We start from the raw sequence: 140,745 nt of genomic DNA, 5'->3' as shown, positions 1-140,745 counted from the left end.
ATTTATGAACAGCTGGAGTTCATCCTTCAGTGCCAGTCCTCTTGATCTCAGACCTTCTGGACCAAACTCTATTCTTATTAATAGTTTATAACTGATACATAAATGTTAGGAAGTTATCGATTAACCGTCTATAAGCCATTAGTTACAGTTTAAATGTATTTAGCTGTGCATTCAATCACGTGGATACAAAAACCGCAAGAATCATCAAGTACTTCATCAAATACGCCGAACCGCTTCAAGCGCTGCATTTAGACAGAATGAGAAAGCGTTTTGTTTTTATTTACATTCATGAAGGGGTGCCTTACTAGACCCTGTTCACCTACAACACACGACCAGGCCCAGCATCATGTATGCGACGGCGCATGCGCCACCCGAGGAAGAGGACAAGGGCAGACGGCCTGTTCAGCGTCCCACTGCTGCACTACTTCCAGTATGGTGCTGACATCATTCTCTGTACTTCTATATCACCTGTGTTTTCGCTCAGTCTCACCTTTTGCTCACCGCACACACACACACACACACACACAGATCTGTGTCGGGGTGTGTGTGTGTGTGTGTGTGTGAGTGACAACAAGGCGACTCCACTTAAGATGAAGATACTGAAACACAAAGCATGACAAGCTTTTCATATTCAACTTGTAAGACGAGTGATTCTAGTGGGCTCGTACTGAGGACCTTAGTGTCCCAGAGAGAGAATGGCCGCAATGAAAATAACAATAACAATAATAATAATAATAATAATAGTATTACAGCGTTTTAGAAGAAGCACAAGGGAGATGTTCTAATATAGTCTAGCATTAATATTATCCAGAGGGAAATAACAGTCAGGTGGATGATCTGTGTTCTGATGATGATGATGATAAGTTATATGATGATATGATGACTGTGCATTGTTAAAGAGCCTTTTTTTTTTTTTTTTTTCTCTTTTTGGGGTTGTGAATAATTAAACAGAAGTTGATCTAAATGGAAACACTCTTGAGTCTTCACTTCCAAACAAAGTGCTGTTCCTTTCGTAGCATAATAGGAAATGCACCCTAGATTCTTTTAATATATGACTTGAATGAATGGGAAAAATGTCACTTTTATTGTTATGCAGACGCTAATGTGTTTGTTTAATGTTTATTTAACGTTGAGAGGACGCTCGCGCTGCAGCAGAGTTCAGATTCTCGCAGGTCAGATCGGATTTAATCGGTCAAACCCCTGTGACGTCCAAACCCTTCACCGCCCAGCACTCCAGAGCACAGGACGTAACAAAAAGATGCACATAAACAATAAACCACACATCTTCTCTATATTCCAGCGTGCAGCATGTGGACACGGTCGACGTAGCAAGGACGCCATAGATGAAGAAAATAAAAAATAGATAAGAATTTAAAAGAATTTAGAAATAAAAACAAACCTTTTTGTGTGTCTGGTTAAAATGTGAGCGTGGCCCTCGTCGCTGTCACGTGACTCTTGAGTGCCTCGGAGGAAGGAAGCTGCCAAATGTATTTTAAAATATAACCGGCGAGTGTGTATGTCATTTGTCAGTGCTGGGTGGAGGCAGAAATCTCAGGGACAGTGAAAGTGAAACCCGAACTATGACGCCTGCATGGGCCCTAGAGGGGACTGTAAGCAGCGGCTCAGTGCTGCTGCAGAGGAGGACAGGAGCTGCAGTGACACACACACATACACACACATCCTCACGTTCGCCTCCCGCCGACGTTCTTCGCCGCGCCTCCGCTCCGTTCACACCACCCTCGCTGCCTCTCGTTTCCTCCCCTCCCCTCGCCCTTCAGTCAAACCTCAGCACGCCCGCAGGCCAACTGTTCTTCTTCTTCTTCTTCTGCTGTTTGTGTTTGGTCCCCTTCAGGTTCCACCGGCCAGGGCGTGGGTTCTGACGGAGCAAAAGAAAGTTCTGCACAATTGAAATCATTGAAACCAGGAACCGCAAGTCGCATCGGTCACCGCTTTAACTTTGTTGGCCTGCTCCTCACGTTCATCACTTTCTTCGTTCCGACACACATTTGAACACAAGTCAAAATGCTCCCTGGTTACAGAAGTTTTCAGGGATGACATGATTAGACGTCCTTTCATAAATCATTATGTTTCACATCAGAATCAGAATCAGAATCAGAAACTGTTTATTGCCAAGTAACATACATTACAAGGAGTTTGCCGTGGTCTGAAGGTGCTATTGTTTTGACAACAAATATGTAGAATATAAAAGGTAGAATAAGAATGAAAATAAAAATAAGAATAAGATAAATGCGTGGCACAGTGTGTGAACAGGCCAGTATCTATCTATCTTTACTTCTAAACGTTCAAAAAAGAAAGATCTATCAAATTCTTATTCAAAAAAGAGCGACCCTGCCTCTTCACAGTATAAAGCCCTCGCCTGCCGGGAGGTGAACATAAAGGGGAGTCGCCCCCTCAGCCAGCTGAGTCACCTTCACAGCTACGCTCTCTAACACAGTGTACACAAATACAAAAATCATCAGGGAGGCATTCTTTCCAAAGTCTGAGCAAAAAATGCCCCCGAATTCTGGAGTCCGGGCTAAATGTGTCACTTCCTGTCACAACAAGAGAGACAAGCAGTGGGAAATAAACATTCATAAATCAACCTGAACTCACCGTATTCTACTTTCCGCCGCCATCTCCTTTTTTATTTTATTTTATTTTTATTCTATTTTTGTTTGATGTATGTAATTATGTGTGCATGATGTAGTTGTAATTACATATATATATATATATATATATATATATATATATATATATATAAATGTGTATACACAAAATAATAAAAAATCTATATATATTTAATTGAATTTATTTTTGTACACTAATGGCTGTCTTGTAATGTCCCTACTATTAACATCTCTTTATTGTATTTCTATTGTACTAATATATATATATCATTTTATGCTAATTATATATATATCATTTCATTTTATTACATTTGTTTATTTCATTATCTATTTTATTGTATTTGTAATATTGTTATCCACATTATTTTTGTTAATTCAATTCCCAACTAATGATTATGTATTTTTTTTATTGTCACTATTTATTTTCAGTTAACCTGCCGAGTTTTATATTATATTTTCTTTATCGATCGGTTGGTCGTTCAGTCCACAAAATGTCAGGGAAAAAAAGTCAAAAATGTCCGTCGAGAATTCCTCCAACACCAACGGTGACGTCTTCAAATGTCCAACAGTCCAAAAGAGATTCAGTTTTATTACCACAGAAGAGAGAGTCAGCATTTAGACTCAGGAACCAGTCTTAAAATGACAATGGAAAGTGTTTAAACTCTCTGCATATCCTCTTTATTATTAATGCTATTTTGTTGTTATAATGAGCACCAAGTGCTGAATGTAAATCATTTAAGAACGCTGCATAAAAATGTCAAATTGTAACCAAACCAGGGCGAGACGAGTCACCACTGGCAGTGTGAAAGAAGACGGCCGACTCACGGTGACGTGAGAGGAGCTTCGCTGGTGAGATTACAAACATTAAAAGAAGAGTTCAAAGAATCAAAGAATCTTCTCAGACTGTTTAGACCAGTGGAACTATAAAGTATTGCACAGGACAGAACTAGAAATGACTAACCCTTTCTTACAACCTTTTCGGGGCCCAGACCCTCAGTTCGAGAAGCATGAAAACATTTGCCTGTTGCAAATGCGCCCCTGTCCTCCATAACGGGCTGCTAGCTGCGTTCGTTTATCGTTGGTGTTATCAGATGTTGTGCTGTTAGACATTGCGTGTGAGACCCAGCAACCAGGGGACATTCATGACATGCGAGCTGCTTGTTGCCGTCCAACACAATTGGCTCCCGCGTTCAAGTCGAGTCAAATGCTTTGGGCTCCAGAGAAGAGGGCTTTGAACGGCGGCATCTTCCTCTTTGTGAGAAGCAAAGAGGAGGAGGAGGAGGAGGAGGTGAAAGTCTATGGGGCTTTTGTCGCCTCTACGGCTCCGTAAAACCAGAGGCGGAGGATGAGAGAAAAACGAGAGTTGAGGGATGGAGGTGACGGTGGTGAAGTCAAGACCTGATGATGATGAGTCAGGAGGAGAAGGCGCTTTCGCTCGTCACCTCGTTCACTCGCTCCCACACAAACAAGGCAAGGCGCTACACACTGAGAGCAGAGCCTTCTGGGGACGTACAGTGCAGCGCTGACAGAAGAAGGGCTGAGTGAGTGAGTGAATGAATGAATGAAGGCGGCGCGCAGCAACGAGCGGCCATGTTGGAGGCAGCACGTGTTAGCAGACGCCGTTAAACCCTGTCTCGCTGATTCAGCGTTCATGTCAGAGGAGACACAATTCTGCTGGTCTCCCCTTTGCTCCGATGTTAGTGTGTTTCTTTCATTTTAATTTCTATATTTCTATTTTTCTTTTTGCACCAGAGCTCGCTCGCAGCGCCTGTGGACCCGCGATACCGCCAACATACCCACCATCACATACACGTGCTGCATATGAATAAACAAACCAAAAAATTGTATTATTAATACATTTACCAGTAAGCGCAAAAAACAACAAATGCACAATATATATACAGTGTGTTATATACAAAACATGACATAAGTACGTTTGAGAAAGACAGCCGAATGAACAATAACAATGTCACACTTCATTAAATGTATTGTAAAAGAGGGGAAGGGATCCATCTCTGCCTCCACCTCCACCTTTACACCCAGACCACTGGACGGACTAGAAACTAGAACATGCGTGCATGTAGGCGTTCATTCTGTTTAGCAGCAGTAGTAGTAGTAGTAGTAGCTGTAGGTGGGACCTTTTGAACCCTTAGGCTTTCCACGGCACCCTTCACCATATAGTTCACATTAAGTTGGGCATACAGAGCCAAACCACAATCCAGTTATTACGAGTGAAAAATATCATATTTGGGACTTTATACTGAAAAATATGTCGATGGACAAAGTTAGGACCTGGAACACGTGTCTTAACATGGAAACACCACCTTAACCACAACAGTGCAATACATACATATATATATATATATATATATATATACATTGTATATATTTTTTACTTTTATTTTTCACTTAGATATTGTAAATGTGTATATTTCTTCTTATTTTTATATTTGTACATACTTTTAGTTAATTTATGCTGCTTTCTATTCTTGAATGGGAGCACCGGTACTGTACAACCCCCCCCCCCCCTCCCGGGGGATCAATAAAGTAAATCTGATCCTGATTCTGATTCTGACATGCAGTGAGCGCAAAGAACATTTATTTATTTGGTCAGGAGTTGGGTAGAATTTGCGGTATTACATTTGTTATTCAGTTTGATTGACTTCCTGTCCAGTTGTTGAGTTGAGTTCATCACGCACGCTGCGTTTTGGGGCCCCCCCGGCCCTTGATGCGCCCATCTAGTGGCTTGGCGGAGGCCCGTGAATCACAAACGTGTTGAAGCAAGTGGATTTAGTCTCGAGTCACGTAACTCTTCCCCCTCACCTCTTCCTCCTACCTCTTCCTCCTTCCTCCCTTCTTATCGTCGTTTCTTATTTTCCCCACCCCTCCTCTCTGCCTCTCTTCACCCAGCTCGCTTTGAAGGGAGGAAATCTGCACTTTTGCAGCAGCAGCAGCAGCAGTGGCGGCGGCGGCAGCAGCAGCAGCAGGATGAAGTGATTCACTGTATGGAGAGAGAGAGAGAGAGAGAGAGAGAGAGAGAGACACCTCTGCACCGTTTCCTTTCTCATCAGTTTTTCTGTTGTTGGCGTCTTGATCTGATTTGTGTCTGTCTGTCACTTGTTGCTCGCTGTTTTCTGTGATGGATCTCAGGACTGTTGTGACCGTCTCGGCTCTTTTGCTCGTGACCGCTGGTAAGTCCACATTCTCTTTTTGGGACGTAAAGAATACTGAACAATCAGAAGAACCAGGCCTTTAGACTTTGCTTTGGTGTGATGTCGGCTTTAAACCCACGAGACACTGTGGAAAACCGAGGAACTTTCCATTTTGGACTAAGATCTTTGCCAGATAGTCAAAAGCCCAGCTTTGATGTGTGTCGCCTGGTCGCCATTTTGTGCCAAATCCCTGATGAGCGTCCAGCTCTGGGTGCCGACACTAGCCTGAAGCTAGCCTGAGGGGCTGCTAGCCGGAGCTGGCCTTCATGCTGACGTGGTAAAAAAGTCCTGTTTGGTTGTCCAAAATGTAGCGCTGACAAACCATCACCTCCCGTCCTTCCTCCATCATTTCAAACTCCGCATCATGCAAACGGTAGGTAGGTAGGGCGTGTATTATTGTACATGTAGAACACGTATGTATGATGAGGGGGACACCTTGAATTAGTTTTCACCTTCGGCCCGTCAGAGGCCTCCCAGCAATAGACTTGGCGCATTCTCCACTCCTGGACCTGTCAATCACCAGGCGGAACTGCTAACGGGAATCAATGGCGGCCTTCCATCGAGGCTGTTCTGTTATTGTGTACGGTGGCTCACAAGCACTTGGCGACAGCAGAAAAATGCTAAATGTTTGGATTTTTTGGGGGGGCATTTTAGTCTTTGTTGGATAGGCGGAATGGAGCCCGGGTCCCACTGCGGTACGGGTACTGGATCAGAGGGTCACTGAAGGCAGCGCTGACTCACTATGAGAGCATTATGATGTAACAAACAAAACAACAAAGATGGTTCAATACTTGGGAGGATCGTCTCATAAAAGAACACAGGCTAGTATTAAATGAAAAGTAAGTTAATCTGCTCACCCTAACGCACCAGAGTTGACTTCCTGTGAAACATTGAGCAAACATACGAGATGCATTTTGTTGATTCGTCCTCATTGTCAGTTCCAAATCCATCGAGACACAAGCCTGCTGGGAAGACATGATGGAATACTAGGAAAATCAGGCAAAGCACAATAACCACTGAGATCCTGTAATATTCACGACAAGACAGACCCACACACTTATGTAACCAACTCTGTAAATAAGGAACGATTTTATATTTCAATTGAATTTTATTGATACTCTCTATAATGTTATTACAGAGACCCAGAGAACAGTTCCCACCGCGAGCGAGCGCTATGGCGACAGCAGCGGGGAGAAACTCCCTCTGAATATTTGGATTTGAAACTTTAGTTTTAAGTATAAAAAGAAGATATGCTGAATACGGGGGTTCGTGTCTGCGTTGAAATCCACCTCAAGGCTGTTCACGGGGTTAAGGTGGCTTGATCGTGCAGCCACGGTAACAGAGTCTCCGGCCTCCTGCTACAGTCGCGCACTCCAAAACAACAACAACAAACAATGCGTTCACGGGTGGGAAGCTGGTGAGGGATCACGTCATTGTCCCTTCACAGCAACTCCTCTTCTTTGAATTAACATATTATTGATATGACATTTTAGTAAAAATAAATAAATAAATAAGAGAAGGAAAAAAAATATATATATATATATGATAATGAAAACACACACACACACACACACACACACAATATAAAACTAAAACAAAACCCAAAACAGTTACAAACCAAAAGAATGATGCTGATAATTATACCACAATGTCAGCGTAAGTAACAGTAAGATCGTTCCTTTATTTTCACTGACTGACCCTGTCGGCGTCCACACACACATACGTATGCACATTATACAGACCTGAGATCAGCCTTTCAACAGCAACGAGGACACCTGTCTCAGCAGATGTCGGAGGAATCCCTACAAGAGAAGCAGTTAATATTCAGTGTCGAATAAACCGTCCCAAGGGTCACTCTCGGGGGGCGGGGGGTGTAAGTACTGTACTTGTTTTTGTTGTATACGTACGTACTTTAGACCTCTACTCCACCAATATCACGCATATAATATTACGATATAATATGAAGTGCGTAGATACCTTGGTGTAAACGGTAAACAAAATCTTTGACACGTTTGCATTGTTTCATATATAATATATTGTTATATTGCCCAACCAACGGCCTCAGCGATAATACTCCAGTAACGTAATACACGGCAGCCTGAGGGGTCATTCTGCTGAAGAATGAGTACTTTTACTGCTGATGATACTATTTATGTACTTTAGCACTTTTCAATTTCAAGTGGAGATTTTGACATTGTTGAATTGATACTTGTGCTGAAGTATCTCAGTGCTTCTGCCACGCTGGTTACACCCTTCCTTCCCCCTGTTTCTTTCAAGGTTTTACATTCAATTCTTTGTTCAGCTGTGTTCTAATATTTGAACAGTGACTACACTGGACTGTATTTAAAAAAAAAAGCACTTTAATCGAGCTAAGCAGGTCTTTTGTCATAGTTTATTAAAACGGTAATTTTTGCTCAGCACAATGACACCTGCAAAGCTCATTGGATTACAGACCGCATTTCTGCTTTGTAGAGCTTTTCATATCTTGTGTACATATCTAAAGTTCTCAGAATGTCACTGTTTGTTTTTTTTTACCAAAAACAAGATTGCAGATAAAGTACAAAGTGAGTACAGTAATGTAATTTATGGGCTGAACGCGTCAGACCAAGCGTGCGCTCCCGTTTTCCTTTAAGAGTCAATGAGAGAGGTCAGAGTGTATATGAGGTGTTTAATAAGAGCTGGAACAGAAGACAGAGAAACAGCTGGGATGACTCCAGCTCTCAAACCAAACAAAAAAACACTAACCCTCGCTTTCTTTAACGTCCAATAGAACTTTTAAAACTTTGGTCCATCCAAACAGAAAAAAACCCCCAAAAAACGAGCACATTTTCACGTTTCCCCGTGGTGGTATCTAGCTGTGCAGATAGTTTCAGTTCTGTTTGCAGAGGCTTTGAAATCCATGCCCGCTGAAACTTGTGCCGCCCCCCCCCCCAAAAAAACGCAGCGGAGCTGAATATAAACATGGTTTTGAGGTGTTCAGATCACCAAAAAGTGACATTTGAGAACACAGACAGAGACTGCGTTGAGAACCGGTGCAGGTAGAAAATAGTTCCCAGTGAAAACGAAGTATCTGCTCGCGGCTACGTACCACGATGGGTCGACGAGATGGCCACCCGCCTAGAGTCTGGTCCTGTTCGAGGTTCCTGCTTGTTAAAAGGATGTTTTCCCTTGCTGCTGTGGCAGAGTGCTTGCATGAAAACTGGAAACTGCTGGGTCTCTGTAATAATATTGTAAAGAGTAAAGTCTAGACCTGCTCTATATCTTAAGTTCTCTGAGATAACTTCTGTTGTGATTTGGCACTACGTCAATAACCTTGAATTAAATCGAATTCAATCAACAAAAAGAAAAAAAATAATATATATATATATATATATATACACAATTTGTTTTTGGAGGGGGTGGTGAACTGGCTCTAAGAAAATGTTACATACTGTGTTTTATTTGTGTATATATAATAGCCTCTTTGCATTGTCTGCTGGTCTCTGTTAGAGTCCATTTTAAAATCTCACCGATCACACGCCACACGCCACACGGCTTTTGACTCCTCGCTGTCCCGGAAGGCCCGTGACATCTGCTAGTTCAGGTCTAAGCCGGGTTCAAATCAAGATTTCGCTGTATTGGCATCTCGGCTTTGGAACAGCATTCTTATTCATTCAGATAGTTACCGTATCGTTCCAACCAATAGCTGTTTTGTTGCTTGCATAATACACCATTTCTTATGCACAAGAACATCCTATTGGATATAAGCTGTTTTGTGTGTCTTATTTGTTTGAAAGATGCCTCCTCGTGGTGTGCAGAGCAGTGTGAGAGGCAGCTGTGGTCCAGCTTTAAACCAAAATCCATTTAAATTAACCAGACAGATTGTGAGACTCCAGGCACAGAGTATTCGGAGAATGTTATGGGCTTTCCCCTCACCTTTGGTGCGTGACCGTCATACCTCACATCGTGAAATACACACGTCAGGCAAGCGGCGCCTTGAGTCAAACAATAAATCAGCAGCCAATCGGAAAGCAAGAGCCTTATAGCCCGGTCACCTGCTGGGTATCCAAAAGTGAAGAGGACATGTAATGGAGTGTATGTAGGTTCATTGCTTGTAAGTGAGAACGTAATAGTAACAACGATGCACAATGTTTAAAGCAAACTGGGCAAATGAAGAGGCTGACACAGCTCTGTCATGTCACCACCAGACTTCATGTTACTCTTCATTCTCTTTTATCGCTTTGTTCTTTATCTGATGACTTTGTATGATTATTGGAACATATTTTTAGTGTTTAGTGCATGAATAATTGTTGTTTTGTTTTGTTTTTTAACTCTTTTTGTCCTTCTTTGCTATTGTTCTTATATACTGTAAATAACAAAGAGTGCTACACATAAGGCCATCGATTTCTTAAAGGTCCCATATTGTAGAAAGTGAGACCTCCATGTCTTGTTTGGTTATAAAGCAGGTCTGGGTGCTGTATAAATACTGGGAAAGGATCAAGACGCTCAGTCCACGTATTCAGACTGTGACTTTAACGAGCCATCAGGACTTCCGTAAGGTTGTGATGTCACAACTATATCAATCACTGCCCTCAGCCACGCCCCCCCCCCCCCCCCCCCCCCCTTAGCAGGTCATCTGCTCCAGGCACAGCACCACCCACCAAGTACAGGGACGCTCATCCACCTGCTCAGTCTGTCTGAGTTATTGGAGCGCTCTGCTCAGGACTACTCTTCAGGTTTTTGGAGGTTGTTCAGTTTGTCTCAAACGGCTTGTTTCAGACAGAGAAACTCTAGAGGAGTCCCAGAATAAAGATGCAGAGCTGAAATGACCTTGATATGGGACCTTTAAAATATATATATATATATACCCGTAAACTCAATAAATGTTTTATTTCCATCTTACAGTCCAGTGTAGTCCTCTAACTGATGTCCAGCTCCCAGAATCAGCAACAAACGGCACAGAGGCTTCCTTCCCCGCAGAGGCCAACAGGACCACCAGTGACTGTTACTGTCCCAGTGCTTCTACGGCAGTCTCTGCCCCCACCTCCAGCCCCAGCAGCCCTGCACCCGCCGTGGGCCTCCTCACGATCAGATGGACGGGCACATGTGACGGAGACGTCAACCTGGTCCTCCACAACTCCTCCTCACCGGTCTGTCACGGCAGCGAGGCAAGCGTCCGGAGTCTTTTGGGAAATGTGTGCGAGACCAAGAAAGGTTGCAAAGACACACCGCGCTGGGACAGGGGCAGACCCACGGTTAACAACGGGTATTACATCGCGGAGGGTAGAGCAAAGGAGGGGTCCGGCTGTGAAAGACTGAGGGTCAAATGCACAGGTGGGTCTGCTGTCTGTGAGCTGGTGTTTGTCTGTGGATGTGTGTGCACGTGAGCTCATTTCATGTCCTACTTCAGAGGCTAACATGATGTAATGTGTAACCACTGTACATCCGCCTTTAACCTTTAACACTTCAGGTCTTTATTGCCTTTGTTTTCTAGTATTGTTTGGACATTTAAATACTGGTGCCAGTTTGGTTTTTGACACCAAAAAAATACTTTTTTTTTAAACATCTGAACTCAAGGAAGGAGGCGTTTTTCTATAAAACTAAATTTTCATCGACTGAAACCAAACTTCTCAAACATGTCTGTGTTTAATAGTGACTTAAAGGTCCCATATAGTAAAAAAGTGAGACGTCCATGTCTTGTTTGGTTATAAAGCAGGTCTGGGTGCTGTATAAATACTGTGAAAGGATCAAAACGCTCAGTCCACGGAGAAACGCACACAGCCCTGTATTCAGACACTGCACCTTTGAACGAGCCGCTGGGACTTCCGTAAGGTTGTGATGTCACAACTATACAGCCACGCCCCCAGCAGGCACAGCACCACCCACCAAGTAACCGGGACGCTCATCCACCTGTAATCATGAGATAAGAGATGACTGAGAACGATCACTCGCAGTAAAGCTGATGTGGCATCTGATTTTGTAAGATCACCCTGATCACCCTGTGTGCCCCCTCCTAACTAACTTATTACAGCGACGTTATTGTGTGTGTGTGTGTGTGTGTGTCTCCAGGTGAGGGCCTCGCCGATGTAAAGGGGCAGCTGCATGCCTACAAAGTGGTGACAGCTTTGCTCTGCTGTGTGTTGCTGGTCCTGTTGCTGATCCGCTTCACCAGACCCACCGTCAAAGCCCTGCAGAAGAGACGTGAGTACACACACACACACACACACACGAACAAATCTTATTTTAAAAAATATATATCGTGTGTATCGGGCTGGTGGCTCCGTGAATGATCCCTGCAGCATGTTGTGTTTGGTTGCTGTGTTGCTGGTTTTCAGTATCCGACAGGAGGCAGAATCGCTGGGTCGGACCTACGCAGAGTCACAGTGGTGAGTCTCACACACACACACACACACACACACACACACACACACACACAGAGTGTATTAAAGGATGTGTGGTGATTCTGATACATCGTCTTCCTCGGTGCCATAGAGCTCCAGTGTTGCCCAAACGCTATTATGCACACTGTTGCGCTGGGTGACACGCACCTTCACGACACACTCGCGCTGCAGCTGAATTTGGACTCGATCCCACATCCACCATCCCGCTGCCCCAAATACTCACTAGAGCACCAAATGTGGATTAATCTGCCGCCTCCACTTTAGGAAATTACTGAGCCTTTTTAAAATATATATATGTTTGTGATATAGTTTCAAGATTGACGTCGTCAGTAGGAACCAGTGGGAAGTCAGGAAGTGGTCTGCACGCGAGATCTGTTGAGTTTTCCTTTTAGCGTTTGTCTCTCATCCCTTTATGTCTCCGTCTCAGTGTCGTATCATCGAGGGAAAACGGCGGTTCGGAACAACGACGGAGAGAAGAGACTGTCCTACCCTGGTAACACACAGACACGCACGTTTATAATGTCAAACATGATAATGTAATGCCCCCCCCCCCCCCCCCCCCCCCCGCCCCTAGCAGTCACTCTGTTGGTTTAAATCCGGCTGCTCTTCCTGTGTGTTGTCGAAACCAGCTCTGGAGCGACTGACGGTCAGCGACAGCAGAGAGCCGTCATCCAACAGGAACAGTGACTACAACTTCTGACACGCCTCTGCTTCCCCCGCCACCACCACCACCACCATCATCATCATCATCATCATCATACGTGGGCTGAACATGTGTTTTGCATACGTGACTCTCACCCCTGTTTGTCGAGGAATCACCTACCGAGACGCTATTCAAGATCACGTATCATCTCTTCATGCGGCTCCGTCACGTACCGCAAATTCTGTTATGGCCAACAGCCAGTGTTTACAACCATCAGGGTGTAGTAGTTCAGCAGCCCCTTTGTGAGGGGGGTGGGGGGGGCTGTCTCCAAAACGTTGGAATTTTCCTTTAATCAGAAAACAGCATTCATAAGAAACCTTTCTGAGAATATTGATCCAATAACATCTCATTCACCGGCATTGTAACATAATGGAGTTTCTTCTGTTGAGGATTTTTTTTGTTGTTATTATTATTATTATTATTATTATTATTAATATTAATATTGTGAACTTGTTGTTTTCAGTAAAATGATCCGAGTTTGTGTTTGGCCTGATTTGCTTGTCTTTGAAGTAGGCAAATGGAAAATGTTGTAGATTGCCGAGAAGGGAGGAGGAGGAGGAGAGAGTAAGAGACGAAGGTGGTTACTAAGTGCAGAGATGTGGTTTCCTCTGCCGTTGACACCAATTTCCTGTTTGTGTTATTTCTGTCCTAACCTGTATATCGCCCCCCCCCCCTCCCTCTGGTCTCCTTCTCTACCTCTTCATGTTGTCTTCTCATGTGTTCCTTCCAGTCCCTCCTCATTCCTTTCATGTCGTCTCTGGTCTTCTCTTTTCGTCTGCTCCTGCTCTCTTCTTCCTCCCACTGTCTCTTTTCGTCTCGATCATTCTTCAATAGCAGGAAATGAGACACACTTTTGCGGGGCTGTTGTTTCTTCTGTCTTCCTGTAGTCTGAGCCCAGCTGGAGCCTTCGCGCCCCTACGGTGACAGGAAAAAAAACGCTTTACAACAGCGCCAAACTTACTCAGATAGTGGACACGTTCATTCATTTCTTTTTAACCGCAGCTAAATCCCATTGATTTCAATGGAGAGTTGCACCAGAGCCACCATCACAGCGTGTGCTAATGCTATCTGTCTGTCTGTCTGTCTGTCTGTCTTGTTGAACTGTGTTTCACGGTGTTGGTTTAAGCCTCTCCCAAAAACAGGCCATATCTATTGTAAACACACACACACACACACACACACACACACACACACACACACATACAGGGAATGTATTTCATCCTGTTGCTTTCAGTACACAGTCACGTTTCCATGTGTGAATGTGTGAATGTGTGTGTGTGTGTGTGCGTGTGTGTGTGTGTGTGTCCATCTGTGTGTGTGAGTGGGTGTATTGTGCCTCATCCTCCCCTGGTCAGGTCACGGTATGAGATGATAATCTGGCCTCATTGCAAATGTCCCATCCCGAGAAACAATGACAGATGACTGCAGATTACAGCTGCAGATTATCCAGCAGGGGATTGACGCGGCGGACAGAGATGAAGGGGGAGGAGGAGGAGGAGGAGGAGGAGGAGAGAAATATGGAGGAATTTGTGCCATATGCAGATGAAGACATGGCGAAAAGGGACAGGTTCATGAGGAGAGAGGAAGGAGCAGTATGGGCGGGATACAGGATTCAATGCTGCCAGTGCCGAATAGTTTCACATCCTTCACAAAAAGGTGTTCGCTACAGGACAGGTGATCTCCAGGCAGCACCGTACAAAGACACCGCAGCAACACCAGAGACAGCAACCAAAAACATGGCCCAGTGAAAGCAAACACAAAGAAGTTCGACACCAGGATCCCCACATGACAGTCCTCCGAGGGGGTGTGCCGCGCCGCCTCTGCTGCTTTGGCTGCAGATAAGGATAAAAAGGGAGGTTCTTGGGGATTACCGGTTTAACAGTCAGTGTTTTATGCAGCGGAAGGTCACGGAGCAAATGAAATGGGGCCTGCGCGAAAGTTGGGCCCAAAACTATCTGTTTTTATCGGGGGGGGGGGGGTCAAACAAGTTGACTACACAGATTCTACACTGATGAGGGAAGGCGCTTCCAAATCTGCATTTAAATAATAAAGCAGCTTTCTCACAGCAAACGACAAAGTAGAAATATTAGTTTGGATGTGAAGTGAACTGCTTAGCAACTGTAAAAAAAAAAAAAAAAAAAAACACAAACAAACCAAAGCACCTGACGCACACCTCAGGATCAACTCGTGACAACATGTGTCTGCCAACAGTAACTGCTGCTGCGCTGACTGTGTGGAAAGTTTTTGAAAAAGTGAACTCCTACAGAGAAATTACAAAATGGCCTGGAGAGTCTCTGTGTGGATACTGTAGTCCTACTTCAGCACTGGAGCTGTAATGGCACCCAGGAGTTCCGCTAAACACCTGAACAATGACCTGTAAATGATGTGTAAAAAGGACTAAAGACGCTCCTACCTCAGAGTGCTACTCTTACATGCCTATCAAAAGGTCCCTGGACCCCTGACCACTGATCAGCCAAATATTAGTATTTATTTCATTTTAGTTTTTTTTTTGTCAAAACGATCTTTCAATGGGCTCCTCTCGCCAGAATCACTCTGCCCGATCGCCACCTCCTGGAGACTGCAGACGGGGCAGGACTCCTCTGCGGCTCCAACAAACATCAACAGAGGCGAGAGTCATTCCCTACATTACAACGTTGATCAAAGGCCTTTACCTCTAGTTCCAAAAGCAGGACCAGAAGAATTTGTGGCCGTTTGTCCTCCACTTGATAAACACATGGTCTGAACCCACACTAATACGTCAGAGTAGCAAACCCTGGTCGGAGCTGCAGCCATGGAGGTCCCCACTCAAGGCCTGCCTGGGCCCAATCATTAGCCCACATAGTGCACCTGGACACAAGATGGTGGTGCAGCTCGGTCGCCATCGGTGTGTGAATGTGTCCTTGTTCGTGGCCCTCATTGGTGATCCACACGTGTAGCTGCACAAGGGGGGGCCCACATGGAGTTAATGAAACCAAAGCCTGTTATTGTAAACATCAAACGAGTTTCTGGTCAGGAGTGGGTGGTCCTGAGATGCCAGAAATCACCAATGAACCCGGATAATGGGCCCAACTGAAACCTCCAATGCTAACATACCTACACGGACACTGTCATCTCTGTATCAGGGGTAGTACCGTAGATTTCACCAGTCTGGAGTTCTCTAGACAGTATTTGTGGATCAGTGGGTTTGACATCAGAATTCATTCATTAGTCTGCGTGAACGTTCGCCTTGGACTATGCCATCATGCTAGTTTGAGTGGTAAAAAGAGAAATGGTGAAAAATGTAAGGAGGAAAAGACGAGAGCGTACAAACAATGAAAAAACAAGATGTTTTTTTCTGCTTTTGTTTTCTTGATATGACAAGGGAGAGAGAGAGAGAGGGAATGAATTCATTAAAATATCACAGACAAACTGACACACCTGGACCTGGACCCCACCTTTGGGGCCCCTGGGGGATCCAGGGCAGTTTTGCTTTGCGTTGTGTTTTCGTTCACCCTCAGTCTGGAGCTGTGTGCACGTCCACGGAGGATCTGCTGCTTCCTGCCTGACAGGAAGTTGGTGATCCACTGACAGGTGGGGACTTTAAGGGTGGAGGATTTGGAGTACGTCATTTTACGTCAAGACAAAAATGAAGGTATTCACCAATATTGTCGGCTTTGAGATGTTTCACCAATAACCTCTCAAGGAAAGTCAGTGAGTCCATTACAACTTAAGACTTACAACAGGTAAGGCGGGACCGACCATCGGGAGTACTGCAACTTTGACCCACTGTGCTTAATGCAGTTGCGTGCATACAGCGTTCCTGTACAAAGAGGCATTACTATCAACGTTTCAGGGGCGCTAACTTTCAGTTTGAGCTCAAAATGAATAAACCCGGATTAACTGTTTCTGGCTTCTTTACACGTCTGATCGCCTGACTGCTCAGTCCAGGATCCCAAGGAATTGCATCCACATTGGACAGTTCTGCACCTCGCAATTTACGTCCAGTGCCCGACGTTCACCGACCAAAGCAGGAAGCAGTGTGCTACATACAGTACGTAAGGGTAGAGCACTGAGACTGGAGTCATGGTTTATTTACCGTAACCATGACCTTTCCCTAAGGTCATGAGGCTTTGGGGTTTTGCAGAACTGTCCACCATCAGTGTTCATAGTCACAGGTTTGAACCGCCCGTGCTTCTTGCCCTGCTGGACCAATATTTAGTGGGGGTTTTTTTGCCACTTTCCCAGATCTCAGCTGTAACATTGGTGAGTACAACGTTGTCAGAACTGATCCAACCAATGGCCAGGACTACAATGATTAAACCCAAGTTTTAATGAATCAGTTTTCCCTTAAATACCTTGGACATAATCCATTTTGTCTTTGACGCTGAGGTGAGGTCCACGGACATGGGTCCTCCACGAGTCCCAGAGCAAATGGTGTGGTTGGACGATCAAAGGACTTGATGAGCTCCAACCAGGCCTGCACGCACCTGCTCAAGCTCCTGCAAGGAGGCCTCGTTCCTACTTTATCAGTTTGTCTGCAGCACGGCAGTGACGGTCAAAAAAACGTACAGTCTAACTTCCCCATTAGGAGACCCCCACAGTCTACATTCATCATACAAACACGGAGAATTCGTGCAACGTCTCGCAACGAAACGCGTGATGTAAAGTAATCAGTTATCGCAACACCCTCACATCCCCACAGCACTCATTACTGTTAATGTGATCTAATGTCATGCAAATACAGACCGCTGCCGGATGAATGAGGGTTGTATTGAGAGCTGTGGAGTGAATTTTTTTGATGCTGTTTGTCATTTTTTCCCTCTCTCTCTCTCTCTCCTCTGTTAAGCTCCTCTCTCAGTGTCGGATCCATTGTCCTTTAAGCCCCTTCTGCTGCTCTATTACCACTCTCACCACACACACACACACACACACAGCTGTCACACAGATATATATATATATATATATATATATATATATATGTGTGTGTATGTACGGACAGAGACAGTGAGATGGGTTGGAGTGAGGATAGGATAGAAATTAAAGGATAATACCAATTACATGTGACATCTCCCACACTCAAATATACAGCTCTGAGCCTCTTTTTTTGGGTTATTATCCTCCATGTCCTCAGTAAAGACAGAGGTGCACTTTAATTATAAATCATTTACCTTTTTTTTTTTTTGGAGTGGGTATAAAGACAAGCAGAGGACCAGTGTGTGGGCTGGAGCAGCATCTGACCACGAAGCGACCGGCCAGATGCCCCGTCGGAGTGGTCCGGATCGGTCACAGGTCCACGGTCCGGTCCTCCCTCTTGAAGATCCCACACCTATCTCTCTTCTACAAAGGTCTCTGCGCACCTGAATGTGTGACAGGTGTTCGGCCTTCATTGGGCATCTCCAGTCACAATCACAGGCTTTATCAACCCCAGCCTCTCCCTCACGACGCCTTTGGTCCCTTTGTCATCCCTTCAGGGACCCATTATCTCTCCATCGACAAACAGTGTTTAATTTCACTGTTTGTCACGCATCACGTGGCATGTATACGATGACCATATTTTCACTAACGCTCGTCCGAGCCTGGCTGACGGTACATCGTACGTGGGATTTGCAGTTTAGAGCGTTGACCGCTCCGACAAGCACTTAAAGCTTAAAGGGACACGTTACGGCCACTATACAACGTCTGAGGGCTTAGAGAGACACTGTGTTTCTAATTTCAGCACGCACTTCATACAACTTGTGTGTATGCATGATTATAGTTGGTGTGTGATGGAAAAACCATCCAGGCACACACACACACACACACACACACACACACACACGCACACACAGAAGCGTTTGGGAGAGCATGTCATTGCAAAAGAGTGACCTTTTCTTTGGTAAAATAGTTTGAAGAAGTGGGGGTGGGGGGGAGTAATCAGAGGGTGGGGCGAGGAGAGAGTAAAGAAGCAAAACCTCTAAGGAAAAAAATGAGATTGTGAGGAAGGGGAGGGAGGAGGGACATAACAGACAGAGCGAGAGAGAGGATTATTTACCGTTTTAAAGGAATAAATCTGTATTGTGTGAATCTGGCACAGAGAGGGAGGGAAGAGAGAGGCAGAGAGAGAGAGGGAGAGAGAGAGAGAGGGGAGCTTTAAAGCAGCAGCAGACCAGCAAAGAAGAGCGAGAGAGACGAAAAAAAACACCATCTAACTGTTTGTTTTTATTTGCTTTTTTTTTTTTTTTTCTTCCCTTTAATAGTTTTTGTTGTGACGTATTCTTTTAAACCCACCTACAAAATGCCCCGAGAAAAACCCGGAGTGATCTGGAGCTGAAATGGACAGATTCAGGTGGGTAAAAGTGTGCGTGCATTTCTGACTTGAGGCTACATTGCAGACTAAAGACCAGTTTATTGGGGACAGCTTGTCCAGCTTGTTTAGGGAAAGGTCGGTTTTTGGGTCAGAGTTTGAGGGTTAGGGGTAAGACTGTGGGTTAGGGTTTAGGGTAAGTCTCCAGGAAATGAATGGCGGTCTATGTCCCGCGACAGTACGTGCGCGCACGTGTGACTCTTGACCCCGGCCGGCTTCAGCAGCCAGAAGCGAGGGAACTCTGCTATCACAGAGGCTGCAGAAACCAGCTGTTTATCTATTAACTCCAAGTCATAATGCAGCTGTATGATCTCTCCATTCAATGCTTCTACGACATTCTGAACGACGGGCTTGATGCCCCCCCCCCCGCCCCCCCAAAAGCGTGTGCTGTGCAGAACGTCACGATGTCATCTGACCTGTTCACAGTGACTGTTGTCATATGGGAACATGTACGTAACACAACGCATTTGATGTATTTAGCTTTGATCTTGTGCAGAACATACAGCGTCTGAATTTCATTTTTCACGTGGTTTGGCCCACATGTCAGGCCCCTGCATGCAACCATGACCGTAAACTCATCTCGAGCAGGCTAGCATGACTAATTGGAAGCTACATTTGAACATGAACGCAGCCTGTTCTGCAGTTGGCTGGTGAAGAAGGGCCGGGGCGATGTGGCTGAAAATCTTATCATAGTACCATCATAGTATGATCCAAAACCCATCCCGATTCATGTTAAATCATTGCTTCCTTCAAGTTTAAAGGTGGCGCTCATTTCTAGGGCTGACCCCAATGCTTCATAAAGCTTCTACCGTTGCCGTGGTAAACTGCGTCCAAATCAGTATTAGAATGCGGCTGTTTTTTTTCTTTGTAATGATATATGCATTACCCCCCAAAAAATCCCAAACAGCCCATGGAATAAGGTGCAGAGGCTTGAACCAATGTGAGCAAGAAAAAGTATAAATAATATGCACTTTCTGGGGGGTTTGTGTAAAATGCCATACTACCGTTATTAAATAATAATAATAATAATAATCAAAATGTCCCGCACAGGTGCAGAGCGTTGTTACTGTGTGAGAACATCGAATGCAGGGTAGTTTCACACACCGACTGGTTGTCACATGATACTGTGTTGCATCAGGTCTGCAGGGATGGCCCACGTCAGCTGGGCCGGTGTGCGGTGGGGCAGAAGAGGAGTTAGCACGCTGCTGCTCGTATGGATTTTCATAGCAGGTGAGTCTTTGCTAATTCGATTTTTCTTTGCCTGTGGCACACGAGGGAGTCACAGTAGGGTGGACATTTGCAGCGGTCAGCGTCTCGTGTATCTGTTGTTCAACCATTGGACGCAAGATGTCTCCTGCTTCAGTCCGTTCTCAGTGTGCGAGCTGCATCCTGGACCAGCTGTGATGTCACAAATCCTCCTGTTGTGGAAGTGAGAAACTCTTCTCCTTCAGCAGACGAACACGATGAGTGGAGGGGGACTCTTCGGGTAGCTCTTTGTGGTTCTTGACTTTCTAACATGCCTCGATCTCTAACGCTTTGCTTCACACCCTTTTTTTTTTTTTTTCTTTATTCCCTCAGTCCCTCCATCCCTCCTGCAGCCTCCTCTCCCGCTGTCCCTGCCGGTCCACATGTCAGTCGCCTCTCCTCCCTGGCAGTTCCTCCCTCTGTCCCAAGCGGAGCTGGGCCCTCTTTTCTCCAACTCCAGCCCCTTTTCCTTCTCCCAGAGCCTATTCATGGTGTCCCCACCTGGCCGGGCCCCCGGGCCGGTCCTCCAGGCTTCATTTGGCCCTTACTCTGTTACACAGGTAAGAGGACAGATGAGATGTGTGGGTGAGTTGACTGATGATGGTAGTGTATGCTCATTGTATATGAACTGCTCAAGCTAACTGGCGTCATACCTTTCTTTCTCCTCCCACAGCGCATATCGGAGCCCGTCCTCCCTCTCTCTCCCCTCGTGTCCGCCACCCTCCTCTCACGGCATGTGGAGAGAGAGCGGGATGAGGGAGGGCAAGAGAGGTTCAGGGTGAGGACGCTGTTCCACAAGCGGGGCGATCCCAGCACCCGAGGGACCTGCGTCACCCTGCATGCCTTCAAAGAGACAGAGGAGCGCAAGGTCTCATGTGTCACACAGGTGAGGGCCAGATTCTCCCTGAACCCAGCGTTTTCCTCTCCAGTGTCTTTCTCACTCATTTGCTTTTCCATTTCCCCCTCCTTCCTTTTACCTGTCCGTCCACCTGCTCCCCAGCCTCCTCTGGGGCTGTGCTTGGTGACTCTGACGCTTCCCAGGGAGTGGTTCAGGGGTCGACACAGCAACCAATCACATCAGGATGCGGACAAGTGGCACGGTAACATCCACCCTCGCCACCGGGTGCAGAAGCGGGAGCGGCAGCGGGGCGGGCGTCATCGCGGCAACTCTGCCAGTCGCCAGCGCGCAGCTTCTCCTTCACTGGGGTGAGGTGTACTTCTTTCATTAGTTCACTTCATTCATTTCAGACAGCCAACTCACTTGGAATGGATTATTATATGAAAGAATGAATGTACAGCATAGTCTGGAGTTTCCATTGATCCTTGATTTCCTCAGCGAGTCGTAGGCGATGGTGATGGTTTCATCGGTTGCCTGAGTGAAAGATTAATTGCGCGTTCATTCAGATACCATCCAGGTGTTGATGGGGACGCCCAGGGGAATGTTCCACGATCCCTCAGGTACCAACGGGGCCCCACGAGAAACCAAATACAGCTTTACTACTCCTCCTTCGACCCAGCGGACCACCTAGAGCTGACACCGCCGGGGTACGTTACAAGAGAATGTGAGAACATGTGCAGGGACTCTTTGAGTTTTTAGTACTTTCTTCGTTGCTCAGTTCATGTCTGTGTGTCATTCTACCACATCTGTCGATCTCCTTGTTCCGCCCAGATGTGTGGAGGACAGAGCGGCTCAGGCCCGGAGGCAGCTCTTCCATATCAAAGCGGTGACACTGAAGGAGGAGGAGGAGGAAGAGGAGGAGGAGAAAGAGCAGAGCAGGACCAAAGAAGAAGAAACCTGTTTGAATGGGCAGGAAGAGGAGGAGCTTAGCTTGGACTCCCACGTCGTGATTCGCTATCACAGGGGCCCCGTCCTGATAGGACAGCCGATCAGGGTGTCCGTGAATCTGAGAGCCAACTTCAGTGCTGAGTTTGTTGTCTTAAGGTATCGCATCAGCACGACACGCTGTCTTGTGTCACACTCTGTATCACTAACTGCCAACAAACTCTTGAAGTTTTACACACCGAAAATCTGTGCGTCTTCAGGCTGAAGGTGAAGAAGGGCTTGGTGTCGATGGTGGCCCAGAAAACTCTGACCTCTGACCTGTGGACGGTGACCCTGGAGAGAAGCCAAGGCTCCAAACACGACGTGGTATCCATCGTCTGCCACAAACACAGCACGTTCAAGCACGCAAACAAGTGGGTCAAGAGTTTGATTTCCTCTCAGTTCACTGATAGACGGAAAATACAGCAGTCAAAAGTGTTTTCACCACATTTTACCATTCAGACAACCAGAGGTGTACGTTTAAACAAAGACCAGTTGTTACACACACACACACACACACACAAAGAACTTGTTGGCTCAGGCAGGCACGCAGGTAGTTTTGGGCCGATTCACCCCTCCCGACAATCGGAGGAGACATCTGGTCTTGGACCTTGGTCGGATACCGAGGTTTACAAATCCAGTCTTAAACCGCGCCGATAATTTCAAACATGTTTGACATTTACGAGTTAAAATCTGGATCATTACTTACTTAGTTTCGGAGCGGGGCCACAAGAGCCAATGAGAAAGACAAGTCCGGCAAAGTCCCGGAGCAGCTGGTGGTGTCGCCAAGCAGCGGGAAACATTCCTGCCCTTGAGGCTAACGTTAGCGAGCTTAGCGAGCATACTGGTGTTGACAGATATTAAAACTGATATCTCACGTCAGAACTTTCAAAACATTTTTAGCGGTGCCTTCATCTATGTGCAATCACATTAGCTTTGAACATACTTAATCACTATGTAACCAAGGTGACAGTGGGAGATCACATGTTCCCTCTGCAGCAGCTCTCACTGTGGTGACTGGCAGCCCAGTGTCTTATCTCTGTCGCCCTGCAGTCCCACTCTCCTCCAGCAGGTGGTGTGTCTGTCAGTCGACGGCCTGAGGCAGAGCTTCGGTATTGCCATGACGGTGTCTGCTAACTGGTGGGTGGAGTACTCTGGGCGTAGCAACCCCTTATCGCCACACGGGGCAGCGGCGAGCACCTTCTCATTCGCTGATCGACACATCTTTGGAATCGCTCCCATCACAGAGGTACTTCATTCATTCATTCATTCATTCAATCCCTACGGTGGCCGACAAGGGCAAACACGCCGCAGCTTCAGAAACGATGCAAATTCAAAAACACATAGGAAACACAACGGAAGTGCTCGGGCCTCCAGAACACCTTTATTCTCAGCCTGAGACAGAGAGAGAGACCAGACGACAGCACGCTAACGCTAGCTACATCAATCTGTTGCTCTTTAAAAACAGTGTAAAAGACTAAGGCCAAATGTAAAAAAAAGAATACGTGCCTTTTATATGTCGCCCCTTAGCTTAGCTCTTAGCTGTGAATGTATTTGTTTTGGCTTTCTGCCGCACCTTTTTTTCATTTGCAGCATTTTGGGGGTTTCATATGTGTTTTTGAATTTGCATCCGTTTTTCACCACGTTTCTCCCAATGCAAATGTTTTGTTGTCGGCTACCGTAAAATCCCGACCCAGAGGTATAACCTTTCAGATCGTTCAAGGTCCGTCTAATCTCATTTTAATTGTGTGTTTTCTGGTCCTCTCTCATCAGAGTAACACGATCATCAACACAGCCATACTGACCAGCCGGCCCGTCTCACTTCCTGTCATTGTGCTGGCCGTAAGTCGGGATGGGAAGGTGTTGGACGTCACCTCTGCAGTCACGTGTCACTCCACCAATGAGAACACCGTCAAGGTGCGACGCAGTCTGACACAAAAAAGAAAAATCTCTGTCCACCATGTTCATCGTAAAACGAAAAACAATGAGCTGAAAGACACTTAGCTGAAACAAAACTGATTGATTGCCGCAGCTTTAAAGTGACATTGTTATATTCAAACATTCAATAAGAACAAAACCCAATGAAACCCATCTTGTCTGGCCTGTCTCCGTCCTCGCCACAGGTGTCCAGTGATTGCTCCACCCTCTTTGTGGACGGCAGCGAATCAGGGTTGGGCAACACCTGTGCAAGGGTGGAGTTTCTACTGGGCACGCTCAGTGGCTCTGTGTGTCTGGAGGTGTGGGCGCCCTCAGTGCCCCTGCGAGTGACCTTGGCGGACCCCGTTCTCAATGCCATCGATGGCTGGAACCACTTCACGGAGAAAGGGTAGGAGACAGCCACAGTGGGCCTGAAAGTCCTCTTTAGCACCAGTGTGTGAAGGGACAACCACAACCATGAGCCTTAGACCACATTGTTAGCAAAAACTGGAACAGTGTGAGGAACGCTTGATGTCTTATCAAAATCTCTTTGTGATGAGCCTTCTGAATTAATCCTCTTATCATCACAGTTGTGATTTTTCATTTCTTAGAGCCCAAAGACTCCAAATATAGTTAGGTGGCTATGAGGTCTGTAAATAGACTAGATAATCCACGAGTAGTCTGCATGCAGTAATGTGCGGACGTGCTCGTATTTGACCGAGATTAAACCGTTTTAGTGCCATCATCAGTCGGAATGTGGAGTTTTCAGAGCTTCGTGTGCACCCGTGTATCATCTCAGGCCTTCAGTTCTTCATTTGCGTCCTGTCTCTTCAGGTGTGTGCCGGTGTATCAGCGTTCCTCAGTCCAGGTTCTGACTCAGTTCACGGCTCAGGACTCCCACAGTAGAGCCACGCACCTGCTGGGCTCATCCGATTGGTTTGTGGACGTCACAGAGCTGGTCCGCGACTGGCTGAGGGTCGATGACGCTCGAGTGGCCTCCCTTGACGCTCAGACCAACCTGATCGGTTTACAACCAGGGAAGACATCACTCCATGTAAGGCGAGAGGTGTGCATGGATCCAGGTGGACATCTTCACTTACTGAGCATCATCATCATCATCTCTCTCTCTCTCTCTCTCAGGTCGTCTCCGAGCAGTGGGACGGCGTGCTGGGCAGATGTGACATCACGGTGACCTCCGATCCCGTTACCCCCGGGGACCTGTCCGTGCAGGTGGTCAGCGGCCTCGGCATGTCGGTCATGACCAGCCCGGCCCACCTTTCCATCGTCACAGCGACCGTGACAGCCTACAACATCCTGTACAACCATCACCAGGTGAGTGGGACGTCGATGAGGTCCATTTCTGACGCGAGAGGACGATTTCTCACGTGGTGCAAAGATAGTATCAATGTGAAAAAGTTAAGAGGACAATGTCTTGCGAATTGTCCTTCCATCTATATCCTGTCGTGTCTCTCTCAGGAGGCGTCCATCAGTGTCTGGCTCCAGTTCAGCGACGACACTGCCTCCCTCCTCTCCTCCTTCAGCGACCTGCCCTTTTTCCTGCGTCTCTCCTCATTGGCCGAGACTGTGGTCGTGGTGGCGCCCGGCCCCAGCCAGCGCATCTTCGCCCAGGGCGACGGAGGTGGGCCTCTACTGCGCGCGGAGCTGCTGGTTTCAACCTGCGCTGACCAGCCAATCACTTCCAACTCCATCAGCGAAGGTGAAAGGGATTGGAAAGACGCCGAAGGGGGAGGAGGAGGCGGGACCAGGAGGCTGGCGAGAGGATCTGGTTGGATAAGGGTCAACCTAGACCTGGGCTTCCTGCAGCCTGTAGGGGACAAGGATGAGGAGGGCGGGGAGTTTGAGTTTGACATTTCAGACACGCTGGTGGAGTCAGACAGTGACATATATTCATCAAACTTTGACGAGAACGAAAGCGGGAATCTAAGCAGTGACTACTATGACAAAATCAGTGGGAGGATGACTAATAGGAACTGGAACGAGGTGGGGAACAGAGGGATGGTCAGCCGCAACAATCTGGAAAGAGCCGTGCTGATGCCGAGCCAGGAGGAGGGCGCTGTGTACTTCGCCCCCAGCCAGGAGAAAGGCGAGAGGACGGAGGAGGACGAGGAGGAAGGGCGGGGAGCTCGAGAGCTGGAGGTCGGCGTGGGCGCCGTCCTCTCGCTGCTTGGCCTCTCCGCCGTCCTCTTCCTGGCGAACTGTCTGCCCTGCGCCCTACGAGACAGGAGGAGGACAGCGGCAGGGGAGGAGGGGGAAGGAGAACTGGAGGGAGGCGCACAGGAAGACGAGGAGACGAAGAGGAGAGGCGGCGACGAGGAGATGAAGCAGCAGCAGGAGCACAATAAAGAGGATGTTAAAGAAGTAGAGATCATTTGCTGATATATGTGCAGGCCGAGGTTTGTACAGTAATACGCTACCAAACAGTTTGGGATCGCCCTGCTCGCCCACAGTGGAACCATGACATCACTTTTTACTGGGTGATGGGTCATTTTGCTGTCCATCCAGTCTTTATTCAGTCCATCTGGTCTTTCGTCAGTCCATCCAGTCTTTATTCAGTCCACCCGGTCTTTATTCAGTCCGCCCGGTCTTTATTCAGTCCGCCTGGTCTTTATTCAGTCCACCTGGTCTTTATTCATTCCGCCTGGTCTTTCTTCATTCCACCCGGTCTTTATTCAGTCCACCCGGTCTGTATTCATTCCGCCTGGTCTTTCTTCATTCCACCCGGTCTTTATTCAGTCCACCCGGTCTGTATTCAGTCCACCTGGTCTTTCTTCAGTCCACCCTGTCTTTATTTAGTCCATCCAGTCTTTATTCAGTCCATCAAGTCTTTCTTCAGTCCACCCGGTCTTTATTCAGTCCACCCGGTCTTTATTCAGTCCATCAAGTCTTTCTTCAGTCCACCTGGTCTTTCTTCATTCAGTCCATGTCCTATCAGTGGCTACACACATCAGTGGGCCTGAAAACAAACTGATTGATGTGTAATTGCTTAACTTATTTAGCCTCACTGACGTGAGAGTTGTGAGAGCCAGTGTACCATACAATGTAAATATGTTGAATACTTACTTTGTATTTAGAAATGGTATGTTTAACTCTAATCCTGACTGTTTTCTTTTCAGAATATGTTATTTGTCATTTTGTCAATTGTCTATTTCTGGTTTCATATCAGTGTGTTTAAAATAAAATGTGCTGTATGAAGCTTTCTGCTTTTTACACGACAGCTGGTCCTGATGAAGTGGAGCTGTTTACCTCCAAAACTGAGAGAATGATATGAGTATAAATATTGTGTGTGTGTGTGTGTGTGTGTATTTCTCAAGATTTACCATAAAGATTCATGAAAAATACACAATCCATCTAACATTTGGGAAATTAAGAAATGAACAATTTCTTAATAATAAACACTTAAGAATAAACAAACACACATAATTCAAAAAGCTGAATTCTAAGCGGACATGCTACATGTGTGCTTTCTACCTGTACCAATGAAAAAAATGAACTCGCCATGCCCTCTAGTGGCGGAAAGGTGAAACAACATTTTTGTAGTCAAACTCTGGAGTTCCACCTTAAATTGTCACGTGATACCATACGGTAGTCCAAAGCAGAGTGGCGCAGCGGAAGCGTGCTGGGCCCATAACCCAGAGGTCGATGGATCGAAACCATCCTCTGCTATCCTTTTCATCATCGTCAGTCCAAATGACGCTCGTGAAACGTAAATTCACTCAAAATACTTTATGACGCGCTTTTGACTGCCAGAGACGTCAAAGCAGCTCCACAAATATAAAACACGACCAAACTACAGAACACTACTGAATGATATTTAGCTAAAACAAGTTTTAACGTGGTCAACTCTCATTGTAGTGTTTCAACCGCGTTTCAGAGGCGAAAAAAAATATTCCAGAGGATATCTCTAAAATGAGCAGAATGATAGAGGTAGTAGTCCATCCTGATAGATATTTCCTTCCTGATATAATGTGCTACCCTATTTTCAGACTCTGGAGTTCCACCTTAAATTGTCACGTGATATGAAATGTCAGTCCAAAGCAGAGTGGCGCAGCGGAAGCGTGCTGGGCCCATAACCCAGAGGTCGATGGATCGAAACCATCCTCTGCTAGGTCGTGTATTCTTTTCCTCACCTTCAGCCATATTACATTTGCAATGTTAAGAAACTGTAATTCGTGAAACATAAATTCACTGCAAACACTTCTACGCTACAATGTGACGCGCATTTTGTTTAAGTTATGGCTGTTACCATTAATGATAGAATACCACCTCAACACTGCAAGCTCGTAGTACTCAACTAACAGGGAGCACCATTGAAATCACTGTCTCTCTTAAAATGTTTATTGTGCATATTAAGAAAAGATACTTGATGTGATTAAAGTACAAAAGTAGCAGCACCCTGAAGACATCACTGTCACTCATTGGGACCATTTAGCATGACTACTGTTAGCAACAGTTTAATAGCTTTCATGTCTGTGGAATCATTAGCGCTGGTATTTCTCAAAAGTAAGACCACATTTCCCATAATCCCTAAAGGCTGGCATCTTTTGTTTTGAATTGGAAGGGCGTGAACGAGTTGCACTGAAACTGTATCAAGTAGATTGGTCTCATTTGTTTACAGAAATGATGCCAAAGTCTCACAAATGCAATGGAAACACATTACAATGAAATCTCGTTGTTTTCAGTGTCACTTTAATATTCACAATGGCGAGATTTTGGCTTGGCCGGGCACCATTAAAGCTTTTCATCCTCACAGTAACATGTGAGTGGCTGCTTGGCGTAGTCAGGAGCACCTGTGGGCCCCAGTGTTCCCAGGTTACTAAAGAGACATTCAGGTATGTTAAGTTTGTTTCTTGTGCCTTAGGTAGCAGTGGGCACATGGTGTTGATTGCACTGATAAGCGGATTTGGTCCAGCTGAGTGCTGGCTTTGACTCTCCTGCAGTGGGTTTTTGGGGAGACACACTGCAGAGGGTGAGTGTTGCTGTTTTGATGCTCAATTTACAGAGATTTCTCTGGTAGGCTGTAGGGCACACCCCCTTTGGGTTGTGTCGTCTTTTTGTTTTACTAGTGCTGCGGGGAGCGGTTAGCGTTAGTTGTCTTCGGACAGCTATCTTGGGGGCACTCCGTGTGGTCTGGTGGGGTTTCCTGCTGCAGGTGGCTTCACAGACCCGCTGGTTTGGTGCTTAATACACCCACCGCAGAACCTAGGGGTGAGTTTCTAGTAAGTTTTGGTCAGGCAGTTTGGGGGAAATTTTCTGTAAAGTGCTGTCATGTGTATCAGTTAATGCTTGACTATCTGTGACGGTAAATAAAAAAATAAAAAAATGGCTTCATTGTCTGGGTTTTTTGATGCGCCTACGGCGGCGTTTGTTTATGGCTGCAAGAAAGATCAGTTATTTCAAATAGCTGATCATTATGGTATTGTTGTGTCTGAGAAAAAAACGTTAAGATGACGTTCGGGATGTATTATTGTCGTCTTTGTTTGAGCAAGGCGTGTTAGAGGAGAGTGAGCCTCACCGGGCCTTGTCAGAGCCGGTACCTGTACCAGGGGGGGGTGCAGGCTGCGGGGCTGACTTTTGAGCAGCAGAAAGAGTTGTTAGCAATGCAGTTTGAGCAGGAGAAATTACGTTTAAAGGTAGACACTGAAAAGCAGCTTGAGTTGGAGAGTATTCGTCTGGAAAGAGTAAGGCTAGAAGTGGCGCAGACTAAATTGCAGTTGGTTCGTGAGGTGCCGAAATTTAATGAGCGTGACCCGGATGCTTTCTTCACCCTCTTTGAACGTTTGTGGCTGAGTCAAAGAAGTGGCCAGATGCTGACAGAGTACTGATGCTTCAGTGTGTTCAGTGTGTTCTTACTGGGAGAGCACAGGAGGCCCACAGGCGCTCCTGATTACACTAAGTAGCCACTCGCATAACCAATAGAAATAGACTACTAGAGCCGCCTTCAAGGTGACCTCTGGCTGTTGTACAGGAGTCGTAACATGGCTGGCTCTGATCGGGCTGTTTTGGGTCATAAGAAAAGCAGAGTGTTTGGCTTTAATTTGATTTAAGTTAGTAAAAATAAGCTTTAATCTTCATACTTTGTGTGTCTCTCCTTTTGCTGTGGCCAGGTCATAACACTACTTTGGCAAATGATCAGTAGTAGCATGGAGTACACATGGTTTGTAGCTAATGAGCTAAAGCGTAAAAAAAACACGTGTTTGGTCCTTTCACTGAGAGCTAATGGTTGTTCAGTGTTTCATCATATATCAAAGAGTAAGACACCATAAGTAAATATGGGAAGCGTTCCACACTTTGTATTGCTGCCATACTACTGTTTAAGAATGAAGAAATGTGCCTGTGTGTGTGAATAAAATACTACTAGCATCAACAGTCCTGTCCGCCGCAGTCTGCCCTGTGTGGTCAGCCCAGTCCCAACCCTCCCCTGGCCTGTGGTCCGCAGCCTGTGGCAGACTGCTGGTGTGTCCTCAGGTTGCAGATCCAAGCGAACCTCTTCCCACACTGGTCACAGCGGAAGGGTTTCTCCCCGGTGTGAACCCTCTGGTGCTTCTTCAGGTTCCCGGCCTCTGAGAAGCGTTTCCCGCAGGTGTCGCAGCGGAATGGTTTCTCCCCCGTGTGGACTCTCTCGTGGGCCTCCAGATTGGACAGGCCGGAGAAAGCCTTGCCGCAGGCCCGGCAGACGTAGCTCTTCTTGCGGCGCTCACTGGGCGCAAAGCCGGCCGCCTGGCTTTTACTGTGGCGAGCCAGGAGGCTGGCTCGATGCTGCGCGGCGATGGCCACCTCGATGCTGGCCAACGCCGCTGTGGACCCCCTGACAGGTAAAGCTGACGGCGCGGCCACAGTGAAGCTCATGGTCCTGCCGGTTGAGCTGATACTTGTTTTACCGGCGCAGTGAGCGTCACCGGCTGTGGTGGAGGACAGTGTGGTCTCTGCAGAGGGAACGCTGTGCTGCTGCTGCTGTTGTTGTTGCGGAGAGACCCCGTTGCTGTTACGAGGCTGCTGCTGCAGCAGCTGAGCCTGTGCACTTCTTATCATGGCTGGCGTTGTGCTCCATGGAGGCTGGGAAGATGGAGCCTGCATCCTCATGGACAGAGAAGTCCCCGCTGACAGGCCTGGGAGCAGAAAACACAAGAAGAAACATGACGCTGGGCTTTTCTGTCCACGTTCCACAATAAATCAGCATCTGCTACTACATACTAAACATGACATGACTGTTATTTTGTTAGCCCTCAACAGACACAGTTCCCATGATGCTTTCACTCGTACTGTACACAGTCCACTTCATCAAATGTATGCAGTCCACAAAGACTTCAAGAGGCGCATGCATGCACATCAAAACATTCATGAAGCATAGGAGGTTTGGTTTACGTCTCATTCTTCATGAAAATGATTTTGTCCCCTGAACAAATCAGTGGCTTCGATGGCATTTTCTGAGACATTAGTGCGCCTGGTGAAGACCCACATTAGCTGTGCTGCTGACGGACAGCGACCTCTGAGGCTGACTGGACCCTTCAAAACACTGCTGATGTCTTGCGTCCAATGAACTAAATCCATAAAAAGACGCAGAGGCGGACAGACACTGGACAAAGCAATACAGGGTGAAGCAGATCCTGGCTCAGCTGGAGTCGCAGAGCAGTCCTGTCCAGTCTGTCAACACACTCGAACACATGACAAGTGTACACACCAGGTAGAGCACGGTGCAGCATTGTGTTAAATCTACAGATCACTTAGCTAAAAGTCCAGCTGGAGGAGCAAATCACTGCTGACCTAACTGTATAACTAATGGTATGTCATAGGGCTTCAAACTGAACTTCCTGGTTTGTGCTTTATCTTCTCACTGCTGCCAACTCCAGCGCACCCACAGTTTCCTGGACTAGTTTCCGTCTCTATTAAAAATGTCTAGGTCTACTTTGAAATGTGCAGGACGGGCGGCTAAATCTCCCGTCGGTTGGCAAACAACTGAATTGTATTCAGTTCACTTCAGTTTTTATTTATATAGCGCCAAATCACAACAAAGGTTATCTCATGACACTTTACATATACAGCAGGTATAGAACGTACTCTTTATAATACTATTTACAGAGACCCAACAGTTCCCACCATGAGCAAGCACTCTCAGACTTGTGTTGCAGCAGTTATCGCTGTCTGACGGGGCAGTTTCAACACAAGAGCAGCGTCACACGACGCCTCTAGAAAGGAAAGGAGACGGCCTCTTACCTTGAGACGCAGATGGCTGGGTGTGAACCCCTCCCCCGCCACTCCTCCTCGCTGCTGAGGAAACGGAGCCTTGCGGTGGCTGGAGCGCGAGTTGCGGCTGTGGTTCGCTCTCTACAATAATAACTCCATCCTGGTCACACTCTGCTGAGTCATCAGCGGTGAAAGAACACGAAGGGCCACCGGGGGCCGATACAGACTCATTATCGGGGGCCCAGCGGGTGAAGAACGTCTCCAGTTCGAACAGAGAGTATTCGGAGCTCAGGGGGTTGCTGTTACTGGGTCTCTGCTGTTGCTGGGCGTTGGGGTTGGCTGGTGTGTTGGTGTCTGGTACCCTCAGCTGGACTGCCACCACACTGCTGGGGTCTTGTGATGTCACAGGGGTCGACTGAGGTGCTGCAGACTGGGGAGGGGGAGGGGGCGGGGAACGTGAGCAGAAGAGAGGTGCATTTAGACCAGGTGTTAATGAGTTAAATCGCATCAGGGTGAGGACTGGATGGACATCTAAACAAATAGTTGGACATTTTGGGAAATATGCTTCTTCGCTTTCTTGCAGGGAGTTAGACGAGAAAACAGAAACCAGAAACCAGCCTCACGTCTGCGTGTTCCGTACGGAGCTGAAGTTAGTAGAGTTACACTACTCCATGCATCCATACAAAATCAACAGAAAGACGCAGAGGTGAAAAGACGCATCCACACCAGACATGATGAGATGTAGTCCAGGCAGAAGGCTGATCAGCACAGTCCATGATCTGTCAGGGCACTCGAATATGCGCACATGCAAATGCCATGTTGCCTTAATGTAGCGTTATTGTTGTTGTAATGTTTTTGCTGTGTTAATGTTGCATTAAAGTAGCGTTAATGTCGCGTAAATGTTGCATTAAAGTAGCGTTAATGTTGCGTAAATGTTGTATTAATGTACCATGAATGGTGCATTAATGTAGCATAAATGTTTGCATTAATGTAGCATTAATGTGGCATTAATATCGCATCAATGTTGCATTAATATTGCATTAATGTAGCATTAATGATGCGCTGATGCTGCGTTAATGTAGCATTAATGTAGCGTTAATGTAGCATTAATGTAGCGTTAATGTCGTGTTAATGCTGCATTGATGTCGCGTTAATATAGCATTTGTGTTGCATTAAAGTAGTGTTAATGTTGTGTTCATGGTGTTGTAGCACTTTTGTTGTATTTTTGTTGTTAGTGTCATGTTAATGTTGCGTTGATGTCGCGTTAATGTAGCATTAATGCGACACCTTGTGTTGATGTCGCGTTAATGTAGCATTAAAGTAGCGTTGATGTTGTTGTAATGCGTTAATGTACCATTTATGTCGCGTTAATGTAGCATTAAAGTAGCGTTGATGTTGTTGTAATGCGTTAATGTACCATTTATGTCGCATTCATGTCGCGTTAATGTAGCATTAAAGTAGCGTTAATGGCGCATTGATGTAGCATTAATCTAATGTAGTGTCTTTTAGCACAACCAAAACGCCTCTATCCTGATTGACAGGTAGCTGTGGTAGCAACCTGTCAATCATAAGGTAGCCCCGCCCTAAAGCATAGCCTGTTGTATTGTCTATCTTACTCTAAATGGGACCATCATTTACAAAATGAACATCATGCTGTATCGAAGAAGACTTGACACTAGCGATTGAGACCATGAACTCATCAAGAATAAATCACCTGTGGAACCAGGTCCCAGTTTGGGTCCGGGAGGCAGACACACCCTCTACTTTTAAGGGGTGGCTTAAAACTCAGGCTCAGGTCCTGCCTGGACCAGCCCCCTAGTTATGCTGCTATAGGCCTAGACTGCTGGGGGACTTCCCATGATGCACTGAGCATTCCTCCTCTCCTTCTTCATCTTTGCACATTCATCACAGTCCAACGCATGTTACTAACTTTATTTCTTCCCCGGAGTTTCTTAGTGCTTTGTCGTCTTGCAGGTTCCTGTGGATCGTGGTCCTGGTACGCCTGGCTGCTGCTGCCATGGGCCTGCCTGACTCTCATCACTACAGTTATTATGTTTAGTCGTAGTTCTGTTACTATTAAAGCTGTTATTGCTATTATTAATCTCAGCTATTATTACAGCTGTAACTACTATTATCAGTCATATTTCCATTATTATTTTAATTATAGCTGCTATTGCTACTGCTAGTGCTGCCATACATCCCTGCCTGTCTGTGTCTCTACGTCTATCTCTCTCTCTGTCTCTTTCTGTCTATCTGTCTCTCCCCCTCCCTCTCTATGTCTCTCTCTCTCTCTAACCCAGCCGGTCAAAGCAGATGACCCCCCCACCTAGAGTCTGGTTCTGCTCATGGTGGGAACTGTTGGGTCTCTGTAATAACATTATAAAGAGTCGGTCTAGACCTGCTCTATGTGTAAAGTGTCACGAGATGACTTCTGTTGTGATTTGGCGCTATATAAATAAAATTGAATTGAATTGAGAATTAGGGTCATTTTCTCATAGACTTCTACACAATCGGACCACTGGAGTCGCCCCCCCCACCCCCCCCTGCTGGCCATTAGACAGGTACTTCTGCGTTGGCTTCACTTTTCAGACCCGGAGGTTGGCGCTTGGTCCAAAATGGAAAGGGGTCATTCTGTGAAAAGTATGCGCTTCGGAAATTTGGTGAAGTCTAGTTCTACATTTGGTCAATACAAATTAGAACAGCTATAAACTATAGGCCCAGACTGCCGGGGGACTTCCCATGATGCACTGAGCTCCTCTCTCCTTCTGTTGCTTTCTGCAGGTATTTCTGCCTCCGGAGCTGTGGAGTCTGGATCTACGATTGCACCTACTGGCCCCCATGTTCCTGCTGATCATCCGCTGCTACAACTATTATTATTAGTCCTGTTATCATTATTGTTACTAATATTATTGCTATCGCTATCGTGCATTGTGCTACTGTATGTCCTTCCCCAACCCCCACCACCTGTTAAAGGGAGTTTTTCCTTGACACTGTACGGTCTAGACCTGCTCTACGTGAAAAGCGCCCTGAGATAAACCTCTGTTATGATTTGGCGCAACATAAATAAAACTGAACTGAACAATGTACTGTGTGAGTTACAGATTTGATGATAGTATTGTGTCACAATTTCGTAATGTATCATTTATAATGAAAACACAAATTCACATGTTGAGTTTTTATAAAGTTTTAATGATTTACAATGGCAACCTCTGGACATAGAGCAGGATTTACAAAATTGTGACACAATAGAAAAGGCTGGCGTTACATTTGTCACGTCCGTTACATACGTTTGTGCTACGGCGGCTTGTGTTTTACACAGTAGTCACACTTTAAAATGACACATTCCTCAAGGTGAGAATTACTCTAGTAGATGAAACAAAGGCAAACTATGTAATGAGGATCCTCTATTAAGAGCAAACTGAATGCATTTTCACGGGAAGAACATGATTAAAAAATGTCTCGTTATTTATTGTTTGGCTTGTTTTCTATTCTCAAACAGGAACCCCATTCTTGGTTCTCCTTTGCCGTTCTTTTGTACAGTGTTAAGCTACTGTCAATTAAACAACACATAACACACTTCCTGCTTTTAATTTGAAATGTGCGCAGGAAGTGTTGAGTTCCACTGACAGTAGCTTAACTGCGCTCAGAGAGATGGTGTAAGAAAGTTAAATAGAGAGAGTGGTGCGTACCATGTGACTGTTTGAAATGGACATTATACTGGATTTCACCATGTGAGCCACCATAGTGCAGGTAACTCCACCCCTCAATGTTTATTAGGGACCTACCTCCATTTGTTCACGCTGGCTATTATTTGATACTCCAACACTATTTAATTACAGTTTTTCCTCTGAGAATTATAATGGAGAAATATAGAGGTTGTCCTATAAACTTCTGCAGAGTTTTGACTCAATTCCCTGTAGCATGTTTTGGCTCCAGGACAGTGAGCCAGATGTGGTCATTATCTTGCTGATTTGTCGGTTTGATTTTGTAATATATACGGCTCTTTAGGGGTTTTTGAGACATTATAACACAGTGTGTCCCTGACCGCGTGCCTATGCCTGCGGGTGGTGTCTCTTTTGGTGTTTTTTCAGGTTGCTGGGGTCAGAGAACCTCTCAGGGCAGAGCGAGCACTGGTACGGCCTCTCCCCGGTGTGGATGTTCCTGTGGATCTTCAGGTTCCAGAACTGAGAGAACTTTTTGCCACAGATGCTGCAGCCGTACGGCCTCTCCCCCGTGTGAGTCCTCAGGTGAGACTCTAAATTTGCCGGGGAGCTGAACCCTTTGCCGCAGAACCTACAGATGCAAACCCTCTTCCTGGGGATTTTCTGCTGCATATCGGCGCCGCTATAACTGGCCTGACCCTGACTTTGACCTGCTTCCAGGAACTGTTGGGGCTCCTGTATCTGACCTCCAACCTGAATGGGGCTGGGCTCCTCTGACAGATCGATAACAGGAGGCTGCTGCTGAAAGGACACAGAGGTGTGGAAGCCTCCAGAGCTTTCAACAGCCAGTCCCCTCCCAGAGCTGCCAGGCTCTGCTCCAATGAGTGTGGTGGGCAGGTATGAGAGGGGGGCGCAGTGTGAGGACGGCCCCGGGAGGCTGTCGTCGTGACAATAACTACCCTCCCCATTAGTCCACAGTGACGAACGGCCATAGCTGACCTCTGAGAAGCCCCGCCCAGACTCCTGCAGGTCAGACAGCTGATTGGCGGACGTTTGCGTGGTTTCATCAAATGGCAGAACTGCTCGGTAGTCATCGGTGCTGGACTCCACCAACCCTGGATACAAAGAGACAGATACTGAGCGTCGAGACTCTCTGTCTCTGCCGGACAGGATAAACTGTAGCGGGCCTTTCCAGTGTACAGGAAGTGGGCATTTTATTTTGAAATTGATCAGTTCCGAGTGGCGCATGCTGGGTTGAGATACTATACAGAGACGTTCAAAAGAAAGGCGGACGTGTCCACTCACCCTCCTGTATGCTGAGGCCCGTCTGGCTCTGGGTCCCCGTCACCGGCTCCACCTCCTCCACCTTCACCAGCACCACATCTGGCTCCTCTTCCTTCTGCACACACACACACAATGAAGAGAGGAAATGTCTGACGTTACTGCCGATTCTGATGGGTTTAAAGAAACACAAACAAGCTTAGAGCCCCCCCCCCCCAACCCTACCCCTATCTCAGAATGACAAGGACTTGAGCCCGACCTTTCTCCGAAGTGTGGAGATAGGCCTGGCTGGAGAGACCCCGGAAAATTGCATGACTTTGGCTTGAGTGGAGATCATCCAAAGTCGAGCTGACGTCCCAGACGCCACAAGAAACCGCAGAAGAGAAATCCCAAAGACGCGATTGAGGTCATTTACAAACTGCTCAGTAAATAACTTGGGCTGCATTATTTTCATGTGTTGCCCATCCAGCGGACGCCGAGCAACTTCAGCATTCACTTGTGTTGAACGAATATTCTCTCTCTGTAGTGTGCGGTCTTCTGGTAGAGCACTCTCTCGCTCTGGTGGATGGGAGACCACGAGACTCCACCAAAAACAATGGGGCTGAGGGTGGCTGCAGAGTTTGGCGACACTTCTCTGTGGGCTCACGGCTGCCAAATGGATCAGTGGAAATGTTCAATCACTGATCTGAGCCCGCCTCGGATTGAGAGCACCGGCGCCGATACCCACTTGTCACTTGATTTCTCTTCTTGTGCTGTCGCATGCAGAGTGGAGCACCGAGAGCGAGAACAAAGTGGCGACCATCGCCAAGTTCAAGCTGCAAATGAGGCCTGCTTGAAATACATTTGGGACATAATGAGGATCGCGTCGGACGGTGACGGCTTGGCTTCATACATACACACTTCATGGCGGCATAAAAGAAGACTTTTCAGCGGGTTTAAGAAGCACATGTTTTATTCCATAAAAAGAAACGTTGCATACAAAATGTGAAATATTTCAACTATAAAACACAAGAAATGTGTGACATTTTAAAATGACACTCCCCTCCTCGACAATGCTGTCAAACACTTAACTAGGAGTACATGGATACCATTTTCAGACCCAGTGAGTTAGTGAGTGAAGACTGGCTGAAGACTTCTATTCCAGCCTTATAACCCATGAAAACAGCACACGGATCACTGGACAAAGCACATTTTAAAACAGAACAGTCAGTCTGAGTGACGCGTCTTTAAATTTTGCGCTGGCTCATCTGTACGTGCCTTCATCTCCGCGCAGCAGCTTTACTCGAGGAATGTGCTAAAAGCTACACAGCGCCGCCTCAGCCCGTGTGTTTGAAGACGTGGCTGAGGGACAGGGACCTGTCTCCCAGAACCACCTGAGCGGGATCTTAGTCCGACCTGCGAGTCTGTGAGCTAAGATCATGTTAGCACAAGTCCGCCGGTGTTCTCTATTCATCTCGCGGCCATCACATCTCACGATCAGACTCAAAGCAAAACAGTGAACGTGTCTGCTAACAAGTACTGTGTGTACCGCCGCTGAAACAGCGAATGCACTACTTCCTCCGGTTTGCTTGGTAAAAACTACAGCGATCAGCTGTTTGAGGAAATGGCCGAGCCTTTTTGGACACGAAACTATGTATTTGTGAGGTGTTTTTTTTTTTTTTTTTTTAAGATTTATGTCTTCAGTAGGAACCAATGGGCTTTGAGCTCAGCGCCAGGAAGTCAGACAGTATTGAAAGACGGACTAACATGTTGGTTTGAGTCTCAACATGAGATTTGTTACAATAATAATAATAACCTTACATACAGCACTTTTCAAAACAAAGTTACAAAGTGCTTTACATGGTTGGAACAGGATTAAAACATTTCAGGAGGCAATGAGGGGGAAAACAATTAAAATAATGCAAAAATAAAATGGAATAAAAACACCCAACAATAATATATAAATAATAATGTAGAATAACAAACAATAATAATAAAGACATGTTGGAAATAAAACGGTGTGCTAGCATTAATAACACGCTTTTTTTTGTTTGTTTTTTTGTTAAAGAGACGTTTGGAGAAGTGATTTAAAAGATGTCACTGATCCTGCAGCCTCGGGGGGGGGGGGGGCATCCTCCACCTGACCAGAACACCACGTGGAGAGACATTTTAAAAGTCATGACTAAAGTTCAAATTGTCCATCCAAAAGCTGCTTCTCCACTTATTCTTACTTCTCTCTTTGAAAGCCACATTTAAAACATGTTTCCTGTTAACTGCTGTGTGAGACATTTAGACATCTGTTCTTAACAGGCTCCTGTGCACAAACGATTTTCCCTCCATCATTAAGTCTTTGCTGGATTTTTACACCCTACAGCAGACTTCAGGTCTCCTCTTCAGTATAAACTTCAGGGTGGCTCTTTTGCTGGTGTGTTTTCAGGTTCCTTATCCAGGCGAATCCCCTGCCACACATCCCACAGCTGTATGGTTTCTCTCCGGTGTGAACCCTCTGGTGTTTCCTCAGGTTCCCAGCCTCGGAGAACGTCTTCCCACATGTGGAGCAGCTGAAAGGCTTCTCCCCCGTGTGGACGCGCTGGTGGATCTCCACCTTCTTGGGCCGGTTAAAGGCCTTGCCGCAGTAGCTGCAGACAAACAGTCTTTCCTTGGTGCCGGTTCGACGGCGCACTTTGCTGCTGTCACTCAAGGGCTGGGTTGGGGGGACCCCGGGGCCGTAACGGGTCCAGCCGTTAATACTGGAGGAGGTTGATGGAAAATCAGCCGCTGCCATCGAGTATGAACAAGACGGCCCCCTTCCCTCCACTTCAACCCCCGACTGCTCGCCAAAAAACTCCTCAACAAACGAGTTAGCGCTTTTATTGTTGTCACTCAACGCGTCAAACTGCGAGTCACTGCTGCCGTCATCGATATACTGGTGTGGGTTTAGCGTTTCCTGCGGAGAGTCTCTGCCCTCCACAGGGGCACTGAGTTCACACTTAAGGAGAGGAGAGGAGTCACTGACCTCCACTCCTCTGCTGTTGCTGCCGCCGCCGCCGCCACCGCCGCTGTGCCTCATCCTGCTGCTCTGGATCTGGGACTGTGAGCGGGTGTCTTGCTGTTCGAGGCTGAGTCTCGGCCCTGCAGCTCCACAGGGGACACACTCCACCACTCCTTAACAGAGACAAGGTGGGACAAAGAATGGAGAAAGAAAACTCAGAAAATAATACTTCAGCCTCTTGATACAGACTACGTTTCCTACGTACAAAATATTCATGCCTCATATGGTGCTAAATCTGCTTAGACAGATCAGTCTATCAATGACTTCATTAATCAAAGAGCCATCGTTGTTATTAGTAATCCCCATTAATGGCTCACATGGTTAATTCATCATAATGTACATTTCTAAAGCACCAATTCAGCAGTTCACTCCGCTGATCTCACACTTATCGTCCATGAAACGCACTTCACTTAAAAGCCTACGGGGGGGGGGTGAGTCCTTAGCGCAGCATGTCACCACCCCACCCCTCAGCTTTTTTTTTTTTTAAGCCTAACAGGAATAAGTGAGGGATTATGAACTTTTAACTGTTGGTAGGCTTTTAATGTGCAACGCCTGCAGGAAGTGTTGAGTTTCTTGGACAGTGAATGAACAATTGAGCGGTTGGAGAAATGGCTAAATAGAAGTGACTGACAACAATTAGTCAATGAAAACAGTATTATATCCATTACGTTGGGGCCTAGGAATGGTCCACATCGAATCCTGACTTTTAGTCCCAAGTAAAGCTTCAAAACCACTGGGACCTACATTTCCCATGATGCCTGGTAAACACCAATGTCTTTCAAATTCAACGCCCGCGACTTGTAACAAAGTCTTTCTGATATGCATTTGTAGTCTCCCAGCCCAACCTGAGATGACCCTGATGACATCACTATGACATCAACATCAGCAGACTTGATAAATCTCCTCCACTATTCAACTGTTTACGCAGCCAGTATTAGTAAAGTGAGCGTGTGCAAAAGGAGTGCTGAAGAAGAAAACAGGAACCAGTACTCAACTGGTTCCTGTTTTAATACTCAGCCTTACACACACACGTGTGCATCAGAAGTTTGTCCTTACTCACCATCATCTCCTATAAGCGGCACGTCTTCCTCCGTTTCTTCAACTCGTGACATGTTTGCCTCCACCATCTCCTCCTTCACCAGCACTGCCTCCGGCTCCACCAGCTGCACATCCGGAGACTGCACAACAAGGCAGGTTTGTCACTTCAGGGGTCAGCAAAGACCAGCTTCATATTCCTGCAGCTACAGTACATGCAGTCACTCACAACAGCTGCCCAGTGTGCAAACACACAGCCTTCTGTGTTTACACACAAGTTCAGGGTTAACCTGTCCCATCCCCATATCCCCGTCCATTCGTTTCTATGTCTCCAGTGCTCCCTTGTGGTGGGCTCACCTTATTCTGGATGCTGTCAGAGTGGAGCGGCTCGCTGGCTGCGTTCGCTGCAGCAGCTCTGCCAGACCACAGAGCCACATCCATCTGTTGCGCAAACACACCATCTAGAAACAAGAAATTCAATTTTTAAAAAAAAAAAGTCTGTTTAGAAACACCGACAGTGTCACTACAGTGGAAGCAGAGAATGTGTCATGACCACCATAAAACAGCTGAACATAAACCCAAGCATATTGTATCTAAGGAATATTAATCAGTATTACTGTGTAGTGGACACAAACACACCATTCCAAATACATGCTCATGTTGCTCTGAGTCAGTTGGATGCGTAAATAGGAAAGTGTTGACAGAAGAATAAGGAGCCGCTGATACTTGTCCTGGGCCTCTTCGGTGCTCTCTACAGGTCGCAGCATAATGTGTAATTGAAAACCAGCCCCTCTCTCTCTTTTTTTAATAATACACCAGCTGTTCCATCAAAGCCAAGTGCTGAACACTGACTGGTCCTGCTGTCGTCCATCACTCATCCATCGCAATTACCCACGTTATGGTGCGACAGCGCCGCTTCATCGTTTACTTTACACCCCTATAACATAATTGCAACAATACACCTGTTAACAGTCTGCATTTTCAAACCAAGTGTGACATTTGTCTGTACGTGAACCGGGGGAAGCACTGATCCCTGAACCCTTCCGTGTGCGCGCGTTCAGGCCACACATAACGCAACGTACAGTCACTGGTCAGACTCACTAAACCCACAGCTGCACACGGGCTACCTCTACAGCCAACATTGCAGCCGATGCACCGGATAGCTAACGTCTGGGGGTTGATTCAGAATCTGATTCAGAATCAGAGTGAGTACACAACCTGTTGATACTATGAGACAGAGGCGTGGTCTGGGTTTCACCCATCAAACAACGCCGTTTACTACTTTCCTGCATTGAGGACAGGGAGGTCAGGGAGGGGTGACAATACTGTGATTGCAATTTGAATTGACTGGACATACCAGGATGGATATTGTGGAATGCAGTTCAAGTGTGTACAAAGAAACTGGCTGATCTGATACTGCATTTACTACCTTTGTAGATCATGTCAGCCGTCTAATGTGTGCTGGCCTGTCCAGCTCTAGCACACGCAGACTTGAGCCGTGTTCTAATGTCATTGTGAAGGCGTATGGTCTTCAGCGGTTTGTGACACGTTAGCACGATGCAATGTCCTTAGAAAGGCCACTGTTGATCCTAACAGCAACAAACCACTGGAGCTGAGTGGGCTTAAAACGCTTAAGTTATAAATCACAAAATAGGAATTAAGGCTATTAGTAAACTTGGTGACAGACTGCTAACCAGTGAAAGGAGCTTTGTTGAGTCTCCCTCATGTGAATGCTGACCTCAGCCCTCAGTAAACAGTGTGTTGGCTTGTTCAACTTGGTAGAATGGACGTTTACACCCTTACACACACACACACACACACACACACACAAACACACACGTAAGAGTTTGAACATGAAGAGACTGGCGGGGTTTTAGTCTGAAGTGGACCACTCTTATTGCCATCTTACCGCCGGAAGGCGAGGAATCTCGGAGCCTATCGCTGGTGTTTATCTGCACCCTCGGTCGGCTGCTGTTCATGGCGCTCTCCCGGAGCCTCCTCTCGGCGTTTCCCCGGGCCATCTTCAGCTCCAGCAGATGCAGCTTCCTCTTCAGGGCTTTGTTCTCTCTCTGGCACTGGGACATCTGTAGACTCACCACCGCATAGTCGTCGTCCACCAGCTTACAGATCTCCGCCACCGCAGCATTAGCCAGGACCTCCATGATGGAGGCCAGCTGGGTCTGGAAGGCCAAGCGGCTGGACATTGTTCCTACGGTCGGTGGCTCGCGTCGAAAATACCGTTGACCTCCTTCCAGCAGGGTTGGGGTGTGCTGGAGGTTTTGCTCAAACCATTACTGCGTCAGGAAGATGTCCGCGTTTAAATGTTGAGCAGGTAAAAGACGGCTAAGCTAACGTAGCTTCTCCTCGGTCTGTCCACACAAGCTACCGCCGCAAACATGTGGCGTCATTTCCGGTCCTACAAACATTACCCTAAGTCCTGGAGTATTTCTTCCGATAAATTTAGTTACGAATTCATAACAATTCACCCTTTACATGCGACCTGTTTGTTGTATTTAACAACCAGTCTTTCTATGTGACATGTTAAGGTGGTGTATTTCAGAGTGCTTTTATCGCGTCTCTTCTGTCAGGTGGCGCGTTGACGGTTGCACTTATCAATTATTTTACATTAACAATGTAAAAAGATGTCGCTCGTTGTGACGAACCCACAGAGAACCGTCACCAAACTCTGCAGCCACCCTCAACTCGACGAGGAATATTAGCATCTTTCAACGCATTGTTTTGGTTGAGTCTCGTGGCTCTCACTTCCTGCTCAGCAGAGACAGCAGACGGTGAACATGGTGTTAGCATTTAGCAGCTAAAGAGACACACATTTTTCCTCAGGAGTCGGTGGAGACCCAAAACAGAGCTAACAGAGAGAGAGCATACTGGACATACATTCATCAGGCGATGCCACAGACTGTATATTAAAGACAGACAACATGACAGCGCCCCCAAAAGTGAAGCCAATACATCTCGATCGGCCCCTGGTGGCTGGCTGCAGTTTGGGTCATAAGCCCCGCCCACCCCCCTGTTAGCGGATGGGACATGGGCCAAACATAAAAATCAAAGTACACTTCAAATAAATAACATAAAAATAATAAAACGTCAGTCATAACAACTTTATAAGGCGATAATATGTCAATATTGTGTTCTGCTCCCATATGACCAAGAAATGCAGCTTTAAAACAAAGTGTCAGTCTCTTGACATGTTCCAAAGAAGACAGTGTGCCACATTATTCACTTATATCAGTATATCAGCTTATATCAGTGCTCTGTATTATGAAATAATAAAATGTACTCAGCTAATCAACAATATCCATATCTAATGTTGAGGTTTGCACGAGTGAGGAAAGCCGTGTTTGTTGAAACATGTAACCTGACAGTTATTAAATTCTTAAGATAAATATGGCCTGGAAAGACGGTTAACATGAGGCTGCAAACGGAGAGAAGTAACGAGGTCGTAAAGTAGAGAGAGGAGATGAGGATGTCGGCTGTGGGTTTTAATTCCAAAACAATTAGGCCACCGATACTCGGATCAGCAATGTCTCTGCCAAGTGGGAAAACACCCAAAAAAAAATCCTGGACATGCCTGGGCAGGGGGCTGGACCATCCCAAATTTGGGAGAAATTACACCAATATTTACCCGGCAACGATGAATTATTTTTAGAAAAAAGGGTGGAGAAAAACCACCAGAAGGCAGGGCATGTTGGACTATATAAGAACTTTGTGCAAAACACCTTTCCCCAGTCAGATTCCGGGACTGGCTCGGGTTTTTATCTCTGTTAAAGAATAAAACTCTATTGCATCGAACTCTGATCGTCTCCGGTGAATTCTTTGAACCTGTTTGAGACTCCAAGAGCTACTCAATCCTACAGAAGACGAAGCGTTGGTGACGAGGTCCAGAGTCTAAAACTCTGGCCCAGACCTGGACTTCTGACCTTCAACAACATCTCATCTTATAGACGTCTCAGCTGTTTAGAAAATGTCTTCTTGGAGCAGTGACCACCATGCAGTGTTTTCGGATGATATTAATCAAAATGATATCTTCAATGCTAAAATATAATTATTGTTGTTATCCATGAATTCTCAAATTTACTGTTTTACAAAAAAGCAGAAATTATTTTTTGATTGAGATGCCAGATTACAGTTATTTACTTGCATTCTTGAACAGAAACATTTGTTTTGTGGTTGCGAGAATGCAAGCTGTTATCAGGGCCAAAGGAGGTCATACAGAATATTAAGATTTGTGGTTAATATATGTGAATAAGGACTATTTAGTTGTTCCAGTTTGTTATTTGCCTAATAAATAACATACATAAAAAATTTTTTATTTTGAAACAAGTTTTTGACAGATTTCTAAAATATTTGTGTTTTCTCATTTTTATGACAGGTGGTCTAATAAATGTGTTAAGCACTGTATATGTGCGATTACACCACAGAAATGATGCCCACAGCGCGGCCAAGTTCATTGCAAACCTTTTACATGTTTAATGACACCCATACATTTTGAAACACTGGAACATGTCATGAAAGAATACTAAAAGGCAAAATATTTGTTTTAGCTGTGCCACCTACAGCTAGTGCCAATTACATCCAAACACCTACACATACAAACACGACTCTCTTGATATATATGTTTTTACTTTACATCTTTTTACAGTCCTTTGTTCTTTGATATTAACTTGAGAGCAAAGAATCATTGACACTGAAAGGACGCGTCAGGTTTCAACCTGTGACAAGTTGAGGGGGGGGGTTAAAACATTGCAGGCCTGCGTCAATTGAGCTTTGTACCTAAAAAAATAAAATATTCTGATTTCACTGCCCAATTCCGGAAACAAACCTGGTCAACCTTCTGGACAACAGCACATAACATCTCCCCCTCTGTTCTGAGAAAAACGAGGAGTAAATAAATACACCGACAATCAGTGTGACAGACATAATCATGAACGTGGTCATAGACGAGGAGGCTGCAGGCCTGCACTACAAGATTTGCTATTAAAACACTGGGCTGCCTCGAAGGCCACTCATTAATGATGCTGGAGCAACACAAGCAACAGGAGCGGACGTGTGATCATGAAAAAACACTCACCGTGTACCAGCACTGCCTCCGCATTTCGCCCCTGGCTTTAACAAACAGTGCACAGTGATTTAAAGGAAGAGTCTGACAGTTTTTTTTGCAGAATATACTTAAGGAGATGGATTTTATATCATTTCTGAGCCTGCAGTACAGGGCTGGGTCCGGGAGAATGATTAGCTCAGATTAGCACACTAACGCTAGAGGCAGGCGGAAATAGTTAGCTTGTTAGCTAGCGCCGTCATAACTACCAACAACTCCAAAGCTGTCTTAATTTCATTTTGTATCTTGGCTAGCAAGCTAGTCACCAATACATGTCAAGGTCGGGTCCACTGACAGTAAAGACAGCCCTCAAGAATCAACCATTCACACACACCGATGGCGACCGGCGTCTCGCTCAAGGACACGTCGATACGACGTGACGCTAACCGCTGTGCCGCCATGCCGCTACATGAAACATGTCAGTAAGGCAGCTTTGGAGTTGTTGGAGCTAGGCTAACTGGGCTAGCAGGTCCCCCCCGCCTCCAGTCAAGAATTGCCAATACTTTGTTCAGGACTCCACGAGGACGCCTCGGCACCCTTTCATATCGTCCCGTATCGCATCGCATTGTGAGAAACGAAATCTTGTAGTGCCAGCAGTCCTAAAACAAACAGCAAAAACCAGGAGTGTCTGGAAATGTGAATCTGCTTTTAGAAGTCCCAGTAGGACAAGGCAAGAATTGATTTTTGCCAACAGGTGCTTAACATCTTTTTCTCAAAGTCAATTTAATTAGTCAACTCATTCACTAAATACTATAGAGCTGTGGGGTGCTCGAAATATGGTTCGGTTCATCCTGTTTCACCAAGTGGATCAGTGGAGCAGTGGATCAGCCCACGTGTTGGCTATAGAAACCAGAGAGTCTGCCAGAAAACAGCACCATTTGATGACAAATGGATGGATTAAATGTTATCAACACTGGCTCAGGCACTCTTTTACAGTCCACCCTGTGATCCTCAAACACGGAGTAAGAAATGGTTGAGTGGGCTTTAGGGGAAATCCACCTAAAAACAGAATTCACATATCACTGCTATGATCTAGGACAAATATCAACTCTACGTGCCATGATATCACAGGATGCAGTCTTGCTTCTCATTGGTTCGTGCTTACAGAAGATGCTAGAATTCCCATACGAAGGGATTTCAATCATTCACCCTTCAGGGTCCAAACTGTGCGGGGGATCATTTCACCCCGCGGTCAGCCTACAGGCCGCACTGGGACTGCTGCCGATGTCTGCGAACACTACACATTTGGCTGAAGGACTGTCCGCAGCGCGAGCAGCTGTAGGGCTTCTCCTGCGTGTGGACCGTGCGGTGCCTCTTCAGGTGGCTGGACGAGATGAAACTCTTACCGCACAGTGTACATCGATAGCGCCTCTCCCCAGTGTGAATGAGGAGGTGGACCCGCAGGTTGTTGGGCTGGGCGAAGCCCTTTCCACAGTGGGGGCAGGTGTAGGGTCTCTCCCCGGTGTGCACCCGTTGGTGCAGCTCCAGGGCGGCCGCACTGGGGAAGACGCGCCCGCACACAGCGCACACCACAGGTTCTTTAGCGGCAGCAGCACCACTCCTGTAAGGCCGCCTCGGGCTGGTGGTGGTGGCCGAAGGAACGGCAGGGGGAGGGGGTGGGGGAGGGGGTGGAGGTGGTGCGGCTACAACAGCGGCGGCGGCCATGTCGAAGGAGGCAGCGAAAGCAGCCATTTCATGAGCGCCACCTGTGAAGAGCATGGTTGGAGGGCCGTCTAGACTGTCCCCTCCTCCCTGCGAGGGGAAGGAGGCAGAGGGGTGGCCAGTTTCTGAGTTCCCCAAACCCAGCTGTGCTACTGCATAAGCTGCACCAAGATGGCTGACCCTCTCCTGCATCCAGGCCAGGTCCAGGCCCAGGCTGTTGAGGCGGTCGGGGCTGGGCTCATCTGAGGCTACAGGGGCTGACAGCTGAGAGGGGTGAAGTTCATCTTCTGTAGTATCATCTGTCTGGATCTCTGGTTTCAGAGCAATGTCTGTGAGGCTCCCTCCAAGGTCCCTGCGAGCAGCCTCGGGGGCTGGGACCCCCCCACCACTGACTGTCAAGCCGTTGCCCAGAGGCTTGGCGGCTTTACGCTTCCCTCGAGGCCTGCAGGTCAGGTCCATTGTGGCGTCAGTGGGGGAGGAGGATGGCTGGGTGGCGGAGGAGGTGTTGTTGGTGCTACTGGTGTCAAGACCAATATCACTGGAGGGGGGTTCCTCGCCGGGCTCCAGGGCTGACAGGCACACAAAGACGGGAGAGAGTGGAGTTAAAGAAAAAGCAGGAAATTCAAATTCAGAAAACATTATTGCTGTCCTGTTCTACTCTCAACTCTCGGGGGGGGGCAGCGTCTCCTAATGACTTTCATCCGATTTTCAAGCTTTTCGGTTGTTACGCGTGCCAGACATGCGTTGAAGATACAGGATACTTGGTTAAGTCAACACGTGGTTAGCGTTGTGAAGCGGTTGCAGTTGGGTTAGGTTTAGGCGCCAAAACTACTTAGGTCAGGTTTGGGACTTTTGGTTTCACACGGGGCACGAACAGCAGTCTCCCGAGTGAAAGTCCTGTCTTTCTGTCAGAAAGGCCCTGCAGGAACACTCCTCCCACAGATCACTGGTAGGACAGGCTGATATGCAACCTCCCAATTACAGCCAAGGGACATTATTGAAACATTCACTAATTGGGATAAACAAGGTGAAACAGAACATGGATCGGTTTTATCTTCCTATTCTGCTTTGTTTGCATTAAAACCAGAGTAAAGCTTGACACCAATGAAACTCTGATTTGAATCACACAGAGCCACACTCACCTGTAGACAGACCACACTCTGCCCTGATGTTGACCTCCACCTTGAGGTCCAGGTTGCAGTCGTCTCGCTCCTGCTTCACCAGTGGCAACGCGCTGGTTTCCTCCTGCCATGACACGGTGAAAAAGCCATCAGTTTTCATTTGTCACACAGCTCAGGATGAACCTAGAACTCAGACCGGTTGGGTACATACGCTCATACACGTGGGCTACCTGAAACGCATGATGACACGGGAGATATGACTGCCGAGCTAGAAACCCTCCACTACGCATTGTGCAGCGCAAGATAGAGAGGGAAGCAGCGGGAAGCAATGCAAAAACCTCTCAACCTCTCAAGTTAGAAAAACCACCCATCAGCCGCCTGCAGCTGAAGTCCTGCTGGGAAAGTCAGCGTTTAGTTCAGTTCACGTCTGACTTGATGTTCATCACATGATTTTACTTTTGCAGGCCCTGTGTGTTCAGTGCATTGATGTGGTTTAAGTGGTTCGGTCTACTTGAGTGCACACAACACCGCAGAGGTTAAAGTTTCCCGCTCACCCGTGAGGGCAGACGGGATCGCCTTTACAAAAACAGTTGGACCCTGAAATAATAAATATTTAGAGGCATTCTGCTGATGATTAACGTTTACCTTGGAAATGCGATGGAAGGGTTTGTCTTCAGTGGCAGCGGGAGGAGGCGACACCAGAGGCTGATGGTCGTCAGGCCCTGAAAAAAAAAAAAAGCACTGAGCAAGTCTTGTCCACAGGTTTTCCCGCCTTTTCAACTTTTGAACCGCATCATTACTTAGCATATACAACCTATCTCTATACAACCGAGCTCCCACAGCTTCAGATTTTTTAACCCCCCCCCCCACTTGCAATGTTACAACCAAAACAGGCCCCGTCTTAAAAGAGTGTCACCTTGTCGACATACAGCCGCGTTCATTATTTCAGTCTTGTGCTGAACATATTCCTGAATTAATGGGTGTGTGATGTGCCACAAGGCCAACTGAGGCCAGGTAAAAAAAAAAATAGAGTGGAAGGGGCATAAGGGTCAACAGGGGGCCAAACCTATCTGCAAGGCTAGGTAACACCGGAGGGAGGTTAGAACACAGCACGTCAGTAACTGACCTGAGCTGACACCAATCCGGTGCATTCCACGCCTTCCTCCAGTGTGACTGTCACTAAGGCCAGCCTGCTTTATGGTGCATTACCGTGTGACTGAGTGTGTGTGTGTGTGATGCCCAGCAGAGCGTGTGCTCGGTCATGACAGCAAGGCTGAAGAAGTTGGTAGACCGCTTCAGGCTGCTGTAAGGGCTCACATCGACCGCAGACTGAACGCATCGACAAGCCGACTGCCGGATGTATGAGGACACGTCTGTGTCCATGACTCCCCCTCAGACGTCACGTCTCCCGCCTCCTGCCATCTCCCTCTATTTACCTTCGGGTGGCCTAAAATGAACGGCGTGCATTTCCTCCCGCTGACTCCGTCTCCTCATCTTCCTCTCGTAGCTCCGCATCTTCACGTCCATTTCTCGCACTTTCTGCCGCAGGGCATCGTTCTCCTTCTCGCTCTTCTCCCGCTCCTGCTCCATCTGGGAGCGCAGCGCCGCGTAGCCATCGTCCACCAGCTTGCAGATCTCCGCCACCGCCGAATTGGCCAGTATCTCTATGATCGAGGCGATTTGCGCCTGAAAGCCAACACAGTCCGCCATCATCGCCAGGTCTGCCCGTCTGCTCCCGCACGGACAGATGCGCGCGGCGGCGGCGGCGGCGGCGGGCGGCTGCTGCTGCTGCTGCGGTGCACGCGCGCGAACAGATCCACACACCGACGCGTGACTGGTGACATGCAAACAGCTCAGCGGGTCCAAATCGCGCCGTCTGCCTCCTCCTGATGCGCTCGGCGGTGTTGTGTGTCTGCGAGGTGCGAGAGTCGCCTCGTGATGACGTCAGTTTGTTGTTCAAGCATCACTTCACAGGCGGCTGGGTCTGTCTCAGCGGCCATGGACAGGACAGAAGGCAGTGACTGACAGATGTGTTTACGCTCTATAAAGAACAACTTTTCATTGAGTTACTCTCACAAATAGATACTAATACGACATATAAGACTCATACTGTTCAGCTGTTTAAGTAAGAAGGTCCCGTGTTTGCTTTAAACAACAGAATATAACATTTGACACCAGGAGTTATCCATCAGCCTACACAAGAGTTGTGTTCAGATCCAAAAACTAGCAATTCATGTATAAGGGACAAAAACAAAACAAAATATGCCCTTTTCATTTTTAACTTTTTTTTATTTATTCTATGTCTACATGTCCACACTGTTGTTGGAAGGAGAACCCTGGTTGTGACTAGTGAACGCACAAATTAGTTAAGAGGAATAATGTCAGATTGCAAACACACAAAGCTGTTACAGCTGCAGAAATACCACTCCAAGTATCAAGAGTTGCAGATATTAAAGGGGACCTATTGTGCTCATTTCCAGCTCTATATTTTCATTCTGTGATTCCACTGGAGTAGCTTTGCATGAGTCCCAGTTCAAAAAAAGTCCTTATTTATCTGTTACCGGCCGTTCATGCAGCACCCTCTGTCTAAAACAAGCTGTTTGAGCACCTGTTTCTTTAAGGCCCGCCTCCCTAAAAGCCCACTTTCTTCTGATTGGCCAGCCAAGTTCCGGAAGTCTTTGGAAGAATTTCCAAAGGCAAACTGTAAACCTAACGTTACTACGCAACGTTGACACAAACATAAACATCTGGCCTGTGCCTGGAGCAGAGATACCATATAAGGACATCCGTGCCTGTCTGACATCAGAGAGACACGGCGGTTGAAAAAACTGAAACGGAGCAAGACAGAAAGTAAGGAAAAGCATAATAGGTCCTCTTTAAAAGCAGTTAATGTACCAACAGATATACAAGGAACCAGTTCTACAGCAAAAATGAAACCCTCTCTTTGACAAGGTCTATTCACTCCTTAATAATTAGAAATCCTGATTCATTCACCAGGTTCAGGTTTTTCTTTCAAAATGACCAAACGTCATCTGGAGGCAGGTGTGTTTCTGCTTTATTGTAAACATGACAACATTCATACGTTCTGACAGACATTGCGGCCAGCCCTTCGGACTTCATATGCCCACTTTCCGTCCCTCCTGGCTTGGTGTGTGCTCACTTGCCCATGTGGACGCTCTGGTGGCGGACCAGGTTTCCCAGCACAGAGAAGCGCTTGCCACACTTGGTGCAGCTGTAGGGTCTCTCACCTGTGTGGACGGCCTGGTGCACCTTGAGGCTGCAGGCCTGCGAGAAGCGCTTCCCACACAGGCTGCAGCTGTAGCGCTTCTCCCCCGTGTGGACGCTCATGTGTCTCTTGATGTGGCTGGACTGGGAGAAGCGCTTGCCGCACTGAGCGCAGCTGAACGGTTTCTCCCCGGTGTGCACCCGCTGGTGGGTTTTCAGCTGGTGCGGGTGGACGAAGGGCTTCTTACAGAGGTGGCAGTGGTAGATCCTCTCCCCGGCGTGGGAGCGCTGGTGCACCACCAGGTCTCTGGAGGCGGAGAAGAGGCGGCCGCACCGCTGGCAGCTGTATGCTCGCTCTGTGCTCCTGGAGTCAGAGACGGCTAGAGAGTCTGACATGGAAGAGTTCCCAAAGCTGCTCAGGAAAGGAAAAGATGAGGATGACAGTGCCTCCTCCATGCCCGAGGCTCCGTCTGTGAAGGGTTTGTGAGGAGCCGTCAGAGACCTGGCCACCTCCGGAGAGGAGAACAGGTCGTCGAAGGAGGAGGAGTCCAAGCTGCTGGTGTTCAGCTCTGCTGGTTCACCCTCTGTGTGACACTCATTTCTAATGACAGAAACTAAAGGACTGTGTGTCCCAAAGGCTTCTGACCAGGAAGGTTCAGCCTCCAGTTTGACTGCTGCCAACGCCGTCTCTCCCCTGCAGTCTGCAGCAGCACCACACAAACCCTCCACTCCAGTGTTTGACAGCGACAGCTCTGACTCCAGAGTCTCTGCATCAGGACCTTTACTACTGCTGGACTTGGCAGACAGAGAGTCACTGGGATTTGCAACAAGTTCATCTTCTCTTTTGGTCAAGTCTGTCATTTCCCCGGCTCTGTTCGGACCGGAACCTCTTGGTGCGGCTCTGTGGCTCTGGTCTGCCGCATGAGAGTAGCGACCCAGAGCGCCGGCCTCCACCACTCGCTCTTCCTCTTCCTGCTGCGGAGCTTCGGGTCTGGCAAAGTCCTGTTTTTCGTACCGACCTAAGACACCGACTCTGTCGCTCGCAGCAGCAACTAGAGAATGAAAAGGGGGGAAACAAGACAGAGACTTGATCAATCTTCCATTCTTACTCTCACGTAGCTCATCACTCACGCTGCACTACATTACTCCACAACCTGTGTTTATGAATGGGAGTTTACATTCGGCAAACACACGCCGAGTCGATTATTACATAACCTGTTGTATAATATATTGATATTGACTAAATATATTGATATTCCTGACAGTGAGGAGAGGGCGCTGAATCAGCCTTTAGACCACCATCACTGAGGGAGATCAAAACATAATATAAATCATTTGAAGAACAATATAAGATCAAGGGGTTCATTTCATAACATGTACGTCTTTGACTGTCAAATAGTTTTTGATATAGTGCAGAGATTTTCTCTCCCTGCACATGACGATGTTTAAGAATGTGCCTCTATTGTGCATTGTGATTTTTGCTCCGTGCAAACGGAAAGGAATCCTCACGCCCTGCCTCATACCAGTAGTCAGCAGTGTTTCTCACCCCTCCACGACAGGTAATATCTAGAGGAATAATATTAACAGGGAACGCCCTGCAAACATTTTCAATATGACTGTTAATAACAGGTGCATACCGGGTGGCAGTATCATTTCCCCACACTCCATTTTGCCTATGAACGTAACTAATAGGTTTCTAGATAATGTGTAACACTTTTCAGACGTTTCATCCATCTGTTAAAGTAACAAATGTTAGGCATTCAAATGCAGGTTTCTGTTACGTTTAAAGACGCACATTTCTGCTGCAGAGTGCATGTTAAGAGAGAGGCCTGTCGGTTGGTGAGCTGGATCTCCTCCCTTTCCCGGTCAAACACACGTCTTATATATACATACTGCTGCTGCTGGGATCTGTCTGATGGTCTCGCAGCACACTGCAGCCTGTCAGCTCCTCCTCCAGCCTTTCCTTCTTTATCACAACCACCTCGGGCTCCACCGGCTGCTCCGTCGCGACCACCGGCTGACACACAGGAAACGTTTTGTTTTTTGTTTTTCATTCATCAAAATACAAAAATTACAAGCATACTTTTTTCAATGCCCCTTGCAACGCAATCTTTACTTCACCTCTACTGTGTGGGGACATTGATGTCCTTTTCCCTTTTGAGGCCAGACATTTTCACGACCTGATAAGGAGGGAGATGGACTGAAAAAGAGATAATGCAAGACAAGCTGACCTTTGCACAGACAGCGGCACTGACCTGTGAGCACAGAGTGTCGGTATTCTCCAGCGTGGTGGACTTGGCTTTTCTTTTGGTACTGGCAGGCCCGACTTCTCCCAAGTGATGAGCTGTGTGTCGTGTGATAGCGATTAAAATCTTTAATTAAAAGCTTTATTGATTCAGTGCGCCATTTTCATCCAGGGATATTAAACTGACTGGGGGGGCTTGAGGCCGTAGCCAGAGGGGTGGTGGTGGTGGTTTGGGTTTTCGGGTGGGGGGGGGGGGCCCAATGTTCAGAAACGGCCCTGAGAACAGGTGTAACTATTGATATTGACATTCGTATGGAGAGCCAATAGGATCCCACTTCGTCTCAGTTTCCCCGGCATTAGAAGTGATGTGAGCGTTGTTCTGATCGCCATCAGGCATTTAATGAGTGCATGACGACGTTTATAATACTTCTAATGCAGGGGGAAATAGAGATGAATTGGGGTACTTTTGGCTTTCTATACTTTCGAACTCAGTACCACGGAGGATATGTTTGGTCATAATTCAAATTAAAAGTCCAAATAGAAAATGAAAAGAGATAAAAAAATTTTAAATGTTATTCTTTTCCTACACTACTAGGAATAACCAGGCCATAATTAAAGTAAAAAAATACAATTGAAAAAGCTCATATGAAAATGTAAACGCTTAAATGGAAATGCTCCAAGTGGGTTACGTTAAATGTGAAACGGAAATAGTAACATTCAAAGCTTAAATAGAAAAAGCTTTGCTCTTTACCATTTGGCTTTTCAGGCTTTATGTAAATGAGGGGGCGTGGCCGAAAGGCAGGAGGGAGGGGGGCGCGGAGGCACCTTATGGACAGCAGGGGGGGGGCACAAACAAGGAATTGGAGTTTACCTAAGATGCCTTCGCTTACTTTACTTCCCGTCCCTTCCGTTCCAAACAATCCCCTCCAGTATTCGGGCCACGCCCCCTCATTTACATACAGCTTGAAAAGCCAAACGCCAAATGGAAAAGATGAAATCTAAAATGTCTAATGGTAAATTCCAAATGGCATGTCTCTGTAGTGCCATACACTTAGTATAAGTTACGTATACACGATAAAGACCAGTACTAATTAAAACTACTGTGCTCCGTACTACCATAAACAACCCTGTCCTCCATGTCCATAGCTACAGTGTTTTAAATGGGCCGTCTCCGCGATATAACAACATAACTCTCTAACATGAAATACTCTTCAAATGTCAAATTTTTGAGTGGAGTCTGGTGCATAATGTTCTCCATGCAGGACACAAAGCTGGGTTAGTTTCGGACGGAACAGCTAACCTTTCCCGGTACAGGACACCACCGGGGTGGGTGTGGACTCTCTGTGGGGCTGCTCTCCTGAACGGACCTCCATCAGCCGCAGTCTGCTTTTCAGGGCCAGGTTCTCCCTCTGGCTCCGGGATATTTCCAGCCTCAGGGAGGCAAACCCGTCGTCCACGAGCTGACAGATCTCAGCCACCGCCGCGTTAGCCAACACCTCCATGATGGACGCCAGCTGAGCGTGGAAATCCACACAACTCGCCATCCTGACCCCTAACGGCACGGCACCGCTTCTCCCGACAAAACTCCTCTTAAATTGTTCGTTCGACGTGAAGCCAGCCTCGTATGGTCACAGCGGAGACACTTGAGAGGAGACAGTGACAGTGACTCTCCATGATGAATGAAGAAAAACGCTCTGTTTACTTCCGGGTGTGCAGCGCGCTTGTTCCTTCGCGTACCGTAATTACCCGAGTAAACACGAATATTAAAACGCTGCAAAGAAATTGGTAAACATTTGTCATACTAAAAGCATGGGGGGGGGGGTCGGGGGGGTCGGTATGGGGACTGCAACCAGGGCCAGGATCTTAGAAGTACTGGTCAGGTCATGAGTCCTGTAATGTAGACATAATGTGCACACCAAAAAGAAAGTTTTCACATTCTATTTAGTCAGTTACGGTTCTTTCCAAAAACGTATTTTATTTTAATTTTCTAAAACCCTCTCCACACTGCCAGGAGAAAGGGAGAACCTGAACCATTTATTTATGAATAATATTTTACATACTGATCTTTTGACTTTTTACTGATTTTGCCAGTTGTGCACTGTGTACAGTGGGGAAGGGGGTGGGTTTAATTTGATTTCTGGGTGAAATGATCCTCCTCATACTTAAGCACTGCGACGAATTCACTGGGCGTCAGCATCACCTCATTCATTCAGCTGCTTGTGCTAACAGTAAGTCTTTGTTTTGCCTGGAAGCAACTAGATGAGCACATGCGAGTTCAAGTTCACATGACCTCAAAGTAAAGAGGGCTGTTAAACATGACCTGCCTGGTGAGGACAGGGGAGACCTACACGCCACAATCCCAGTAGGAACCATCAAGCACATCACTCATGTTCCATCAAAACTAAACCTGATTCAGTCACCACAGGAAGACTGATGTAAACTGTCAGAGATGCTTTTTAATGAGCGGGAACGCTGTTGCTGTCTGCTATCTAAGACTTAACCAAACATTAGAAAAACAGTAACATGGCACAGTAACCAGTGACGACACACATGAAATGGCACTGAATGTCAGATGTTTAAGTTTAATGTCCCAGCCTTGGATGGCTGTGGTGTTGTCCTTATTGCAGCTGTGTAACTTGCTCTACTTGGTGGTGTGCAGAGCCTGGTGCCTGATGAGGTTGCTGAGGAAGGAGAAATTCTTGCCACACTTGGAGCAGTGGAACCTCTTCTCCCCAGTATGGACACTCTGGTGGACCTTCAGGTTGTTGGAGGTGGAGAACTGTTTCCCGCAGTGGGGGCAGGGGAAAGGCCTCTCCCCCGTGTGGACCATCTGGTGGCGCTTGAGGCTGCAGACCTGACCAAAGCGCTTCCCGCACTGGACGCACTGGTAGGGCTTCTCCCCCGTGTGGGCGCGCTCGTGGATGCGCAGCTGGCACTGGTGGGCGTAGCGGCGTGAACAGAAGGTGCAGGCGTAGGGGAGGCAGGCCGTCTGCTGCTGCGGGGACTGGTTCTGACTGCTGGATGCTTGATAAAGGTGGTTTTGACTGGAGAAGTGGGCGTTGTCCACCTGCTGGACTCCAGACCAAGAATGCTGGGAGTCCACTGTCCCCATGGCAACAGGGGGGTTGTTAAAGGTAGAGATGTGGTTACTGTAGGCTGCATTACCTTCAAACATCACCTCACTGGGCGGCTCATTGATCGGAATACACAGCAGCGGCTGATACTGTGACCTCACACTGGCGTTGCCCTGACCTGTGAGAGGCGTCCCGTCCTCAGCTTCAGACGCCCCGCCGCCGCCGTCCTCCGCTGCATGGGGAAGTGAGTTGACGACAATGACGTCAAGCTTGGACGCAGGGCTCGCCTGGTCCATGTCGCACTGAGGCCTTCTAGAAACAGTGGGGAAGCCAGGGGCAGCGTTTGTCTTTATTTTGCTAAATGATGAGTTTCCTGCTACAGTTTCTGGTGTGTATGTAGAACAAGATGGCAGCTTCATGTCTTTGGTCTCGCTGCTCTCCTGCCGTTCCAGCAGCGTTTGGGAGGGACAGTGTTTCTCTGGGGTGCCACCTGACGAGCCCACAGCAAGGAAAACAGCGTTAGAAAAATAAGTTGCTGTATTATTTTCACGTGCAGTGCACTACATAAGGTTTACGTCTCGTCTCACCAGCTTCAAAGAGCACACAAGCTGCATGTTTCCACTTAATAACTACGACTCTGTATTCTTGACATCCCTCACGTAATTATCACATTCATAAGAAATAATGTCATAAAATCAAACCACAAAATTCTAAACAGCATGGACATTTTGAATAGATTATATGAATTTGGTAATTTCCTGCATTGTTGTTTGGCAGATAGGTCAAAAACCTTGGAAGTTTTCAGAACAGTTCTTGCTTGCAACCACATTACCACATAACAATAATGACATTTTGAAAATGTTTATGGAGATGATGACCAACAGTGCAAACAGTTCCAGTCTTTGATTGATTTTCATCTGAACTAAAGAGTAACTGATGGCTGAAGGTACAGTCGGAAATCTGAAAACTACTTGTGTTTGTAAAGGACTGAGAAAAAAGTTGTTTTAATAACAGACAACCCCTATTTTCTTTAAGTATTACCATTAAGAATTACTCTAACAAAGTCGATCCGGACGCTACACTGCTGAGAGAGTGCGTGGTTATTGTGACAACGAGATTCTGGGCTTAAAGCTTAAGGGGAGGCGGCTGTGTTGTCCGTCATCCTGAGAGCAGCGGCAACAGGTGTTTATGTCATGATGGCTGCTGTAACTCCACCGCGAATGCTGATCTTCAAGATCCAAAAACGACTTTCGGATTTGAGTGCCAGCCAGCTGCAGGCTGTTGCGAGTTCGATTGAGGAAGGCCGACAGACTCAGAATGTTGAAGACCTAAGTGAACCAGAACTCTAGGACCTGATTGTTGATTATGTCAGAAGTTGGAAGTAAGAGTGAGAGCAATGGAAGATGAAGGCATGACTCCTCCTCCTTGATGATCTGCTCAGTGATCGGCCAGCCCCTTGAATCCCTTCTTGCCCATCAACCTCTTGAAATAACTAGCTAATGGTACTGAGGTTCCTTTTGAGGGATGGGCTGAAGTAGACTTTCAAATTGATAGTGTGAGTCATGGACAAGTGACTATCAAAGTACCAGTCCTCATCAGTCAAAGTTGTACCTGTTCTCTACTAGGTAGTGATGTCATTGCAGGGATTATCAGAGAAAATGAGGAACAGAGCGATGAGGTTGGTGTCACTGCAATCTAGTGGAAGCCCTCGAAATAATGGTGTCTGATGAGACACCCCCCCAGTGTAATGTAAGAGTTGGTAAGAAAGGCATAACTATTCCGGCAGGACAAATCTGGGAAGTTAGGTGCAGGGTTAGGGGGTGGCCAGGGGGCGGTACGTTGTTGTTTCAGCCCAGTCCAGAGAAGAACTGCCCAGAGGATTTAGAGCTCTTTCCAGCCCTGGTAGATGTTCCTAGTCAAAATGTACTCAAATTCCCATTAACGCTACTAAACATGATATCTATCGAGCACAGCGAACAGTCCTCGGAACTCTGGAAGACGTCATTGAGGTGAAACCAGTCAAGCGTCCCTCTTGGAAACCTGAGTCTACGCCGAAGCCTCTTTATAGAGAGGTAAAGGAATATGTGCAAAAGCTGCTTGACCATGGGTGGGCCGTACTGCTCCGGAGTATGGTGTTAAGTTGCGTCCAAAAGAAATGAGCTTTTCAAGCGTGACCAGAAACACAGAGACTGATACATGAGTGGAACTGAGGGAATTGTGTACAGGCAGGTGACCAACATCCCAGAGAAGGCACCAATGGGCTCAGTTACAACCAGTGCAACCTTTGGGCTCATCTCTGTCGACTACCTGCACCTCAAACCAAGTAAAGGAGGCTACTGACACGTCCTGGTAGATCACTTTACTCGCTTTGCACAAGCCTATCCAACTAAGAACAAGTTGAGCAAAACTGCAGCATCCTCTCAGATTTTATTCCACGCTTCGGGTACCCGCAAAACAGAACAGCCTATTTCAATGACTCCAACAGTTGGCTGGAATTACACATTCTTGAACTACTACCTATCATCCGCAGGGGGACCCCATCAAGCGTCTGAATAGGACACGTCTTCAGATGCTCCGAAGAAAGCAGAGTGGAAAGACCACCTTCCACATATAGTCCACGCTTACAATTGCGCCAAACATGAAGCGACAGCCCATTGATTTGCCGCTTGACCTCGAACCTGAGCAGCAGTCGCAGACCAGACAGGAATACACCAACAAACGGGCTGCTCGCATGCAGGAGGTATACAGGATCGCCTCAGACAACAGCAAAAAGTGCTCAGGGTGGTTTCAAAGGAGTCGTGCTGCAACCAGGAGGTCATGTCCTTGTCAGAAACTTGTCCAAGAGAGGCGGTCTGGGCAAACTTCGTGCTTAATGGGAGAACAAGATTCACTGAGTCTGAGACTGGGAGATGGGCCTGTGTACAGAGTTCAAGCACATACAGGGGACCAAATCCTCCATGTACTGCACCATAATCTCCTTGTACTCGTGAACAAACTACCATTGGAACATGATGAAAAGGACTGTCATGAAACCACAAAGACTGAGGAACCACCATATACGCAGAGAGGTACCCGAGCAGGATTCCAATGATTCTGCCGAAGAGGAGGAGGAGGAATATTCACACAGCCTTCACCACTTACCTGTGCATGAAAGGAGAACAGTCAGACCTCAACCACCTCAACCTGAGCCACACAGTAAGCTTCGAACTGTGGCAGAATATCAGCCCATGAGTCATGACACCACCCAGCAACAAAATGAATCTGTGGTCACATGCACCAACAGTGGCTAATGTGCCTTCATTGGTTGAACATCAGGCACCACTTCAGGAAGATGATACTGGGGCCGGTAGGAGTACAGAAGAGTTCAGGGTTGATGTTGAACCGGTCACAGAGTCGGCAGGTGAAGGGGAGCTGCCCATAAGACGATCTGATCGAGCGGTCGGCATTTGTACTTAATGTGCTCCAACATGCCAAAACATTATCCTGCTGTGCTCTTTTAGAGCACGTATGGGACCTCAACAGAGGCATGGCCTTAACGTTGGTATGGCCATTGCTTGGAAACCTTCTGGTGATGTTCTATATTTGTCTCACAGTCAACAAATCTCATGTTCAGACTCAAAGCAACAGTGAAGTACTGTGTGTATCACAGCCTGATATATCTTCTCCCTCTGTGCCATAGAGCTGCATCACCATGAACACACACACACACATACACACACACTGGAGATTATTAGCGCCGTCCTGCTGCCCCAAATATTCTCTAGAGAACCAAATGTGAATTCATCCGCCGCTGAAAATAGTCCCCAACAATGCAATTTCCTCCTGTTTGTTTGATAAGAACTACAGCGAGCAGCTGTTCGAGGAAATGATGGAGCCTTTTTCAACATGAAACCATATATTTGTGAGGTGTTTTTAAAGATTCACGCCTTCAGTAGGAACCAATGGGCTTTGAGCTCAGAGCCACAGACAGGAAGTCAGACAGTACTGAGAGACAGACTTGCGTGTTGTTGGTTTGAGTCTTTTTCTGGGATTTATTGACAAGAAGTAAATTCTTTGAGAAGTGAAATCTATTGTTTAATCACCAGCGTTATGGTTTGCCTCCTTTCTGTCTTTTGATATGGAGCATCACAGAACACGCTCCGTTCCATTTGGTGACAATTAAACTTCAAAACAAAACAAAGAACCATCAACATTTGAGTGCATGAAGTTGCTCGGCGCAGGTTGAAATGATTGAATGGGATTTCCACCACAGGAAAACGATGTGACAGGAAAAACAAGACTGATACCTTGCACTTCATCCGTCTTTTCCTCCTCGCTCTGAGGGCTGCTCATGTTTGTCAGACATCCGTGGCCCTGGAAAGAGGAGGGAGGCGTTTAGCTGACAAAAAAGAACCCACAAGACTCTGACACAGTAATAGTTCTTAGTTCAAATAGGAGCCACGGGGTTGGTGTGTTTGATATGATCAAATCATTTCCCGGGGATCAGTTATTCACTTTGTGTAAATCTTCTTTCAATTGCAGCGTTAATCCCACGACTGCTTCCACTACAACAGCAAATGACACCATACAATGAAACCCTTTGAAAATATGATTTATTGGCATATTTGTACTACATCATATGTACACGAGTGCGAATGGCCCTCTCGTCTTTGGTGAGCTCATAGTTCGGATTAAAAGGATACATTAAAATGGATAAACATGCATGTCACACGCTGACAATGATGTGAGGAGTTGTTAAACCAGTTTGCAGTAAGAGCGCGCTACAGCTGCTCACATGCAGTATGTAGGTCTCATTAAAATATCTATTTATTAGATGGGAAATAGAAATCTATGAAAAAAGAAGCTTAACGCCTGGTTCCATTATTCTTAGTGCACTCATGAAAATACACAACAAAGATTAAACTGTTGACTGTTCTCAGTCCTCTGACATTCATGATCAGAAGGTCATTCATGTCATTCATTAAGGCTGCACGCATCACAATTTGCTTCCATCTCGTTTCTCAGAAAAAAAAGAGAGTTCTGTGAAAAGTGAATCAGTTAGTACTGTGTAAAAAAAAAGCCTGGTTCTCAAACCCAGCTGTAAAACTTTGGTCTGGTCTTGGTGTTCAGTGCTGCATCTTCTGGTGCCTCTTGAGGTTGCTGGGGTGGGAGAAGCGCCGGTTGCAGACGGAGCAGCTGAAGGGCCTCTCTCCGGTGTGCACGTTGCGGTGGATGTCCAGCTGGCTCTGGTACACGAAGCTCTTGCCGCACAGCGGGCAGGTGTAGGGCTTCTCCTGGTTGTGCCTGGCCATGTGCTTCTGCAGGTCCTTCTTCAGGAAGAAGCGCTTGGTGCAGCTGGTGCAGCTGTACGGGCGCTCCATGGTGGCAGCGTGGTAGAAGCCCAGGCGGAAGCTGCTGGAGAGGGGTTTGTGGTGGCTCGCAGGGCGGTGCAGAGCCACGCTGGGCGCGTCACATGAGGAGTTGATCCTGGAGCTAGTTCCACCACTGGAGGGTCCTGGAGTGTCCTCGCGAGGGAGAGCCAACTTCGCCTGCACTGACTCCTGCCCAGCACGCCGAAGCATGGGTGAGGTAGTTTTCTCATGTCTGCCTCTTCTTCTGCCTGCCTTTCTCTTCGTCTGGTCTACACCTGACCTCTCACACTCCTCCCCGTCCTTGTCTGACACCCCCCCTCCATCAATGACTATCACCTCTGACAGGAAGGACTTGGATGTGTCTAACGCAGCCTCATTATCTTTCCTGCAGTCCGCTACGGCGCCACAGGAAGCTGGCACGCCGTCCCTGCGTGCCGCCACTTCCGCGCCTGAATTCGGCGGCTCACTGTCCCCTGCTCTGACATCACTTCCTGTTAGCTCCGGCTGGGAACTGTGGGTAGTGTCACCGCCGCTGCTGTCAGTTTCGGCTGTCCTGCCGACAACAAAGGTGTCTATGTCAGATCCACTGACCTCCTTTTCGCTGCGGCGTCCGGCCGGCCAGCCGGTGGCTAGCGACATGGGGTTGTCTGCGTCTCCTGGCACCTCGTGGTCGGTGGTTCCCGTCTCCATCGCTCCCTCCACCTTAACTATGAGCAGCTCCCCCTCCTCCTCAGGCTCTGCTGACTGAGAGGACAAACTGATTAAAAATAAAGCTCCTTCCTGTCGTTCTGTACTAAATGATAAATCGAATTCAGAAGCCGGAGGGGTTCCTCAACCTCCATTTCCTGTATTTAAAACGTTCATATCAGTTACAGCTGCAGCGATTACTTGATTATTCGATCGAGGTGTTTTCATCGGTCCAGATCACTGGGCAGCTAACTAACGCTAATAACTAACACTGACCTGAAATCTGGCTGCACTGATGCAAAACAGATGTTTTCAAGGTGCGAAACTGGTGAGGATTTCACTTGCTTTCCATCAGTGCTGACACACTCTGCGGGCCAGATTTACTCAAAGCTTGTGTATCTTATTTCTCCTTTATGAGTGCATGTTTGACTAATGTCAAGTTTCTGTGGTTCTCCGTCACCTGTCCACTCGTGCTACAAAGCTGGAGTGCAGTGTAGCATCCAAACTGCATGAGAGGACTTCACTCATCATTTAAGTTCCCATGAATCTGCTAGCAGAGTGCTATTCGATTCTGCATATTTACCTGTTCCCTGTAAAAACCCTAAGCTAGGGAGGCCGCCCCCCTCCCAAAAAGCCCAGCATGCTCTGATTGGTCAGCTCCCACGGGCCTAAGCAGGCACCGCTCACCATGTTTTTGTAAGCAGGTGAGCTAGCTACTCGTCAAAGTCAGACATTTTGGAATCCTGCACATTGGTTGGGGCCTGTATGAAGATGGTCTGCTGGTGCGCTGTGGAATAGCTACCTCAGTTTTGGTGGTGGTGACGACCTCCTGATCGGGATCCTGGGCCAGGTTGATAGGCTGGGTCTTCGGCGCGGACAGCTGAGCCCTCGGACCTCGGTTCAGAAACCTGGTCCTGCCCTGCAGAGAGGGGCCTGGTGGAACATTGGAAGGAGGATAATTAGCCACGAATTACCGCAACTGAACTCAACATTACGTCCTCCGCAAAAAGAGTGTCACCTAACTCTGGTGTTACGGTAGGTTAATAGGGCCTTACAATACTCTTACATGGCGATATAAAGACACAGTCACATTCTCCCTGTGTGACTAACAGGTGGAACTGCTCTGATGTTTGAGATACTTCAGAGTTGATAGAAACTTCCATCATTTCTTGGCATGTTGCTGTTGTTAAACAGGCAGACCTGGTGCTGAGAGAGCCACAGAGTTGCTGCACTGTTTAAAGAGGTGTTCGAGGCCGACGATTCCAGAGCTTTGAAAAGAGATTGCAGGAAGACATACACATGCACAGAGAAAACCAAACCGGAACCAGAACGGATCCCTGTGGTATTATACATGTGATCTCGGTATTTGGTCAAGTGAAATCAACAGAAACGAAGAACTTCCTGTTGGCCAATTAGGAGGAAAGGTCATTAATCCATTGCCAATATTGAGTTGGCAGCCAAATGAGCCGTCATATCTCTCTAATTTCAGCAGCGGATCTGCCAAAGCAAATAACGTACGGCACAAAAAGTCTGCTCATCTTTGCTGGTTAAGAAAAGATTGCACTTTATTGACCCTCTTAGGGAAATCCAGGCTCCACATCAGCAATTACAGAGAGTACAGAATTGTACAGTAGGGAATAGCAAGATACAACAAGCAAAATACAATAAGCAAAATAAAACAAGGTAATTATAGATCATATAAATACATAAAAAACTGTACAAGATGAAATACAAGACTGTCAATGTGTCCGAGTGAGAGAAACTGTCCTGAGTCTAGAGGTGTCCGATGATCCAGTGGTTACAGAATCAGCCGTGCATCATGTAACATCCAGCTTGTGCTGTGACCCAGCGGGCACATCTGGAAACACTGCAGCAGGCCGCTGATCCAAAGCTGTGACACCAAGTGGTCTTTCACTGTGATGTTCAGGTGAAACATCTCTGTCTGCCGGAAGGAGGACAAGTCAGTGCAACAGGAAAAACAAAACAAAAAACAGTGGCCTATTACATTTTGAGACTTCTACAGTCCTCTACAGATACACTTGTGTACATGCTTGTGTATGCGGTGGAGTGACCAATAAACGTGGTTTGGCTTGATTTGATACATGACCATGTTTCCCTGTTGCTGTGTATTCGTGTCTAATTCAATACTTGGTCATGATTGATGCTCAGGTGACAAAGAAAACGTGCAAGCTTTTCTAACTCAGGAGGAGGCTTGTATGTACTGAGATACAGAAATATGGCATAGTGTGGCTCCTCCCTCCTGCTTGACACCAGGTGGGTAGCAAGACAACACTGAACTACAGTGTTAGCTGTGGTTGTTTCCTCATTCCACAGAGGACAGATCGTGTTAAATTAGTGCAGACCGCACAGTGACTAGCAGAAGATCAGCTGACAGCAGCCAAGTCACCAGGGCAGGTGACGCTAGCATCAAACATAAACATATTAATGGTGGAGTTCTATGAAGTAGACAACTCCTTCCGACATTAGGGACAACTACACAAATAGTCTGGCTAAAGAATAAGTAGCTGTGGTATGAACATAACCTTTGCAGCAAATAGCAGCTAATATAAGTTAGCTAGTCGCTACCATAAGTTAGCTAGTTGCTAATGTTAGCCTCTTACCTGCTGCACTGTCCGCCGCTTTCTCGCCATCAGACCGATAGAGAACTGCGGTGGACTTGTTAACGCTCCTTTCACGGGTGACTTTGAGTGCGAGGCCTCGTGGACAGAAACGTTAGAACGCTTTCATCAAGTTGAAGCCATCGCCTCATGAAAAATTGGCCCTCCCTCTGACCCCCGCTCACTGTGTTCGCTCCGTTCTCTTCATTGCAGTGTGCTCTTTGGCAGACAGCTCCCCCTGCTGCCCATAAGGTGCCTCTGCGCCCCCAGCCATTTCAAACCCTCCCCTCCAGCCTTCGGGCCACGCCCCCTCATTTACATACAGCTTGAAAAGCCAAACGCCAAATGGAAAAGATGAAATTAAAAATGTCTAATGGTGAATTCCAAATGGCAAATCTCTATAGTGCCATACACTTAGTGTAAGTTACGTATACATGATTAAGACTAGTACTAACTAAAACTACTGTGCTCCGTACTACCATAAACAACCCTGTCCGCCATGTCCATAGCTACAGTGTTTTTGATGCTAGCTTCGAATGCATGGTCTCCGCGTCATAACATAACATTACCTTACCTTACCTAGCCTGGCTGTAACAACGCTTTCTTCTTTTAAGATAAATATGTCATTCGAACAACAACAACACCTTTTCTTAACATCAAATTATCTGCTGCTAGTGGTGTGCAATACTGCAAGATTTGGTATCGATCCGATACCAAGTAAATACAGGGCCATAATCGCCGATACCGATACCTTTTAATAATTAAGGTTGATACATCATCAAATTGCTAAATCTGAATGAATTTTCATGACCATTTAAGTGTTTGTGATTTTTCCTTTGGATTTTTAATTAGTAAAAACCCAGGACAGAATTTGGGCAAAGTTTATAGGTAAATAGAAAATACTTCATAATAAAAGTTTTTGTTCAGAAATAATAGAACAGTAACAAAACATTTTTTCCCCATACATTGTCATGTCTGGATTTTTTTCTTAAATAAACAAAGTGCACAAAAGTATCACTCGAGAACAAATTAAAACAAATTATTTTTTTGAGGTATAGTGTTCAGAAACTACAATACAAAAATTTAATAAAATTTCTCCCTTCATTGCACTTCTTTTCTGGATTTCTGGACTCTGTGCTGCTTGTGTGTGTGTGTGCTGCTGGCCGGGCCTGGCGGCTGAGCCTGCTCGCTTGTTTGCCTGGCGCCGCTGAGTCACGTGATGGTACAACATCAAAACACAAGAGGGGGGAGGAGGAGCAAAGTGTCCCGACTCCGCGCTGTGGCAGCAGCGGCACTTGAAATCAGCGGCACTTACACAGACAGCCAGGTCGCCTCTTTGACGAAACCGCAGCAGTGCACACAGGAGAGAAACTGAAACTAAAGTATCGATCTCATTACACTGGTATCGATCAATATCAATACCAACGTTGGTATCGATATTATCGATATTTGGATCGATCCGCCCAACACTATCTGCTGCACTTCATCATTTCGAGGCAGCAGTAAGAACCTATCGTGTTACACTGTTAAAATGTCAAATTTTTGAGTGGAGTCTGGTGTCTAATGTTCTCCATGCAGGACACAAAGCTGGGTTAGTTTCGGGCGGAACAGCTAACCTTTCCCGGTACAGGACACCACCGGGGTGGGTGTGGACTCTCTGTGGGACTGCTCTCCTGAACGGACCTCCATCAGCCGCAGTCTGCTTTTCAGGGCCAGGTTCTCCCTCTGGCTCCGGGATATTTCCAGCCTCAGGGAGGCAAACCCGTCGTCCACGAGCTGACAGATCTCAGCCACCGCCGCGTTAGCCAACACCTCCATGATGGACGCCAGCTGAGCGTGGAAATCGACACAACTCGCCATCCTGACCCCTAACGGCACGGCACCGCTTCTCCAGACAAAAACTCCTCTTAAATTGCTCGTTCGAAATGAAGCCAGCCTCGTTTGATCACACCACGAAACGCTGTCTGTTTACTTCCGGGTGTGCAGCGAGCTTGTTCCTTCGCGTACCGTAATTACCCGAGTAAACACGAATATTAAAACGCTTCAAAGACATTGGTAAACATTTGTCACACTAAAAGCATCGGCGGGGGGGGGGGGGGGGGGGGGCAAGCCAGAATCTTAGTAATACTGGCCACACTGCCAGGATTAAGGGAAAACCTGAACCATTTATTTATGAATATATTTTGCATACTGCTGAAACACAACCTCTGTGTTCTCAATGGTAGCTAAAGATTCCTTTATTGTTTTAATCAGATTGTATTTCATCATGTGTTCTGGGTTTGTTAATAGCAGATGATGGGTGCTGAATGGACGCATGAAATGATCATGTCTTATTTGGGTGTCTTGACTTCAAACCGTCAGATTGTTTCTGCAATCAGTCTTTAAAGGGCAAGTCCAGTTGCGAGTCTGACTGGCGTCCCAAGTCTGGATCCTACAGCTCTGAATCCTGGCCCCTTTAACAATCAAGTAGTTTTTTTTGTTGATTGCGAACGCGTTGAGTGGAGTCATTTTATAGTGTCAGTTGCCGACACGGTTAGCGACTAGCTGGTGAACATAGTGTTAGCATTTAGCAGCTAAAGAGACACATATTCAGTCACCACAGGAAGACTGATGTAAACTGCCAGAGATCCTTTTTAATGAGCGGGAACGCTGTTGCTGTCTGCTATCTGAGACTTTCCAAACATTAGACAAACTAACATGGCACAGTAACCAGTGACGACACACATGAAATGGCACTGAATGTCAGATGTTTACGTTTAATGTCCCAGCCTTGGAAGACCGTGGTGTTGTCCTTATTGCAGCAGTCCGACTTGCTCTACTTGGTGGTGTGCAGAGCCTGGTGCCTGATGAGGTTGCTGAGGAAGGAGAAGTTCTTGCCACACTTGGAGCAGTGGAACCTCTTCTCCCCAGTGTGGACGCTCTGGTGGACCTTCAGGTTGCTGGAATTGGAGAACTGCTTCCCGCAGTGGGGGCAGGGGAACGGCCTCTCCCCCGTGTGGACCATCTGGTGGCGCTTGAGGCTGGAGACCTGAACAAAGCTCTTCCCGCACTGGACGCACTGGTAGGGCTTCTCCCCCGTGTGGGCACGCTCGTGGAGGCGCAGCTTGCATGGGTGGGCGTAGTGGCGTGAACACAAGGTGCAGGCGTAGCGGCGGTGGGGTGTCTGCTGCTGCGGGGACTGGTTCTGATAAAGGTGGTTTTGACTGGAGAAGTGGGCGTTGTCCATCTGCTGGACTCCAGACCAAGAATGCTGGGAGTCCACTGTCCCCATGGCAACAGGGGGGTTGTTAAAGGTAGAGATGTGGTTACTGTAGGCTGCATTACCTTCAAACATCACCTCACTGGGCGGCTCATTGATCGGAATACACAGCAGCGGCTGATACTGTGACCTCACACTGGCGTTGCCCTGACCTGTGAGAGGTGTCCCGTCCTCAGCTTCAGACGCCCCGCCGCTGCCACCGCCGTCCTCCGCTGCACGGGGAAGTGAGTTGATGACGATGACGTTAAGCTTGGACGCAGGGCTTCTAGAAACAGTGGGGAAGCCAGGGGCAGCGTTTGTCTTTATTTTGCTAAATGATGCTACAGTTTCTGGTGTGTATGTGGAACAAGATGGCCGCATCATGTCTTCGGTCTCGCTGCTCTCCTGCCGTTCCAGCAGCGTTTGGGAGGGACAGTGTTTCTCTTGGGTGCCACCTGACGAGCCCACACCAAAGAAAACAGCGTTAGAAAAATAAGTCGCTGTTTTCTTTTCACGTGCAGTGCACTACATAAGGTTTATGTCTCGTCTCACCAGCTTCAAAGAGCACACAAGCTGCATGTTTCCACTTAATAACTACAACTCTGTATTCTTGACATTCCTGAACAGCTGTGAGCAGTTACTGTAATAAAATCAAACTACAAAATTTGAAAACAACATGGACATTTTTTAATAGAATGTCAATTTGGTAATTTCCTGCATTGTTTGGCAGATGAGTTGCTTGCAGTCAGTCAGAAATCAATCTGAAAACTGCCTGTATGTAAGTCATATGTCACGTGCACTTAATGTGCTCCAACATGCAAAACATCATCCTGCTGTGCTCTTCTATCTTCTCCCTCTGTGCCATAGAGCTGCATCACCATGAACACACGCACTGGAGTTTATAAACGCCGTCCTGCTTGCCCAAATATTCTCTAGAGCACCAAATGTGGATTCATCCGCTGCTAAAAATAGTCCCCAACAAATGCACAATTTCCTCCCACAGCTGTTTGAGGAAATGACGGAGCCTTTTTCAACATGAAACCATATATCTGTGAGGTGTTTTTAAAGATTCACGCCTTCAGTAGGAACCAATGGGCTTTGAGCTCAGAGCCACAGACAGGAAATCAGACAGTACTGAGAGACAGACTTGCGTGTTGTTGGTTTGAGTCTTTTTCTGGGATTTATTGACAAGAAGTAAATTCTTTGAAAAGTGAAATCTATTGTTTAATCACCAGCGTTATGGTTTGCCTCCTTTCTGTCTTTTGATATGGAGCATCACAGAACACGCTCCGTTCCATTTGGTGACAATTAAACTTCAAAACAAAACAAAGAACCATCAACATTTGAGTGCATGAAGTTGCTCGGCGCAGGTTGAAATGATTGAATGGGATTTCCACCACAGGAAAACGATGTGACAGGAAAAACAAGACTGATACCTTGCACTTCATCCGTCTTTTCCTCCTCGCTCTGAGGGCTGCTCATGTTTGTCAGACATCCGTGGCCCTGGAAAGAGGAGGGAGGCGTTTAGCTGACAAAAAAGAACCCACAAGACTCTGACACAGTAATAGTTCTTAGTTCAAATAGGAGCCACTGGGTTGGTGTGTTTGATATGATCAAATCATTTCCTGGGGATCAGTTATTCACTTTGTGTAAATCTTCTTTCAATTGCAGCGTTAATCCCACGACTGCTTCCACTACAACAGCAAATGACACCATACAATGAAACCCTTTGAAAATATGATTTATTGGCATATTTGTACTACATCATATGTACACATGAGTGCGAATGGCCCTCTCGTCTTTGGTGAGCTCATAGTTCGGATTAAAAGGATACATTAAAATGGATAAACATGCATGTTACATGCTGACAATGATGTGAGGAGTCCTAAGAGGGTAACTCATGAACACTTCACCTAGTATATACATACACACACACACATATATATATATATATATATATATATATATATATATATACACACACACACATATATATATATGTGTGTGTATATACATACGTATATAGATATCTATATATATAGATATCTATCTATATATAGATATATATGCAGGATTTGATCTGGGACTACTGGTGATGATGTTCAGTTGATACTGATGTTCTTTTATTGCCACCATGGGGGGAGATGAAATCTAAGGAAACGTGTCTACAGCCTAGAGCTGCAACGACCACTTGATTAATCGATTGTTTGAATCGAAAGAAAATGAGTTGCTGACTACTCTGATAATCGATAAATCGTTTCAGTTATTTTTCAAGCAAAAATGTCAAACGTTTGCTGGTTTCAGCTTCTTTTTTCTGCTTTTTTGCTGCTTTTCTTTGTCGTGTATGACAGTAAATGAAGAGTCTTTGGGGTTTTGGACTGTTGGTTGAACAAAGGAAGCAATTTGAAGGTGTCACTTTGGGGCCCTGGGAAAATGCGATGAGCATTTTATAGCCAAAGCGATTCATCGAGACAATAATCGGCAGATTAACCGATAATGAAAATAATGGTTAGTTGCAGCCCTACTACGGCCCCTTTCAGACTGCTGACTTCATGCTGCCTCTTGTCACTCAGACATGCAGCAGGTGTCTGTTACGTGAACGTTCCTCGCGGTTTCATTTGTACATGACGGGATGTTACAAAAAGAGTCAAAATGCTGGGTGACATTTGTGCAGCTTGCGCGGTGTCGCAGTAATATGAAGGAAGAGGAGTGTTCTCAGTCCTCTGACAGTCTCTCACGCTCACTATGTGTCATTCATTAAGGCTGCACGCATCACATTTTGCTTCCATCTCGTTTCTCTGAAAAAAAAGAGAGTTCTGTGAAAAGTCTTAAAAAATACACCTCAGGATTAAAAAGTGAATCAGTTAGTACTGTTTAAAAAAAAAAAAAAAAAAAAAAGCCTAGTCCTCAAACCCAGCTGTAAAACTTTGGTCTGGTCTTGGTGTTCAGTGCTGGATCTTCTGGTGCCTCTTGAGGTTGCTGGGGTGGGAGAAGCGCCGGTTGCAGACGGAGCAGCTGAAGGGCCTCTCTCCGGTGTGCACGTTGTGGTGGATGTCCAGCTGGCTCTGGCACACGAAGCTCTTGCCGCACAGCGGGCAGGTGTAGGGCTTCTCCTGGTTGTGCCTGGCCATGTGCTTCTGCAGGTCCTTCTGCAGGAAGAAGCGCTTGGTGCAGCTGGTGCAGCTGTACGGGCGCTCCATGGTGGCGGCGTGGTAGAAGCCCAGGCGGAAGCTGCTGGAGAGGGGTTTGTGGTGGCTCGCAGGGCGGTGCAGAGCCACGCTGGGCGCATCACATGAGGAGTTGATCCTGGAGCTAGTTCCACCACTGGAGGGTCCTGGAGTGTCCTCGCAAGGGAGAGCCAACTTCGCCTGAACTAACTCCGGCCCAGCACGCCGAAGCATGGGTGAGGTAGTTTTCTCATGTCTGCCTCTTCTTCTGCCTGCCTTTCTCTTCGTCTGGTCTACACCTGACCTCTCACACTCCTCCCCATCCTTGTCTGACGCCCCCCCTCCATCAATGACTATCACCTCTGACAGGGAGGACTTGGATGTGTCTAGCGCAGTCTCATTATCTTTCCTGCAGTCGGCTACGGCGTCACAGGAAGCTGGCACGCCGTCTCTGTGTGTCGTCACGTTGGCGCCCGATTTCGGCAGCTCACTGTCCCCTGCTCTGACATCACTTCCTGTTAGCTCCGGCTGGGAACTGTGGGTAGTGTCACCGCCGCTGCTGTCAGTTCCGGCTGTCCTGCCGACAACAAGGGGGTCTATGTTAGATCCACTGACCTCCGTTTCGCTGCAGCGTCGGGCCGGCCAGCCGGTGGCTAGCGACATGGGGTTGTCTGCGTCTCCTGGCACCTCGTGGTCGGTGGTTCCCGTCTCCATCGCTCCCTCCACCTTAACTATGAGCAGCTCCCCCTCCTCCTCAGGCTCTGCTGACTGAGAGGACAAACTGATTAAAAATAAAGCTCCTGCCTGTCGTTGTGTACTAAAGGATCATTTAATTCAGTTGTGTTGGTGACAAGGAGAAGACTGCTGAGGTCTTCACCCTCCACTATCTCTACCAGCATCAGAAACAGTTCTCGCAGTGTAGCTACGGAGCCAGTGCACATCGTCATGGCAACCCCTTAAAACAAGAACTATGTCATGGCTCATAGCCCTGCGACATTTTTAAAAACTAAAGCCAGGTCTCTCTATCTGTCGTCAGACATTTTGGAATCCTGCACATTGGCTGGGGCCTGTATGAAGATGGTCTGCTGGTGCTGGTGCGCTGTGGAATAGCTACCTCAGTTTTGGTGGTGGTGACGACCTCCTGATCGGGATCCTGGGCCAGGTTGATAGGCTGGGCCTTCGGCGCGGACAGCTGAGCCCCCGGACCTCGGTTCAGAAACCTGGTCCTGCCCTGCAGAGAGGGGCCTGGTGGAACATTGGAAGGAGGATAATTAGCCACCAATTACCACAACTGAACTCAACATAACGTCCTCCGCAAAAAGGAACCGCTATTAAAGTGTCATCTAGCCCGTGAACACGTACCACTGGCACAGCTTATTAGTGAGACACAGTTTAACGCTACTCAATCCTACAGAAGACTAACTCTGGCCCAGACCTGGACTTCTGACCTTCAACGTAACTCTGGTGTTACGGCCCTAAAGGTTAACGTTAGTCCAGGTGAGAGACTTCAAGTGTCATGTTGAACACATAATATATATATATATACACATATATACATATGTGTGTGTGTGTGTGTGTGTGTGTGTCGAGCCAACATACCCGCCTGCGAGCCCCTGTTCTGCCGGTTGAGGATACGGACCCCGGGGAAGCGGCTGGAGCCCTCCGCTCCCTTCACCCTCTCCGCTCGGTACCTGGCGACCTGTAGCTCCAGCAGCTTGACTTTCCTCCGCAGGAACTCGTTCTCCTTCTGGCCCCGGGACATTTCCAGATGAACCACCGCGTACCCGTCGTCCACAACTTTGCAAATTTCCGCCACGGCCGCGTTAGCTAGCACCTCCATGATGGAGGCAATCTGACAATGGAAGTCCATGGCGGCCGACATCGTCACGGGGGCTTTAAACACGCTTCGTGTCCCGAACCGACGCTGTAGTGCTACATGAAGTGCATACTTGCGTGCTTCAACCTTTTCGAAATAACGGAGAAAACGCGGAGCCCCCGGTTGTGGGTCTTTGTCGATATAACGGCTGCACGGAAGCTCCAACTTCTGAGTATTTTTCCAGTACCGCCGACAAGTACAGGGGAACCGCGCGTGTTGTCAGGAGCGGAGCTGCCGTTGGCTAGCAGCGAGCGACTCCTCTTCGAGTTTTAAGGGCGGTGGGCAAACCAGCTTCAAGGAGCATTACCGCCATCTACTGGACTGTGTGGAGTGTGTGAGCGGTAATGATATCTGTCGTAGCTGATTCCCCAGTGTAATATTGTGTTTTCCATCATTTATTAGTGATATTTATATATTTATATATTACCATTGCTCCTAATCAAATACAGGTGTACAAATCAATATCCCCCAAACACACACACACACACACACACACACACACACACACACACACTTACTTACATTTTCTGCTTCTATATTGATATTACTATTGTCATTACTGTTTGTCAGTTTGTGTGGGGTTTTGATTTTTTTAAAAACTAAACTAAATAAACTGAAATAATATTAATCCCTTCTTTCTTCATCATGTCTATGGCCATCTATCAGTGCATGTTTGACAGTTTCCGGGTTTATTACAGTGAGTAGTCCAGTAGGGTGCTTGCCTATTCTATGGACTGTTTGATTTAAACCTGTATGTCCTATTTTCAGAATCTCAAAATGGCAATAGTACAATGTGAAAATACCCCATTACCTGTGAAAGTACTTCATTCAAAACCCTACTTAAGTAAATTATGCAGAATACAATGTTAATACAGTGATATATTACAGTATTATAGCCAGGGGTGGGCGACATGAGGATTCATACCATGCCACGATAAGATTAATGAAGATATTTTGCTTCATACTGAGGTATCTTTCCCTTCACTGTTTCTGGTTGTATACATGAGGGCACATCAGTAAGAAGAGCTGCTTCATGGCCATTTTGGATTTATGAGAGTGTTGCATCAATGTGATGAAATATCTTCATTTGTCACACATCAAATTCACTGGATTTGTAATTAGTAAAAAGCTGTCATAAATATCGTTTTATGGAGTAGTGAAGTGGCATAAAATGGAAATGCTCAAGTACCTCAAAACTGTTCCTAAGTGCAGTACTGGTAAAATAAGATAAAATAATCCTTTATCAATCCCTCAGTGGCGAAATTTGCATTGTTATAGCAGCATACAGGATAGTACAATAGCAAGAGACATAAAAAAAAAAATCAAGATATAATATATAAAAACACCACCTAAAATTTACAAATTTAGAAGTTTACAGAACGGGTAAAGGAATTTTACTTTATTGCACAAGATTTAAATGTATTTAGTTACTTTCTATTCATTGTATATTTTTACAGTAGAAAGTGGCTAGAATATATGTATGCGTCCTCGGTTTGCTTAAATAACACTTAAGGCGGGTGGTGGGAGCATGAAAACGTCCCTGTCCCAGGGAAAAGGTGTGGGACCACGATGCGCCTGCCCTCCAATCCAGCAGGTGGCGGTGTGCCCACAGGTGCGACGCTCAGCCCACAGCGGGAGCAAACGTCGGGAATTTTGAGGGGCAGCGCGTTAAGTCTCGCGACATTTGTGTTACGTGTAGCTCGCCGGCAAGTCGCGCAAGGTCAGTGGCACGTGCACGAGCTCCCTGCCGTCAGCCCGGCGGTGACCCGAGCAGAGCAGTCAGAGAGAAGCAGCGACAGCCTCCCGTTCTTCGGTCCGGTTCGTCAAGAGGTCCAAGAAGAGATGGCCCGAGGAAGCCGCAGCCGCACCTCAGCTCCGGCCAGGTACACACGGTGACTTCCACAACCGGCTCAGTCTGGTGCTGGTTTATCCCGACGGTCCCGTTTAAAGCGCGGCCCGTATTGAGACTAACAACAGACGTGACATATTAAGAGATAGGTGGTCTGTAGTGAGGCTGAAACTGCCGGCGAACACCTGACCTGGCGTGCGTGGCTTATTGTTGTCGCGTCGGGGGTCGCCGGGACCAGGTCAAGTCTCCGGTGAAGTCTTGGCAAGGTCACTAACGTTACGTAAAGGGGTCAGGTTTCTGTGAGGCAGACTGGTGACAGCGAAGAGACGGAGCTGTGGAGGCTTCTTCAGTTGCCACAGAGCTCCCACGTGTTACACGTTACAGTCATGTTTTGGTTATGACAGTTCCATCCTTTATGGTCGTCTAGAGCTCACAACAGTGTTGTTGGTGTGGACTGAGTGCCTGCACTGACTCTATAAATTGAACAAAAGAAACGTATATAAAAGGCATCTAAATGATTTGAAAACCCAGAACTGGACTTTTGAAGCCGTGTGAAGGTCAGGTGTGCTACAGTTAGGTGACACTGTCTGGAGAGCTGATCCTGGGAGGACAATTAATCATTGGCCCTGTTCAGACCTGGTATTAACGCGCGTCCTGGGCTCTATACACAAACACATACATCATTTCCATTTGCAAAGACCAAGTATGTTGATGAAAGGCTGATGAAAGATAAATAGTATTGTTTCAGTGCATTGTATGAAGGTGTAATTCAGGAGAGGTGCTGGGCCTTTCAAAGTGTATTTTGTCTTGTTGTGTTTCGTAGCCCAGCTCCATCCCATGCTCCCGCCCCAGCTCATCCACCTCCTGCCGCCCTGGCCCAGGCTCCGGCTCCGTCCCAGGGGCCAGGCCTCATGGCCCAGATGGCCAGCACGGCCGCCGGGGTGGCAGTGGGCTCGGCCGTGGGCCACGTCGTCGGCAGCGCCCTCACAGGAGCTTTCAGCGGGGGCAGCAGCAGCAGTTCGGAGCCAGCCAAGCCTACATACCAGGTAAGGTGGAGTGTAATCTGGCAGAGGATTAGGATGGCTGGATAACTGGACCTAGCTGGATTTAACATGCCAAATAGGTCACCACTTTTTAAAAAATATTTTTGGAAGTCTTGCACTTGTGTCTGGGTGTGTTTTGGGTCTGACTTGTCTTGGTGCCCCCCCATCTGGAAATGCTCAAAGGCCTGGCCCAAGGATTTGAAGTATAGAGCCCCTGCAGATCAGTTCACTAAAAGCATTATTATTATTATTAGAAAATCGAGATCATGTGTTGCCTGCTTTGATCTTGTCTTTAGGACTGGATTAGTCTGTAAAGACACTTGTGCCCATTTCTAATTTTCAAGCAGCTTTGCTCTTGTGAAATGTGAGATTTTAACTCAAATGTGTGATGTGAGGCGGGTTTTTTTTTTTTCTCCCCTTGCTTGAATCCTTCCAGGAGCCCCCCCGGCCTGCTCCATCCCAGCCAGGCCCCTGTCACTTTGAGGTCAGGCAGTTCCTGGACTGCGCCACCAACCAGACTGACCTGAGCTTATGCGAGGGCTTCAATGAGGCCCTCAAACAGTGCAAGTACTCCCACGGTGAGTCTGTGGTGTGCCTTTCAAGAACTGTTATCTTAACATAGGGAACCTGGTTTTGATTTAATGTCAGCTTCATGTAACGCACATGAACTACACAGCTGTTGTCCCGACATAACAAGCTTTGCTTTTTCATGACCCCATTATTCATGTTATAATGTTGACCTCCCTCCTGTTTTTCTGTAGGTGTGACATCGCTGGTGTGAAGGACGGGTGTCGGCTGTCATGTTTCCGTCATGAAACGCGCCGTAGACGTGTTGTAAGACATCACATGACCTCAGGCAGTGAGCGTGTTGGGTTTTTTTTTTTTTGGTTGATCGATGACTGTGAAAAGAATGAAATGTTTTGCTAATGTACAGTGATACACCTTTAATAAACAGCTGCTATCTACTTGCGCATTCGGTCGGCATGTGATCTTTATTGCTCATGTCATGTTTTTAACCACAATTCACAACACGGTCTAATCGCTTATTATTATTAGTATTATTATTATTATTATTAGACCTTTTTTTTTTGCAACTTAACTAGTCCCTCATTTTTCAATGTTGAGTCATTCAAACTTTCAACTCTAAGGATATTCCTCTGTCTTTTCTTTGTTCATACCTCCATACTTTCCAAAATATTGACACTTTTTCATGCATTCAGCTCTCATTTACGAGCTAGAAACTCCAAATATTCCACATCTTTCATACATTAAGACTTGTATTCAACTTTTACGTATTGTATCTGTGTGTGTGTGTGTGTGTGTGTGTGTGTGTGTGTGTGTGACGTGTATTCTAATGTCTCACGCATCCAATGTGTTGTTTATTTGGCGATCCATTTCCTTGTAATGATCGAGGGCGGCCAGCAGAGGCGCTCCAGCGTGGCGCCTTCAGCTCGGGGCAGCGTCAAGGTCGCTGCGGGTGGCTACATCCGGCTCTGCTTTCAAACTAAAAGTTGGAGGAAACTATTGCAAAACATAACAAAAGAGTATCTTTAATGATTTTTTTTTTTTAATACAAACGGATAATTGGGATTGTTGTGTTTTTCGTGCCCCATGACCAGGATACCGATTTGAAAAACATTTAAATTCTTTAGCATTCAAAATGAACACCGTGAATTAGAAATGAATGTCGCCTCTCTCTCTACAAATTAGCAAAACATGCAAGCAGCAGCAATTAGGCGTCATCATCCACCGCGCGCACTTGTGAAAGTTCCAACCGGAAGAAGTTTGCTGTCCCTTATCGCTGGTCATTTCGTCCTCGCCTCCGCACAGAGAGTCCTCGGCAGACCCGATTCCAGTAGCCGTCAAGATGCCTTTCCTCGACTTGCAGAGTAATTTACCGGCCAGCTCATTTTCCGAGGACTTCATGAAGAAGCTGTGCCGCAGCGCCGCCGCCGCTCTGGGAAAACCCGAGGACGTGAGTACGCTTCCCGGAGACTGACTCCCCCGCCTCGCGTCTCCCGAGCTTTGCTCAATGTAACGTACAGTGAACCCTGCTGCTGTGCACGTGAATGTCGGTGTGTTCACGCAGCCAAAAAACAGCTTTAAACACTCTTTAGGATTCTGCATTCTAATTGGCTGGAAGGTGTCTGTTAATGTCTAGTAACCGGACAGTGTAACTACAGTTCTATGAGTGTAGATGTGGTGTCTCTCAGGTGCGGAGGGCGGGGCATGTTAGTCACGGCGGCTGTTTTTTTTTGTTGTTGTTTCTCTTCAGAGGATGAACCTGGTGGTGACGCCCGGGCTGCAGATGCTGATAGCCGGCTCTTGCTCTCCGTGTGTGATGCTGTCGGTGTCTGCCATCGGTGTGACCGACACTGCTGACAAGAACAAGGAGCACAGTGCCAAGATCTTTGAGTTCCTGACCGGAGAGCTTGGCCTGACTGAAGACAGGTGAGCTCTTAGGAGGCCATCGTTCTGCCTGCGCACATGTCATCAAGCTTGCATGGCGATATGAAGACATACTGGAGTAGCACAGGCACAGTCTGAACAGAGCTGTTTTGGAATAACAAGTAGGGATGGGTACAGAAAGCCGGTATTAAACGGGCCCTGGGCCTGAAATGTTAAAGACTGTGGTATCAATAAGCTCTGACATCAACAGTTCTGGAGACATTTGAATAGTATATATGTATAAATATATATATTTTTTATTTTATTTTGGCATTTGGCTCGATATATATATATACACACGTGTATTTCGTTTTATAAAAAGTAACCATTAGCAATGCAAAACCGCAGTAGAAACACAGCTCTGAGTTCAGCCTACAGTTATTCTTCATGTTTATGTCTGCATACCCAGCTCGGGTTGATCCGTCCAGGCTTCAGGATAATCTCACACCCTTATCAACTCAGGGTTCTTTATATGATACACAGATTGTTGTGTCTCGGCTGGACTTAAGTGCACCCCGTGCAGTATGTGACCCTTGTCCTGGTCTTTGCTGCCGTCTTCATCCTTTCGTTTTTTTTAGTCTGTCTGCAGACAGGCAGAACTCTGTGTTATGCAAAATGCATTAGCATCCAAATACACGACAGATTGTTTCTCAATTGTGATAGCTAACTCTTCCAAGACAGAGAGCGGCACGCCTTTTAAACCTTGAAACACCAGCACGCCGTAGCCGAGGGACTTTAACCCTCCTCCTCTTGTCACATTTGGGTGATTGCACAGGGTTAAATGATTGACAGCTGTGCTCTGACTCGCAGGATTGTGATTCAGTTCCACGCGCTGCAGCCTCACCAGGTCGGGAAGAAGGGAACCGTCATGAGCTTCTTGTGAAGGACACATCGCACAATCTCATTCCTACAAGAAGAAGAAGACAGATTGGATCAGTATTAATCACACACTGAAGTAAAGCTGTAAAAAAAAAACAAAAAAAAAACATTGTGTTATGATGTTAATACCATTTACTTTGAACTAGTAGACCTGTAACTGTTGCCATCCCTTGAATCACTTCACTAAATCACAAATCACCAAGACGTGGATGAGGTGAACTGGACGGTGAACCTTGTAGCCTCCAGGACTGGAATACATTCATGAAACTGGTGCAGGTGATTGATTGATTTTGAAAAGATCCACACTCGAGTTCGAGTTTCCTGTCAGACGAGTGTGTAATGCAACAGAAGGGCTCTCACGTTCTTCTTCACTTAGTGGATATCTCTATTTTAGCTATTAAATCTGTATAAAATAAAGGCTGTGTGTGTGTGTTTTGGCTTAACTTTGCTTTTGGTGCTGAAGGAAATGAATGAACATCAAACCTTAGCTCTTTTAATACGTTTAAGTCTACTTTCAAAACAAGCTCCTTCGAGCTGGATTTGAACCAGCGACCTAAGGATTACAGCACATACACATCTACAGTCTTCCACTCTACCAACTACGCCAAAGCTGGGGAACAATAATCAATAGAAGAGGAAAAAGGAGGGAAAAAGAAAGAAGGAGAGAAAAGATGAGTGAGAGTCTGAAATACTAAAGTTGTGTAACTTACATAGTTGCTGCTTGGTGAAATTTTTATTTAATTGCTGAAATTGTAGTTTCTGTTGGGTAAGGGAAGATTGACGTGGATCCAAGGGTCGCCGGTTCGAGTCCCACGTAGCACAGAGGGCCAGAAGCTTATTGGTGAGCTTAGTGAGTTGTCTTAACACCTTAGAAAGTCCAGTCACAGTCCATTACTGTGTTGTCGTACCTAACATGGGTGATTTGTTTTATTTAGTTATTTTTAGAATTCTTGTGAAACAAATTCTCAATAAATTTGAGATTGACAAATAGTCCGTTTCTTATTTAAATTAATTAAATGATTAAATATCATCAGATATCAAGTTGGTACTGTAGTATAATTTTTCTGTTCTAAGTATGAAGGGTCATTATTAGGGAAGTATAAAGCTCAGCAGTTTAGGGTTTTCTATGTGGATTTGACTATTTCGGACGATATTGAAATCAAGACCTCATCATTTCAACAACAACAACTGGCATATGTAATGACTTTTAAGGTCTAACATTTGTAAAATTTAATTTAAGACAATTACTTGACACCCTGAATTAAAGAATCAAAGAAATGACTGCCTATATAAAAGTTTATTGTGTGACACCAGTTAGAAATGAACAAACAACAAACTATAAATACTGTCCAAAATATGTATACCTTAAAATAGTATGAAAAAGTATAAAATAAATAAAAAACAAACAAGAAATGACGTTTAAAGCACACATACATAATACAAAGTCTGTATATAAAAACAGCATATCCACACCAGGAGCCGGTGGCAGAAGAAGCATTCTGGAGTAGGGACCTGGTGGTAGATCAGGGATGGGGTAGGTGGTTCATACCACAATTTGAGGTCGTCACGTAGGCGCTGGTTTCTCCACAATGCTGAGGTAATCCATTGCTGATCTTGCACAGGGAGGGTCTTCTTCAAATTTTCAGGCAACCAGAGTTGACCGGATCCAGGTGATGCAACCGTAGGCAGAGGCAGTACTGGGCCAGATGAGACAGATCCATCCTAATTTAAAGTGGAACAGAGACAGAGAGAAATACTGTTTCACTACTTTAGAAAATGAACTATTGTAAACGTGAAAAGTAGAATAAAAAAGCATACACAGCCAGCTGAATCTGAGGGGATTTCAGTTCTCACAGAGGCAGTAGAGGAAGGGGGGAGAGAGAAAGGGGAGACGGTCCTTATAAAGGACTTACGATGGGACACGGGACGGGAGACAGGGGAACTGGTAGAGGCCATAGGAAGGTTCGACGGAGGTGCAGGAACAGTGGGACTTGTTGGAGAGGCCAGAATCACACTGTCAGATGAGGTGGTGACGCTGGAAAGGGGCTGGGAGAAAGGAGAAGCACAACCACACGAATTATTCCTAAATACATTTTTAATTTTTCAACACAGGGTAATTTATCATATCAGATAGACGTTATATCACAGTGATTAAGGGATAATAAAGTGAAATGAAGTGAAACCTGGGACTACGAGATTCGTAGAAATTGGAACAGAAAATAAAAAAACAATAGCAGATCCTAGTTTATCTTCAAGGATTGTAAACAACATTAGAAAAAGCTTACCACATTCATCAACCAATATTTGGAATCATACCTGAGAAGGTTTTCTGGCTGGACTGAGGTTAGGCTTCAGTGCTGAGCTTATTGAGCCACCAAACCGTGGTTTGACAAACTGGGGGAGGATGAAATGTCACAAATTAAATGAGGTGTACAGGTCAAAGCATGTTCTTAAGTGTTTTGGAATTTCATCATTGTGTAAGCTATAGTTGGCAGGTTTTGATTTTGATTAGATTTTTCATAAAATAGCAGTGCTAAGTACCATTTCAAGGGTCAGTCTGGGTCGCACTTTACCAGGAGAAGGTACCGCACCACTGGAAGAAGCTGCAGCAGAGCCAGCAGCCGCTGACGGAGCTGGGCCAGCTGCAGCAGCAGATGTGGCTGCCTGTGATTGAGGTGTAACAAAGAAAATAACAAAGAAACACACGCACACACATCAATACAAATCAATCTTAACAACATATTTTACGGCTGGACTTCAGTCTATTTCTCTCATTTAAGTATCCCAGTGAACTTTACCTTGTGAAATCCGCACACGCAGACCTGTGCTCCACCAAACAGACACATCTGGCCATCGGAGAGTGGACACTTCTCTACCTGTAACAAACCAAAATTAAAAGTCACCAGAATACATGGCAATAATTGTTGATACTGACATGTACAAAAAGCTATACCTTATGATAGAGGTCATGCCATTTCTTTTGCCTCGGGGCTGGTCTATTCCCAGCGTCAGCGGGCCAAACCCCCGTAGTGGCAAACCTCCTCAGCCGGGACAGCCACTCATCGCCCCCCCCCATGGCACGATGCTTCTTGGGTTTAGATGTCATCTGAGATCAAAACGGAACAGGACAAAAGGTCAAAAGGTCAGGCACTCAATGGGGCCCCCTCTCACTTGATCCAAAAAGACAGAACTATTGTATAAGATTAAATAGAATAATTCTATATTACAGGCATGACCATGAAATGACTATTTTCTATATATCTACAATTTGCTTATTGGGAAGCACTTTGTAACTTTGTCAGGAAAGCGGCTTGAGGCTTAAATGAGGCTTATTATAATCATCATTATTACTACTGTCAATTTAAGACTACAGTGTCGGGCAAAAGTCAGTCTGTAAGTGACACAGATGGGATCTCTCTCAACCAACAATGGGTTAAACTATCAGAAACTATTACTCTGTAATTGCCTAACGTTATATGAAATTAGCTAGATAGGTTAGCTAGGTTAGCTAGCTACTGACCCGGCGTTACTGTATAGTTACTGTACACATAACGTTTACAGTACATCCTAATTCTTTAGCTGGCAAAGTGAACCACAACGCAAGATCGCGGGCAAATAAATGAACACACTGACTACACATTTGACAAGTTTAATACGAGACATTTGCCGGTAAACAGATTAGTTTACGACAGAAATGTGAAGACATTTGAGTACGTCCTTAGCTAGCAAAGTGAACCACAACGTAAGATCGCGGGCAAATACGTGAACACAGCGCCCGGTAATCGATAACAACCAGAAATGTAAAAAGTTGATATGTATTTACCGCGAAACGTGCCGGTACGGGCGAGCGCCGGTCCTCTTCATTCACCTGTAAGGTAGCTAGCCTGGGGACTTCTGCCTGGCTGAAAGGTGATCATTTAAATGTTCTGCACGGTTAACATCCCCGTGTCAATCCACGTGGCTGGCGGTGGTAGTCATCTGCGATGTTTGCCCCCGCAGCACTGCCATCATGCTGTACCTCGCCGAGAAGTTCAAGACTCCGGACTTCTGGTACCCAGCTGACCTCCAGCGGCGCGCTCGGGTCAACGAGTATCTGTCATGGCAGCACACGGCCATCCGTATGCATGGATCCAGGGTGTTCTGGCTCCGGGTACGTTGGTGCTGGCACCTGTCGCAGCCCTCCTGCTTGTTAAAGTGTGGGCTTTTACCTTCGCCTCCTCTCCTACCGCTCTGTTGGTGTGCGCACCCAGATGAAAAGTGTTTTAACATTTTGTGTCAGGAACCAGAGTTGAAATAATGTGTCATTTTTGTCTGCACGTCCTGGAGATTCAAATCCGCATCTTTGTGTCCTGCAGCTTTTGATTCCCAAGATCATGGGCGTGGAGGTCCCACAGGACACGCTGGACGCGGCCTTGGAGGACCTGAACGGCTCGCTGAAACTCATCGAGGAGAAGTTCCTCGGGGACGGGCCCTTCATCGCAGGAGATCACATCTCGTTGGCGGACCTGGTCGCCATTGTGGAGGTCATGCAGGTGAGCAGGAGAGTTTTTCCACAGGGCACGCCAGTGTTTTTGCACATTTTAGCCCATTTATTTTACTGCCAACTACTTTCTAAAGGGGTGGCTGAAGAATGGGCTCGTTCCACACTAACAGCCCTCTGCGATTCTCTCACTGACAGCCCGTGGGCTCCAGCCTGGACGTATTTGAAGGGAGACCCAAGCTGAGCGCCTGGCGGGACAGAGTCCAGGCCACCGTCGGAAAGGAGCTGTTTGACGACGCCCACAGGGCCATCCTGGGAGCCCGGGAGGGCGTGGCGCAGATGGATGACGGCAAGATGCAGTTTTTCAAGTCCAAGATCCTCAGGTTGTTCATGTGAACACTGGTTCTGTCCAAACCAGCTTAGCAAAGTGTCCTTCTCATAGCATCAGGTGTCGCTACTTGTAGACTGGATGTTACACACTATGCATTCCAAGCTTCTTATATGAAGCTTTATATTACGTTTCTCCACGAGCTGATTGGGATCGATAGTTCAACTTAACTCTCACAGTTTCAAGTATTATTATTAGTCACATTTCTGTCATTAAAGTTGTTATCACTAATATTTCTATTGTAGTGGTTATTGTAGTGGTTATTGTTATTACTGTTGTTGTGTCTCTTTCTCTCGCAACCCAACCGGGCGAGGCAGATGGGTTGGCTGACCTCACTGTAAGGTGCAACACTCAAACCAGCTTCATTTATTGAACGTGTCCGTCTTTTTTTGTGTTCCAGCTAGTCACAAACACATGATCCAGACAAGGTCTGGCTTTGAGTCACGTATTTCAAGGCAGTTTGCAAACAGCAACAACAACAAAAAAAATGGTGCAATGCTGCCACCAAGTGGGGACATTGAATCACAGGACATTTCATTAGTCGGCGTGCCTCCTATTAGAATGCGTACAGGAGTGAGTGACGATATGTTCCAACTACTCCACCTCTTCTCATCCACCTGCCATGTTCTGCCTGTATTTATCTACCGCTCAGTCCACATGGACGCCTCTGGAACATGGAGTCTGGTCAAGGGCTTGTTGAAATGAACGGGCAAGAGATAAAGTCCGAGTGTCTTTATAATGAGATACCTAGAAAAACGGTTTGTGACAAAAACGAATTGATGTACAAACTGAATGATTCGATATCTGGCAATAAAAAAGAAATATGTCCTGATAATGTCACCATATATTGTACAACATTATGGTGCAGGGCGACCCCTGCAGTCTATATATTGTACTATCTTTCTGATAACCAACGCCCTTCGATAGCTCAGTTGGTAGAGCGGAGGACTGTAGATGTTGATGTGCTGTAATCCTTAGGTCGCTGGTTCAAATCCGGCTCGAAGGAGCTAATTTTCCTGTCGTTGCCGGAGGTCTTGTTTCCATTTTTTTGGTTTGTTGTTCGACGTCTAGTCGATTGAAAGCAAGTAGAGGAGTTCAAAATAAAATGCAGTGAACTTTCATAAGCACATGTACTCATTTCACAGTGTGAATGATCCCAGTTGAGACTACCAATCCTCCGCGCTCTTCTTCTCACGTCAGGTCAGTTGTGGGCGGGGCTTCAATTAGGAAAAGGTTTATCTGTAATTATCTTAATAAATAATATCTAAGGATGACACAAGGAAATTTAAAATACATTTCAGGAGCTAATATGTGTCTGCCCCCCAGGCAGAGTAAAAACCTGTGTCAATTCTGAATAAACATGCCTGTGGCTGCACAGATAACATGTCGCCTCACTCTCACTACTGGACACTTTTCAATGCAGCCTTGTTCAGTTGGTTTTGGGATATTTAAAGTGAAGAAATGTGCTATTTCATGTTAGCACTTGAAAAGAAACTGATAACACTTCAGGGCCTTCCTGCCGCAATGTTTATGTGTCCATTTATTCATTTCAGCCATAGTAACACCTGTCGCAGCGTCCAATCAGAAAGCTTTCTACAATGTAAACAAGTCAGACTTTGGCTGTTCAATACGAATAATCGACAATGCGTTCCTTTTTTTTTCATATGGACAACATTTTACAGATTTTTGAACGGGTTTCGTCCGGACGATCATTCTCTAACCGTAACCAAGTGTTTCCTACAACTAACCCTCACCAGACCTTTTCCAAGCAAAAACCATTGGCAAGCATCACAGACCGGACGGACTGAGCCATCATTTAATGCCCAAATCGACTGAGACAGAGAGAGTAGGTACATTTCCACCAAAATGTGGGAATAAAACCATGACGTGGAGCTAGGAACCCAGTTTGCCCTTTTCCACTACAGGGACAGACACCAGTGTAGATGCTGGCTCTACTTTAATCACATGCAAGAGTTTAAAGAGTCTGTGTGCTCATAAATGGCTGTAAACTCCTGAGAAACAGACAATAAAACCTTGTTTTATCATCTCAGTTGTTCTCTTATGATTGTATTAAGTAGCCGTCTTGCTTCCTTGATCGATTTACAGGACCGATGAACAGACTTCACATTGTCTTTATTCCACTATGAGCCTTCAGTTTCGCGTTGACGGGAATAATGATAATAATTGACCTTCATTCAACCGTCATTATCAGGAAATGGTTTGAATCTGGCAGAGCTCCTTTCAGTAACTGACCAATCACCACGTTCAAGCTGCACATTAACAGCCTTGTTTTGTTTGAGTTGGTTTTCAACAAGTGAAAGAATCCTCAGCACGTAAACAAGGAAGCCGAACAAGAGCCCGGTTTCATAAGAGGGACGTGGTCTGCCGTATTTCATGTTTCACGCTGTAGCTGCACATCCAGCCCACTGACAGCTCTCTGAAACCATCAACCCCTGATCTGAAATCACAACAGCAAAAGAGCAGCTGGTGCCAGCTGTCATGCTGTCAGGAAACAGAGTTCAGGTTCAGATCTTTATCTGCGCAAGTCATAGACGTCCACACGCCCACACGAATGTGACCCCGGTGTGGTTCAGGTGTGTATATAAGGAGCAGGGCGGCATTTACCGGCAGTTTCTTTTCTCCACGCAGAACAATCAGTTGATCATCACCATGAGGACGGTCCTGATCCTCTCCTTTCTCCTCTGTGCTGCATTTGCAGGTCAGACTCAACACACACAGACATACACACACACACACACGTGTCATCCACATGCTCATGAGTCCATCAGCGAACCTCTAACACCATGTGGTACCCTGAGCACTGCTGTTACTGACAGTGTCGTGTTTCTCTCTGCAGCTCCAGCTGAAGACAAGGAGAAGGTTCCAGGTCAGTTTGAAGGTCTTTGCTTTAAACACGCACACACAGAGTCAGACAGTAAGACCTGCATCTCTCTGACACCCAACTTTCATGCGATCCATCCACAGAAGCAGCAGCGGAGGCCCCGAAGGAGCAGATGGCTGCTGCACCTGGTGAGTGTCCTCTCTCAGGCTGCATTCAGACCCCATCAGGCATCGCGGCTGTGGTCATCGCCGTGTCCCAGTTAATATGTCAACTTGACTTCTCGTAGTTGGGACCGGCTGTAATGTCAAATTCCTCTCCACTCAAAAGCAGAGATGTCTGATGAAGCTGTCCATGTTTCAGAGACGGACAAGGAGACGATGATGATGATGATGACGAAAGATGAGGACGTTTTTGCGCCAGAAGAGTCTGTCCCTGTTCCCGCAAACGGTAATCAGAAAAGGACACACGTCACTCTTAACAACACATTCTGTGGCTGCTCAAAGTCAACTGAACACTGCAACACATGTTTGAGTTAGCGGTCGTCCTTTGTCAAGTCATCCCTGACGGCTCCACATGTTGTTGTGATATAGAAACACGTTCAATTGGATTAAAGAGGTGTTTAAACAGCTCATCTGCACACAATGAGAAGACTTATGCTCGTGTTAGCAACACATATTGACACATTCTGATGATGCAATATAATGGATGGTCTCCATATGTACAGCATGTCAACACGTATGTATATACACACACATATACTACTGTTCATTTGGTTGACTGTGTTTCTGTGTCTGTGCAGCACGTGTGTTTGAGGAGGCGGCAGCACCTGAAAGTAAGAGCCACGACATGCTTAAAAGGACCACAGCAGTATTTTTGCATGTGTTAGACTATGAACTGCAACCTGCCTGAGTATCAGTCAGCACACTCAGCGTCCCCTCTCCTCTGCCTCTCTGTAGGTCATAATAACTTCTGTCCAAACGGCTGGTTCGGCCACGGCTCTCGCTGCTTCATGTTCGTCAGCACCCCCAAGTCCTGGTACAGCGCTGAGGTACTGCTACTGCAGCTCTTGTGAAGCTTGTGCACACTGTGGAGCATGCGGTTGGAGTCGCAGCTTCTCCTTGTCATTCAGTCGGTTAGGCTTCTTTAGAGCGTACCAACGACGCACATGATGCAACATGTTGTACAGCACGGAGGCCTGACGCCTCTGTTAGCTTCACGTTCACGTCGAAGCCAAAGACAACGACTGCTTAGTTACGCGAAGACCCCGCTGTGCTCCTCTGTCCAACAGGAGCACTGCAACAGCCTGGGGGCCCACCTGGCCTCGGTCACCAACCCCAGAGAGTACAGCTTCCTCCAGCAGCTCACGCAGACGTCCGGTCAGAGCATTGCATGGCTGGGAGGCTTCAACCTGCAGGTCTGGATTTACAAAGAAAACACCACCTTCAGTCAGTCCAGATCGAGCCCAGGACCTTGTCCAAAGGGACGAGATGGACATGATCGCAAATGAAGACACTTACACTCATGCTCTTTGTCTTTCAGGGCCAGTGGATGTGGATTGACCGTGAAGGTTTCTATTACACCGACTGGTACTACCCCTCCTCCTCCAGCAGCTACCCCTGCGTCTACTTGCGTACCGCTTGTAAGTCCACCTGCAGTGAACACTATGGTGCATCATTTGTTAACAAAAGAAATGGATTCAGTGTTCAATGTTGTGTTTTTTACTCAAATTTTAGTTGGTTGGGGGAACACCCAGTGCACCTCATCTCACCGCTTCATCTGCTCCAAGAACCCGTTCGGCTGTTAAAAAAACATACCAGACATGTGGGGCCTAGGGACGGATCAGCTGGGATACTGCTTCTGTTTCCCTTTGTTGTGTGTCTCACTGAACTACAGTCTCCCCTTGTGTATATTTTTCTAAAGAGTTCAATGGTTAAGTGTGAAGTAACCTTTGTGTAAAAGAATTTCCGTTTGTGATTTTGTAATAAAGACATGTAAGAGTGGGACAATGTGTGATCGTCCTTTCAGGGCTTGGTTTGAAGAAGTGGTTGTTTACGTGCAGCCGCTGCCTCCAGATGAAGGTAGTAAGCCACAGGGAATAAACAGCACACTACCAAGAGGCTAGGCTACTAACTGTTGGAGGACAAAGACAAACTGGATACGGAGGAGGGGAGCACGCAGGCTAAATACATCCAGGTGAGTGACTAATGAGGGCCAGGTGAAACCAGTCAGGTCATCAGGCTGGCAGGGAAACACACGGGGGCAGGAAGTGTTGCCTTTTTGTTTTAACCTTCATGCTGCGCACTCCGGGGTTATCATTTAGCAATAACCTGGACAGATTCTTCTTCCTGTGGTGATGATGATGAGATTAGCAGCTGTGGCAGCAGTATTGTGTGTGTGTGTGTGTGTGTGTGTGTGTGTGTACAATCTGACACATTGCTGTACTGTATGACAACATACCATAAGAAATCCAAATAGGTTAGATTAGATTAGCCTTTATCGTCTCGGGCCTTCGACAGACCACAGTTGGGACGTAGCAGCACACGCACATGTAGCATCAAGCTACAGCTAATATGCAGTATCAACACCAAAACAGTGGGATAGTGGGATGCACTAGTCCCCCGCCCCACCGCCCCCATAAGGATGTCATGATATCCAATCACTCCAAATCACCTCAGAGCTTTTCTCACATCCTCGCACTTGATGGGCCAAAACATGAAAGGAAAGAAACAGGAAAGACTGTGCTGCTGCCTATCTGGGCAGCTGTGCTAGGTTCAGGGTCGCTTTTTTCTTAGGACGCGCTGTTGGCGGGCGCCGTCGCAGCCGTTGCAGCCGTTGCAGCCCTTTCGCGGTTGACCGGCTGAGGCGATTACTCCTTTAGGCCCTAAAATGTGTCGAAATGGAGCCCAGGTTTAGCAATGCCAGCCTTACCCTTTAATAGGACACACGTAAGTCATCGCTGGTGCTGATGATGAAGAAGAAGAAGAAGAAGAAAGCCACATAAAGTCTACTTTGACTCAGTGTTGTTGTTGCATTGCGACTGTGTTTACGCTTCCACCGGGTTAGCGTCAGCATGAAACAGGGTCCTGTGTATTCATTAACGCAGCTCAGTCTCCTTGAAGAGTCATAAACAAACGAATATTGCCTCCTGATTTAACTTACAGTCGCTTCCTTGACTGATAAAAGATGACAGGTATATGGAAGTACTGACATGCCAAAACATTATGACCTTCAATCAGGGCCCCAACAACCTGAGGAAACTGTTTGAACATTGCTGAACTTTAATCCACAGTGTATGATTTTAGAGAGTCTTAGTTGTGTCCGAAAACAGGGTCATAAATCAGATTACTGGTTCCAGTCTTCACATGCAGTTTAATTAGCCTCTCACCACAACACTGTAATGCAGACTGTGTGATATAAAACTTCCATATGCCTGCTACCGAAAGCAACTGTTAGACCTGTGACTGTTGCCATCAGGCAACAGGTACACCTGGCTGCTGCCGCCATGGGCCCGCCTGACCCGCCTGACTCGCCTGACTCTGAGTTTGTGTAGGTTTTGTAGTGTAAAGTGAAAGTGGTCTCTGACAGAACTTTGTTCACTCCTGAAGCTCCTCCAGCCTCTTCCTCTGTGAGCTGGAGGATTAATGTGAGAGACTTCCAACGAGTGGGAACAAGCAGTCAGGAAAACAAGCTCCTTCGAGCCGGATTTGAACCAGCGACCTAAGGATTACAGCACATCAACATCTACAGTCCTCCGCTCTACCAACTGAGCTATCGAAGGGATGTCTGCTGAAGTTCTAGGGATATATTACTACAGTAACAACACCCAATAATGTGTCCAGTTCCAAAATGACTGAGATTTACAAACATTTATAAATCTTAAAGTCTTTGAGCCTTTCAGTCGTGAATCTACACAGAGTTTTATGCATCTGGCCCCCTGATTTGGACTTTGTGTCACAGGATACACGTGGGTGTCTGCACCATCCCCGGACCAGCACAGGGATTTGGGCCAACAGTTAGTAGCCTAGCCTCTTGGTAGTGTGCTGTTTATTCTCTGTGATTTATGGTACCCAACCAAAACCAATGAATCAAAGCATTGTAGTCAGATGTATTTACATGATTTGAACTGCTCTGGTCCCATAAGCCCAGCAAACAAAGACTTCTGCTCTTCCGAGCCAGGGGCGTTAGTTACTTTCCTTTGTAATGACTCGAGTTACTCGGAGTTGAACGGCCGCTACCTTCATCTGGAGGCTGCGGCTGCACGTAAACAACCACTTCTTCAAACCAAACCACCTGAAAGGACGATCACACATTGTCCCACTCTTGCACGTCTTTATTACAAAATCACAAACGGAAATGCTTTTACACAAAGGTTACTTCACACTTAACCATTGAACTCTTCAGAAAAATACACAAGGGGAGACTGTAGTTCAGCGAGACACACAACAAAGGGAAACAGAAGCAGTATCCCAGCTGATCCGTCCCGAGGCCTCAGATGTCTGGTACGTTTTTTTAACAGCCGAACGGGTTCTTGGAGCAGATGAAGCGGTGAGATGAGGTGCACTGGGTGTTCCCCCAACCAACTGAAATTTGAGTAAAAAACATAACATTGAACACTGAATCCATTTCTTTTGTTAACAAATGATGCACCATAGTGTTCACTGCAGGTGGACTTACAGGCGGTACGCAAGTAGACGCAGGGGTAGCTGCTGGAGGAGGAGGGGGAGTACCAGTCGGTGTAAAAGAAACCTTCACGGTCAATCCACATCCACTGGCCCTGAGAGACAAAGAGCATGAGTGTAAGTGTCTATTTGCGATCATGTCCATCTCGTCCCTTTGGACAAGGTCCTGGGCTCGATCTGGACTGACTGAAGGTGGTGTTTTCTTTGTAAATCCAGACCTGCAGGTTGAAGCCTCCCAGCCATGCGATGCTCTGACCGGACGTCTGCGTGAGCTGCTGGAGGAAGCTGTACTCTCTGGGGTTGGTGACCGAGGCCAGGTGGGCCCCCAGGCTGTTGCAGTGCTCCTGTTGGACAGAGGAGCACAGCGGGGTCTGCGCGTAACTAAGCAGTCGTTGTCTTTGGCTTCGACGTGAACGTGAAGCTAACAGAGGCGTCAGGCCTCCGTGCTGTACAACATGTTACATTCATCGTGTGCGTCGTTTGTACGCTCTAAAGAAGCCTAACCGACTGAATGACAAGGAGAAGCTGCGACTCCAACCGCGTGCTCCACAGTGTGCACAAGCTTCACAAGAGCTGCAGTAGCAGTACCTCAGCGCTGTACCAGGACTTGGGGGTGCTGACGAACATGAAGCAGCGAGAGCCGTGGCCGAACCAGCCGTTTGGACAGAAGTTATTATGACCTACAGAGAGACAGAGGAGAGGGGACGCTGAGTGTGCTGACTGATAATCAGGCAGGTTGCAGTTCATAGTCTAACACATGCAAAAATACTGCTGTGGTCCTTTTAAGCATGTCGTGGCTCTTACTTTCAGGTGCTGCCGCCTCCTCAAACACACGAGCTGCACAGAAACAGAAACACAGTCAACCAAATGAACAGTAGTATATGTGTGTGTATATACATACGTGTTGACATGCTGTACATATGGAGACCATCCATTATATTGCATCATCAGAATGTGTCAATATGTGTTGCTAACACGAGCATAAGTCTTCTCATTGTGTGCAGATGAGCTGTTTAAACACCTCTTTAATCCAATTGAACGTGTTTCTATATCACAACAACATGTGGAGCCGTCAGGGATGACTTGACAAAGGACGACCGCTAACTCAAACATGTGTTGCAGTGTTCAGTTGACTTTGAGCAGCCACAGAATGTGTTGTTAAGAGTGACGTGTGTCCTTTTCTGATTACCGTTTGCGGGAACAGGGACAGACTCTTCTGGCGCAAAAACGTCCTCATCTTTCGTCATCATCATCATCATCGTCTCCTTGTCCGTCTCTGAAACATGGACAGCTTCATCAGACATCTCTGCTTTTGAGTGGAGAGGAATTTGACATTACAGCCGGTCCCAACTACGAGAAGTCAAGTTGACATATTAACTGGGACACGGCGATGACCACAGCCGCGATGCCTGATGGGGTCTGAATGCAGCCTGAGAGAGGACACTCACCAGGTGCAGCAGCCATCTGCTCCTTCGGGGCCTCCGCTGCTGCTTCTGTGGATGGATCGCATGAAAGTTGGGTGTCAGAGAGATGCAGGTCTTACTGTCTGACTGTGTGTGTGCGTGTTTAAAGCAAAGACCTTCAAACTGACCTGGAGCCTTCTCTTTGTCTTCAGCTGGAGCTGCAGAGAGAAACACGACACTGTCAGTAACAGCAGTGCTCAGGGTACCACATGGTGTTAGAGGTTCGCTGATGGACTCATGAGCATGTGGATGACGCGTGTGTGTGTGTGTGTGTGTGTGTGTGTGTGTGTTGAGTCTGACCTGCAAATGCAGCACAGAGGAGAATGGAGAGGACCAGGGCCGTCTTCATGGTGATGATCAACTGATTGTTCTGCGTGGAGAAAAGAAACTGCCGGTAAATGCCGCCCTGCTCCTTATATACACACCTGAACCACACCGGGGTCACATTCGTGTGGGCGTGTGGACGTCTATGACTTGCGCAGATAAAGATCTGAACCTGAACTCTGTTTCCTGACAGCATGACAGCTGGCACCAGCTGCTCTCTTGCTGTTGTGATTTCAGATCAGGGGTTGATGGTTTCAGAGAGCTGTCAGTGGGCTGGATGTGCAGCTACAGCGTGAAACATGAAATACGGCAGACCACGTCCCTCTTATGAAACCGGGCTCTTGTTCGGCTTCCTTGTTTACGTGCTGAGGATTCTTTCACTTGTTGAAAACCAACTCAAACAAAACAAGGCTGTTAATGTGCAGCTTGAACGTGGTGATCGGTCAGTTACTGAAAGGAGCTCTGCCAGATTCAAACCATTTCCTGATAATGACGAGGCCTTGACTGAAGGTCAATTATTATCATTATTCCCGTCAACGCGAAACTGAAGGCTCATAGTGGAATAAAGACAATGTGAAGTCTGTTCATCGTTCCTGTAAATCGATCAAGGAAGCAAGACGGCTACTTAATACAATCATAAGAGAACAACTGAGATGATAAAACAAGGTTTTATTGTCTGTTTCTCAGGAGTTTACAGCCATTTATGAGCACACAGACTCTTTAAACTCTTGTGATTAAAGTAGACCCTGACGTGTTGGATTTGGTGCGTCTCGTTGAGAATGCACATCATGGTGGTGCAGGGTTTTTCCATTTTTACCATGTTAGAGCATCTTTATCTTCAGTCATGTGACGTATTAATATATATACACACATACACAAGAAGTAAGTAAGAAGCAATAAAATCAAGTATCAGGCACTGCACTCCCTGCAGGCTTGAAAGGAGTCTTTAAAGAGTTTTTCTGCTCTGCTTGAGCTTGGGGAAAATGTTTAAATGTTTAAAATTGTAAAGTTTTTGAAGGGAGTTTGGTGCAGTGGCTTTGATATATCTCTACTATATATGATATATATTATATATAAAGTTAAATTCTTAATGTGTTAACATCAAAGCAGTACTTTAATATTGCAGCTGAGTCTGATCACTGCCTTTGCTGATGGTCACTTTGATATGCAGTGAATCACCCGTGATAAACACTGTTTGAATTGTTAAACTGTAGCTGTCAACAACAGCTATCAGAGTGATACAGCGGGATAAATCATATACTCTTGTTTCCTGGCTCCCATTCATGCCATGAGTCATGAGGGCGAGTTAGAGGGTGGGGACTGTTGGGAAAAGCGCTGACCTCTCCGCCTGAAGGATGAGGAGATAAACAGATCATTAGTGTGACAAGGCGAGGTAAAGAAGAGCGCTCGGCGTGCAGCAAAACGTTTCCTCATTTCATTTCACAGCTCTGACGGCTGACGGGCTGCAGGCCGGACTCTGGACTATTTGTCACGTCATTGATTCAGTCATTGCTCTATGTGTTTCATGGCTGCAAAAATATGTGTTGAATGGCGGTAATCATGTCTGCCTTCTACTTGGTTCCTAATCTAGCAGGTTCCCCCTTTTTCTGAGCTAGGATAAGCATGTGCTCGACCTACTGCGAGTCTGCACTGTGATGTCATTCATTATGAATTAAAATTAGAATTATGAAATCGTGTATATTGCCCCTTTTGTGTATACAGGAGCAAGTGATCAGACATGATTTGACATGTTGGATAGCCCGAGGCTTAGCGCTGACTGGCTGTTCCATTGGGACCCGTGAACTGACGAACTCTAGGTAGCGTTTATTGAAACTGGAAGTCTTGCACTGTACGATCGTCGTATGCACGCATTGTCGCAATCTACTGTCATTTGAACCATATCCGGACCTAAATGTTTCGTCTGGGCTAGCGCTGACCTGTGACCTGGACCAAGAAAAGTGGGAGACAATGGATGGAAATATGGGCATACAACACATTAATACTGACCATGAAGTTTACTATTTAAAAAGTAGGTTCAAGTGTAATGAATGGCATCTTGGAGTAATTGTGCTGGCTTGACTAAGACACTTTGCCCATCATTGAACCACATTACACTCTGATGACACACAACAGTTTGATGACAACTGTATTATATAGAGATTTTGCTGTCTGTCTGTTGATTTAAAGCGCGTGCATGTTGAGACTGTAGACGAAATTACTAATTAATAAAGGCGAGGGAGTGTGAGTTGGGATCTTATTGCCATTTGTGTCTACAGGTCCATGCTGACTATCATCCATGACTCTAATTGGAGGTGAGCCCGGCATGAGCCTGAGTGTGACTGTAGCCCTGACATGTTTTATGGACATAATTCACGAGGTCCTGTTATCGAGCAGTGCTCACCGTGGTCGACGTCTTCCTTCCAAAAGAAGCCATATTTTGTTGCCTTATTGAGGTAAACCAACAGGGCCAGTAAGCCCGGCCCGCAGGCCATGTTTCTTTTGTCAGGACGACCCACCCTACTCGGCCTCTGATTGGCTTACCTTGGTATTCTTACCTTAACCTTAACCGACCCAACCAACAATTCTATTTATATAGCACCAAATCACAACAAAACAACAAAATCTCATGGCGCTTCACATATAGAGCCGGTCTTCATAATGTTATTTCAGAGACCCAACGGCTCCCACCATGAGCGAGCACTTTGGCGACAGCGGTGAGGAAAAAACGTCCTTTTAACAGGCAGGATGTGACGGATTTTTGCAACGTTCCGTCTGTGAAAGAAGGCAGTCGATGAACTTTGTTTTTTATGTGGGAGTTAAAGGACACGTCCTGATCAAAGGTCTGAGGTAACGTTTCTTTTCATATGAATATAATAGTCAGTGCTGGACGTCACTGCCCCAGTTTACAGTGACAGTTAGTCCGGTAGGATGTCAGGATTGTTTCCCAGCAGTCTGTGACGCAGATCAACAGTGAAGATGCTGATTCCGTCTCGTTTCCCCCAGACCTTCATCGTGTTCGCCATGAAGACTGGGCTGCTCGTCTCCCTCCTCTGCCTCATACTCTCTGTCGGTGCTCATCATTAGACTCCACGCATACGGAAAACACAAAAAAAACAGTCGCCGCGACTTATAGGACAAAATAGGACGTCAGCGCTCCAAAAACAGCTGGTGTGATCCGACGCCTGGTGGTGTGAACATATGTCACATGAACGCACCACCAATCGCGAGGGGTTTCTTGCCAGGAAACTGTAAACGCGGGATGTTTTACCGCAAGTGTGTGCAGAAACAGCAGATGGCAGTCTGTGGTGTCTTGCAGCAAACTAAGTTACAAAGAAGACAGACTTTAAAAGGGGGCCACTCCAGGGATTCAGTGTGGCACTTTCATGAAGTATTAAATCATGTCATTATTTTCAATAAAAACTACTGGAGAAGTCCGTTTTTGTTTGTATTCCATTTTACAGCTGATTTGAGGTCAGAGTGTTTTTTGATATGTTCAGCCACGTCTGCCATCGGGTCAAAACATATGAGAGAAATGAACACTGACATGACATTAAACAATAACCCTAAAAAAAAAAAAAAAAATGAAATACTGTGCAAGTAACTTCATCATTTGAACAAGAACTTGGTATCATTTTAAAATCAAAATTACAACACCTTGAAAAGTCATCAAAGCTAATTCCCACCGTCTCATTTCGCCCTTTTGCCCTCTCGCCACGTCGCCAGGCCCGTCTCTCCGGAAGGAAACATCGCCATTAGCGCTGTGTGACATTATTTTATCAGTATTTCCTTATTGGCCTCATGAGCAGGAACCGAATGAGGCTGCCTTTGAGAGATAAAACACGGGGACACAAACACACTCACGTGCTGCTCTGCATGCTTCCCGCGCTATAAAGAGCCGTGCAGCCTCCTCATCGTCACTGCATCACTCCCCTTGACCCCCCCAACATCATCACCTCACATTCAGCCTCACAGGTGAGACGCCCGCTCTCTCTCTCTCTCTCTCTCTGTCTCGTGTCCGTGGTAGCAGATTCTGTGACGGTGCCTCTGACTGCCTCTGACTCCCCACCAGACGTCGCGTCACTTCGTCATCTTCATCATCATCTTCATCATGAAGGCTCTCCCGCTCCTCTCTGTTTTGCTCTGCGGTGTTCTTGCCGTCGCAGCAGCGGCAGCAGCAGGTCAGATCATTTCACCATATTTAGACCCTTGTTGGGTCGTGCAGCTGAATGCAGTGATTGATTTTGTGAGTGGCTTGTAACTCCCAACATTCCTGCAGAGGGTTCAGATACTGATGACAAATGATGCGTTGACAGTCACATACCGAGCTCTGATTGGCTGACGGTCCCTCTGGTGTATGCAGCGTACAGGAGAGGATTTCAGTTAAAGTCATCATTGATTATTAATCCAAATATGAATCATTCATTACGTATAAATAACAGTTGACATTACACAAACTTGACTTCAGGTGTTTTGTTTGGTTTATCAATTACTTGTATGGATTTCCATGTCTATAATTATTTTCTACCACATGACCCCCGGGAAGGGCCCGTACTTTCACGTTTGAATAAGTTAACAAATGAAAGCAGAGACAGATGACATTAAGCAGGCACAGAAGAAAAAAAAAGCGCTCAACTCACAACTAGATGTTTGAAAAGTGGGTGCCGGATCCCAAATGTGGTGAATAATGAAAAAGCAGAGCTAGGACAGAGGCTTCAATTTGACTTTTTATTGTTGCCATGCGAAGGTTTCGGGCCAGACGCCCTTCTTCAGAGTGTATTCTGGCAATCTCACAATCAATATACGCAGGTGGGGTTAATTATAGCACGACACGTACATCCCAATAGGGGTCTCATGATGTAACATACAAAGATTCAGAAACACAAAAATACTAAAACATGAAAAATGCATAAGAACTAACAAAAAAATAAATAAATTACATTCACCTCATGAAAAACAAGCTCATCCATCCCCTCGGGACATTATCACCTCTAGGGGGCATCTTCACTGTCTCATTAAAGGTCCCATATTGTAGGAAGTGAGATCTCCACGTCTTTGATTATAAAGCAGGTCTGGGTACTGTATAAATACTGTGTAAGTATCAAGACGCTCAGTCCACGGAGAAATGAAACACAGCCCCGTATTCAGACGCCGCGCCTTTAAACGAGCCGCCAGGACTTCTGTAAGGTTGTGATGTCACAACTGTACAGTCACCGCCCTCAGCCAGGCACAGCACCACCCACCAAGTACAGGGACGCTCATCCACCCGCTCAGTCAGTCTGAGTTATTGGAGCGCTCTGCACAGGACTGCTCTTCAGGTTTTTGGAGGTTGTTCAGTTTGTCTAAAACGGCTTGTTTCAGACAGAGGGGGGGAACTGGGGGGCTGCAGAAAGGACCAGGATTAGATAAATAAGGACTATTTCTAATTGAGAGTCATGCAAAGCTGCTCTAGTGGAGTCCCAGAATGAAAATGTAGAGCTGAAATGAGCATGATATGGGACCTTTAAGCAGGCACATCCTTCTGCTCTCCCCTCAGTTGAAGCTGTTGAAGCTGCACCACTGGAGCTGCAGGAGGATAGCCGGCGTAAGTTGCTCTCACGCAGAAAACTGCTGTCATACAGTTACACCGCATGCTGTGCCACCGGCAACAAAACATGAACTTTCTGAACAGACATCAGACTGTAACCGAGCGCCTGTCTTCTGTTTTTCTTCCCCTCAGTGGTCGAAACTGATGCTGGAGTTTTACTTCCTGAAGGTAAAACGCTGGAAGGATGATTCATCACATCCTGTGTAATATTAGCAGCAGATTGTGATACTCATTTCTCTACCCCCCTCTTTTCCAGAGGAAGAGTCTGAGGTGTTTCCTGCTAGAGAGGCGGCATCATCGGCTGAAGGTTTCTCTGTCTTTACATGAAAGCAGTCAATACAACAAAGTCAAAGGGATCTCCTTTCTGTCCAAGTCATGTTCTGGTGCTCTCTCTCCTCCGCAGGTCGTTTTTTCACATGTCCCTCTGGTTGGGTCAGATACAAGCACAGCTGCTATCTGTACGTGAGCTCTATCAGAACCTGGACTAGTGCTGTGGTAACTCAACAATTCCTTACTTAAAAGATACTCCTGCAGTCAGAATGTTCCTTTTTAAAGTGTATTTCTCTGCTGTTAATCTGATTTTATTGCATTAACACAACATTTGCGTGTGTGTGTGTGTGTGTGTGTGTGTGTGTGTCTCCCTCCAGGCCAACTGTGCCAGTCTGGGAGCCTCCTTGGCTTCTGTCCATGATGTCTTTGATTACAGCTTCCTCCAGGAGCTCACCAGGAAAGTAGGACACACCTACTCCTGGATGGGAGGATTCTACTTCCAGGTTATTAGACCATCATACATATTTAAACAGTAAATAACAGATGATTCACCGTCCTGGTTCGGCTACAATGAACATCTAAATATGTGAAGGTTGTGGACAGAAATGTCCAATAAAAAAGGTGCGCTGCTTGTTCAGCCTCATGTGTCCTGTGTCCAGGGCTGGAGGTGGGTGGACCAGAGCTCCTTCAACTACAACTACTGGAGCGCACAGCATACTGTCAGCCGCTACCAGTGCATCCACCTTGATGCCAGGAGTAAGCAGCTCTTTAGTTCTATTCAGCCAGCTAACGATACTTAGACTTATAACACTTCCCACTGCACATTTTTCACTTTCATACGTGCTTAAAGGTTTTATAAACCCATGAGTGGTCATCATTATTTTGTGGCAATATTAGGCTTGCGCATTAATGAATTCACCTTTTGCTCTTTTTGCAGCGGGCTGGTCCAATAATGACTGCAGTGTTGGATGGCCGTCCATCTGCATGAAGAGAACCGACACCTGCTGAACCTGACCCCGGGGTGCAGCTGTGTGTGCTGGTCTTCATCACAGTCTTAGGGATGCGGCGGAGGACAATTTAGAGGAGTGCTGGCATACAAACCTTGCTTTGATTTTAGGAAAAAAGAATGGGACTCTCCTGTTGCAGGAGGCTGATGTATTATTTGTTGACGATTGAATGCTCTACATATGAAACGCTTCTTCCTCCTTGTCGCTACAAAATCGGATTTGTAAAGAGGCCAGTGGTGATTTCTTTCTATTCTTTTTAACATGTTTTACAGAAATAACATTTGCATTAAATCACTTAACAAATAAAGGTGAGGTGCTGTGTTATTCTTATGCAACATTAGCATGTGGAATATGGAATATTTATCTGCATCTCCAAGAACATCTACTTTGTGTGCCGTTGTAATTCTTTCATTTACTCGGCGGTGGCGGCTGTGGCTCAGGAGGTGGAGGTTCATTCCCCTCCTCCTCCCGTCCACATGTCCTTGGGCAGGTCCTTAAATGGAAAAAAAAAAAACCTGTAAAGCACTTGCACATAAAATCTATAAAATATGCAGCTACTGTACATAATATAGCATATCAATCAATCATTTCTTAACGACCACACAACCGAGGTCGGTGAAGGTTGCTTTTGGTACATGATGGTAGGTAAGCTCAATGAGTCAGTAACAACTAACAGGCAGTTATCACATCAGACGTAGCGACTAGCACAAACTATTCACCCACAATATTTACCAGATCCATACAGGAGGAGGAGGAGAGCAAGAACGCCTGTCAAGGTTAGTGAAAAGTGTTCAGAGTCCTTATCGCTGTTTTTAAAAACAGGGAGATTTTTTTGAGAAGGGACCGCCTCCTTGAGGGCATCGGCTGGAGGGGGCGGTGAGCGGGGTGGGAGGGGTCAGAGATTTTCTTTTTGATTGTGCGTTCAGTGCCAATATATTGCTGCAGGGATGGCCTATTTTTGGAGGCCACCCCGGAAGTTAGCATCGCTGTGGTTCCCCTCGACCCCCCTCGATCGATCTCAGTTTGTACATGTTAACGATGAATCCTCCATGTACGCCAAAGTCAGTCATGGAGTTCCACAAGGTTCTGTGCTTGGACCAATACTATTCACCTTATATATGCTTCCTTTAGGAGATATCATTAGAAAACACTTTCATTGCTATGCGGACGATACCCAGCTATATTTATTGATCAAGCCAGAAGAACCTCATCAGTTAGCCAAGCTCCAAGCATACCTTAATGACAAAAATGACCTGTAATCATCTGATGTTGAACTCGGACAAGACAGAAGTTATTGTTCTTGGCCCTGAACACCTCAGAAACACAGTATCTAAGGATATTGTTACCCTAGATGGCATTGCCCTGGCCTCCAGCGCCACGGTGAGGAATCTCAGAGTTGTCTCTGATCAAGACATGTCCTTTAACTCCCACGTAAAACAAACTTCAAGGACTGCCTTCTTTCACCTCCGTAACATTGCAAAAATCAGGAAGATCCTGTCTCAAACAGATGCAGAAAAATGAGTCCATGCATTTGTCACGTCTAGGCTGGATTATTGCAATTCCTTATTATCAGGCTGTGCCAATAAGTCCCTGAGGACTCTCCAGCTGATCCAGAATGCTGCAGCAAGTGTACTGACAGGAACCAGGAAAAGAGATCTTATTTCTCCTGTGTTAGCTTCGCTGCACTGGCTCCATGTAAAATCCAGAATAGAGTTTAAAATCCTTCTCCTGACCTACTGTTCTAATCCATATTATGGCAAGAACCACTCAACTAAGTAAAGAGAAACAACAGTCCATCATTACTTTAAGACATCAGTCAATCCGGAAAATTTCAAGAACTTTGAACGTATCCTCAAGTGCAGTCGCGAAAACCATCAAACGCTATGATGAAACTGGCTCTCATGAGGACCGTCCCAGGAAAGGAAGACCAAGAGTTACCTCTGCTGCAGAGGATAAATTCATTAGAATTACCAGCCTCAGAAACCGCAAATTAACAGCACCTCAGATTAGAGCCCACATAAATGCTTCACAGAGTTCATCACATCTCAACATCAACCGTTCAGAGGAGACTGCGTGAATCAGGCCTTTATGGTCGAATTGCTGCAATTGTGACAACGCCACCCTGGGAATTTCACCCAGAGAATCATCATTTACTTTACAGATTCTTATAATAAGATAAGCAGAGACATGAGTTTCCAGTTTAAAATTGATGGTCCTTTATTTAGACAAAAGTTAGTTGGGGTGTTAATAATCAGGTCAAAAGGGTGGTCAGTTAAAAGACAGTTTATTACAAAAAGAAAAGATATTTTAAAATCCTCTAAAACATACCACCATACTAAGAGTCAGTACCAGTACAGGCAGGGGTGTCAGGGAAACCTACAGGAGTGAGGGGAAGGGGAGTCACCACCACCAAGGAGGGGAGAGGATCACACACACACACTGCAAAGCAACAACAAAAAAAAAACCCACGTTAGAATACACAGCAAATTAAATCGTGCAATAAATACCCACACAATGCATTACAAAAAGGGCACAGGAATTTGAGATAGCATGCAACCAAAAGAAACCAGAGAGGGGGAACCCTCTACCTAGTGACTCACCACCTGTAGGCCCAACAAAAACAACTCACAGATCTTGGTTTTTATAAAGAAAAAAACTAAAGAAAACAAATACCTCCTCGCACCATACAACCTCTGCTTAACTTAAATGCAGGGGGAAAATCAGTCAACCCAGGAAACAAACTAAAGAAAACCACAGATCACAAATTCATATTAAGGAAACAAAGAAAACAAAATCAGGTAACCGAGAATATCCAAAGGAAATTAAACAAGGGACAAAAACAGCAATTGCCCCCAAACTCCTCCTTTGCACACACACAGCCTCTAGGTCAGACAGACATCTTTTTCTTGTTCATAGTACAAGAGGTACATGTCATTAAGGAGTACAGGGTGGCATATATACATACATACACACAGAAACCCATACCTTATTGAACATCAATCCTCCAGACAACCATGAGGCCGGGGGAGCGAGGCAAGCCTGCTGCAGGTTGCTCGCACTCGCATTTAATAAAGGGAGCCGAATTAGTCGCACCTGGTTGTTGCGCATCAGGGTGATTGAAAGGTGTGGCTAACCCGGGAAGGGGAGGGAAAAGCACTACCTATCACACAAAGAAGCCACTACTGAGGAAGAACAACAAGAGGAAGAGAATTGCTTGGGCCAAGAAACACAAGGAATGGACATTAGACCAGTGGAAATCTGTACTTTGGTCTGATGAGTCCAAATTTGAGATTTTTGGTTCCACCCGTCATGTCTTTGTGAGACGTAGAAAAGGTGAGCGGATGGTTTCTACATGTGTGGTTCCCACTGTGAAGCATGGAAGAGGAGGTGTCATGGTGAGGGGGTGCTTTGATGATTGATTTAAAATTCAAGGCACACTTAACCAGCATGGCTACCACAGCATTCTGCAGCGACATGCCATCCCATCTGGTTTGCGCTTAGTGGGACCAGCATTTGTTTTTCAACAGGACAATGACCCCAAACACACCTCCAGGCTATGGAAGGGCTATTTGAGCAAGAAGGAGAGTGATGGAGTGCTGCGTCAAATGACCCGGCCTCCACAATCACCCGACCTAAACCCAATTGAGATGGTTTGGGATGAGTGCTCAGCACCTCTGGGAACTCCTTCAAGACTGTTGGAAAACCATTCCAGGTGACTGCCTCATAAAGCTGACTGAGAGAATGCCAAGAGTGTGCAAAGCTGTCATCAAAGCAAAAGGTGGCTACTTTGAAGAATCTAAAATATAAAACATATTCTGGTTACTACATAATTCCATATGTGTTCCTTCATAGTTCTGATGTCTTCGATATGAATCTACAATGTAGGAGATAGTACATTCTCAACGAGTCGCACCAAATCCAACACGTCAGAGACAACAGCATCAGCTGTTCTAAAGCCTAAAGAAACTGCTTACGTTCACCTGACCTGAGACCTGAGAACTCATCTTTCCGATCTTTCTCTAACCGTAACCAAGTGGTTTCTACAACTAACCCTCACCAGACCTTTTCCAAGCAAAAACCATTGGCAAGCATCACAGACCGGACGGACTGAGCCATCATTTAATGCCCAAATCGACTGAGACTGAGAGAGTAGGTACATTTCCACCAAAATGTGGGAATAAAACCATGACGTGGAGCTAGGAACCCAGTTTGCCCTTTTCCACTACAGGGACAGACACCAGTGTAGATGCTGGCTCTACTTTAATCACATGCAAGAGTTTAAAGAGTCTGTGTGCTCATAAAAGGCTGTAAACTCCTGAGAAACAGACAATAAAACCTTGTTTTATCATCTCAGTTGTTCTCTTATGATTGTATTAAGTAGCCGTCTTGCTTCCTTGATCGATTTACAGGACCGATGAACTGACTTCCGATTGTCTTTATTCCACTATGAGCCTTCAGCTTCACGTGTTACTGTTGACGGGAATAATGATGACCTTCATTCAAGGCCTCGTCATTATCGGGAAATGGTTTGAATCCGAATCTGGTGCAAGCTGTCCACATGCTGTCAGGAAACAGAGTTCAGGTTCAGATCTTTATCTGCGCGCTGAGTCATAGACGTCCACACGCCCACACGAATGTGACCCCGGTGTGGTTCAGGTGTGTATATAAGGAGCAGGGCGGCCTCCTGTCACCGCTGCATCGCTCAGCTGATCACCTGAACAACATCCCCTCACATTTACCTGACAGGTAAGACCCCTGCTGTCTTTCCTTCCAGTCAGTGGAGCTCACGGTTCTGCTCTCTCTCGTTATATATTTACCGGCAGTTTCTTTTCTCCACGCAGAACAATCAGTTGATCATCACCATGAAGACGGTCCTGGTCCTCTCCATTCTCCTCTGTGCTGCATTTGCAGGTCAGACTCAACACACACACACACACACACACGTTATCATCCACATGCTCATGAGTCCATCAGCGAGCCTCTAACACCATGTGGTACCCTGAGCACTGCTGTTACTGACAGTGTCGTGTTTCTCTCTGCAGCTCCAGCTGAAGACAAAGAGAAGGCTCCAGGTCAGTTTGAAGGTCTTTGCTTTAAACACGCACACACACAGTCAGACAGTAAGACCTGGCGGCGGCGCCACTGCTCAAAGCATCGCTGTGTCCCAGTTAATATGTCACCTTGACTTCTTGTAGTTGGGACCGGCTGTAATGTCAAATTCCTCTCCACTCAAAAGCAGAGATGTCTGATGAAGCTGTCCATGTTTCAGAGACGGACAAGGAGACGATGATGATGATGATGACGATGACGAAAGATGAGGACGTTAATGCGCCAGAAGAGTCTGTCCCTGTTCCCGCAAACGGTAATCAGAAAAGGACACACGTCACTCTTAACAACACATTCTGTGGCTGCTCAAAGTCAACTGAACACTGCAACACATGTTTGAGTTAGCGGTCGTCCTTTGTCAAGTCATCCCTGACGGCTCCACATGTTCACACTATTCAAACACGGAGCTGGGTTCAGGTTTGTTTCCACGTCCTTCTCTAAGTAAGTAAGTAAGAGTGGGCCGAGGTTGCTGTCCATGACAGGCAGCTCTATCTGTGCTCCCAGTTGTTCCAGTGGAGGGAGGAGAGCGAGCTGACGTTTCCGTCCCAGGTCAGTGTCTATTCAGTCTGGCTCACCGGATGGAGGCTGTTGGGATCAGTCTGACGCTGGCCGACCATTTCGCTTCGTCCTGGTGCTTAGACCATTGTGAAGAAACACGAGCAAGCCAGAGCGTTTATTTTTCCCCCGTATCCCAGAATGATGATGGGTTCCTCTGAAGTGTGCAGATACGTCTGGCCGTGCGAGACTAGTGTCTGTCTAACATCTCTAGTCTCTCTCTGAGAGTTTAAACTGTATACAGCAGCTAAACGTCCAAAGCAAGTGGGGGGCTTTCTCCAGTTCGTACTTACCGTCCTGAAGCACATAAGCATCACAGGGGCACTGGATGTGAAACTCATTCGACATTTGTTCACGTTTAGATATTTAACTGCATTCATCGTGTTTTTTCCAGTTGTGGAAATGGCGGATGTGGAAGAGGAGGAAGCTGTACTCGCAGCCTCAGGTCAGTGTCTGTTTACCTGCTCTCTACGCTTCTATTGAAACGTTTGAGAGGCCATACATAGAAGCAGCCTAGGGACACTGGACGCATCGGCAAGTGGTATTACCTCAAAACCTCACCTAAAAGCACCCGCAGTTCATTGCTGATGCTCCATGTTTGTTTCCACTCTCACTTTGTTTCAGGAGAAGCCGGCGTGCCAGAAGAGAGAGCTGGACTTGTGTCCGTCTAACAAATATGACAGCTGGGGCCAAACGGGGACAGAGGGCCTCAGGTGGTCAAATCCTCATTGGTCATTACTTCTCTCACAAGCACTCTCCTGAACACTGAAGAATTTTCTGTCTTTCCTGCTGTAGACGTCGCACAGAAGGATCCGCTGAACATTACACGTAAGCTCATTCCAGGAAACAGTATGTGACAAGATTAGTGTGAGTCTTCAACGCAGACAAGGAAAGTAATCTGAATTTGTGTTCTGCTCTCTGCTCTCTGCTCCCTGCGCTGCCCAGGAAATGCACTTCCTCCTCCTCTCATCCCAGGTAAACGACACCATGAGCTCACACCGAGCCTGCTGCTGACGAACTGACTCTAAAAATTGAAATCCAGTTCTGAAGTCGCGTTTTTCTTCCAGGAAGATCTGCTTTCCAAAAGAAAGTGAATTTTCCTTCAAAGACGTTTATCTCGTCATAAAACCACTCGTTTTTATCTTCTGTTCTATAAAAAGTGATCTTGTAACAAGCAAATACATACACATAAGCTTATTTACCACCATGTCAAATTGCTCCTTGAAGTTTTGGCTTGTTTTTTTTTTTTTAGGGGTGTAAAGGTTTGAGGTGTGGTAAATGTTAGCATGCAGCTGAAACGTTCATCTTTAGAGATTTACCTCAGTGTGCGTCCTGTGTCTAAATAAAGGTTACGTGTTCCCAGAGAGATCACCCTCAAATTGTCCTGAAGGTTGGCACGCGTACCAGGACAACTGTTACCTGCTGGTCAAACTCAGTTATTCCTGGACTAATGCGGAGGTAAAACATGCATCTGTATGTCAAGAGATGAGAAGAAATGTTCTTATTCAGTTTGAAGTTTTGGTCTGAGTTACACTTCTCCGGTCGACGCTGTAAAATGCTAACCTGTCCAAGAAACATTTTCAGACATCGCTGGGATCTTAGATTATGTGCTGCAATTTGGAAACATGCTTGTTTGCTGGCTTAACTCAAGTAAGATCACATGATTTGTCTGTTTTATCCCTGTGTGTCCAGGATGTGTTTAGCCTAGCTTAGCGCAAAGACTGGAAGCAGGGGTGGGGGGGCAACTGCTAGCCTTCAATGGCGCCATCAAAACTTCAGACCCCCCCCCCCCCCCCCCCCCCATCTATGTAGATGGTTTCTGTCTCTGAGCCTCCATCACAATACAATGGAGGTGAATGGAGGTTTGGTTTTGATGTGGGGCTCATAGCGCTGAAGCAACGTCCTTGTTCCTCGGTTTCTTTCAGCTCAAAGTAGACCATTTAAGCTGATCTCTGTCCACCTTTCTGTTTGTGTCTTTGCTTGTGTGTCCCTCTCTCCCTCTCTGTCGGCCCCCCCTTACCAGTTTATGTGTGAGAGTTTGGGTTCGAGCCTGGCATCGGCCCACAATTTGTGGGAATACAGCTTTCTGAAGCAGCTGGCCTGGAAGGCTGGTTTCTTAAAAGCCTGGATAGGTGGATACAAATTCCAGGTCAGAGATGAGATTCACGCTGACACCAGCATTCACACACACACACGCACACACACACACACACACACACACACACACACACACACACACACAAAAAGCCACTTTTCCGCAGTGCCGTGACAAACACTTACTGTAAGTCGACTATGTCCCCTCAGGGCAACTGGAAGTGGGATGATGGTTCACCGTTCAACTACAACAACTGGTACAGTCCAAACTATGACTGTATCCACTTGAACAGCCAAGGTAAGACCACACCCCGAGGTGAAGGAGGGGAATAAGCATCCAGGCTAACCTGGAATTCTGTGGAAAATGTGAGGCGTAAACGCTGACATTTAGCCTTTGACCTCAGCAGTAGATGATATATATGGGGAGCAGGGCGAATGATAAGACGCTACATTTGTTGCTGTTTTCTTCAGTAAAACACACACTCTGTATAGTATAAAGAGTGTATTGCTCACTCGCGGGCAGGACGAGATATTTGGCCTTTTTTGAAACACCTACATCAGAATCCATGACTGACTCTGTGTGTCGCCGCTGATCTTTGTTTCTGTGCAGAGGCTCTAGGCTGGAGCGGCGAGCGCTGCCAGGTTACACATCCATTCATCTGCTCATTCAAAGCCACCTACTGCTAGTGTCCGAGCACGGGGGCACGTTCGTCGCTGGCCCGCCGTGACACAGGGATCGACAGCTCCTGGTGTGTTGCCGACTGTGGGGACCGTAAATTTGACTTTGACTCAGAAGCGTATTGGTAAGTTGGAATAGATGTTTGTTTTTTTCCCCCCTCATGCTCTCTGTCGATATAAAATGGAAAAATAAATTGAGTTGACCAAAGTGAAAATGACTAAGGATCTCATTTGCTTTGATTGCCCTGTGTGTAATGTTCCTGAGACAACATTCTCCAGCGTGGGAGGTTCTTAAAGCCTCAATGTGAAAACAGCTTGATGAGGGGATAGAAGAATAGATTCCTACAGGAAGTGGGATTTGGTATTTTTGTCAAATTTTCCAGGAATAGAAATGTCAGGACCGAGCGTCTCTGATCCTGGTTACTGAAACGTACAACAGTGTGGATGTAATCGCAGTGCAGCAAAACCAAATGAAGAAGTGATGAGACATTTTATTTCATGTCCGCCACAATGTACTGCACACAGTGCACATGGGTAGGCTTACAATTTGTTGTGTTATTGCTATTATTTTCAGTTTGTGTCTGTCTTCCATTTTACAGCTGATTTGAGGTCATTGATTTGAGTGTTTTTTGATATGTTCAGCCACGTCTGCCAAAACATATGAGAGAAATGAACACTGACATGACATTGAACAATAACCCTAAAAATAAAAAATAAATGAAATACTGTGCAAGTAACTTCATCATTTCAACAAGAACTTGGTATCATTTAAAATTAAAATTACAACACCTTGAAAGTCCATCAAAGCTAATTCTCACCGTCTCTGCGAAACATTCATGTTTAATGGATAGGAGGTATGTTTTGTTATTGCACTGCGTTCCGTTATAGGCAGCTCCTCATCGCTACGTTTGTGTTGTATATAAGACATGTTGCACGTGACATAAAGACAACAACAGCTGTTTTTATTCATGAATTCTACTTTTTTTAGAATAATAACTTCCTTGTTATCTTGAGGAAAGAGGACAGTCGCTCCACTGAGGTGGCAACAGCATTTCCACTCGATGGCAGATCGGTCATTTCGCCCTTTTGCCCTCTCGCCAGGTCACCAGGTCCGTCTCTCCGGAAGGAAACATAGACATTAGCGCTGTGTAATATTATTTTATCAGTATTTCCTTATTGGCCTCATGAGGAGAAACCGAATTTCAAGTTTAAATAAGTTAACAAATGAAAGCAGAGACAGATGACATTAAGCAGGCACAGGAGAAAAACTCACAACTAGATGTTTGAAAAGTGGGTGCCGGATCCTAAATGTGGTGAATAATGAAAAAGCAGAGCTAGGACAGCGCTCCTATTTGACTTTTTATTGTTGCCACGCGAAGGTTTATGATACTCACACGTTTTGTTCAGCAAGATAATCTTCACTAACGAACACCACTTTTACGATTTTTGAAGCGTAAATGGAATCGCCAGAAGTAAAAAGCTAACGTTAGGCTATAAAGGAACTACACCACGGTCACATGACTTCAACGTCACCACCACTGAGCTTCACTTTGAAGAGAATATAGATAGATATAGATATATAGACAGATAGATATAGAGTATAAACACAGCGAGGCTGTAAAGGCGGACTAGTGAGTAGATGACTTTCCGTGTTTGGCATGAACACGTTTAATGTCCGCGACAACCTCTGTAGTCTCATTTAGCCACTTGTTAGCGACCACCTTTTTTAAGACACGTAAAAGCTTCAAAATTCACGAGTGGGGGGTATCTGCTGACGCATTTTACATCGTAGAACAAAACATTGAAATCTCGTAAGCTAGCATTAACCATTTCAGGCATCTAACCAAATACCCATTCAAAAAACCCATCGACTTCCAGGCGACGGAACCAGAAGTGTAAGTGTATGGTCACGGACAAACCCGGGATTGTCGCGGTTTCAAGCTGGGTGTCCTGAGTCCCGACAAATATCTGTAAAACACTAAAATGTCCTAAAATAATAATGACAATATTATACTTGTTTCCAGCACTTACATGGACGTTTATCATGTTCTGTCCCGCTCGTTATTGCCTACAAACATAAACAGTGCACCACGCGTCGGAATTCAACACTGATTGGTCTGTACGAGTGTCAATCAGTGTTGTTGTCAAGGCTGTCATGCCGAAGAGAAAGTCGGTCTTTTTGTCTTTTTTAACGAGCTCCCGGAGGCTCACTCCTTCACTTGTAAAGTACCCGGCAACGAAAATGCTGCGTTCAAGGCAGCCACAATTTGATTTTGAGTGTATTTGAATGTAATTCACTGAACAGGTTCTTTTGAAATTCATTTCTATGCAGATGATGTTTATATTCCAAGTTGTGCTGATCTAACATGTTTTCCAGCATCCAGTATTCATAATTTAGTATTTCATGCAGTTGTTTACTATCTCTACACCTCGGAGCCCTTGACTCCCGTGCTTATGTCCTTTCAAGTATCCGAATAGCAGAGACTTAATACTGTTATTCCTAATATTTTACATTTACTTATCCTGACCTTTACCTGGTTTCTCCAACAAAACAAGGTCCACAGGAACATCGCAATAAATGAGCATCTTCTATTACATGTTTTATGTTATACTGAATTAGCCTGTGGTGGGGGGGGCACAATAAGATGTCCTGATGTGTTTGTCGAGGTGCTATTTACTGCTTTATTCCATGTTGGAATAAAAATGAATAGTAGTAATGTGTTTTTTTTAATGAGAAGAGGGGCATGGTGGCGCAGTGGTTTGCACTGTTGCACGGGAGGTAAAGCTGGTTAGAGCGGCTGCCCCCGTCATGTTGAAGTGTCCTTGAGCAAGACACTGAACCCTAAGTTGCTCCCGATGGAGACCAGCACCTTGCGTGGCAGCTCGGTCGGCCATCGGCGTGTGAACGTGTGAGTGAACGGGTGAATGAGACTTAGCTGTAAAAGCGCTTTGGGAACCGTGAAGGTTGAAAAGCGCCACATAAGTGAGACCATTTACCATTTTAGAAGACTAGTTCTTTTATGACAAGAAACCCAGTTTGTTTCGTCCACCCACCACTAGCGAACCGACTCGTGAACGACTCTTGTGCTTCGTTCAAAAAGAACAATTCATTCGAGAATCTGACATCACTATATTTTTGATACCTTCACTTACTTACATTAAATCTCACAGGGATGGTTGCTGAAGTTGATGTGTCACACGGCCCCCCCCCCACCAGTTAACAAGTTCCTAAATTACTTAAATCAAAGATTATCAGAATCAGAATCAGAAACTGTTTATTGCCAAGTAACATACATTACAAGGAATTTGCTGTGGTCTGAAGGTGCTATTGTTTTGATAACAAATAAGTAGAATATAAAAGCTAAAATAAGAATAAGAATAAAAATAAAAATAAGATAAGATAAATAACAACAGTGCAGTGACCAGAATAAAGTAAAGTGTCCAGATAAAGTGTCCAGTAGGGGGTGGGTGCGTTAATGTAACGCAGTGGGGACAGGGGTGATGTACGTTAATATAACGTATAGCTTGTGTTTGTGTTCTGGGGGGGGGGGGGGGGGGTCAGTGAGAGTTTGTCAGGTTGACTGCAGAGGGGAAGAAACTGTTTTTGTGGCGGGAGGTTTTGGTCCTGATGGACCGCAGCCTCCTGCCAGAGGGGAGGGGGTCGAACAGATGGTGTCCGGGGTGGGAGGGGTCGGCAGCGATCTTCCCTGCTCTCCTCAGGGTCCTGGAGGAGTACAGGTCCTGAAGAGATGGGAGGTTGCAGCCGATCACCCTCTCTGCAGAGAGGATGATACGCTGCAGTCTGCGTCTGTCCTTGGTGGAGGCAGCAGCGTACCAGACGGTGATGGAGGAGGTGAGGATGGACTCTATGATGGCAGTGTAGAAGTGAACCAGCATTTTTTGTGGCAGGTTAAACTTCCTCAGCTGCCTCAGGAAGTACATCCTCTGTTGGGCTTTCTTGATGAGGGAGCTGATGTTCAGCTCCCACCGGAGGTCCTGGCTGATGATGGAGCCCAGGAAACGGAAGGACTCCACAGTGTCCACTGGAGAGTCACACAGGGTGATGGGGGCGGGTGGGGCTGCGCTCTTCCTAAAGTCAACAACCATCTCCACTGTCTTTGAAGCGTTAAGCTCCAGGTTGTTGCTGTTGCACCAGGTCACCAGGTGGTCAATCTCCCACCTGTAGGCAGACTCATCCTCTCCAGAGATGAGTCCGATGAGGGTGGTGTCGTCCGCGAACTTCAGGAGCTTGACAGACTGGTGACTGGAGGTGCAGCTGTTGGTGTAGAGCAGGGGTGTCGAACTCATTTTCACCGAGGGCCACATCAGCGTAATGACTGTATTCAAAGGGCCAGATGTAACTTATAAATAATATAATAAATTTGTTGCTTTTCTTGAAGGCTAGCTTTGGCGTACTTGGCTCCGTGTTTGGTGTCAAAATGCCGCCGTAGATTGTACTCTTTGACAACCGACACCGCCTCGTAACACAAAAGACAAACCGGTCTTTCTCCTTGAAGCACAAACAAGTATTCGCCTTCCCATCTTTCTTGAAACAGTCTTCCGTCTGCGTCAACTTTTCTCTTCCTGGACATTTTGGGATCATTATTTATTTCTGAATTCCACTCATTAGCATTGATGTGGAAACACTGCCGTGTAGTGGCGGTAAGCCGTCACTTCGCGGGTATCATAGTCGACAGGCATTGTGGGAAATGTAGTTTTTGGTCAAAGCACTCTTTTGACCTATTTATTTTTAGACACTCAGACCTTTTAAGCTCTCGCGGGCCTTGAGTTTGACACATATGGTGTAGAGGGAGAAGAGTAGGGGAGAAAGAACGCAGCCTTGAGGGGAGCCAGTGCTGATCGTCCGTGAATCTGAGACGTGTTTCCCCAGCTTCACGTGCTGCTTCCTGTCAGACAGGAAATCTGTGATCCACCTGCAGGTGGGGTCAGGCACGTTCAGCTGGGAGAGCTTGTCCTGAAGAAGAGCCGTGACGATCGTGTTGAAGGCAGAGCTGAAGTCCACAAACAGGATCCTGGCATAGGATCCTGTTTGTGGACTTCAGCTCTGCCAAGAGTCTGTTGGTGAACATTGTCAGTGATTAGTTCATAGTGAGTGGAACAGCCTGATTTTCGACCCCAGAGAGAGAGTTTGTGGTTCAGAGGTGGTGAAAGAACAAGGAGACCTGCTTTTGCCTGCAGGGGTAATGACCTCTTACTTACAGTGCATCCGGAAAGTATTCACGGCGCTTCACTTTTTCCACATTTTGTTATGTTACACCCTTATTCCAAAATGGATTAAATTAATTTTTTTCCTCAAAATTCTACACACAACACCCCATAATGACAATGTGAAAAAAGTTTTTTTGAAATTTTTGCAAATTTATTAAAAATAAAAAACTAAGAAATCACATGTACATAAGTATTCACAGCCTTTGCCATGAAGCTCAAAATTGAGCTCAGGTGCATCCTGTTTCCACTGATCATCCTTGAGATGTTTCTGCAGCTTAATTGGAGTCCACCTGTGGTAAATTCAGTTGATTGGACATGATTTGGAAAGGCACACACCTGTCTATATAAGGTCCCACAGTTGACAGTGCATGTCAGAGCACAAACCAAGCATGAAGTCAAAGGAATTGTCTGTAGACCTCCGAGACAGGATTGTCTCGAGGCACAAATCTGGGGAAGGTTACAGAAAAATTTCTGCTGCTTTGAAGGTCCCAATGAGCACAGTGGCCTCCATCATCCGTAAGTGTAAGAAGTTCGGAACCACCAGGACTCTTCCTAGAGCTGAACGGCCATCTAAACTGAGTAATCGGGGGAGAAGGGCCTTAGTCAGGGAGGTGACCAAGAACCCGATGGTCACTCTGTCAGAGCTCCAGAGTTCCTCTGTGGAGAGAGGAGAACCTTCCAGAAGGACAACCATCTCTGCAGCAATCCACCAATCAGGCCTGTATGGTAGAGTGGCCAGACGGAAGCCACTCCTTAGTAAAAGGCACATAGCAGCCCGCCTGGAGTTTGCCAAAAGGCACCTGAAGGACTCTCAGACCATGAGAAACAAAATTCTCTGGTCTGATGAGACAAAGATTGAACTCTTTGGTGTGAATGCCAGGCGTCACGTTTGGAGGAAACCAGGCACCGCTCATCACCAGGCCAATACCATCCCTACAGTGAAGCATGGTGGTGGCAGCATCATGCTGTGGGGATGTTTTTCAGCGGCAGGAACTGGGAGACTAGTCAGGATAGAGGGAAAGATGAATGCAGCAAAGTACAGAGACATCCTGGATGAAAACCTGCTCCAGAGCGCTCTTGACCTCAGACTGGGGCGACGGTTTATCTTTCAGCAGGACAACGACCCTAAGCACACAGCCAAGATATCAAAGGAGTGGCTTCAGGACAACTCTGTGAATGTTCTTGAGTGGCCCAGCCAGAGCCCAGACTTGAATCCGATTGAACATCTCTGGAGAGATCTGAAAATGGCTGTGCACCGACGCTTCCCATCCAACCTGATGGAGCTTGAGAGGTGCTGCAAAGAGGAATGGGTGAAACTGCCCAAAGATAGGTGTGCCAAGCTTGTGGCATCATATTCAAAAAGACTTGAGGCTGTAATTGCTGCCAAAGGTGCATCAACAAAGTATTGAGCAAAGGCTGTGAATACTTATGTACATGTGATTTCTTAGGTTTTTTATTTTTAATAAATTTGCAAAAATCTCAAAAAAACTTTTTTCACGTTGTCATTATGGGGTGTTGTGTGTAGAATTTTGAGGAAAAAAATGAATTTAATCCATTTTGGTATAAGGCTGCAACATAACAAAATGTGGAAAAAGTGAAGCGCTGTGAATACTTTCCGGATGCACTGTAGGATATGGGCTTCTCATGGAGAGGCATTCAGTGGTGATCCTATCGTGCAAATTGTACTGCCTCCCAAATTTAGGACATCATGAGCTCATGATAACGTTGCAGGAACCCTACAATCGTCTGCTTCAACGTGACGTTTATTTGTTAACTCTTAATGGGTCAGTTGGCTGCTTATCCAGCGCGTGCAATCTCAGCAAAACCTGTCGTCAAGGCCGTGAGCCAGTTCACATCTGTGTTTGGGACCGCCAAAAGTAACACACTGTGATCAAGGTTCAAATTTGACATCTCGGTGGTTTGTGCGGGTCCTCCGACACCTTCACATGAAGCATAACAACACACACCCCCGCACACTGCACACATTACTGGTGAAGTGACTGCAGACTGCACGTCGTTTTCTTCAATGCATTTTATTTCGCTTTCAAGACTTGTGTGTGTGTGATCTCCACATTTTGACCAGGGAGAGATGCAGTCTAGTACACTCTGGGCACGTAAAGTCGCAATGATTACAGAGACCAATCACAACCTTAGACTTAGACTTAGACTTTATTCATCCCACAGCGGGGAAATGTACAAGTCACAGCAGCAAAGACAGAAACCACAGCTACCTTACTTTCCAAACTGCTGTTGCAACAAATAGATAAAAAAATTAAAAAAAAGACATCAACAACAGCAAACATATTGACGTGGATTCACTTGTGAGCATGTGTCATCACAACAGTGACATGCAGCCATAGAAAGAGCACACAGCAGCTTCAGTATCATCTGTACATCTGTCAGCGCTGCACACACTGCGATGACTAGCAGTTTGACTTCAGCTCACAGACGAATGGAAGCAAACTGCTGCAGGCTTGATTGGACCAGCCCTTCAACACTGCGAAAACATTCAGTCATCATCATCAGCATCATCATCAGCTATGGCAACGAAATGACATCCATTTTTTATTATTTTTTTGCCTGTGTGGATTTTCTACCTTCAGAGTTGAGCTGTAGGCACTGGAAACCGCTATTGGAACTCACTGTGTCCCAGTTGTGATAGCCAAACACCGAGCCATCTTCCCATCTCCACTGGTCCTGGAGGAAATCACAGTGTACACTTTCAGTTGAAAGCACCCTCGTGTAGGATTTGAACATTTCCCGACTCAAAATCTGGATACATTTTCACCAGAATTGTCTCATTTTTCTAGAAACAAACTGAACGCCAAAAAATTAAATGTCGGAACAAACCTGGAAGTAGTAACCTCCAATCCAGGCAAACCTGTGACCACCAGTCTTGACCGTACGCTGGAGGAAATTATACTCCACGATGTCATTGGCTGAGGCCAGACTGCCACCGAACTCAGCGCAATAGCTCTGTGGGACGAGACGAGAGGGGAAAACAATGACATACTGTTTCCAAGTGATGCTAAGAGAGAGCTCCAAACTTATTTTCTTTCTTTTTGAATTTTATGTTCGTACCTCAGCAGTGCTCCAGGACACACCAAAGTTGCCCAAGTAGTAGCAGTTACCACGGAAACTATTCCAACCATCAAGGCAGAAATTTAAAGGAGCTGGAACGACAAGGAAAAAAGAAGGATCATGTGAACTGTGTTCAGTGTGTCAGGACAGAAAGGCGTTCTCCAGCGACACGATCTTGCCTTCAGGTACACACATTTTAAAAAGGTCTAGTTTGCATCCTTGTCATATCAGTTTAAATGAAGGAATTAGGTTACGGTGTACAGCTGATTCCAAGAACATGGCCTGTATTGTATTTATAAAAATGGACATTTCAGCAATGAGAAACACGTGTTACAGCAGCAACGGCGGGTGTGAAGGTGTGAAAATACACGGTGACACATAGTGGTCTGTAATCTGACTCATCAACATGGAAAGTTTAAATGTTTCAGTGACCTGGTTTTGCCGCAGGTTTGTCTTCCTGTTGTACTGCAGCAGCCGCAGCAGATCCGACTGAGGGAAAGAACGGCAGAGATAGATAATGCAGGTTGTTACTGGTTAATAAACAAGTGCTACTTCAGGAACAAAGACCAAGTCTCACAGATTCTATTTCCTGTTCCAACCCGTACAAGTCCCAAATGACCCCCCTTCATCCTTTTTGTCTCAAATAGTGTTAGTTTCCGTAGCAGAAAGTGTGACCAAATCCTTCGTCAGCGACGAAGACGTCGTTGGTAGCGTAGCCCCAAAATGGCACCTCAAGGCGCAAAGCGCAGAAACTGGAGGTCACTAAAACGTTCTTGTTGAAAGTAAATGTGCAGATCAGAACATGTGTTGCTTGAATGAATAACATCAGACCAGGTACCCTCTCTGCCAAGCTTGGATAAAATCTCATTTGAAAGCAGTTTTCTAAGGTTTGATTAATGCTCAAAATGTTCATGGGTGTCTTTGAGATGAGACTAAAATGTTTTAGTCAACTTAAAATGATTAAAATTACAGAAACTAACAGACTTTTGATCACAGGACTAAGAGTAAATCTACAAATAGCTGACAAATAAACAAATAGTCCCAAACCCTCATTCCATCCCTTCTTCCATGACCCATGTTGTCATTATCTCTCTCTCCTTCAAAATAGGTTTAAATTCATCCTCTACATTTCACAGCTGCCTGAAACGTGTTATTGAAACAAGTATTTGAGTTTTCTCACCGGCGGCAGCCCTGATAGACAGAGCCACACAGAGGATGACAGAGAGGATCAGGAGAGTCTTCATGGTGAAAGCCAGTGGGCGCCTGGAGGGAGATCACGGGGTCTGCAGGTCTTAAGTGGAGGCATTGCACGGAGAGAAGCAAAGAAAGAGAGCAGCACAACGTAAGAGAAAGATGTGCATACGAAAAAACACTAAAGCACGGTTGAAGCGTCATGACTTACAGAGAGAAGCAGCGGGCTTCAAATGTGAAGTGTTCTTCAGGTGTCAGGTGGGTCAGTGATGCAGTGATGACGGGAGGCTGGGTGCCCTTTATATACACACTGAACCACACGAAGCCGCCTGCCATGTGTTAGCAATAAAACTCGTGGACTTTGCCTGCTGCGTCACTATCGAGTTTTTTTTTTTTGCAGACAAACTGTTTTCCCGTCACTTCCCGCCGAGGTCAATAACAACGGCAATCAAACCGACATGAGTGATCAAAGTGGTGGAATTTCCCAGCAAATCTTTCATGGACGCATCCATTGTTTCTCTTCGCTGCCCAAACTGGAACAAAGCATGCAAGTCTGTCAGTGACTGACCTCCACTTTTGTTTCATACTGAAATAAAGACAATTTCAACTGAGGTTCTTCCCCCGAAATGGCAGCGATCTCTGACTAAAAAGCACCGTTTTTTTTTGCCTCATTGTAATATGTCTCGGTTGATGGGAGCCAATGAGTGAAGAGTGAACAGTGTCAAGAGTACAATTTGGACAAAGATACTCATTTTGCCAAGAGCTGGAGAGTAAAAAAAAACTCTCCATCTGCTTTGAGGCATGTCCCCCGGGCCAAGGCTAAGATGTAGCTTGGGGCGTTAGCTACATGAACCCTCTCACTGTACATTTATTAGCCACGCTAATCTAATTGAGTGTGACGGGTGTAATGAGGCTGACTCAGTCAAGGACACAGTTATGAGATTAACTTCCCATAAACTTCAGCAGAGGAATAACTGAGACGACTTCCTTCTGGAAAATAAGATACAGTTCCCTGACTTATTTACCACTTACTGACCGTTTTCTTAAAGGACCCCTATTTTACCATTGTATATACACTGATGACCCCCGCCCTCATAAAAATCCTACTTCCTTTGAAATGTCTTTATGCATATTTAATTATATTCATTGCATAAAAAACAATAACAGCACAGAACAATTAACTGTACAGTTAACCCAAATAGTGAACGTAACTCCTGCAGGAAGTTTGTGTGAAACTAGCAATTTGTATAAAAGTCTGAACAGATGATTTCCTGTGGATATTGCAATGTATCAGAGCCTTTATTTTTTTTTTTATAAACACAATTCTATGTCCGTATTATGATTGTCTTTTAATTTCACTATCATGCATACGTTTTAATAGTTCAAGCTGGCTTTATGTCAAATAAATTAAAATTATAAACTTCTAAAATAACTCAATTTTTTGTTGTCTTCAACACAGAAATTACTTAAATGACTGTATATTTTATTTTATTTTATTTCATATGTATATAAATTCCTACACCCTTAAAATCGAGAGGGCTTCACGATCCCCTAAGGAGCTTTGGTGACCCCTAATGGGGGTCGGGACTCCTCGTCATGTGTGGGGTGAAAGAGAAGACAAAAGAGCCTTGAAAATATAGAAATGCATGGACAATGGCCAATTAAAGATAAACTACTTTTACTTAAACCACTAACTAATGACAAATCTTTTCCCAAACCTAACCAGGTAGTTTTGGTGCCGAAACCTAACCAAACTGCAACCGTTTCACAACGTTAACCACACGTTAGAAAGGCTTTCTGGCAGAAAGCCCTGAAGCCGATTCATGTTTGTTCATTAACTGGCCCCTGGCCTTGTGTCATCTTGCAAAAGTAGCCCCCCCCCCGGGCAAAGCAAGTTATGTAAAACATTGATTATAGTGTTATAATTGGCTATGTTTCGAGCTATCATGTATTCTGATTCTGTATTTCTCCACTGAACCTATGATCCTGTTTTGTACTTTTCTACTGAGCACAATGTACGTCCTTGAAGATAACATGACCGGTTAGAACTGGTTTTCATTCCTCTATTTTATCAGTTAGATTTACGCCGTACCACCAACATCCACACATGATTTATTTCAGTAAGTCCAACCTCTGTACAGGGCAGACCCAGCCCGAGAAGATAAATATGAATCCTTTTCGGACATCGGGGCTCCTTCTGACTGAGATCCTGCGAGAGCTCCGTCACTCCAAGCCCAGCGCTGCATTTACTTTACCTGTGACCTAAATAAAGTTTCTGTGAACTGAACATTGCTCCAGTTTGTTCTTGGGCTTCCAACTAAAGAATTTGGCTAACAATAGCCACTTTAAATATTCCTGTAATATGATGTGTATTATTTGATACTAATCATAAAAGTAGTCTTTTCAGATAATGATATGCAGTACAAAGTTGCTACGTATGCAATAGGTAAACAACTAACAGACGTTGGGGCACCTTAAAGATAAGATGCATTGTTGTTTAGACGAGATCTTCCTTGGTATGTGAAAGGTTATCTCTGAGAGGTTAAGGTACGTGAAACATCATTCTGAGAGGTCTCTTTTCTGACCCCTAGATAGGGAACGGAAGTTTACAGACTTGTGTGTTGTAGTAGGACCCCATGCATGTCTAAAGGTATAAAAGATGAGCTTGAACAGTGTTCGGGGCAGCAGTACTGATTTGGCTACGGGTGCTGTCCAGGTTAAGATGCGCATGCCTGTTGATCCTGATCTTTGACGCAAATAAAGAATATTATGTGAAAAGTCAGTATCAGCGGAGTTTCCTTCCATCATCGGACCATCGCCTACATCTGGGGAATGAAGAAGAAATTGACAACAATAGTGTGTATGATTACATGTGCTGAAAATGACTCCAGTAAAAGTACAAATGTAGATATTATGGACTATTAATTGCCACGTGGTTATTATAGCATTCTGACTTTAGCCAACTCAAACAAACAATCCCTCCTTAATTCACTGATGTGTAGGCTTCTGTGGGTTTTTTTTTTATCTTCTCTGATAACCTACTCTGTATAATCTTTATATAGTATTTATTAAGAGTTTAACACTCAAACCACAACCACTCAGTCTTAAATGTCTTAAAAGTCACCAAGTTGGCAACGCTGCCCACCACCAGTCATCAGATTCTGACTCAAATGTTGACAAATCCCGATTGGTGCATGGACCTACGTGACGTCACCTTTTTCCAAATGAAACCCTCAAACCGGTGAACACACAGAGAAAACAACGAAAAGGGAGAAATCCCTCATGTGAAGTTTTGACAGAAAACCCCGTGTTCATGTTGGAAATGCCGCCTAGTTAGTGAGGTCACCTTGTTGTAGTTGGCTGAGGCCCCTGTGCAAGTTGATTAATAGTTTGTCCGCCTTTTAAAAAGCTGTTTTTTTTCCTGTTTCAGTTATTTTTTGGTCGTTTTATGTTGTTGGCGTTAGTGGTTTCAAACATTTTATTTTGGTTAATGATACCTGTTTTAGAAATCATATATAAATCAAACCGAAACAAGGAAGTATGGTGTACTCTTTGGGTGAAGGTCCCATAGTGGCCTTGTCGACAAACAAAGTTAGCCGATTCCCCCTTCTGGCCTGGTTACAATTGCACAAAACAAAAGAAATCATTAAAACAGGTAGCGAGTCTTTCAGTGTCTATTATGAACACCGCACTCAAGATGTCTGATTTCAGAGTAGTGTCTCGGTTGCCCCTTTGTGGGACCACAGCTCAGCATTTAACACAAATGATCTCCTCCAGACTCGTCACGAAGTTTGAAGACCTGGGACTCGACGTCACCATGCGCAGCTGGATCCCGATGGGCAAACCTCAGGCGGTGACGGGTGGGCAGCCTGATCCCTCATCCCGTGTGTCCTCAGTTCTCTATACCCATGATTGTGTGGCCACATCTGACATCACCGCCGTCATCGAGTTTGCCGATGACACCGCGGTGGTGGGCCTGTTCTCCAACAACAAAGGAAAGGCCTACCTAGAGTAAGTGACTCACCTGGAGAGCTGGTGCCAGAACAACAACCTCCCTGTGAGCGTCAGCAAGACTAAAGGAGCTGATAGTGGATTTTGAGAGGAAGCAGGAGAGGAGGTACCGACCCCTCAACAGAGCCCCCGTGGGTGGAGGGTGGACAGCTTCAGAATCCTCAGTGACAGCATCACAGAGGATTTATCATAGTCCTTTCACGTCAGCACCTTGGTGAAGAAAGCCCTTCAGCGTCTCTACCTCAGACTCCTTAGGGACTTCAGGCTGCCCCTCAAGGTGCTAAAGACTTTCCACGCCTGCACCGTAGAGAGCGTTGTGACAGGCCGCATCACTGCCTGGTCTGGGAGCAGCACTCAGAGGGAAATGGCCCTGCAGAGGGTGGTGAGGTCAGCTGAACCCACCGTCCGATATCAACCCTCAGCCCAGGGGGTGCAGGACGAGGGCTGAGAGGATCGACGTGCGACTGCTGCCTCAAGGCCATAACAGAGAGGATGAGGAGGAGTTTCTTCCCTCAGGCCATCTGGGTCCCGAACCGGTGACTTTCCACTTGGAAAAGTGCTGTGTGGTGTGATGAAAGCCAAGGCATTGGCCAGATAACATCACCAAAACGGTGTGAGATCATTATTAAGGATGGAGGTGAATATAGAAGAAACTGTGAACATAATGACCTAGTTTTCTGAGGAAGTGAACACACTGAAACCTTCCCACTCGTCTCACTCTTTTTCTGACTGTTGTTTCACCCACCCTGCCTCCCTCGTCTCTCACATGCTTCATTTTCCCTTTCTCACGCTCTCGCCACACCCTCGTCCACAGCTTCACCTCCTTCACTCTCTCACTTCATTCCGTCTCTTCGTCATTTACCTGATCTCATCACTCGACTGGATGATCAACTCGGTGAGTAAGTAAACGCTTTCGTTTTTAGTGTAGATTTATTTATTCGTCGGAGTTCGCGCACATTGAAATGCGTGTTAGGTTCTTTGCTGATGATGCTACTGTTTCCCGCTCATTTTGACTCTTTCATCTGCCCCTCATGTTTCTTGAAACCAGAGTCCATCCACCTTTTTTGTGTTTGCTTTCCATTAGCCCGATTAATTAAGCATTCTGTCTGCTCAACCCTTTGACCCTCCCCTCACTTTCAGCCCTCACCTCATTCACAAGTTCTCTCTTTTAAAAAAAAAAAAATCTTTTATTTACTTCCTCTTACAGTATGTGATTGACTGTAACACCGTAATTTTTAGTAAAAATGCCTGAATAATTTTTGCTGTATTAGTGTATAGGCAAAAAAGTGACAGACATAACAAATTGAAAATATGATAAGAGAACAGGGTTATAAAAAGCGCCTTTAATTGTAAAATGTCACAAATCAGATTCAGCTCTAAACAGTTTCTTTATATCTAAGCAATATGAAACCCGCAAAATAAAAAGATGCTACAATCAACAGTTTGAGTTAATAAAAAATCACTGGTGTACAGAGATTGCTCATGACCTCCCACCAGAATGACAGAATGACTATTTGCCTTTCACAGAAACAATGTTTATTACATACATACATTATATATATATATATATATTATTATAGTTACCAGCCTGCGTTTGAGTGTTGTAATTGTTTGAAAGTATGTGTAAAGTGTCACTTTCATATAAATGATTGCTGAAGCCAGACTAATTTCATGTCCTCTACTGTCTAATTATAACTGGGATGATTCAGGAGGGGGGGTTGAAAAGGTTAAGAAATATCTGATAAGGAATTAAACTGCAATGACTTTGATATTAGGTTTGGAATGATGTAAAAAAAAAACTAAACTCTAAGACTTTACAGTGGTTAAGGGCAGTATAATGGGTGAACATGTGAGAACACCCCCCCCCTCTTGTAGTTTACTCAAAAAGCTAAAAAGATGTGTTGATGCCAGTTAGAGAACCACCTACTTATTGGCAGTTGCTTGAAAATGCAGACAAGTTGCAGGTAACTGCAAAGCTTCATTTCCTGTTATTTCCCATGTGACATGGAGGTATGAAGCATGCAGAAACAACCACATCCTGACCCCCTTGGTGTGTGTGTCTTTAGTGTGCGCCTTCTTTCTGTTCCCTTTTGTGCCTGAGTGGTCTTTTTCATTGCACTGCGCATATACACATTACGTACCAAAGGCTTGTAAAAATAGAGGCTTTTTTTTTTCTTCTGTGTGTTGTATTCTACCAGAAATGCTACTATGACCTTCAAATTAAAGTGTCACAAACTCCTCCAGTCCTGGGTTTCAGACATGTATTTGTAGCTTTGGTGTTCACCAGCAATATTAGTGTACTGTTCTGTGGCATCACTGTCATCCAGAGAGAGTGACTCAGTTAAAAAGTTTATTTTTACACTGTGCCCACCTACACATGACCTTAACATCAGTAGAATGCAGGGTGGCATACTGCTAAAAAAAATTGAAATTAAGAATAAGAGTAAACATAAGAAAACTGACGGGTAACAATTCAAAGAATTAGAACTAGAACTAGACATGGCTGAGGATTTACAGAGGTCCGAGACCACCATCCTGTTGGCCTGAGGAAAGAAGCGTTTTCTGAGTCTGTGGCTTCAGAGGAGCCCGCCTGAGCGCAGAATCTGTAAATAGTCTGCTGCCGGGGTGGTGAGGATCTTTTAGAATCCCATTAGCTCTGGTTCTGCACCTCATAAATCCTGCCGAGTGGGGTGAGTGTGGATCTGATGGTCCGCCACTCGCGGTAGGGCTCTACGGTCCGGAGCAGAGCAGATCCCAGGCCGGTTGGTGATGTCCCCTGTTAGGATGCTTTCTAAAAGCGCCACAGTAGGTCTTCAGGACCCAGAGAGAGTATGTGAATTCCTTTAACTGTCTGATGTGGTAAAGGCCAAGATGTGTGTGTGTGTGTGTGTGGAACTCTTAGCTAGCAAAAACACACCCATGTGTGACTTTTTTCACTTTCAGATATATCAGGGGAAGTCCCTGTACTCACGTGGTGAGTAATAGATAATAACCTTGCGGTTGGTCCGTTTGCTTTCCCACCCCAAGCGAGCCGCACCGGAGCTTGCTTAGAAGTAGACAGAGACCCCCTCCTCTTTTAGTTGGGTTGTTCAGTTGACAGCAAGTTCAGTTGACAGCTTTCACACCAGCCTACAGGAACCAAACCATACAGCTAAGAGGAGGCTTGAGCGTAGTTTACCTAAACTTTGTTTAAAGCGTTGCAGATTGAAATGAAACCCCCGAATATTTAAATGTTTAACCATTCAAATCCATATTCAAATGAATATTAGTTGAAACCCCCATAAAGTACGGACCAGAATGAATGAACTCTATAGTTTGAAGTTAGCCAATAGCCCACAAGTGCAACCACACCTGCTGTATCTGCTAGATAACAGGTAAGGCCTCTGCTGTATTAAGGGTCCAACTTTCATTTTCTTCTGTCCAGGCGTTAAACCACCTCAGCTGTTAGTTTAAAAGGTAACCTGAGGACAGAGTTGAACTTGGAGTTTGGAGCAAACAGGTTAATTCTTAATCTGGGTTTAACCAAACCAACATTTAAAAGGTTTTTCAGAAAGTCGCCAACCAACTGTGCCAACAATATATCTATTTTTTCCTTCTTTCTTTGTTCTTGTTCTGTTTTTTTTTGTGTCCATGTGTCTTCATGTTGGTCACTTGTACTGCACTCTAAACAAATAAAAGGAAAGAGTTTAGTGACACTGTATATCAGAAGGACCATGTGTTTAGTAGATTTCTGTATGACCTATAGGTTCATTCTAAAATACTCCCTCTTTCGTAAAACTGCACTCGATTTTATTGTGTTTTAATACTAATCTAATGATATGTGTCAATATAGCATGCTGCCATTATTCTAACTGGCATTTCTGTTTTCTAGTCACCATGGGGACCAAGGCCATCCTAGTTCTGACTTCATTCATGTCGATTCTCCTGATTCCTACATCTTCCGCCGACAATCAAATGCTCCACAGCGGCGCCACGCCTCTCCTGAACAACGAGATAGCATCTACTGACGCTCCAGCTGCTGAAGTAGCCTCTTCGTCTGACCGGACTGTCATGACAACCAAGACAAAACAGAATGACACCCCCCCTGCGTCACCAACACCATCCACATCCCCATCCTCGCCACCGTCACCATCTTCGGTGGCATCACGGTTCACAACAACCAACCCAATTGACCAATTCTCCTCCACAGCACAGACCACAAACACACCCCTTTCCACTAAATCCAGTGGCTCCAGGTTCACGCTTTTCGTGATTCTCTTGGCCATTGTGGTGTTGATGCTGTTTGTGGGATGCCTCCACGCCATGAGGGACCGGCATTCAAGGCAGGACAGCTCCGTCCCCAGGCTCCTACTGGGCGCGAGGGAGAGGCTGAGGGCCGCGGTCGGTAACCTAGAGGACCAGTTGGGGCTTCGCCTCTGGCCTGGGGGGAAGAGCGGAGAGGAGGATGATGAGGATGCAGAGGGAACACGGGGAGAAGAAGGAGGACAGAGGACAGGCGACGGGGGAGAGGGAGGCGGTCGCAGAGAGAGGAACGAAGGAGAGGGGGAACGCAAGGAGGAAGACAGCGATTCTTCAGATGACTACTCCAGCATGGAGGGGGACAACCTGAGGGAGAGGGCGCTGAGGGGACAGGAAGAAGAGGAGAGGAAGCCGGGCGGGAACCAGGAAGGGGGGGAAACGAGCAGTGCGAGTGAGGGAGGCCAAAGTGCTGTGGCGGGAGAGAGCGGCGGCGATAAAAAGGGAAGCTCAGAAGAGATAGCGTTAGTCGACTGTCCGCAGGAGGATGCCGGAAAGGCCGATTTATGCGATGTCACCGTCCTGTAGTGATAAAAAAAAGCGTGATTGGGAGAGGAAGGAAAAGATGGCAGGATTATAAATGAGTGAATTTGCTGGTCAGGGATCAGATTTAGAAGGAGAATGTGATGGTTTTAAATGTGTGGCTTCACCAAAGGGTTCTGAATGCCGCGCGGTCTCCACTTTGAACAGTGCAGAATAATGATAGACTGTTTCATTTTGTCTTCTTTAAGCCTTCTAAATGTGCATGTTTGATGATCTTCATGTAAACCTTCAAATAAAAAATCTGTGTACATGTCTTAATACATCCAGGTCTCAATTTAGAAAACAAAAACAAAACACACACACACACACACACACACACACACACACACACACCATACCATACAATCTTAGTGGCAGGTGCGTAGGGCCATACAATGGTGTTGCTGGTTTCACCCACATATCGTAAACCGCATTGTTTACACGTTATTAAACAGACACCGCTTTTAGAGCCGGGGCTCCCACAATGTTGTGTCTTGAACACATTGTTATTATGTTGATTCATTTAGGTTTGGTGCTGAAAAAAGAATCCCCATGACATTCAGGTTTTAGGGGTTTGACAGCGGTGTGACCGTAGCTTTAACCAGGTGATATTTTTTTTCCCAAAACTGCAATGATTCTGTGGCCCTGCAGCAGTTCAGTTCCTCCTGTGAAATCACTGTGACAAGTTGAACCATGGGCGGCATGGTGGCGCAGTGGTTAGCACTGTCGCACGGGAGGTGAAGCTGGTTAGAGCGGGTTCGATCCCCGGCTGCCCCTGTCATGTCGAAGTGTCCTTGAGCAAGACACTGAACCCTAAGTTGCTCCCGATGGAGACCAGCACCTTGCATGGCAGCTCGGTCGACATTGGTGTGTGAATGTGTGAGTGAATGGGTGAATGAGACTTAGCTGTAAAGCGCTTTGGGAACCGTGAAGGTTGAAAAGCGCTATATAAGTGAGATCATTTGAACTGTTGACGTATGGCAGACAGAGGCTTGGTTTGCTGAAATAGTTGAAAGTAATTTTCTAAGGGAAGACCTAGAGGACCCTCTGGTGGTCAAAGCTGAAAACAACACTTTAGTGGCCTGCCTGGAATCCTCATGTTAAGCACATATTCTGTGGAATCTTAACAATTGTGATTTAACCATCCCAGCGAAGTGTCCCGATGGCCCATTATTCTGAAACCCCAATAGTCCAAAAAATGTCCCATTGCACCAAAAGCCCATTTGTTTGACAGCCCGTTGTCCTGAAAACAAACACCCATTGGGTACGAAGGCCCATTTCTCTCTGAAAACACACACACACTCTCCCTGCAGTTGTTAGTTCAGTGACCGCCGGCCAGTGAAGAAAAGTCAGGAACACATCAAAGATCCACAGAGCCTGGAGCACACTGGACAACGCCTCGGTGCTAGCTGTTTAAACTGAACCCACAAAATGTCATCGCAAGCAATTCAAAAATTCGCAAATTCAATCAAAGAGCTACTGTAGAAAATCACAGCCAGCCAGTTACTGATAATCTTAGTGACCTTACTGTAATTATTCACTGTGATCAGAGAATAAAGGGAAAATACTGTATTTTTTAATACGGTAATTCACCAGATACACATTTGCCAGTATAATGCTGTAATTCCCATGGTAAATTACCCAATGGCGTGAATTTGCTGTATTCGGAGGACATACTGTGTATCCAGTATATTCAGCTGCAGTTAATTATGAGCATTTCAAATCAAGTACTGAAATAATGTATACTACATACAGTATATTTACAAATGATTTGCAATACCTGGATATCTTGAAAAAAAAAGTTGATTTGAAATGTTACTGACATTACGACTACATTACTTACAGCTGTTCAAAATGGTCTTCACATACGGTATATTCCAATCCATCCAAGTCAATATTCAAATAATGGGACCTCTGGAGGAATTGCATTTGTCTGCAACTCCTCAACTTCTGGGCGCAGGTTTAACTGCTGGCAGCATTAAAACTTAGTGAATAACAGTATAATTGCATTATATGTTTGCCTTTTACTGGGGCACACGCATCCTTTTCAGGTGTGACCAGAATTGTTTTTGTTGCCAACCCATCTGCCGTAGTCCCCCCCCCCCCCCACCTCCAGCCATTCATTAAGTTGTCGGATTGACTACGGTGCCATTTTGAGATTTTAAAAAAGAGGGAAATGAAGAAAGGGTGAAGTCACTAGAGTAGAAATGAGGAAGACAAAGAGGGAGAGAGAGACAGAGAGAGAGAGAGAGAGAGAGAGAGAGAGAGAGAGAAACACGATGAGAGAATCTGAGAAGAACCATGGGATTTACAATATTTCAATAGTGAGAGAAAGGTGGTTTGATGTACAAAGGCCTGAAAAAAAAAAAAAAAATCCAACAGATGAGCTAGGATTAGCCGAGCAGCCACGTATTTTACTTTGGATGGGCTCTCTTACGTTTGATACATAGGAAAGGGAGTCAGCTGTGAGAAAGTGCATAGTATATGCAGTAATATTGTAAATATTATGGCCCAAATAAGAGACTTATTTTATTGTCACTCTGTAAACATTTGATTTATAATGCAAAAGAAATATTCAGTACTCTGCCTTAATATCAATAACGTCAGAGACGTATAGATGGAAAAAGTAGATGGCTACAGTAGGCAACCCTTTTTGGTTGCAATTCAACAGATGCACATAAAACAGCAGCATATGCTGTATGTCTTCCTTTTTGATTCCACCTTGAGGATTAACTGTACCCGTGATCCTATACATTGTCCAGCTAAATATCTACACACACTAAATGTACAATCCAAGCCCAAATCTAAAGTAGGTACTTACTGTAGCCACGCAGATTCTGGAGAGCCCTAATGTAAATATCTTTGTGCAGACTTCTATTCAAGCTGTTGCTTGAGGAAGCCATTTTCCTCCTCCAGCTCATCCACCCGAGACTGGAGCATCTCATGGACGTGGGCCTGCTTGACTCCCACTGCTGCAATTACTATTATTAGTCATATTTCTATTATTATTATTATAGTTGTTATCATTATTACTGTTGTTGTTGTTGTTGTTGTTGTTGTTGTTGTGCATCTCTCTCTATCTCTCTTTCTCTCTCAACCCAACCGATCAAGGCAGATGACCGCTCACCTAGAAGCTGTCGGTTCTGTTCAAGGTTTCTGCCTCTTAAAAGGAAGTTTTTCCTTGCTGCTGTCATGAAGTGCCAGCTCATGGTTGGAACTGTTGGATCTCTGTAAATAATATTATATAGAGCATGGACTAGGATGGGATTGGGTGATTGGGGAAGGCGTATGGGGCCCAGGGGTCAAGCGTGTCTCCCTGGAGCTCTCTCTCGAAGCCGGATTGGGTGATTGGGTTTGACGTATGGGGCACAGGGGCCAGGCTTGGCTCCCTGGAGCTCCCTGAAGGCTGGTCTTGGTGGTTGTGGTGGGAGTATGGGTGGTTGGGGTAGGAGTATGGGAACCTGGGGTAAAGCTTGTCTCCCTGAACCTCTCTGGAGACTAGTTTGGGTGGTCGGGTGGGAGTTTGGGCCCAAGGAGCCAGGCTTGCTCCCTGGATCTCTCTGGAGGCTGGTCTGGTTAGGAAGCGAGTTTGGGTGGAAGTATGGGGCCCAGGGGCCAGCCTTGGCTCCTTGGAGGCTGGTCTAGGTGGTTGGGGTGGGAGTAACGGACTCTGGGTCAGGCTTGGCTCCCTGGAGCTCTCTATAGGCTGGTCTGGGTGGTTGGGGTGGGAGTTTGGGGCCCAGGGGCCAGGCTTGCTCCCTGGAGCTCTCTGGAGGCTGGACTGGTTAGGAGTATGGGGGCCAGGGGCCAGGCCTGGCTCCCTGGAGCTCTCTGGAGGGTGGCTTGGGTGGTTGGGGAGTATTGGGCCCTGGGGTAAAGCTTGTCTAACCTGGAGCTCTCTGGAGGCTGGTCTGGGTGGTTGGGGCGGGGGTATGGGGCCCAGGGGCCAGCTTTGGCTCCCTGGAGTTCTCTGGAATCTGGTCTGGGTGGGACTATGGGGCCCAGGGGGCAAGCTTGGTCTTTCACAAAATGGTAGCTTGTTCACTCGGAGCTGTCCGCTTTGTTAAGATATTTAGACGCGGTAACCCAAGAGCTCTCTTCCACCTTTTTTAAAGCCTTTTCTTGCCATCTTGTGTCATTTGGAGCCCTCGATGGTTCACATCAGCTTGTGAAGAGATGGGGAGAGTTGTAGTTTTGTACTTCCTGTACTCCATAACAGCAATGAATATCATCCTGTGTAACAACCATGTCGATCCACATGAACCTGCACCAGTTGGCACCCCCATTGGTAGGCCCACTTTACAACGTACACAGTAAGGGGGGCTACACAGGCCTACAGTGTGTTCCTGACAGTAGTCTTTTCCCTGGATCTCTGTTTGCCGTCACCAAAACATGGGGTGAAGGGAACATGTCAATCAACATGACAGTAAAGTCAGTAAAGTTACATACTATTTATTTTAATGATTCAATGGTGAGACTAAAGCAGCCACGGGCAGCCTGCCCACTTCAGACATCTGGGTGACCATAACAAACCAATAAGAATACTTTCAGTCTTGTGGTCTGTGACCCAGAAAGACTCTCTCCTCATTAGCAGTAAACCATGATCCCATGTTCTTGCCGACAGATGGTCCTTTTTCTATGCCAGGGAACCTAAACACACGGACGAGGGGATTTAATAAAATGTAGTGTACCAGGATAATTCAGGGTCATTTGCATATGTAACATATGTAACACACGTGTCATGCTTCAGCACACGGGTTTATTATCAGGGTGCGAACTACCAGGGGAGCCAGGGGCCAGCTTCTCCTCAGTGAGACATGAGCTCCATTGCAAACATGATTCGTGAAATGTGACAATGTGCTATCTTTTGCCGTACATTTCTGTTTTTCTGTATCCTCTTCACCATGGATCATACGTAAAAGATGCCTGGCAGGCAACCTCACTGACTTCAACTCGAAGATCAGGAAAAAAAAAAGAAACCTGATCCCGGGCCTCTGCGGTCGCTTCTGTTTTAAGGCCTATCAACCAAGTGAACTGCGTTACTCACTGTGTTGTGAACGTGATGGCTGGTGATGAGGGCCGGATCCCCCCTGTAGGCAGCCTGGCGTGCTCTGTTCTTGATTTAAGGCTGTTTATATCTCACGTGTGGTGATAAACTACAGAATACAGCACGTCACTGCTCCCTGCTTTAGTTAGCCGTATTGTGTCACGCTGTGTTGTGGTTTTGATACCCATGTGGAGGTTTGACGTGGTCCGTAACTGATTATTATATATCAGATGTGCTGACATAAAGCAAGTACATGCTCGCAGCTGTGAATGTTTCTCAGTCCTAGCTCGCACACTGCATATTATCATATAGGCCTGCAGTTCCATAGGAGGCACGTCTGTAAACTGACCAGTAAGGAGGGGGCTGATCAGTCTTGGCCTTAATGCGCCACTTTTGCTTAAAACCTGAGGTTGAGCAGAATATAAGTGCTCTCTGTGTTGCGCTTCATATTAACAGCTTTTTGGACAAAACCTGAACAAATGTAACTACTGTTCTACCTCAGGAAAAATGCAGAAGTGGACATTTACTCGTGACTATTTGTCTTTACAGCGTAGTAGGTTAACTCCCTGGTTCTGAAGGATGGGCGTCTGTTTGTTAACGAAGAGTGTTGATAAAGCGCTGGCAGCATGTTGTGAGGGAGCACATCAAATGAAGGAGAGAGAGAGAGAAACCACAGGATCACACACTGCACAGCAGAGGAGTGTGTGTGTGTGTGTGTGTGTGTGTGTGTGTTGGTGAGAGAGGGAGGCATAACCTACGATTTGCTCAACATTTCACTGTCAGCTGGGAAATGGCCTAAATGAGGGTCACCCTTCCCTCAGAGGAAGGTCACCCCTATGGGCCGGCACACACTACGTGCATGAGTCATGGCATATCATGCCTCTCTTTCTTTCCCCTCTGGCTGATCTTTCACAGAAGACGCCCACAGATGACAGCGGTCATGCGAGACAGGTGAAATAACGTGTCTCAGTGTCCACGGTGGTGATTAACACTGCCCAACGCTAAAATATCTGTTCCACTGTTCGGCTGGTCGCTATCTGCCATTTGCAGGTGGGATTGCCTTAATTTCCCATATACAAAAACCTGAGTAAGAATAATCAGAATAATTTGGAAAAATGTCAAAATCAGAGCAGCAGCAAAATATGGCCCCTTTCTTGCTGTCCCGTCGGTTTTCATTTGTATTTGCTTTCAGGCGAGCCTCATATGTTCACAGCAAATTGAGTGAGTTCAGCCCAGAGAGCTTCAGAGGCTTCAGAGTGACACTAGACGGGCGTGTAAGGCAGATCCAATGTGATGGACGGACCGGCCTGCTGTGCTGCGTGTCCTTCAGGATGTTTACTGTGAGAACAGGGAGGAGGTCTGAGGTGGCCAAGGGGCCTGACTCGCCAACGCTGATTTGATGTTTATTGGGCCCCCAGCAAGTTATTTGTAATGAAAAGTATCTGTCTGGCACGTCGCAGTGGGATGTCGCAACTTGACATCCACTGCCAGAGAGCAAGGATGATATGAAAGGTTTCTATGGAAGCATCTCCTGTTACTGCATTATTGATTGATTTGAATTAGGATTCGAGCACTCTGTACCAAAAATAACTTTTAGATAGAGAATTTGTGTGTTACATTAAACATATAGGTCGATCCCAGGATTTTGAACTATGAACTGTATACGATGCAAAAGCCTCTTGGAGAGAAACTGAATAGAAATGGTCTGTTGATTTTTCTGCCTTTTTAAAATGATGAAGAATTTCCCTCAAACGTCTGATATATTACTTTGTAATGTACTAAAACATGTCAAATATGGGTGACTATGGAGACTATCATACGAAAAGTGGGTGAAAGGAAAGATTGCGTTTCTATGTGTGTTTGTGCCGTAATGTGGAAAAAGAAGAGCAACATTTAAAAGGGTTAATGAGCAGAAAATACAGGGTGCGTGCTGTATAGGGGTTTACTGGACTGGTGAACTGTAGAAAAAAAAGCAGTACTTTTTCAACAGTATGTATTGCAAGCCCACAGTCATTACTGTATCATTGGATTTGAGGTGATTTTGAACCCCCTCTGGGTTCCCACTTTATAAAGATCCCTGGATCACTGAGATGAGACTCAAAAGGCATCAGTATCCCCATCAACCGCTTTAAAAGTGACAAGGACAGAAACCAGTAAGGTACACTGTAAACCCAGACAGTGCTGCGTGTCGTTTTGAATTGGTGGTTTTGGCATGAACTGGATTGTGACTGGATCAGAATGGCAAGTCGTGGTGGTGGACTGTGGTGAGGATGAAGATATGGATCGTTGAATGGTCACAAATTGTGAAAGGAGGAGGAGGAAGGAAGGAAAAAACGGTGACATTTGTGACACTGTCAGGCTAACGGACACTCGAAGATGTTGAGGGTGTACGGGATGTGCGTAAAACACGAATGACGGAAGAGTTTTAAGGTCATTCTTAAATCTAAAGCAGGACATGAAATATTGCCTGTGAGCCCGATTACCTTGACAAATGGACGGAGGAAGTGCTAAACATAGAAATAATAAGCTGCAAACAGTGTGTAAGAAGGAAATGGCAGAAAGAAGAACAATTGGTGACAGAAGGGGAGTTAGGGGAGTGATATATGGAGAAAACTTGCTTGAAAGAGGAATGGTATCAGGAATTAGACGGCTGCCGGCATTTAGGAGCAGTGAAAAAGTTGACCGTCCATTTTTACATTTATCTGCTGCGCATACTTGGACACATCATCAGTGCTGTATCCTGGAGTCATTGGGCGTTTTTCGGTTCTTGCGCCAGACACCCTCGTCCCGGCGACCCGACTGAGGTTGATCAGGCTTCAGCTGTGTCTCGACGCTTTCTCCACGTTGTTGCTCATGGTTGCTTCTGCTCGGTCCCGTAGTGCCCAGTGTTCTGTAGGCCTCGCTGAGGGAATGACTTGCAAACCCTGGTCCTCCACCCGTTCCTGCGGCAGTCCTCCACCAGCTCATGGTTGCGTACTTCTCCCTCTTCCTCTCTCGCGCCTCCTCCATCCTCTCCTCCCAGGGCACAGTTAGCTCCAGCAGGATGAGCCGTCTTGTGGCCTCAGAGACTGACATGATATCTGGTCTCAAGAAGGACTGGGTGATATGTGGTGGAACTCTCTCAGTCTCGTGCCGTGGAAAGCAAACCAACAGAGAGCAGTTGGCCGTAGCCTGGGCACATCTGCCACTGTCACTGATCCCCTTGCGATTCAGGTCTCCAGCTATAGCGATAGCGCCCCTTGCCCAGTGCCTCGGAGCAGCTGCTCAGGATGCGTTCCTGGGTGCCTTTCTTGGAACACACAGGGGGCACACAGGCGGGTGTTTCTACTCTGCCCCATGTGAACAGGTTGGATGGGCAGGGGATGACATCGTAGACCCCCCCGGAATCAAGAACTTGATCATCTGGGGGTTCCACTTCCAGGTGGCATTCCGCTCCAACGCCTGTCCCAACTTCACCCAGGCACCCTGTTGTCGCATGGCCACCGCTCTGCTTGCTCGCACCTCGTCCTGCACCAGCTTACGCCTCTCCTTCCCGCTCGCGAGTTCTTCCTGGAAAGGTGATGGTTGGATATATGAGAGCATATGGTCCTCCTCCCCTCAGATGCTTGCTAGTGTGTGCCAGGGGGGGGGAAAGCAGAGATGTGGAAGATGTGGGGGAGAGAGCAGCGTACGCTGACAGTGAAGATCGTGGATAATGGATACTGCTGCCGCTGTATGCTTAGGCATATGGTTGATTGATCACTGGAGTGAACCCCTGCCATTTCCATTGTTTTCCTTTTCTGTATGGAAACGTGAAGAGAGGCACGCTCCAAACACCGCCGGATTCCACCTCGGAGTTACACCCAGAGGCGTGAGCGTGAGCGGGCACAGCCACGTGATACGCCATGGGAGTAGATCGTTTCGTTTCGTATTTCAGGAGTTTGGTTTGATAAGAGGATCACTTGGAAAGCACATATTGAAAATGTAATAAGACACTGAGAATCATTAGATGTTTGAGGGACAGAGAGTGGGGGGAGCGCTTCACATGACACTAGCTATTAGAGAAGTGTAGGTGATGTGAGGACACAGGGCTATTGTCAGGTTTGTTTTTTGTTTTTTTTTAGAAAACCCAGGAATTAATAGGAGAATTTAATGTTGTGGTATGATAACCGCTCTGATTCACGCTCCACTCCAGAAGGTGGCGGTAAAAACCCCTTTTTAAAAGCTGTTTGCAAGTAAAGAAGCAAAACTGGCAAATCATTCACAAAGCTCGAGAGAACCCAGATTTCTCTGCAGTGTTGTGAAAGGGATATTTGTAAAATGTGTTTTTACAATGGTGGACTTGGAAGACTGCACGTGAAGGCAGTTCGGCGCGTTAAGCTAAGGAAAAGGAATGTAACCTAACGTTACCTCAAACCTTTACCAGCCTAGTTTCACTGGTAGGTACATTTTTTTTTTTTTTAAACTTTCAAGTTTTCGGATCAGTTGGAATAAGGATACAGGGTAGGACTGATTTGAAGGATGGAATCTGGAGAGAAAGAAGGAGATAAAGGAGGAGATGGAGGAAGGAAGAAAGGACGAACTACAAAAATATATATTTGTAATATTCTAAGAGCCACAGTACCTTCAACCATCAGGCAGATATGATGCAAAGCATGGCATTTCCTTCTGAAAGTTAGTATAAATGTTCCACAAAATGTTAAATACTTAAGTGTAAGTATCCTCAAATTGAACTCACGGACAATACTTGAGTAGATGCTTTGCACCTACGATCATAAGCTTTCATATAGTCGATGATTTAACATTCAAAAATCTTTTTTTTCTTTTACTTTTGCTAAATAAATGTACGTTTGCTTTTAGATATTGATAGTTTTACTGAACCAGTACATGTCAAATCAAAGGTTTGCACATGTAGGACTAGAGGGAGTGCTGCTGACGGCATTCCAGCATGTTCAAAATCACCTGACGCACCTGGAAGCAGCTATTGTATACTGGTGAGTCAGATCAATTGTAAAAAGTATTTGATGATGATTGTTTCTTGCTGACGGGATATAATGGGAATTATTTCATATTTTTTGTTAAATTGGGTGTTGAGTTGGCCGAGCGGTCTTTTCCACAGCAGTCCGAGGTGCGTTTCAGTTTGAATATCTCTCTATCATCAAAAGTGGTGCATTTGTTTTGAGTTATTATTCTAGAGCATGTGTACTTAATGCCTTTTACCCTGCACTTATTTGAAAAACTTGAGTATAAGAATACTGTGTGGGCATCATATGCTCTTCCCAGGATGTTCGATTATTAGCATCTGCTCCTCCCTCACCAATAACTAAATTAATAACTGAAAAGGTTTGAAATAAGTAAACCTTCCTGCTTGTTAAGCAGTGTATGCCTACAGTCAGTTGGCTTGCTCATTGGAATGGCATACTGGGGATTAAAAACGACGTGTGGCGGGGATTGCTTCCCTATCACAAGTGATTGAGCATCATGTGAAGCGTTTGAACGCAGGCGCCAGGCCTGACCCCTCCCCCTAGTCAGCAGCAGATTATTTAAAGCACCTGTCGCAGGTATGTTTAGAGTTAAAACGCTTGTTCTGCTGCCTGTTTTATTTGACTGCCTTCTGTTTGCCACATTGCAAGAGGCCAGGCTACTCATGGTGAGGTCCTGACACTTTATGCATGCGGTCACGCTAGCATAGGAACCAACAACACTTCCCAGTAGATGCAACTTTCACATGAAACAGGAAATATTTAGCCCCGAGTTGAGACTGACAGCGGGTATTTTTTCAAGTAATCTTCAGTTGGGACAGAATTTATAAAGGAGCTGTGTATATTTATAACAGTTTACGGATCTTTCAGAAGTTTCAGGAATGACTGGCAATGCTGATGCTTGAGCTATCGCCTGACTGACGTTCGGCCTTGACCCCGTCCAGACCAAGAATGGCACTCGTGGGCATGTTGCTTCAGGTAGCAGCCAGATGATGAAATAATATTTATGACCCTCTAAATTATAGATAATAAATGGATGGACAGTCCAGTTAGAAATGGATACACGAGTATCCAAGTTTTGCCAGACACAAAATGCAAGTAAATACTGAACACAATGATTGGGTTAGTCTCAGGTAAAATGACCCCTCATCACACATGTTGCTCAATTCCCTTCCCACCCCCAAACTCCCACTCCTCTATATACTCAGGCACTATGCCGATTAACTTTAGCTAACTTGTACGCTGTCATATATAAGTAATTGACGCGTCACATTATACTGTTAAAACTCTTCATTAATCTTTATTTGTGCATTTATTTGTGTTTGTACTGTACTGTTTCATTGTTTTTCTCACAGTACAAGTTGTCCAGTACATTGTCGACTTTACTTTTGAATGACTTTCCTTTGGCTGCACTGAACGAATAACACAAGACGGAGAAGCTCGGCTTTAAGTCAGATTTGAGGATTTTACCCAAACATTTCAGAGACGTCTCATGGACATCTGTGACTAAACCATATTTAGGGAGACCCTAGCCTGCAGTGAGATAGTGACAGCCGCTGATAACACAGTCGCTGTCTTGTCATGAGATGACAGCGACTGTCTCTCACCTGTTCTTTCATCTAGGGTCACCCCAACTAAAGACGTCTATGAGAATGAAGAAATGTGTCAGTAACAGAAGTATTCAAAGTCACTTCTGGTTACACTTCATGGCTTTTGATTCTTAATGGCAAATTGCGGTTGAAATAAAAGCAAAAGGCTGTTGTAGTTTTTTTTATCTTTGAGTCTGTCCAGTCATTGTCTATCTCTATGATGGCTAAAGAGACTGCTCTGCTAGAATATGGCAAATACAACTAGAGGTGTTTGAAATTAGAACCATCTTCATTCAATTTGCAAAGTTAA

General features: G+C 46.0%; 10 protein-coding genes, 1 long non-coding RNA gene and 4 other non-coding genes across 15 annotated transcripts; 10 read left to right on the top strand and 5 right to left on the bottom strand.

Moving 5' to 3' along the window:
* The first annotated feature begins 11,037 nt into the window (after nt 1–11,037).
* LOC139303006 (uncharacterized) lies at nt 11,038–13,306 on the top strand. Its single transcript, XR_011598936.1, has 5 exons — nt 11,038–11,152; nt 11,888–12,019; nt 12,154–12,204; nt 12,647–12,712; nt 12,849–13,306. It is a non-coding gene; the product is annotated as an uncharacterized lncRNA (long non-coding RNA).
* Nucleotides 13,307–20,392: 7,086 nt separating this feature from the next.
* tmem132a (transmembrane protein 132A) lies at nt 20,393–26,625 on the top strand. Its single transcript, XM_070927394.1, has 13 exons — nt 20,393–20,474; nt 20,823–21,049; nt 21,163–21,375; nt 21,490–21,695; nt 21,894–22,034; nt 22,159–22,431; nt 22,533–22,685; nt 23,365–23,560; nt 24,085–24,228; nt 24,435–24,637; nt 25,063–25,282; nt 25,369–25,560; nt 25,705–26,625. The coding sequence occupies exons 1-13, from the start codon at nt 20,393–20,395 to the stop codon at nt 26,623–26,625; spliced, it is 3,171 nt and encodes a 1,056-aa protein (XP_070783495.1).
* A 1,215-nt stretch (nt 26,626–27,840) lies between these two features.
* Nucleotides 27,841–27,912, top strand: trnam-cau (transfer RNA methionine (anticodon CAU)). Its single transcript has one exon. It is a non-coding gene; the product is annotated as a tRNA-Met (tRNA).
* A 370-nt stretch (nt 27,913–28,282) lies between these two features.
* trnam-cau (transfer RNA methionine (anticodon CAU)) lies at nt 28,283–28,354 on the top strand. The gene has a single exon. It is a non-coding gene; the product is annotated as a tRNA-Met (tRNA).
* An 8,128-nt stretch (nt 28,355–36,482) lies between these two features.
* On the bottom strand, nt 36,483–46,956 carry LOC139303523 (zinc finger protein 596-like). The gene is made up of 4 exons (XM_070927370.1): nt 46,877–46,956; nt 39,856–39,991; nt 37,398–37,491; nt 36,483–37,207 (listed from the first exon to the last, which is right to left on the bottom strand). The coding sequence occupies exons 1-4, from the start codon at nt 46,954–46,956 to the stop codon at nt 36,483–36,485; spliced, it is 1,035 nt and encodes a 344-aa protein (XP_070783471.1).
* LOC139302358 (uncharacterized) lies at nt 40,050–43,643 on the bottom strand. The gene is made up of 5 exons (XM_070926040.1): nt 43,349–43,643; nt 41,797–41,900; nt 41,465–41,582; nt 40,236–40,517; nt 40,050–40,102 (listed from the first exon to the last, which is right to left on the bottom strand). The coding sequence occupies exons 1-5, from the start codon at nt 43,641–43,643 to the stop codon at nt 40,050–40,052; spliced, it is 852 nt and encodes a 283-aa protein (XP_070782141.1).
* A 29,570-nt stretch (nt 46,957–76,526) lies between the features above and the next one.
* On the top strand, nt 76,527–78,676 carry chchd10 (coiled-coil-helix-coiled-coil-helix domain containing 10). The gene is made up of 4 exons (XM_070924491.1): nt 76,527–76,702; nt 77,492–77,714; nt 78,148–78,289; nt 78,473–78,676. Exons 1-4 carry the CDS (start codon nt 76,662–76,664, stop codon nt 78,490–78,492), a joined length of 426 nt encoding a protein of 141 aa, XP_070780592.1. The 5' UTR covers nt 76,527–76,661; the 3' UTR covers nt 78,493–78,676.
* An 824-nt stretch (nt 78,677–79,500) lies between these two features.
* ddt (D-dopachrome tautomerase) lies at nt 79,501–81,455 on the top strand. The gene is made up of 3 exons (XM_070924502.1): nt 79,501–79,686; nt 79,987–80,162; nt 80,970–81,455. Exons 1-3 carry the CDS (start codon nt 79,579–79,581, stop codon nt 81,040–81,042), a joined length of 357 nt encoding a protein of 118 aa, XP_070780603.1. The 5' UTR covers nt 79,501–79,578; the 3' UTR covers nt 81,043–81,455.
* Nucleotides 81,456–84,929: 3,474 nt separating this feature from the next.
* Nucleotides 84,930–86,139, top strand: LOC139295094 (glutathione S-transferase theta-1-like). Its single transcript, XM_070917182.1, has 4 exons — nt 84,930–84,947; nt 85,038–85,188; nt 85,394–85,570; nt 85,717–86,139. The coding sequence occupies exons 2-4, from the start codon at nt 85,048–85,050 to the stop codon at nt 85,912–85,914; spliced, it is 516 nt and encodes a 171-aa protein (XP_070773283.1). The 5' UTR covers nt 84,930–84,947; nt 85,038–85,047; the 3' UTR covers nt 85,915–86,139.
* A 684-nt stretch (nt 86,140–86,823) lies between these two features.
* trnay-gua (transfer RNA tyrosine (anticodon GUA)) lies at nt 86,824–86,912 on the top strand. Its single transcript is given in 2 exon segments — nt 86,824–86,860; nt 86,877–86,912. It is a non-coding gene; the product is annotated as a tRNA-Tyr (tRNA).
* Nucleotides 86,913–88,576: 1,664 nt separating this feature from the next.
* Nucleotides 88,577–90,552, top strand: LOC139302168 (ladderlectin-like). Its single transcript, XM_070925781.1, has 9 exons — nt 88,577–88,625; nt 88,764–88,793; nt 88,892–88,936; nt 89,109–89,195; nt 89,548–89,580; nt 89,705–89,796; nt 90,037–90,162; nt 90,288–90,387; nt 90,482–90,552. The coding sequence occupies exons 1-9, from the start codon at nt 88,577–88,579 to the stop codon at nt 90,550–90,552; spliced, it is 633 nt and encodes a 210-aa protein (XP_070781882.1).
* Nucleotides 90,553–92,437: 1,885 nt separating this feature from the next.
* trnay-gua (transfer RNA tyrosine (anticodon GUA)) lies at nt 92,438–92,526 on the bottom strand. The gene is given in 2 exon segments: nt 92,438–92,473; nt 92,490–92,526. It is a non-coding gene; the product is annotated as a tRNA-Tyr (tRNA).
* Nucleotides 92,527–93,257: 731 nt separating this feature from the next.
* On the bottom strand, nt 93,258–95,257 carry LOC139302255 (ladderlectin-like). Its single transcript, XM_070925899.1, has 9 exons — nt 95,191–95,257; nt 95,019–95,048; nt 94,876–94,920; nt 94,617–94,703; nt 94,232–94,264; nt 94,016–94,107; nt 93,646–93,771; nt 93,423–93,522; nt 93,258–93,328 (listed from the first exon to the last, which is right to left on the bottom strand). The coding sequence occupies exons 1-9, from the start codon at nt 95,237–95,239 to the stop codon at nt 93,258–93,260; spliced, it is 633 nt and encodes a 210-aa protein (XP_070782000.1). The 5' UTR covers nt 95,240–95,257.
* Nucleotides 95,258–118,160: 22,903 nt separating this feature from the next.
* On the bottom strand, nt 118,161–120,087 carry LOC139303552 (ladderlectin-like). The gene is made up of 6 exons (XM_070927405.1): nt 119,999–120,087; nt 119,251–119,307; nt 118,819–118,910; nt 118,588–118,713; nt 118,335–118,434; nt 118,161–118,234 (listed from the first exon to the last, which is right to left on the bottom strand). The coding sequence occupies exons 1-6, from the start codon at nt 120,060–120,062 to the stop codon at nt 118,161–118,163; spliced, it is 513 nt and encodes a 170-aa protein (XP_070783506.1). The 5' UTR covers nt 120,063–120,087.
* A 4,825-nt stretch (nt 120,088–124,912) lies between these two features.
* Nucleotides 124,913–129,117, top strand: LOC139301689 (uncharacterized protein DDB_G0290685-like). The gene is made up of 2 exons (XM_070925135.1): nt 124,913–124,919; nt 127,892–129,117. Exon 2 carries the CDS (start codon nt 127,897–127,899, stop codon nt 128,842–128,844), a length of 948 nt encoding a protein of 315 aa, XP_070781236.1. The 5' UTR covers nt 124,913–124,919; nt 127,892–127,896; the 3' UTR covers nt 128,845–129,117.
* The last annotated feature ends 11,628 nt before the right edge of the window (nt 129,118–140,745 follow it).

This window comes from Enoplosus armatus, chromosome 2 (genome assembly GCF_043641665.1).
Source record: "Enoplosus armatus isolate fEnoArm2 chromosome 2, fEnoArm2.hap1, whole genome shotgun sequence".
In the NCBI taxonomy this organism is placed as follows: Eukaryota; Metazoa; Chordata; class Actinopteri; order Centrarchiformes; family Enoplosidae; genus Enoplosus; species Enoplosus armatus.
Note: the sequence above shows the minus strand (reverse complement) of the source record. Positions and strands in the feature narration are given on the sequence as shown.

Coding starts and splice junctions, on each gene's coding strand:
- LOC139302358 (XM_070926040.1), bottom strand. CDS start 43,643: ATGTCCAGCCGCTTGGCCTTCCAGACCCAGCTGGCCTCCATCATGGAG. Junction 41,583..41,796: donor CTGACAGCATCCAGAATAAG/GTGAGCCCACCA, acceptor CTTGTTGTGCAG/TCTCCGGATGTGCAGCTGGT. Junction 40,518..41,464: donor GCCGCTTATAGGAGATGATG/GTGAGTAAGGAC, acceptor GTCTCTGTTAAG/GAGTGGTGGAGTGTGTCCCC.
- LOC139302255 (XM_070925899.1), bottom strand. CDS start 95,239: ATGAAGACGGCCCTGGTCCTCTCCATTCTCCTCTGTGCTGCATTTGCA. Junction 93,772..94,015: donor AGTCCTGGTACAGCGCTGAG/GTACTGCTACTG, acceptor TCTGTCCAACAG/GAGCACTGCAACAGCCTGGG. Junction 93,523..93,645: donor TGGGAGGCTTCAACCTGCAG/GTCTGGATTTAC, acceptor TTTGTCTCTCAG/GGCCAGTGGATGTGGATTGA.
- LOC139295094 (XM_070917182.1), top strand. CDS start 85,048: ATGCTGTACCTCGCCGAGAAGTTCAAGACTCCGGACTTCTGGTACCCA. Junction 85,189..85,393: donor CCAGGGTGTTCTGGCTCCGG/GTACGTTGGTGC, acceptor TGTGTCCTGCAG/CTTTTGATTCCCAAGATCAT. Junction 85,571..85,716: donor CCATTGTGGAGGTCATGCAG/GTGAGCAGGAGA, acceptor TCTCACTGACAG/CCCGTGGGCTCCAGCCTGGA.
- tmem132a (XM_070927394.1), top strand. CDS start 20,393: ATGGCCCACGTCAGCTGGGCCGGTGTGCGGTGGGGCAGAAGAGGAGTT. Junction 21,050..21,162: donor GCCCTTACTCTGTTACACAG/GTAAGAGGACAG, acceptor CTCCTCCCACAG/CGCATATCGGAGCCCGTCCT. Junction 23,561..24,084: donor GAATCGCTCCCATCACAGAG/GTACTTCATTCA, acceptor CTCTCTCATCAG/AGTAACACGATCATCAACAC.
- LOC139301689 (XM_070925135.1), top strand. CDS start 127,897: ATGGGGACCAAGGCCATCCTAGTTCTGACTTCATTCATGTCGATTCTC.
- LOC139303552 (XM_070927405.1), bottom strand. CDS start 120,062: ATGAAGACTCTCCTGATCCTCTCTGTCATCCTCTGTGTGGCTCTGTCT. Junction 118,435..118,587: donor TTGGAGGTTACTACTTCCAG/GTTTGTTCCGAC, acceptor GATTTCCTCCAG/GACCAGTGGAGATGGGAAGA. Junction 118,235..118,334: donor CCTACAGCTCAACTCTGAAG/GTAGAAAATCCA, acceptor ATGTTTTCGCAG/TGTTGAAGGGCTGGTCCAAT.
- ddt (XM_070924502.1), top strand. CDS start 79,579: ATGCCTTTCCTCGACTTGCAGAGTAATTTACCGGCCAGCTCATTTTCC. Junction 79,687..79,986: donor CTCTGGGAAAACCCGAGGAC/GTGAGTACGCTT, acceptor GTTTCTCTTCAG/AGGATGAACCTGGTGGTGAC. Junction 80,163..80,969: donor CTTGGCCTGACTGAAGACAG/GTGAGCTCTTAG, acceptor TCTGACTCGCAG/GATTGTGATTCAGTTCCACG.
- LOC139303523 (XM_070927370.1), bottom strand. CDS start 46,956: ATGGCGGCACAGCGGTTAGCGTCACGTCGTATCGACGTGTCCTTGAGC. Junction 39,992..46,876: donor GCCATCGGTGTGTGTGAATG/GTTGATTCTTGA, acceptor GTTTGTCTGCAG/CTACTGCGGCAAGGCCTTTA. Junction 37,492..39,855: donor ACCTGAGGAAACACCAGAGG/GTTCACACCGGA, acceptor GTGTGTGTGCAG/AAGGAAGAGGAGCCAGATGT.
- chchd10 (XM_070924491.1), top strand. CDS start 76,662: ATGGCCCGAGGAAGCCGCAGCCGCACCTCAGCTCCGGCCAG. Junction 76,703..77,491: donor CGCACCTCAGCTCCGGCCAG/GTACACACGGTG, acceptor TGTGTTTCGTAG/CCCAGCTCCATCCCATGCTC. Junction 78,290..78,472: donor ACAGTGCAAGTACTCCCACG/GTGAGTCTGTGG, acceptor GTTTTTCTGTAG/GTGTGACATCGCTGGTGTGA.
- LOC139302168 (XM_070925781.1), top strand. CDS start 88,577: ATGAGGACGGTCCTGATCCTCTCCTTTCTCCTCTGTGCTGCATTTGCA. Junction 89,196..89,547: donor TGTCCCTGTTCCCGCAAACG/GTAATCAGAAAA, acceptor GTGTCTGTGCAG/CACGTGTGTTTGAGGAGGCG. Junction 89,581..89,704: donor GGAGGCGGCAGCACCTGAAA/GTAAGAGCCACG, acceptor GCCTCTCTGTAG/GTCATAATAACTTCTGTCCA.